Source organism: Globicephala melas, chromosome 4 (assembly GCF_963455315.2).
Source record: "Globicephala melas chromosome 4, mGloMel1.2, whole genome shotgun sequence".
Classification (NCBI taxonomy): domain Eukaryota; kingdom Metazoa; phylum Chordata; class Mammalia; order Artiodactyla; family Delphinidae; genus Globicephala; species Globicephala melas.
The window spans coordinates 66,166,313-66,272,724 of NC_083317.1; the positions used below are offsets into that span (position 1 = coordinate 66,166,313).

The window sequence follows — 106,412 nt, forward strand, 5'->3', positions numbered from 1 at the left end:
TGGGAAGAAATGTCTCCCACTGTAAACTTGTACTATGGCTATGAGTAACTTCATGGATTTGAGTAATTCAAGTGACCCTGGATTCTGAAAACTTCTGAAAACCTGATGAGAGTAAACACTGGAATTTGGAAGGTGGTTAGTTCCTCAAGGGGATGCTACCCATGAGACCTCCTGAGGTAGCTACAGTCTTCTTCCAGGAATGCACCGACCTCCTCTTCAGTCCTTTTCTACCTTCCATGGACAGTACCACAGTATACACTTAGGTCAAGGGTTCTCAACCCCATCAGATCCAATGACCTATTTTTAAGTGAATGTTTTGTTAGGTCCCATTTATTATTCTGAAAAGAAATTCACAAGTTGTAAACCTTCTGTACACATTTCTAAAAGTCAATACAATGTCCTAACTATAAAGACAAAGGAAAATTACTGGTAGAAGAGGAATAATTTATAATTAAATAATATGTACTGGAGTATATTAATATTTAGGGATGACTAACTAGCAGGCAGAATGAAGCAGTTGCTTTGAGATTTGAGTGAACGACAGAGACAAATGGAGACAGAGACATGTGTGCCGACAACTCAAATTACAAAAGCAAATTGCTGGCAGCGAAGTGCTTTTCTGAAATTGTGACTACTGTTGGTAAAGTTCTGAACAAATACAGTGCAATCTTCTCTTCCTTTAAAAATGCCTAGGAGGTGTTTGCAGAAAAGTCAGTGTATATTAAAATATGCAGAAGTAACTTGTATTTCCAAGTAAAATGGGATTGAGTTTCACAGCCAGATAATTATAAACAGGTTTTTCCGCACAAATGTCCAGTGTGACTTTTGAAGGTTGCACAGGACACACCACACTTGTTGGTGTACTGCCCATGCTGCACATGATCAAATAGCCAGCATCCTTGGTTCCTCTCCATAAACGTCACTAGTGCCTCTCCTAATAATTGTGACAATCAAAAATGCCCCCTGGAGTTTCCAATATATCTCCTAGGGGGTCGTAACACTCCTATTGAGAGACACTGACTTAAGTGAACAGGAATCAATATGAGGGTCCAATAAGGCAAATGTGCCTTCCTATGGCACAGTCATTCCATGAGCTGGCATCACAGATCACCCCATGGTGGAAAGAAGGGACAAGGGTGGATGAAAGTTGGGTAGAGTACCTAGTGCTAGAGGAAGAAGCAGAAATCCAGGCAGAATAATAAGTCAGAATTTACGAGGGGAAACAGGGATAACAGTTCACCTCTGGGACTTGGGCCAACATACAGAGAAAGGCCAACATAGAGAGAACTGTGGCTCTGGGGCCACAAGGGCACCCAGGTTTATTCTTGGTGCCAGATATCGCAGATCTGGCTGAAAGGGAAGAATTTAGGTCAACGTAGGAGCCCAAAAGTAGTGACTTGGTTCCTAAAATGTGGGTCTGGGAATGTGACATTTCCAAACTCCCTATGCATAGCCTCAGCCAGAAATGACTCAACGTCAGGCATGGGCTTAAGTCTTCTCAGATAGTAGCAGCTGAGAAGAAAGCAAAGGGAGGAGAGACCAACAGCCACAGTTTCTCAATGCCACGTGATTGAAGAGGGTATGTCTACACAACTTTTGATTTTCTTACATTAGAGTATTTTTTTGTCCTCTCTTAAACACATATGAATCAACCCATTCTTCAAACAAAAATATATGTTCAAGAGAACAAGATTTGGGCATTCACAAACCATTTCTCATGCCGCCCCTACGTCATCTATCTGTTGCTTTGCTGTGGGTGGACATGAAACAGCTGCCTGGAACTCAGATTTGGAGTCATTTCCAAAAGTGGGGTCATAAAGGTGTGGACATAAATCGCAGCAACGCTTATACTGAATACCACAGTTTACAAGGGTAAGTACATAACTTTGCCTGGAGCCCAGACCAAGGCCAGCCCTACAACCCATGCTTTGTGACTCAGGAGCAAAACAACACTCACACAAACCAGATATTCCCCAAAGACCATCTCAACAGGATGATGCCTCATCTCCCATGACTGTTCCCAAGGTCCCATCCAAGACCATTATCTAATCTCTGCTCAGGACTCAAATTACCTAATGTTTTTACTTCATTGGATTGAGCAGGCTCCTTTGTGCATATAGTTCCTGAAAAAAAAAAAAAAGATGTTCTCATTTCAGTTACCTCCCTTTCAGAGGTCTTATTACTTCATCTGTCCCACGTTCATTATAGTGGATGGTCATGAGAACAAGTTCAGCTGTATTGGAATGTATTAGCAAAATTGAGTCTTAAAAAGAAAGAGAGAGAGAAATAAAAGCATTCTGTGCATGAAAGGAATTTTCCATTTCAGCCTGTAAATCGAGGGAAGAGACTAAATAAATTATCTGCTATTACAAAATATTCAATTATCTGCTATTATAAAATATTCAGCAATATATTTTTTTCTTCCAGAAGCTTCAATCCAATCATGGTTAAGGTATTGCTGAATTACATTGCTGTAATTTGCTGAATTGAGGTCCCATTTCATTGTGCTGACCTCTCACTTGTTCTCTGATACCTTCCATCCCTCCACTCTTTCCCACTCTCTCCTGATGCCTCCTATTTCCATATATACACCACCCTCCAAGCCTATCTCTGACCCTAGCTTTTGAGCACGTGCCTGGGTAGACTTGAGGGCCGATTACCTTCTGGTTGTTCCCTTGGTGCCACTGACCAAGGATTTGATTATCTGGTAGTTTAAGATCTGAGATGCCACCAGAAGTAACTCCGGACAAGGCACTCTATGAAAAGGAAGAACATCTGCATGTATGTACTAATATATTTCTCTGTGCTTTTTCCTATATGAATGTGTCCTTAGGATTTTCTTCCTGTATGTATTTCAATTTAAAAACCTAAATCCAGCATGTATATGTATTGTGGATTCACTTTGCTGTACAGTAGAAACTAACACAATATTGTAAAGCAACTATATTCCAATAAAAATTTAAAAAAAAATAAAAACCTAAATCCAGATCCACTTCCCTATTAAGAAAGCTTTAATGGTTCCCTGCTGCCCACAAAAATCAAGATCCTCTGTGATTTTCCCCCAACACACCTTTTCAACAAATCAATTCCTTTAGCCACAAAGAAAGAAGCTGTATAAAGCAGTGGCTGGATGTATAGCCTTTGGGCTCAAATCCCAGCTCAGTCACTTAACAGTTTGTATCCTCAGGTGAGTTACTTAAACCTTTCTACACTTCAGTTTCCTCAACTGTAAAAGTGGCTTAATAATAGAAATAGTTTGAATTACATGAGAATCAAGAGAATTAATAAATGTTAGTTGCTGAGAACAATGTCTGATACATGATAAGCATCATCTACTATTATGATTATTATTACTCACTACCCTCAATACATTTGTATTTTTCTATTTTTGTACCTTTTCTTACAGTTGCTAATTTCTGAAATGCTCATCCCTTCTCTCCACTTCCCATCCTTTAAAGTCCTGATCAGATTTTTCCTTTTCCACAGACTTCCCTGGCCTGTGCAGTTCATGGTGTTCTTTTGTGCACCAATACACAAATTATCTATTCCAATAGTGTTGCAAACGGTCATTTGTTGCTTCATTGCACTTCTTGTATTGCTGCCTTATAATATAATCCAAATATAATTTCACCTGGTCTCCCCGAGTTGGCCTGTGAGTCCTTTGAAGGCAAGGACTCAGACCAGTTTTTGTATAGAGCTCAGCACCTGATAGATTGCCTTCCCAGTTATAGCTGAATAAATATCTGTTTGTCTGACTTGATTGATCCGCAGATTGAATACAAGTTTGCTGGATGCTTTCAGAAGTGGTGGGCTAAAGGGAGTGCAGAAGAGTTGGAACCTTAGGTATTCACTTGCAGAACATTTATGAAGTGTCTGTGCAAGGCTCTCCACTTCCACCTTGCACCTGACAGGGTTTCACACCTACCGCTAGGAGGCACCAGGACTGATTAGTGGATAAGATCAGGTGCTGTGTTTGGCCAGAGGGTGCAGGCTTGGTAACCAGAAAGGCTTTTAGAATAGCAATTTGGGGGGATGCAGGGAGACAGAGACAGAGTTCCCAGTCCTGGCTGTAACATCAAGTCTCCTGAAGAGCAGCTGCTTCTGCAAAGAAGTTTTGCACATTCAGATCTTCCTTGCTTGGTTGTTCAGAGTTGCCCCTGGCTGGAGACTTCTGGTGTGTAAAAGGGCCAGGGTCAGGTAAGCTAGGAGAAGAACTAGCAAGGCATGGTACTCGGTCAAGACTTCCGGGTTCTATTCCAGGTTGTTCCACTAACTTCCTGGGTGGCCTTGGACACTTATATCATCACCATACTCTTAAGTTCCCTCATCCGTCAATGAGGGTGTCGGATGAACATGTAATCTCTAGCGTGCATGTTATCTCTAATATTCTATCACCTTAGGAGTCTTCTCATAGTGGAGTCATTGGTAGCTACCAGGGGAGAGACAGAGACCTCCTTCAGCTGGAATTAAGATTCTTCTGGCCAGTGGAGCTCAACTCTGTGAACCCCTAGGGTATGGGATGGTCTTATTTATTGGGAGTGGCCCTGCTTGCAACAGTCTTGGAATCCTTCTCTTTCTCCACCAAATCTGGGAAAGTAAGGACTTGGGATATAGGATAATGAAGAGATGTCAGGGTAATAATGGGGCAAAGGTCTTAAGTTGGGGCCATCCCTGTTTATCACGTCGATTGTCTTCACCTATAGATTATCACTGAGTGTTCCCTCCTTGTGGTCCTGACAAAAGGACTGAAGTCACAGTCACTGATGAGGGTAGGGGTCTAGGGACATGAAGCAAGACTGCACTGAGGTTAGGTACCAAGTGTGCACAGGTGGTCAGAGAACCCACACAGGCCCTGGGCTCAGCCCTATTGGTTCATTCCCCAGACCCGCCCATCCCTCCTGCTGGCAGAAGGCACTCTCTCCTTCCAGTCACCCAGATGTCAGTGGCAGCTTTCCTCAGATGCTCTGGCTGCTCCTGCCTCAGCACTCTTTTTCCTCTCAGCTTTAGCTCAGAGCAGACCCTCCCAAAGTAATTCACCTCTACTCCTCAGCTAAGGCAGCCAGTAGGCCTTCTTTACTTACATCAGGCTCCTGAGGCATGAGATCACTGAGGCCATGTCTCTTTGTACCTATGAGCCCATCTTGTGCCTGGAAAATCATGCTGAGGGGAAGGATGTTGCTGTTGCCATCAGGGGAAATTGTGCTGTATTCTAGGACTTGGGGAATAGTCTGGCAATCAGATTACTGTCTAGGGCAGAACTAGTACAAGGATAATAGTTCTTTTGGGACAAGTGGTCAAATGTGGAAACATACATCTGTCCCATTTATGTATTTCACATTCTTACTTTGTTTTTCCTCTCCTGGCAATGCAACAGCCTCTGCTAGGTGCTTGGCTCTGTGACACTTGCTGGAGGGGTATAGGAGGGAAGAGAAAACACATGGCCTGAACCTCCAAGGAGTTTGCAATCTAGTCAGAGAAACAAGGCGTTCACACATTTGCAGGAGTTCATAGGGTGGTTGAGAGTAAGGGGATTTTACCTGGGGTCCATGTTGAGCTTAAGCATCTAAGAATCCCAAGTTCATTTTTCTAGATAGATGATCCATAATTATCCAATTTCAAAAGCACACTAGACCCTCTCCGACAAAAGATGAAGAACTGAGCTCAGGTTAGCAGACCAGGGCTGGAGTCCTGGCTTTCCACTTTTTGTCTGTGTAATAACACATTATCTAACCTCCTTGATCCTCAGTTTCTTAATCTCTAAAATAGGGAGAATAATTTCTGTCCTACCTATCTCGTAGCATGGTTGTGAGGATCAAATGAGGCAAGCATGTGAAAGTGCTTTATAAATCATAAAGCACCATAGAGGTAAAAGGTATCGTTAATATTTAAAACCAAAACACAAGGCCATACAGAATGAGAGAACATAGAGTTTATGGGAACCTAAGAGATGTTTGCACAAATATTTTCCTCTTGCAGATAATGAAATCAGATCCAGAGTGGATATGTGGCCCAGGGACAAAGAGCTAATCTGGGACACAGCCAAGACCAGAGGACAGCCTCCTCAGGGCCCTGCCCTGGAACCGCAGGGGGAGCCAGGCAGCCAGCGTTCAGCAGCGCTCTCTGCGTCTGTGCTCCTGGGGGCCCCGTTTGCTGCAGGCTGGGCTTCCAGCTCCCTCAGCCACATGGACAACACTATGGGGCTAATCGTGGATTTATTCACCTCCTCACTCTACTCTGCTCCAACCCCTGTTTCCATCCCTTACCATGCAGCCAACCCCTATAAAAATGGTTTCCAAGACGAATCTGTGTTTCCTCTTGCATCACCACCAAATAACTTCTGCCTCTCTGGAAGAGACCCAGAGATAAGGTGAGGTCACCTTATGTGCAAAAGTGAGAGGCCTGGTAGCCAATCCAAATATTGCAGACAGAAGTTTTGTGAGCAAGGACTCTCTGAACAACCATTTGCCAAGATGGCTCACATCTTTGCAGGCAAAGATTTAGGCACAAGTTTTGAAACAAATAACCCAGGGGTGGCTTGATAGAAGGGGCCCTGGCATGTTGGTGAAAGGTGGGCCAGTGGGAACCGTGGGCCTTGTATCTGTCTGTTTCTTTCCAGATGCTGCTAAAGGCCTCTAATGTTACATGAGTTCTTTTCTCTCCCAATCTAGAAGAGAATCTGGGGAGCCAAGTTCTCCAGGTCATGCCCGTGTCTATGCCGGGTGTCACCTGCAGCCCTGCAGAACACAAGGCTGCTTCTTTCAACAAAGGCCTCTGGAGGAGGGTGCCCAGCCAAATTCTGTAACCCATTCTAGTGTTTAACTATTGTCACATCTTCAAAAGTGGGCCTTACAATGACCTTAAGATACCACCTTGGCAGTTTATTTCCTCTGGTTCATACTGATTAAAAGTGGAGAACAGCCACTCACCAAGTTTTCCACTTAAAAGCATGCTTTTATATCATAGAGTGTTCTGCCTATGTTTTCCTCTAAGAGTTTGATAGTTTCTGGCCTTACATTTAGGTCTTTAATCCATTTTGAGTTTATTTTTGTGTATGGTGTTAGGAAGTGCTCAGAATGGGAGAAAATATTTGCAAATGAAGCAACTGACAAAGGATTCATCTCCAAAATTTATAAGCAGCTCATGCAGCTCAATAACAAAAAAACAAACAACCCAATCCAAAAATGGGCAGAAGACCTAAATAGACATTTCTCCAAAGAAGATATACAGACTGCCAACAAACACATGAACGAATGCTCAACATCATTAATCATTAGAGAAATGCAAATCAAAACTACAATGAGATATCATCTCACACCAGTCAGAATGGTCATCATTAAAAACTCTAGAAACAATAAATGCTGGAGAGTGTGTGGAGAAAAGGGAACCCTCTTGCACTGTTGGTGGGAATGTAAATTGATACAGCCACTGTGCAGAACAGTATGGAGGTTCCTTAAAAAAGTACAAATAGAACTACCATATGACCCAGCAATCCCACTACTGGGCATATACCCTGAGAAAACCATAATTCAAAAAGAGTCATGTACCAAAATGTTCATTGCAGCTCTATTTACAATAGCCCGGAGGTGGAAACAACCTAAGTGTCCATCATCAGATGAATGGATAAAGAAGATGTGGCACATATATACAATGGAATATTACTCAACCATAAAAAGAAATGAAATTGAGCTATTTGTAATGAGGTGGATAGACCTAGAGTCTGTCATACAGAGTGAAGTAAGTCAGAAAGAGAAAGACAAATACCGCATGCTAATACATGTATATGGAATTTAAGAAAAAAAATGTCATGAAGAACCTAGGGGTAAGACAGGAATAAAGACACAGACCTACTAGAGAATGGACTTGAGGATATGGGGAGGGGGAAGGGTAAGCTGTGACAAAGCGAGAGAGAGGCATGGACATATATACACTACGAAATGTAAGGTAGATAGCTAGTGGGAAGCAGCTGCATAGCACAGGGAGATCAGCTCGGTGCTTTGTGACTGCCTGGAGGGGTGGGATAGGGAGAGTGGGAGGGAGGGAAGAGATATGGGAACATATGTACATGTATAACTGATTCACTTTGTTATACAGCAGAAACTAACACACCATTGTAAAGCAATTATACTCCAATAAAGATGTAAAAAAAAAAAGCATGCTTTTAAATACTTGATCATAATGCGCCCCCCTTAACCTACACTTATCTAGACCTAATAATTTAAAAAACATTTTATGCGCTGACTAACTTGATTATAATTTTCTTCGACTGTTCTATAATCCCTGATATCTGACCCCCAGCTCTTCAATTCCACCCCCTATAAAAACAAACAAAAAAAACTCCCCCGCAGGGCTCTCCTCTCCTTTCTAGGCACCTACCTCTCTTCCCTTCCTAAGAACCTTTCCATCTTCAATTCACTAACATTTGAACAGCTGCACAAGCACAAAGTGTTTAATTTGGGAACAGTGTCTGTGGGAAGGAATGCTTTGTAAGTTCCAAAGTAATGCAAAAGCTTAATTTAGAAAGTCATATAACAACTCTTTTGGCTCTGGAAGTCACAGAGATTATGGATCGCACTGCAGAGGCAACCTGCCTGATGATGTTAGCACTTTGCAGCACTGGGTTTTTCTGCAGCAGTTTCATTTTTATTCCTATTCAGAGACATAGTGCGTCAGTCCAATTGAAGCATTCACTTTCTAAGGACAGGGCCTATGTCTTGTTCAGCCTCTCTGTGTGGTCAGGGCCCAGCAAGGGCAAGCAAGTCGTCATTGCCTTTAAATGTTGGATTGTATTGCCTGTCTGCCCCCCTACTGCCTACTTTGGTCTTCAACTTGGTCCAAACAGGCTCTGGAACTAGGAAATGATAATGGTTACCAAGTATTGAGCAGGGCAGGAAGAGGGGTGATCAGATCATACCACCACTACCTTCCTTGGCTACAGGAGGCTGAAAGAAAGTTAAAGTGCTAAGATTAAAGAGTCTCATGTCCTACCTGATCTCATGGTAGAATCTGCCTCTCAGGGATACACATAATTAGGGTCTGAAAAATAATGAGAACCTGGATAGGACAGGATAAATCTGGACATAGGATGGGTCCTGGGAGACTCATCCTAATGAGGGTATAAGCACGAAATGTAGAAATGAGGAGGATACTTCACCACCACCACCACAGTAGTCACAGTACCTGGGGCTGGAACTGAGACAGTGCCTGCTGAGTGGCATTGCCCAGAGCCATCTGTATACAGTCCATGCTCAGGACCCTCATTTGGCCTCTGTGGGGTCCAGGCAAAGCATCCTTTTGTAAGATGCTAGGGGTGCTTCTTGACTGTCATGGGATATTCTGGAAACTTAAAACACATACTCAGTTGCATTTCTTGAGTCCTCAGTGCCCAAAACGCCAGAAAAAGAATTTAAACTTTGTCCCCCAAAGGGGTCAGATATATACAGACTGTGTGATAAGCTAGAGGTCCCCTGGTGTCAGTCTGGAGCAAAAGAAAGACAATGAGTAAGATCCCCGAGAGAAAGTCACCATGAGCAAAGATACTCTGGCAGAGTAGACCAGGTCCAGCTGGAGCACCTGATATTGGAGGACAAGAGGTTTCAGGTAGAGCGCAAGGCTGAGCTCCTCACCAGTTTCTCACCTGGAGCCCCTCGACCCCAAATCCCAAGAGTTCCAGTGTGCTCTGGGCTGGGTCTTACTTAAGAAGCAAAAAACTGTGTCACTAGAGGTACAACTATTCTGGACCTGAAACACCTTGTTGGACTGGTCAGAGAGGGAGATGACCCTTGGAGGTCAATGGTTTGGGGGAGGTGGGCAGCAGCTTGGCAACAGCAAATGGACAACAGAGAATTATAGGACGGCAAGGGCAGCAGGCCTAGAGACAAACACAGGAGAATATACACAGAAGACATGACTGAACTGTAAGTGCTGGCAGGATTAGCCACTTTTGCTGTGTAGCATATTTTAAATTTTATTCAAAGTGTTAGTTTTTGCCAGATCTTAAAATCTTTCAGAGCTCAGTCTGCAGTAGTTTCATCTCCATTTATTTTTCATTAACATTTACTAGTGGGCCTAGAATGATAGAGAAAAAACAAGAAAGAAGCATAGGCAGAAACACATATTCAGAGGAAATGGGAATTACAGAAGGAGATACACACAAAGAGATACTGAGAGAGTTTGAGACAAGGGATTAGAAATAGAGGAGGACAGAGAGAAAGCAGTTTGGGAGGGAGAAAAAAGAGGGAGAGATCTATTAAGATTCCAGGACCCAGCCAGTGTTCTGTGAGAAGCTAGCTGGATCCCCTAGGATGAAAATCAGGCCGTCTTGGATTGAGCGTCCCAGGATTAAGAACCCAAGAGAAACCACAAAGGTTCACTGTTTTGTTTATCGGGAGGTTTTGGCTCCTGGCAACCTGGGCGCTGGCATTCTGACACACTGCCCGAGCTCCCCCTGCTGGCGGCTCTGCAAAATCTCACCATCCGGCTCCAAAGTGGAATAGCATTACGTAAGTCTTTTCGAGGTTTGCCCGCCATTTTGTCTTTTTTTTTTTACCTTTTTAATACTTTTTTTTTTTTTTAATTTAAAAAATTTCTCAAGTTCTTGGTTCTCCAAAGTCTGCAGTCTAATGCTGGGGTTTGAATTCCCTAACTGACTGCTACCGTCCTAACACCCAGTGAGGGCAGTCCTGGGAGACCCTTACTAACAAGGGTGCAAGCGGGAGGCTGGCTGAGCAAACATTTATCGAACCCGTGCTACATACAAAGTGCTGTGGAAAGGCCTGAAGGGAGTTCATTTGGCCGTTAGCCTTCTCGCCTCAAAAGTGACTGCTAGAATTAAACTGGCCTTCTGGGCTTGGGGGTGAGGGCACTCCCCTGCTTTCCAACAGAACCAACGGGATTGGCCTTCCAAAGTCCTGAGAAGAGCCTACTAGGGCAACAGTGACGGCCTCCCTGTCTCTATTTTTTCTTCTCTTTCTCCCCGTTTGTCTTCCCTGCATGAAGAAGAGGAATTGCTATGTGCAAAGCTCCTGGGACAGGAAGGAGAGAAACAAAACACTCCCCAAATACCAAACCTATTTACTGCTAAGAATAACCTTTATCTCTGGGAGGAAAGGCAGAAGATCTGGTTCTCTCTCCTCTCTCTCTCCCAGGTGGATTTTAAAGGGGCATCAGCACCCACTCATAGGAATACACTGAGCCCTGTCTTTCCTCAAGCGCTTAAGTTCTGAGTAACAAAGTCTGGAGAGGGGCAATGTGGGAGGAGAGAACTTGAGTCCAAAGGGCCAGGGAAGGAGGTGAGGGAGGAGGCAAGAGGGAAACGGAGGGGAAGAGAAAGAACAGGACACGGGGATCTCTGTTGCACCCCGAGCCCGGGGCTCTGCAGCCCCAAGCAGACTGACGGGGGTAATCAGACCCTTGGGGTGAGGGTGACCGTGGGGTGGGCAGTGGAGGCCCCACTCTGGCTGAACTTGAGGATCAAGTACTTGGGGAATGGGACAGATTTGCAGGCCTCTGGCTATGGTGTATGCTCATAATAAGGAGCTCTCGTTCCTCCCACTCCACCTACTCAGAGGTTAGAAACCCAAACCACCTCTCTAAAAATTAAGTTTTCTTTCATAAAAGTGCTGCGTTTCTCTCAAGGCAGAAAGTATAAATGTTCCTAAAACATTAGGTCAGAGGCATAGGGTTGTTTTCAAGGACTCTGGAATATCAGACAGGATTCCCTTCCTTTGTTAACTGAAAACTAAACAGATTTTTACAGTTAACTGCATTGCAGAAAGCAGATAATAGCCCTCAGAAAAATGGAGTCACTTCTTCAGTCCCCTGTTCTGTCCTTATCCACTGTTCCTTTCTCTTATCCACCTTCCCTCCCCTAGCTTCTTCCTTTCCTCTTATGACTGGTTCAGACTTTTGCTCACACTGTCTCATGGTCTCCCTGGGCTCTGGCTTCCTTCCCCACTCACCTTTCCCATCCTCCTGCACCTGCTTTCCTGGCCACAGTGCCCATGTGGAACGAATAGGAAGAAAGGATTGCCAGGTCTGCTTGGGATCCCCAAATGCCTGATGCCCTGCAGCCTTCTAACAGGGCAAATGGATACCCTACAGAATGTGAGGAGAATCAGTCTCTGGGTCTTTCTTTACTCACCACTCAGTCTACAAACCACCTCTGGAAAACTACTGGCCAGTTAACGGCCCATAAATTGCACCATCTCCTATCTCGAACAGCCCTTTTCCGCTTCTACCACAGGAAAGCATTTTAGTGATTCATGAGTCAATATAAGCAGACGGGCCTGGGAAGGCACTGCATAAATACAAATAATGGTTATTTATCACAAATGAAAGTGGCTCATAAATATAACCAAAACTGGTCCAGTTCTGCTACTGTTGAATAAAAGGAAAAAACCTACAAAAATCAAAAAATAAAAATAAAAGAGGAATGCTTTGCAGAAGAGGTCATTTCGTCGTATTTCTATAGCTAAATAAATTGTAGCAATTTCCAAAATGCTCCTGGAGAAGAGATGATTTTAGAAGAAACCTCAGCGGCTCTGTGGTGTCAGTCTGGGCTGCCCTCGACCAGCAGAGGGCAGACTTCAGTTATAAACAGGAGCCTTCAGAGTGGATGGTGGGGAAAGGGCAATTTAAGATTCCAAGGTTGTAAACTGCTTATTCCATGATATGCATACCATCAGAGATCATAGTCCAAGATTCTTGACAGGATATGAGGGACTAGATTTCAAGGAATCGGTCATAAGCACAGAATGACATAACTGTAAATGTTCCTTTGTTTATGAGAGAAGGCTGGTTCTGCATACCTCCTCTGGGTGCTGCAAGCTGCTATTAATGGTGAGCCACTGCAGTGACTTGTCCCCATTCTGGTCTGCCACAGTCCTTCAAAGCTGCATATTGTTTAGAGTGGAAATGTTTGGGCTTTGTATCTGACTTGGAAAAGCAGGTGCTGTGTCCAGGACTTGGTGAAGAAGTTCCTGCTATTGGTCATTCCCTTTTGTTTAATGAACATAGAGAAACCTGTTCCCTGGGAAACAGATAAGAATGACGACCATTAGAAATGTTTCTTTAAGATTTGAGCCAGCCTAGCAACACCACTTCTAGATATATATCCAAGAGAATTGAGAACGTATGTCCACACAAAAACTTGGGCAGGAATGTTCATAGCAGCATCATTCATGATAGCCAAAAAGGAGAAACAACCCAAGTGTCCACTGACTGATGAATGAATAAGCAAAATGTAGTTTATCTGTACAAGTGATTACTCACTCAAAAAGGGGGGAAGGACTGATACATGTTACAACATGGATAAACCTAGAAAACTTCATGCTAATTGATAGAAGCCAATCACAAAGCACCACATATTGTGTGAGTCCATTTGTATGAAATGTCCAAAACAGGCAAATTCATGGAAACAGAAAATAGATTAGTGGTTGCCAGGGGCTGGGGAAAGGGAGGACTGGAGAACGACTGTTAATAGGTATGTGATTTCTTTTGGGGGGGGCGGTGATAAAAACGTTCTGAAAATAGACAGTGGTGATGTACAACTCTGCAAATAAACTAAAAACCACTGAACTGTACACTTTAAAAGGGTGAATTATATCTCAATAAAACTTATTTAAAAAAAGATTTTGAGCAGGGTAGATGTTACAGAGGGAAACTCAGAGCAGGAAATAAGGAGAATATAAAGAGAATATTTGACTCTAGGAGAGCCAGTCCTATCCCCAAGCTAAAAAATATTTTGAATGAAAACAGTAGATTTAGTTCAGACTGGAAATAGAGGTAGCCCAACTCACTATAGGAAGCAAGGAGAATTATCCACAAAGCGGAACTGATCCTGCATCTTCTCCAACTGCCTAACTTGTAAAGGGTGGAACCTCTTTGATCATGCAGTCATGGTAACATGGGTACTATTTCACTCAAGGCAAGAGGGCCACCCTTGTGTTGATGTCAGGGTGACACCCTGTGTAGAGGGAAATAAGGGAGAATCACACACCTCAGGGCACAGTAACAGGAAAGACTTCCCAAGCTCTCAGGAGCTGGCGAGGAAGGAAGGTGATAATACTTAAGTCACCAGCTCAGTTGCTGGGGGCCTCACAGTCACACCTGAATTCCAGGTGTATAATCAATAATGCCCACAGAGTCTAGAAGCTCGTACTTCGTTCCTCCTGTAGCCGCTGCACAACATCTTGCAGAGCCTGAACCTATAAGAACTCTTAGTAAGTACTTGAAAAAAGTGGAGGAATGAAGAAATAGATGAGCACACAAGTGAAAAGGCCCAGTGATGTGCCCTGGGATGCCTGGGGCCATGGCCAGTTATGGCCTTGGTCAACACATGAGTAAGAAAGACAAGAAGAAATGACTTTATTCACCCACTCTTTATCAGAAGATAAAGATGATTCACATCACTGGGCCTGCCTTGTTGAGTCCTGAAGCATTACGCAGGGCAAGGTCCCAGGCACATCTGAACACGTCCTTCTAGAACAGCATGCTTGACATGTCTTTCATTTCTCACCTTTATCCAATTCCTGGGGAGAAAGTGTAATATGTTAATATCATTGTGTGCTAGCGAGTCAAAATTTGTTTCACTTCTAAGATGCACTGTGAAGAAACTCTGTGAAAGTGTATGCCTTTTAAAATTTGTGTTTACTGATTTTAAACAAAAAAAGCACCTTCCAGTTCTGTAATTTCTTATGGTGACCAGGGAGAGCAATGATACTGGAGTATAGTAAATATTTTCCAGCCCCCTGTTTTTCTCCAAGTCTGGCCTTCTGGGTGAATGTTAACGCATTTTAGGGAACCAGGGACTATGTCTAAGTATGTCTTATGAAACCTGCTTAATTACAGATTCCACCAAGAGATGGGAACTCAGTAACTAATTATGTACCTAGAGCTTCAAATGGGCATTGGAACCAGAGCTCAAAACACTTCCAATTATGCAGTAAGTAAGAGGTTAAAAGACACGGGCCAAACACCAATTGTTTTTAATAAATTATGAGTTCAGAAGTAGAAAGAATTAGATTTGGGAGTTGGGAAGATCTGGATTTAACACTTGGCTATCTCCTTCTGTTATTCCTTTAGGAAATGTGTATTGATCTCCTACTACGTACCAGGTACTGTTAAGCATTGAAAACAGAAGCACGAATGAGAGAGTCAAGTCTCTATCCTCGGAAAGTTTACAGTCCAATAGCTACATAAAATACTTATCTTTAAAAAGTTGCTAAACCTCTCTGCATCCAAATCCATAAGATGGAAAAAAAAGATGATTCCTAAATTTGAAAGTTGTAGGAAGGATTGAGGTGTATAACAAACAAAATGCCTAGGATATTGCATTTTAAAAAATGTTGCTTCTTTTTCCCTTATATACATCCATTGGTAACACTTCATCATTTTCTACCACACTCTACTAACTGTCTTTAATTGAACATTCACCAAATGGGTCAGGGCTTTGAATAGAAACCCCAAACCAAGTCCATTAGGAAACAGTAAGCGTTGTAGTTGGGAATATGGGGGTTGGCGTCAGAGAGGTCTTCATCAGAAACCAACTCTGCCACTTGCTGATTTGGGGCAAGTTATTTAACCTCTCTAAGCTTCACTTTCCTCCTGTGTAAAGTGGGGCTAAGAACCCTATCCTCATGGAGTTGTTGGGAGGTTAAATGAGAAAGACCAGAGTACATCACAAGTAGTAATAATAAAGTGTTATTTGGTGAAATCTTTGTTACATGTCATATATGTGTGTTGATTTATGTATTGCGATGTTACAATTTAAAACACACTTTTAACTGTGAGCCATGGTCCAAAAGAATTTAAAGCCACTGCTACTGCTTTAAGACATGATCTGTGTTGCCTGCAATTTAAAAAATCACACTAATTTTCTTTTCTAATTGAGATAAAATTGGTATATAATATTATATAAATCTTAGGTGTACAACATTATAAATCAGTATTTGTATACAGTATAAGGTGATCACTACCATAGGTCTAGTTACCATCCATTGCCATACAACTGATTCCCTCCACCCATTTCACCCTCCCCCTACAAACCCCTTCCCCTCTGTTAAACCACCAGTCTGTTTTCTGTACCTATGAGTTTGTTTTTGTTTTGTTTTGCTTGTTTTGTTTTTTAGATTCCACATATAAGTGAAATCATATGGTATTTGTCTTTCTTTGTCTGACTTACTTCACTTAGCATAATACCCTCTAGGTCCATCCATGTTGCTGCAAATGGCAAAATTTCCTTCTTTTTATGGCTGGATAGTATTCCATGGTGTGTGTACATGTGTGTGTGTATGTGTGTGTGTGTGTGTGTACATACACACAATGATGAAGTTGGCTATGATTATACTCAAGGTTCTAAGACACAATGTCTTTCTGAAGAGAAGCTGTATGTATACACACACACACCACATATTCCTTATCCTTTCATGCATTGATAGACACAGGTTGTTTCCATATCTTGGCTACTGTAAATAATGCTGCAATAAACATAGGGGTGCATATATCTTTTCAAATTTGTGTTTTCATAGTCTTAAGATAAATACCCAGAAGTAGAAGCATAGCTGGATCATATGGTAGTTCTATTTTTAATTTGTTGAGGACTCTCCATACTGTTTTCCACAGTAGCTGTACCAATTTACATTCCCACCAACAGTGTTCAAGGGTTCCCTTTTCTCCACATCCTCTCTAACACTTATTATTTCTTGTCTTTTTAATAATAGCCATTCTAACAGTTGTAATATCTCATTGTGGTTTCGATTTACATTTCCCTGATGATTAGTGATGTTGAGCATCTTTTCATGTGTCTGGCGGCTATCTGTGTGTCTTCTGTGGCAAAATACCTATTCAGATCTTCTGCCCCTTTTTAAATTGGGTTAAATTTTTAATTGGGTGTAAATTTTAAATTGGGTTCTTTGTTTCTTGTTGTTGAGTTATGTGAGTTCTTTACACATTTTGGATATTAATTCCTTATCAGATATATGATTTAATTTGCAAACATCTCCCATTCAGTAGGTTGCCTTTTCGTTTTGTTGATGCTTTCCTTGGCCATGCAGAAGCTTTTTAGTTTGATGTAGTACTGTTTGTTTATTTTTGCTTTTGTTTCCCTTGCCTTTGAAGTCAGATCTTAAAAGAAAACATTGCTAAGATCAATGTCAAGGAAATTACAACCTATTTTTTCTCCTAGGAATTTTATGGTTTCAGGTCTTACATTTAAGTCTTTAATCCATTTTGAGTTGATTTATGTGTATGGTATAAGATAGTTGTCTAGTTTCATTCTTTTGCTTGTGGCTGTCCAGTTTTTCTAACACCATTTATTGGAGATATTGTCCTTTCCCCATTGTATATTCTTGGTTCCTTTGCTGTAAATTAATTGTTCATATATGCATGTGTTTATTTCTCAGATCTCTATTTTGTTCCAATGATCTGTGTGTCTGTTCTTATATCATTTTTAATTACATACTCATTAATTCACTCAATAAATAGTTATTGAGCACCTACAAAATGCTAGGCACTGTTCCAGGCACTGGAAATACAGTAGTGAACAAAATAGACAAAAATTCCCGCACTTATCTGGCTTACCTTCTGGTGGGGGAACACTAGTAATATATAGATGAGGTACAAAATTTAGGAAACACATACGAGGAGAAAGGAAGAAAGGAAAAAAGAAAATGCAGGGCATTCATAATCATACAACCCAGAAAAAAACAGTTAGTATTTCAGCTTATGGTCTTACAGACTTTTCTTCGTCTACATATGCCATTTATCTTGCCATTTAGAGAACTTCAGGGTAATAGGTGTCACAAAAATGTACAGGATGGATACTGACCAACATCCAGTCCTCTGAAGCATGTAAGGAGAGCCTTTGCTTTTCTCTCCATCCGCTTCCCTCCTCCCTCTTTCCTTTTATCCCACAGTGATCTCCACGTTGCTTCGTTTCTCTCTTCTATAGTAATTATACTGCCAGGTTCTCAGCCTTGAAGACAGGGACCTCTATTGTACATGAAATAGGCACAGTGCTGGCTGACCCACAGCACTGGGAAGTTCTGTGTCAGGGTTCTGTCGAATATTAACTTTTAGTGACTTTAATGATTTAATCATTTTATAGATTAAAAAAAATTGAGGTCCAGAGAGGTTGTGACTTATCCAAGGTCTCACAACAGGAAGTAGATCAGAAGTCTGATGTGCCTTGTGCTCCCCTGTGTGACAGCCTTGGTTTGGCCATCTCCATCCGCCATGCATTTCAGATTCCTTTCTTATTGTGCCAATATATATATATTTTTTAATTTAAAAATACTAAGCTGTTGTAGTTAAGTTGTTGTTTTCTAGAAGGCACAAACTGGTTAGACTTATCCTGGCTTAAGAGACCATTAATTTAGCAATTCTCCTTGGATTTTGTGACTGCCATACTAAAAGTCGTAAATGTAATAAGAAATTGCACTTGGGTACAGCGATAAGAAGATAGAATGGGATCACTTCCAAAGGCAGTATTTATACTTGGATGCCTCTGGCCTTCTCATTTACTTTAACAAGCTATTTCATGAGGTAACTTTACCTTTAAAGACACTTTTTTTTTTTTTAAAGGGGAGATGGTTTTTAGGAGAGCAAGGAACTTAAAATCAAGAGGTTTGGGCTCTAGTCCCAATTCTGCTAGGCCATCTTAGATTAACTTGAGCCTAAATTCCCCATTTGTACAATGTGAGGAGTAGACTAGACCAGAGATTTTCACACAGGGGTCAGTGGGGCCTCAGGATTTCCAAGACATCTTTCTGGGCCACACTGGGAGACCTAGTGAGGGCTCACTCACAGGCTGGAGCTCCAGAACCACACTGCCCTCTGTCCTCCTCCCCTGCCCTGCTGAGCAGTATCCCTTTTATTTGCCTTATATGGGGAGAGTCTGAATAAGATTTTATTTGAAGGAAAGGTTCTGTTATTTTTTTAGTATTTAAATATCACCAGAACAGCTCGATGATCTGAATCTTTCTTGTTCTAATGTTCTAGCGTTTCGACGTTCAAAGATTGGCTCCTGGTTTTTCTTTTCAGAGGTTTCTTTGCTTTTATGGATACAGTACACTCATCAATCACCCTTCATTATGAATACTTTCTCTGCTTACCCTAGCTGACTGCTAACTATGGATTATGCTGGCTATAATGATCCTGGAAATGAGCTTGTCTGGTAATCCTGCCCTAAGAGCGTTGTGACCAGCAGGGAAGAGCGTTTGCGGCAGTGCTCATTTGCTGACCAGGGATTTTGTTTATTTATTTATTGTAACTTGTAGGCATTTGTTCCAGCCACTTTGGAAAAACAGTTCCAGAATCGTCCCCAGCCCTGGCCAGCACAGCAGCACCCACATTCGTATGCTGCCACTTCTAGCAAAAGGCATCCTGCTAGGCTATTCCTAACTGCTCCCCGCAGCGGTGAGCAGCTATGCAGATGGGATGTCACGTCCTCTCCTGCACATTTTGTTTTTCTGGCTGTCTGTCTGACCGTGCGCTCACAAAGTCGCCTCTGAACGCCAGCGATCTTCGGCTGCCACTGCAGTGGGGACCGAGCCAGGCTGTGCCAGCCCAGTTCTTCCTAGAGCACCCCAGCCCTTTCTGGTATGGATTTATTTCACACACAGTGTGGCTGCTTTGCCCACAGTGGAGCAAGAGCAATTTCCTTTACAAAGAACTGATTTGGACTTTCATCTAAAATCCACTGGTGCGAAAAGCAGACCAATATAAATCAGCATTTTTCACTCACTGCAGGTTGGTAACGGTCAAGAACTTGCTGCCAGATGTGTAAAATCAGGATGTAGGATGGGGAAGGTCAACACTGATTCAGGGCCTGTTATGTATCACACTGAGTGCTCTCTACCTCATTTAATCCTTATAATAACCCTCCTAGGTAGGTACTCTGATCCCTATTTGTTAGAGGAAGAAACTGAGGCTTAGAGAGGTAGAAGAGCTTGTCTGACATACAGTTAGGAAGTGGCAGATGCAGGAACTGAACTTGTTCTGTCTGTTACCAAATGCTGTGTTTTTTCCATTTCACCATGCTGCCTTCTTGAGGAGCACGCTGACTCATTTGGGAAGTTATGTAAGCTTGTAAATCACACTGAGATTCCAGATAATGTGACTGCATAAAGAAGAACAAATTATTGCCACGATAGCTTTGGTGCAGCGGCAGTGGAGGGAGGCACTCCACTGCCTGGGAAGGATTATGCAAAACTGTTGAGGTGTAAAGGGCTGCACTAGCAGAATCCAAACCAGAAGCAATCACTTGTCCCTCCCCCTCCCAACCTGTTCTGTAAGTAAACAAGGTTTTAATGATACACATATGAATAAAGCTCTCTCTCCATTGAATTCACAATTGGACTCAAAGTCCAATCCAAACTTTGTTCATATGCAAAAGGTATGCCAAAGGTGCCCAGGATCATAAGGTCAAGTACCACTCAAGACAGTCACCTCCATCAGGGTAAATAAGCAAGGTTGTTCTTTAGCATCATCCATATACCCTTTTTATTAAATAGAGAAGTGCCAGAACCAGATTTGCACTTTGGAAAGTTATCTGTGGGCTTTGTGTGGGGAGAGAGCAAGAACGGAGGCGATGTAGTGAGTGCTGTTCGTGCCCTGCCATGTACCCTCCTTATTCACCACTATACACTGAAGGCCTGTGACCCTCTGCCTTCTGACTGGCAGCATGCTCAGCCTGTACACAGTGCAGGACTTCTTGCCCCTGAGAGCAGCCATCAAGCGATGATGGGTGGAGAGGTGGTGGATAAATACCCCAGCTCCCTTGCCCATCAGTTGGGATGACTCTGAGGTATGTTCTATAATGTACCCCAGAGTTTTCCAGTAGAATGGAGCTCCAATGTCCTGCTGTGCTTGATAACACACCTTGTATTGGCTTCCTTCACTTCCCCTACTCAGTTCCCAGGTCTCCTGGGATCACCTGTAGAATAAATGATCTATACACAAATCCTTGTCTCAGGCCTCTGTTTCTAGGGGAACCCAAACGAAGACGTTCCCGTACCTCAGTGTAGAGACAGATAATGGGGGTCCAAAAGAAGCTGAAGTGGGAATGGAGAGGAGGGGATGGATATGAGCGATATTCACCCTGAGATTTAGGACTTTAGAACTGGTCAAATGGAGCACCAGAGAGAGGGGAGGGAAAAAAGACTCTACAAGTACTCTGGGTCTTGACCTTGAGCTCCTGGAGGGTGGCTAATGCCTTGAACTGAACAAGGGAATACATTTTGGGGTAAGAAAGTAAATCCAATTTCAAATATGTAGGAGAAAGTGGCATCTGGCTCTGTGATGTCATTTACAAGAGCGAAAGTACCAACTTTGCCAAAAGCATCTTTCCAACCTGCTTACCCTAGTGCTTGAAATTCTATATTACTCATTCCTTTGGCTTGCTTTTTCCAGAATCCAATTTTAAAATGCTCCTGAGATTATTGATATTTTTGTTATGTGTGATAATAGCATTGTGGTTATGTAGGAAAAAAACCTTTTTAACGGTTAGAAATACATGCTGAAGTATTTATGGGTAAAACAAAATACTGTCAGAGATTGCTTTAAAATAATCCAGCAAAACCAAAAGTGAAATGTATATGTCGGGGGATAGATAAAATGACATTGACAAAATATTTAAAATTGTAAAAGCTGAGGGATGAGTACATGGGGTTGGTTCATTACACGATTTCCTCTCCTTTTGTGTATATTTGAAGATTTCAATAATTAAAAAAAAAAATAGAAGTCACCCTGATATTTTAATGATGGTCCTGGGAGGATATCATATCCAACTGCCTTTACCACTTGTGAAAAAACTACCACAAAAGTGTATTTTAAAACTTTGGCCGGGGACTTCTATGGTGGTCCACTAGGTAAGACTCGGCACTCCCAATGCAGGGGGCCCAGGTTCGATCCCTGGTTGGGGAAGTAGATCCTGCATGCATGCTGCAACTAAGAGTCTGCATGCCGCAACTAAAGATCCCACATGCCACAACCAAGACTCAGTGCAGCCAAAATGAAAATAAATAAATAATAAAAAATAAATATTTTTTTAAAACACTTTGGCTGGATTTTATATTTTTTGAACATTTAGAAGAAAAGGGAGGCTGGTCTATTTAAGAAATAGACTTTTGATGGATGGAGAACCAAGATGGCGGAGTAGAAGGACGTACTCTCACTCCCTCTTGCAAGAACACCAGAATCACAACTAACTGCTGAACAATCATTGACCGGAACACACTGGAACTCACCAAAGAAAGATACCCCACATCCAAAGACAAAGGAGAAGCCACAATGAGACGGTAGGAGGGGGGCAATCACAACAAAATCAAATCCCATAACTGCTGGGTGGGTGACTCACAAACTGGAGAACACTTATATCACAGAAGTCCACCAACAGGAGTGAAGGTTCTGAGCCCCACATCAGGCTTCCCAACCTGGGGGTCCAGCAATGAGAGGAGGAATTCCTAAAGAATCAGACTTTGAAGGCTAGCAGGATTTGATTGCAGGACTCTGACAGGACTGGGGGAAACAGAGACTCCATTCTTGGAGGGCACACACAAAGTAGTGTGCACATCAGGACCCAGGGGAAGAAGCAGTGACCCCAGGGGAGACTGAACCAGACCTACCGGCTAGTGTTGGAGGGCCTCCTGCAGAGGCAGGGGGTGGCTGTGGCTCACCATGAGGACAAGGACACCAGCAACAGAAGTTCTGGGAAGTACTCCTTGGCGTGAGCCCTCTGAGAGTCTGCCATTAGCCCCACCAAAGAGCCAGGTAGGCTCCAGTGTTGAGTTGCCTCAGGCCAAACAACCAACAGGGAGGGAACCCAGCCCCACCCATCAGCAGACAAGCAGATTAAAGTTTTACTGAGCTCTGTCTACCAGAGCAACACCCAGCTCTACCCACCACCAGTCCCTCCCATCAGGAAGCTTGCTCAAGCCTCTTAGATAGCCTCATCCACCAAAGGGCAGACAGCAGAAGCAAGAAGAACTACAATCCTGCAGCCTGTGGAACAAAAACCACCTTCACAGAAAGATAGACTAGATGAAAAGGCAGAGGGCTATGTACCAGATGAAGGAACAAGATATAACCCCAGAAAAACAACTAAATGAAGTGGAGATAGGCAACCTTCCAGAAAAAGAATTCCGAACAATGAGAGTAAAGAAGATCCAGGCCCCTGGAAAAAGAATGGAAGCAAAGATCAAGAAGATGCAAGAAATGTTTAACAAAGACCTAGAAGAATTAAAGAACAAACAAACAGAGATGAACAATACAATAACTGAAATGAAAACTACACTAGAGGGCTTCCCTGGTGGCGCAGTGGTTGAGAGTCCGCCTGCTGATGCAGGGGACACGGGTTCGTGCCCCGGTCCGGGAAGATCCCACATACTGCGGAGCGGCTGGGCCCGTGAGACATGGCTGCTGAGCCTGCGCGTCTGGAGCCTGGGCTCCGCAGCGGGAGAGGCCACAACAGTGAGAGGCCTGTGTACCGCAAAAAAAAAAAAAAAAAAAAAACTACACTAGAAGGAATCAATAGCAGAATAACTGAGGCAGAAGAATGGATAAGTGACCTGGAAGACAGAATGGTGGAATTCACAGCTGTAGAACAGAATAAAGAAGAAAGAATGAAAAGAAATGAAGACAGCCTAAGAGATCTCTGGGACAACAGTAAATGCAACAACATTCACATTATAGGGGTCCCAGAAAAAGAAGAGAGACAGAAAGGACCAGAGAAAATATTTGAAGAGATTATAGTCGAAAACTGCCCTAACATGGGAAAGGAAATAGCCAACCAAGTCCAGGAAGCACAGAGAGTCCCATACAGGATAAATCCAAGGAGAAACACGCTGAGACACACAGTAATCAAATTGGTAAAAAGTAAAGATAAAGAAAAATTATTGAAGGCAGCAAGGGAAAAATAACAAATAACATACAAGGGAATTCCTCTAAGGTTAACAGCTGATTTCCCAGCAGAAACTCTACAAACCAGAAGGGAGTGGCATGATATACTTAAAGTGATGAAAGGGAAGAACCTACAACCAAGATTACTCTACCCAGCCAGGATCTCATTCATATTCGATGGAGAAATCAAAAGCTTTACAGACAAGCAAAAGCTAAGAGAATTCAGCACCACCGAACCAGCTCTACAACAAATGCTAAAGGAACTTCTCTAAGTGGGAAACACAAGAGAAGAAAAGGACCTACAAAAACAAACCCATAACAACTAAGAAAATGGTCATAGGAACATACATATCGATAATTACCTTAAACATGAATGGATTAAATGCTCCAACCAAAAGACATAGGCTTGCTGAATGGATACAAAAACAAGACCCATATATATGCTGTCTACAAGAGACCCACTTCGGACCTAGAGACACATACAGACTGAAAGTGAGGGGATCGAAAAAGATATTCCATGCAAATGGAAATCAAAAGAAAGCTGGAGTAGCAATACTCATATCAGATAAAATAGACTTTAAAATAAAGAATGTTACAAGAGACAAGGAAGGACACTCTTAATGATCAAGGGATCAATCCAAGAAGAAGATATAACAATTATAAATATATATGCACCCAACATAGGAGCACCTCAATACATAAGGCAACTGCTAACAGCTATAAAAGAGGAAATCACAGTAACACAGTAATAGTGGGGGACTTTAACACCTCATTTATGCCAATGGACAAATCATCCAAAATGAAAATAAATAAGGAAGCAGGAGCTTTAAATGACACAATAGACCAGACAAATTTAATTGATATTTATAGTACATTCCATCCCAAAACAGCAGATTACACTTTCTTCTCAAGTGCACACAGAACATTCTCCAGGATAGATCACATCTTGGGTCACAAATCAAGCCTCAGTAAATTTAAGAAAACTGAAATCATATCAAGCATCTTTTCTGACCACAACACTATGAGATTAGAAATGAATTACAGGGAAAAAAACGTAAAAAACACAAACACATGAAGGCTAAACAGTACGTTACTAAATAACCAAGAGATCACTGAAGAAATCAAAGAGGAAATCAAAAAATACCTGGAGACAAATGACAATGAAAACATGACGATCCAAAACCTATGGGATGTAGCAAAAGCAGTTCTAAAGGGAAGTTTATAGCTATATAAGCCTACCTCAAGAAACAAGAAAAATCTCAAATAAACAATCTAACCTTACCTAAAGGAACTAGAGAAAGAAGAACAAACAAAACCCAAAGTTAGCAGAAGGAAAGAAATCATAAAGATCAGAGCAGAAATAAATGAAAGAGAAACAAAGAAAACAATAGCAAAGATCAATAAAACTAAAAGCTGGTTCTTTGAGAAGATAAACAAAATTGATAAACCATTAGCCAGACTCATCAAGAAAAAGAGGGAGAGGACTCAAATCAGTAAAATTAGAAATGAAAAAGGAGAAGTTACAACAGACACCACAGAAATACAAAGCATCCTAAGACATTTCTCCAAAGAAGACATACAAATGGCCAAGACGCACATGAAAAGCTTCTCAACATCACTAATTATTAGAGAAATGCAAATCAAAACTACAATGAAGTATCACCTCACACCAGTTAGAATGGGCATCATCAGAAAATCTACAAACAGCAAATGCTGGAGAGGGTGAGGGGAAAAGGGAACCCTCTTGCATTGTTTGTGGGAATGTAAATTGATACAGCCACTATGGAGAACAGTATGGAGGGTCCTTAAAGAACTAAAAATAGAATTACCATATGACCCAGCAATCCCACTACTGGGCATATACCCAGAGAAAACCATAATTCAAAAAGACACATGCACCCCAATGTTCATTGCAGCACTGTTTACAATAGCCAGGTCATGGAAGCAACCTAAATGCCCATCGACAAGACGAATTGTTAAAGAAGCTGTGGTACATATATACAATGGAATATTACTCAGCCATAAAAAGGAATGAAATTGGGTCATTTGTTGAGACGTGGATGGATCAAGAGACTGTCATACAGAGTGAAGTAAGCCAGAAAGAGAAAAACAAATATCGTATATTAACGCATATATGTGGAACCTAGAAAAACAGTACAGATGAACCGGTTTGCAGGGCAGAAATTGAGACACAGATGTAGAGAACAAATGTATGGACACCAAGGGGGGAAAGCAGCTGGGAGGTGGGGGTGGCGGTGTGATGAATTTGGAGATTGGGATTGACATGTATACACTGATGTATATTAAATTGATGACTAATAAGAATCTGCTGTTTAAAAATATAAATAAAACAAAATTCAAAAAAAAAAAGCAAATAACTCCATGAATAAATGTAAAATGTTTAGAAAATTAGAGTTTATTTAAGTACTTATTTATAGTTTCTTTTTTTTTTTAAACCAACTTTAAGTTGGAATACAGGAGATAAGTAAATTATAATTACTTCCTCTTGTTGGAATTTTATGTATCCATAATATTATGGATATTATTATCCATAATAAAGACTACAGAAAAATGCTTACATAAAATCTTAAGTGAAAAAACAGCATACAGTATATCTATAGCATGATTACAATGTTTTAAAAACATCCTCTGCATGGAACAAAGTTTGAAAAAAATGACAAAAAATCTTGTGATTGTCCTGAGGTTGTAGAAATATAGATTCTTAAAAATATTTTGGGACTTCCCTGGTGGTGCAGTGGTTGAGAGTCCACCTGCCGATGCAGGGGACACGGGTTCGTGCCCCAGTCCGGGAAGGTCCCGCATGCCGGGTTGCAGTTGGGCCTGTGAGCCATGGCCGCTGAGCCTGCGCGTCCGGAGCCTGTGCTCCTCAACGGGAGAAGCCACAACAGTGAGAGGCCCGCAAAAAAAAAAATTTTGTTTTTGATTTTTCTTTCTATCTTAAAATTTTCCTATAATGAAATGTATTTGGAATGGAAAAAATGTTAAAAAATAAACCAAAGAACTATATATAAAACTATCCATGTTTAATCCAGGGTAATGAAGATGCTAATAGGAATAAAAGAAGCTAAAGATATTTAGTTTCGCGTTGAGAACATAAATATAATTTGGCAGGAAATTTGAGCAAGTGATGGTAAGTTATATCTTAGCTGCCCTCAGCTATTTACAAGTGAAGTAACCTCATCACTGGGCCTCCATACATTTTGCTTGATCAAGGTGACTATAAAACATTGAGAAGATCTGTTCACCTGAAGATCACACTAATGGTAACAGAATATAGTGCTAGCAATAGGTCTCTCTCTAGACCTCAGGAGCTTAAATTTGTATGCCAACACTTTTCGTTAGCCATCTCGCTGGCATTTTTTTTTTTTTTGAAAATGTTGGGGGTAGGAGTTTATTAATTAATTAATTAATTATTGCTGTGTTGGGTCTTCGTTTCTGTGCGAGGGCTTTCTCTAGTTGTGGCAAGTGGGGGCCACTCTTCATCGCAGTGCGCGGGCCTCTCACTATCGCGGCCTCTCTTGTTGCAGAGCACAGGGCTCCAGATACGCAAGCTCAGTAGTTGTGGCTCACGGGCCTAGTTGCTCCGCGGCATGTGGGATCTTCCCGGACCCAGGGCTCAAACCCGTGCCCCCTGCATTATCAGGCAGATTCTCAACCACTGTGCCACCAGGGAAGCCCTCGCTGGAACTTTTAAGAAGTCATAAGAGTTAGACTCTGTTTCAGGGGCCCTGACAGTCTTTCAAGGGCCAGACTGATGCTGCATTTTAGAAAGCTAGAGTCTACCTGGGCAAAAATGTGAACTATATCTTTTAGCTGGAGAGAGAACTTCTCTCCAAGACTATTAAACCAAAGCTGTACTGCACCCACCCACAATATCTACAGAGCTCTTTCCCAGCGAGGAGTAGTTCCTGCGAGGTAACTCCAAAATTGAAACATTGGCTGTCATTTGGAAACATGAAATTTAGTCGCTTTCTTGAAGAGGCTTTTACTAAAGCCTAAGAAAAGATACATGAACAATTTCATTATGATCTATTCAGGACTAGAGCGGGCTGTGCACAGGTTCTGAGCCAGGCTCTTCAGGGGACGTGTAGAACAGGAAACCAAACTTGTTCTTAAAGAGAGGGAGAGAAAAACAACCATAACATTGCCTGTAATAACAAGTAGAATAAAAAAAGTAGTAAACATACTTAAGGAAGAGAAAAATCACTTCTACTTGGATGTTTTATGGAAAGGTTTCCAGAAAATTGGACATTTGAAGTGGACTTTGATGGACATAATATTTCAGTCGGCCACAGACAGCAGGGAGGGCACAGAGTGGCACTGATGGAGGGAATAATATCATCAAGCAAAGGAAAAAGTGAAAAAGGGGCAACGTTTTCTGTTCCAAATTTTTTAAAAATGCAAGAGGCTCTATAAACCAAGGGCCCTAGGAGTTGTGGCTCAGTCTATGGCTGTGCTTTGTTTTGCTGAGCATAGACGCAGAGGCAGGTAGAGGATGAGGTAGCTTGGCTAGAGGGGCTCCCAGAGCAGACTTTGCAGGGGGAAAAAGAAGAGGGATGAGACACCTCCAAGCTGTTGTAGAAATAAGAACTAGGGGGGAAAGCAGAGATGTTAAAAGGGCATTGTTAGGGCATTTTGCTTTGTGATGTACCCCCTCCTCTGTAACTACACAAAATCTTCAGTAAAAGTCTACATTACTGGACAATGGTTTTTTACTTGAATTTTTAATTTGGGGTTGGGGGCACAAGGGGGAGAGGTGATGAGTATGGCGTATGGGGTGGAAATGAGGATGGGATGAAAGCAGAGGCATCAAGAAGGGTGTAGGCATGTTTGGTTAATATATTCTCTTTGAAGTGAAGAAAGACAACTGGTCATTTATTCATTCATCACTGCTATGATGTGCCAGGCAGTGTGCTAGTGTTGGAATGGAGGCTGAGACAAGCCTGATGTAGTCCTGGTCTTCAAAGAGCCTACATTCTTATGTGGGGGGTGAGGAGAGACAGGGATTAACTAAATAATACAAAATGTGAAGTTAGGATTGTAGTTAGTGCTGTAAAGGAGAGGTCTATAGTGCTATGAAAGCTCATAGGAGAATTTGACCTTGTTGGTTACTTACGGGAATATAGAATTGAGTGAGTTCTGAAGGATGAATAGGAGTGTAGAGTATAATGTTTAAGGCAGAGTGAAAAGTAGGTGCAAAGGCCCTGTGGAAGGAAAGAACTGAAGAGAGGCCAGTGTGGCTGGAGCACAGACAGTGATGGGGGAGCATGGAGCCAAGTGTAGCTGAAGAGGTAGGAAGCAGACCTCACTGGATCTTGAAGTTATGCAAGACTTTAATTAGGAGAGATAGGACAACAGATATTTTAAAAGATCACTCTGGCTGCTGTGTGGGAAAAAAAAAAATGAAAGTGTGGCAAGTGTGCACATATATAAGAAAACCAACTAGGAGGCTATTGCCTTTCCCAAGCAAAAGATGATGGTAGGGCAGAACTTTATCCCAAGAAGAAAGCATGACATAGCCTCAGCTAAGAGTATTAACCCTCTTTTATGTTAAATTGACAACTTGCAAGAAACTGTCACCTTACACTTTGTAGGAAACTTATTGTTCCTTTCAAGTACAAATATGTCCTTATGTAAGTGACTTTAGTAGTAAGAACAGATATATGACGAGGATGAAAAGACTGTCTCTGAAGAAGAAGAATGCAAAATGTAATATTCATAAGCTTTTGTTTAGGTCTACGTGACAGATGTGTTTCTAAGTGTACTGTATATTTTAAGCAGAAATCTTTCTTTTTTCCTGGTTGGTTTGTATACAGCTCAATAAGTGGATGGAGTGAGCGAACCATTATGTGTGAACTGCTTTGTCTTTATGGTAAAAACAATTCACAGATGCATGCACATCAAAATGTTTTCATACCACCTTCAATTCACCCTGTGTATTCTAATTTCACTCAAGGAGAAATGAACAAACCACAATGGCATTGGAAGATTATAACACAACTCTATGTTAGAAATAGACCAAGTAGACAAAGATGAATAAAGATATGAGAGATCCAAAGCACACAATTAACAAGCTTGATCTAACCTTGCACTCAATGAATACAGAATATACATTCTTTTAAAGTTCACATGGAACTATTATAAAAATGACTATGTACACACAGGAAATATAGCCAATATTTTATAATAACCTTTATAAATGGAATATAACCTTTAAAATAAATGGAATATAACCTTTAAAAATTGTGAATCATTATACTCTACACCTGTAACTTATATAATATTGTACAGCAACTATACTTCAATTAAAAAATGACTATGTGTGGGACTTCCCTGGTGGTGCAGTGGTTAGGAATCCGCCTGCCAATGCAGGGGACACAGGTTTGATCCCTAGTCCAGGAAGATCCCACATGCCGTGGAGCAACTAAGCCTGTGTGCCACAACTACTGAGCCTGTGCTCTAGAGCCTGCGAACCACAACTACTGAAACCCGCACGCCTAGAGCCCGTGCACTGCAACGAGAGATGCCACTGCAATGAGAAGCCCATGCACTGCTTCAAAGAGTAGCCCCCACTCGCCGCAACTAGAGAAAGCTCGTGTGCAGCAATGAAGACCCAACCCAGCCAAAAATAAAAAAATAATAATAATAATAAATTTTTAAAAATCACTTAAAAAATGTGTGATTACAAGGGTGTGTTCACTTTGTAATAACTCATTGAACAGCATATGTACGATTAATGCATTTTTCTATATGTAGGTTACATTTAAAAAAAAATGGTGTGTTAGAAACAAAACAAACTGAACAAAAAACTCATCACATATGAAGTCCCAAAGGGCTAATATTATACAAAGTTCTCTGACAATAATGCTGTTAAACTAGAAATTAACATTAAAAAGACAGACAAAACAAAACATCTTTTGCATTTCTAAATAACTAATGGGTTGAGGAAAAAAACATAATGGAAATTATGAAATACTCAGAGCTACATGACAATGAAAATACTAATAAAAGCTTGTAGAGATGTAGCTAAAATGAAAATGTACAGAATTACATGCATAAAAATTATAAAACACATACAAACAAAAATAAATGAGATAAGCATTCTGCTTAAGAAGCTGGAAGAAGAACATTGGAGTACTCTCAAGAAAAATAGAAGAAAAAAGTATAAGAGGAAAAATTACTGATTAGAGATAATTTTAAAAATTAAAAATAGGTTCTTGAAAAGATAAGGTAGACAGAACTCTAGCAGCATTGAGGAAGAAAAATAAGGAGCAATAAATAAATAGTAATAGAAGCAAAAAGAGGATCATAATTATAAAAGACAATGGAGACTGAAAAGATCATAAGATGAGAAACTCTATGGCAATAAGTTTAAAGAAAGATATTTGAGAAAATGTAAATTACAATAAATGATTCCAGAAGAAAACCTGAACAAACCAACAATCATTACAGAAATTGAATTGATAGCCAAAAGTCTCTCTTGAAAAAATATAGAAGACTCAGACAGTTTTATTAGATAATTTACTAAGCTTTCAAGAATTATAGTTCCTGTCTTGTACAAACCGTTTTGGAGAGTTAAAAGAAAAAAAAAGAAGGAAATCTATCCAACTCATTTCGTTTAAATATATTACCAAAAGTACATAAGAACAAAATAAGAGCCAATTCATTTGTAAACATAAATAGTAAAATTCTATAAAAAATGCTCATAAATTTAATTCATCAATATATTGAAAAACACATGACCATGAAGTAGAGTTACTTCCAGAATGCAAAATGACAACACATCAGAAAAACCTACCGAGGTTCTCTGTCTTTTTTAACAAATTAACAGAGAAAAAACATATAGATCAAGAAATGTGGGCTTCCCTGGTGGCGCGGTGGTTGAGAGTCCGCCTGCCGATGCAGGGGACATGGGTTCGTGCCCCAGTCCGGGGGGATTCCACATGCCGCGGAGCGGCTGGGCCTGTGAGCCATGGCCGCTGAGCCTGCGTGTCCGGAGCCTGTGCTCCGCAGCGGGAGAGGCCACAGCAGTGAGAGGCCCGCGTACCGCAAAAAAAAAAAAAAGAAATGTGGAAATAGCATTTGATCAATTAAACAATCATTCATTATTTTAAAAAACTTTTGCCAAGAAATAAAAGGGAACTTTATTAACCTGATAGAGCGCTTCTACCAACCCCACGGCAAACACATTTAATGGTGAACTAACAGAAGATTTCCTATTAGAACTGGGAACAAGATAGGATTTTACTATTATATTGTCCTGGAGGTCCTAGCTAATGCAATGAGAGGAAAAAAAGAAGTATAAAACTTGGAACAGAAAAGGCAAGACTGCTATTTTCACAAGATATGACTGACTACACAGAACAATTGAAAAGAATATATAGAAAAGCTAATAGGACTGGTAAAAAGTTCAATAAGGGTACTGGTTCCAAGATTAGCATACCAACATCACATCAATAATATTACCATATAACAGCAATAACCATTTAGAAAATATAATAGGAAAAATAAACAATTAACAATAGCAATGAAATCTATAATGTAGCAGGAGTTAATCTAAAAGAAGAGGCCAGAATTCTTTATAGAGAAAGTTACAAAACATGATTGAAGGAAATAAAAGACCTAACTAATGAATGGGAAGATACAATATTATAAGGATGTTTGTTCTCAGGTCAAGCTATAACTTTAGTGCAATTCCAATAAAAATCCCAATGGATTATTTTTTTTCATGGAACTTGATAGCTTAATACTAAAATTCTTCTGAAAGAGAAAAGGAAAAAAAAGTTGCTAAGACAATTGTGAACTATAATAAAATGGAGAGATTTGCCCCATGAAATATCAAGACTTATTAAAAAGCTATGGTAGAAACAAGTAGAAAGTGATGTATGTTTGTAAGAGGCTGTGTAGTCTCAAAGTGTCTTCTGGATACAATCTGCTTCTGAAGATAGTAGTTCTATGTGAGTCTTTTCCAAATACCATAAGCTTCTTTGACCTAGGTGTATCTGTTAGGGATACAGAAAAACAGTTGTGTAATCTTATTCATGACTAATTTGGACAGTGCCCAAGTCAAAGAGCCACAGATGAGTTGGATACAATGAAAGCCAACCTCCCATGTAGAGCTTTGGGGCAATCTAAATTGAATAGTGTCAAACTGACTCAATAATATCCTTTTTTAAAGGAAGAGTTAACACTAGGTAATAAACAAAGGGAAAGTGGGATCCGTGAGCTTAGGTGAGACTCTGAAAACTCTGGAGTATTTTTCTTATTCTCCCTTGGAACTGCTGTTCGTTTCAGTTTTGGAAGACAAGTTCCCAGGGTAGCTATGTGAAACAAGAGATGACTTTCCTTGCTACCCCCATGTTCCTGGATCTCCTTGCAAATAAATTAATTCACAAAGCACTCTGAGTCTCTTCCTTGCAGCCTTAACAAGACTGACAAACAGGAAGATCCAGGTTTGATGGGATTTGAAGTTTATATAATTTGGGGGAGAAGGAGGGGAGAAAAAAATCTTTGAGAAAAAAAGATTCAATGATGACTAGAAGAACATTCTACAAATTAGCTTCTAGTTCTGTTTATTTCAAACCTTGTTCTCTTCCTCTACCCTCATTATTTCCAGGGCCAGGCTTCACAGGACAAGTTTATATCACAGTACAAACTCTGATCCTGAACCTTCATGGCACACTAGGTGATGGCAGTATCCCTGGAAGCCATCCTGTACCTGGATGGCTAGCAATAACTTAACTCCACCTGGCATAGATGTGAATCAAATAAATATATCTTACTAAACCCCAATTTTTGTTGGTAAGGTCCCCCAAATATCTAAGGCCACCGCAATACCACCCAACAGGAGAAAAATATGATAGAAGGGGGAAGTCAGAGAGGAGAGACACAGCAGTCTTAGGCAATTGTGATTCAAATAGCTTACATTTTCTAATTTTACAAAAACAGAATGACCATGCGAACACATTTTTAGGGTCCTTACCAGGGTAGTGGAGAGGGCTCCTGTAAAGAGGGGACCTTTCATTAGCTTGAGAGTATATCCTTTGCTAACATTCAATGTTAGGACAAGATTTTAAAAAATAATAGTAATAGAGAATACTCACTAAATGTCAAATGCTGTTAATCACTGATTAATTAAATCTCTGGGCATTGGGTTTATTTTCAACCCAAAGTGAAGAGTTTATTCCCAAATATACATATGATCCTACTCAATTAAGAGAAGGAATGTTCTTCATATTGTTGCAAGCTGGAACTTATCTGCTTCTTACAGTTTCTGTATTCACCTGTCCGTCTTCTGTTCCCTGAAACCCTGCCCCATTTATATAGCTTAACCACCCCTGCATATATGCACTTCTCTCCTTCTACACTTCACCACTTCATTCCCCCTCTTCCGACCAAGTACAGATACATGTATTTAGTCCCTGTAATCCAATAAATTCTCATAAATTCTATTAGGAGATTTCTTAGAGAAGTAAAAATCTTCAAAACATGAAATATACATTGATGATATGACCACCTGTGAAACTGCTGCTCACTGAAATTATTCCATCTGCTAACTCTAGTGCCTACATTCACCCCATCAAAGTCTTGGTCATCCATTTGGAAATATCCAGTTCTCGAATGCAATAGAAATCTATTGCAAATCTTGCAAAAGATGTGGAATTTCATGAAATTGATGAAAGTGATGTTGGTGAACTGCTAGAGCCACATGCAAAGTTACTAATACAGGAGGATCTTACAGCTGGACCAGGTAACAAATGAAAAAGAGAAAAATGAATAAGAATGATGATAACATCAGTGCTTCAGAAGGAAATAATCTGGTTTCAAAGGACAAAGCCCTCCAGCACTTTTGCAAATATAACCCTGCTGCAAAAAATCAAATGTAGTGAAGCATAATGAGCTACATAAAAATAATGTCCCCACAAATTAACACCTGATTTATCAGAATTAGCACACAGTTGTAATTGTGACCTAAAATGTATTAAATACAAGATAAGTTCATTTTCATAATTGGTTGCACCGTTTCAAGCTAAAGTCCCAATCAAGTCTTTTTCTTTCACTATAGAATCTAGGTCTCCATCTTAAATAGATTCATTCTAAGATGGCCTTTTCTGGGAAAAGGAAGACCTCTTATATTCATCTCTATGTTCCCCAAACATGCAATATTGTAAGAATCCCTTCAAGAAATTGTAAAAAATACTGACTCCTGGGTTTCCCTGAAGACCAGTTCTGAAACTACAAGAGCAGAACAAAACCTAGGACTTCATATTTTTAACAGTTATCTGAAGGGATCCTTATGATAATTAAGCAAATGTGCAGGAACTTCCCTGGTGGCGCAGTGGTTAAGAGTCCGCATGCCAACGCAGGGGACACGGGTTCGAGCCGTGGTCAGGGAAGATCCCATGTGCCGTGGAGCAACTAAGCCCGCGAGCCACAACTACTGAGCCTGTGCTCTAGAGCCCATGAGCCACAACTACTGAGCCCACGTGCCACAACTACTGAGACCCGCGTGCCTAGAGCCCACGCTCTGCAACAAGAGAAGCCACCACAGTGAGAAGCCAACGCACCACAACAAAGAGTAGACCCCACTCGCCGCGAAACCGGACAAAAACCTTCGTGCACAGCAACAAAGACTCAACGCGGCCAAAAATAAATAAATAAATGAATAAATGACCTCATTAAAAAAAAAAAGCAAATGTGGAGATAATCCCCTTAACTCATCCAAAACGAAATGATGAAGTTTCTTCTCTCTGTCTCTCTCTCTCCCTCTCTTAAACTTAAAAAGTCTCTTTTTTTTTAACTTTGTCGGTTGGCTTGTACTCAATGTACTCCTTTCGTTTTTCTTTTCTTTTCTTTTTTAACATGCCCTTCTTCCTTGATCAGTGTCTAATCTATTAACAAAAGGTTTTTGAAACTATCAAAGTAGTCTTTAGAATTTTCAACTTGCTCCTGCTTTTCATTTTATTTTCTTAATATGTTTAAACACCTCAGAAAAAAACAGAACTTCTCCCCCCCACTCCTTTAAAATGGAGTGTGAGTGATTTGTCTCAAGTTTCTTTTTTCTATATTCCCTCAGCCTGCATTCTCCTGAGCCCACTTTGCTACTATATTCATTTGATCATTAAACTGCTTTGCAAATATTATCATATTCTGTCTGTTCTTTCTGTACTGCCTGATTGTCAGCTTCTCAGAGACAAACATCTTGTCCTTCATTTCTTCTGTTGTTTCTTGCACTGAGCCTGGAAGATTGACTGACTAGTGTGCAGTGTGCTTCATGCGGCGAGTGCTTAATAAATATTTTAAAACAGTATTAAAATGTTCAGTAAATTTGACAGTAGTGCTGCTCCTCATCACTTCAAGCGCTAACACTTTCTAGGTCCCTTCTCTGCCTAGTAACCATTTCCCAACATACCTACATGTCCCCAGACGCTTCACCCAAGCTGATCCAGCATTCCCTGTCTGAGTTATGGAAATACTGTTTACATGTTTTCCCCTAAGGAGCGTCTGACTGGTACCCAAAGACCCTGCCATACAATTTGAAGTTGCCCTTTTTCTGTGGTGATAGTGGGGAAAGGAGAAGGACAGTAGGGGTGGAGAAGGTTTCCTTTTAGGTTACACTCCTTGTTTCCCAAAATTATCTTTCACAGCAAGACACAGTGCCCTTATGCTTATTTTCATATCTCTAAGGATGTTTTTTATTCTTAGCACCTGAAGAGTGCTAGGGATTTTACATAAGAGGTTTTAGTATTTTAACTAAGATATTGTTTCTTTGCGAGGTTTATACAATACCATTTTTTTCTGACCTATAGTCAGGCAGGGAACACTTCTAACATCATTCTCCTATTAAACATTATTTCACGCCAATGAAAAATACTCTTCTGCTTATGTTGTATGGATCTAATATGGTAACGCACAGAAAAGCTAATTTTCTTTTTCTTGGAAGAGAAATTGTGCCTTGCAAAGTATGTTGGCATCTATTAATTATTTATTTTAATCCTCACAACAGTTTTGCTACGTGGATAGAATAGGGGTCATTATCTCCGGGATAAGGAAGAGGAAACTCCGAGAAGTTAAGTGACATGTCACAAGTCGCAGAGATGAACCCACACTGAATCAGAATTCCACAGTCAATCCCATTTTCAGTCTCTGCCTGCTCAACTTCACATAATAAGCTCTGTATTTCAGTAGAGATAACGCTGCTAGGAAGGAGCAACAAGCGTTAGATTTGGAGGCGGGTAGGGGAAGGAGGGGGGTGGGGGAAGGCGAGGAAAGTACCTTGAGCCTGCGCAGGTCGCCACTAGGGGGCCAGGACCGTGAGGAAGGTTGAGGAAAGAGGCTGAACTTCTTACTAAACTCCATCTTCAACCTCTGGCTAACGCGCAGGCGCACTGCCTTAGGACGAAGGTCAGACCGAAGAGGGCGGGCCTCGGATCGCGCAGGCGCAGTTGTGCGCCGGGTCGCCAAGATGTCGTTCCCCGAGCACAAGACGTCGCGCCTGGCGACCCTGCCCACTACCCTCGACCCAGCTGAATACGACATATCTCCGGAAACTCGGAAGGCACAAGCCGAGCGTTTGGCCATAAGATCCCGGCTTAAACGGGAGTACCTGCTTCAGTACAACGACCCCAGCCGTCATGGGGTCATCGTGAGTGAGGGGCCAGCGGGTGGGAATCGAGGGGCCAGAGTCGGGACGGTCCCGTCGGGCTGGGCAGCTCAGACCTGACAAGGGGAATCACGCCGCGGAGCGGTCACCGTTCCCGAAGAGTATTTTAGACACGGATCCTCTTCCAGGCCTAGAGAGCAGGCCAGTTCATCAGCCCTTTGACCTTGGGTAGAGAGCTCGGTGGTCAAGAGGACGGGTTCTGGATTCACACCATGCTGGGTTTGAGTCTTGGCTTGATCATTTCCCGCCTGAGTGATTTTGAAAAAGTTGTTCAACTCTGTTGCTTAGCCTCGGTTTTCCTGTCTGAAAAATGGGGATAATATAGTACTTCCTATCTTATGAGGCTGTTAGGAGGATTAAATGAGATGAGGCACGTGACCGGCCAGCACAGTGCCTGGCTTGTGATGAGTGTTCAGGAAATATGGGGTGTGTGTGTATTTTTTTTAAAGATGTTTTCCACTTTTCAGTTCACATTTATAGCAATACTGCTCTCTTCTGAAGGGAATATAGTGATTTTTCGGTTTATATCTTTTAAAGACCCAAACACCCTACAGCTTGCTGAAGCTTTGGGCTTTGGAGTCAAACGCCAAGGCACTATGTACTAGCAAACTATATGACTTTGTGCAATATTCCTAAGCCTTCTGGACCTTAGTTTTCTAATTTTCATATATGGAAATGGTAGTACATTCTTTATAGAATCGTTGTGAGGTTAAATGAGATAGTCTGTGTAACATTCCCGGCACATAATACATGCACAGTAAACTGATAGCTATTATTATTTAAGAAGTGTGCTTTTAGATTAAAAAAGAAAAAAGACTTTTCCCAACAGTTGCATTGGTGTTCTGTAGGAATGTTAGGAAGTTGTGAGAATTGAAAGAAACTTACAGTGTGCCAGGCACTATTGAAACTCTTTCTGAATGATATTCAAATATCACAGCTATTCAAAGAGTTAAGCTCTATTACTATCCCCATTTTACAGATGAGAAAGACTACATGGGAAGGACAAGTATGTCATAGAGAGATATACGTTAGCAAGTGATAGAGCAGAATTTGAACCGTAGTCTGTATAACCCAAAGCATCTCTTAACCATTTGGCTATATTGTCTTCAGCCAGAACCTCATTTACTTGGGAGAAGGTGAGGACAGAGACATTGATTGTATACATACTCACACGATTGGGTTTGATGTGCTAGATAGTAAGATGTAGTAAAAAAAAAAAAAAAGACAGAGAGAGACTTTGAGTCAGACAGAGCTGAGGTTTAAACTCCAGATTTTCTTTTTTCCAGTTCTGTGACCCAGGGCAGTTATAGTTTTGCTGTGTAAAAGAGGTTTTACACCAGCCTCACTGGTGGTTCTGTTAAGTAAATGAGGGCCTGACAATTATATATTGAGCAATACATGGAAATTCTTTGCCTAATGTCTAAGAATGATTGATTTAGTGAATAAATAATTGTTCAGGGTCCTCTTTTAGATACTGCAGTAACAGTGGAGAAGAAAACAGGCAAAGACTCCTGTCCTCATAAAGCTTTCTTTCCAGAGGGAAGACAAGTAATAAGTTAAAAAATTAAATCATTTAGTATGTTAAGTAATGGGAAGTGATAAGAAGAAAAATAAAGCAAGGAAGGGGATTAGGAGTGTGTGTATGTAGTAGAGAGGGAAAGCAACTGCAGTTTTAGAAAGGCACAGGGAAAGGCCTCACTTGGAAGGTGACATTGAAGATCTCAGAGAAGTGAGGGGAGGGAGCTAGCCATTCAGCTCTCTGGGAAAGTAGCATTTTAGTCAGCGGGGACAGCAAATACGAGGGTCCTTCGACAGGAGTGTGCCTGGTTAATCCCCAAAATACTGAAGAGACCATTGTGACTAACATGGAGAAAGGTGAGAGCAGAGTAGGAAGAGATGAGATGGGAAAGTTACCTGGGACTAGATCACACCAAGCCTCATAGGCCATTGAAAGAACTTTTCTGAGTCGGGTGTCCCATAATCAGGACTTACTTTTTTTTTTTTTTTTTTTTTGCGATACGCGGGCCTCTCACTGTTGTGGCCTCTCCCGTTGTGGAGCACAGGCTCCGGACGCACAGGCTCAGCAGCCATGGCTCACGGGCCCAGCCGCTCCGCGGCATGTGGGATCTTCCCAGACCGGGGCATGAACCCATGTCCCCTGCATCGGCAGGCAGACTCTCAACCACTGTGCCACCAGGGAAGCCCAGGACTTACATTTTAACAACATCTCTGGCTGCTTAGTAGAAAAGAGACTATGGGGGAGCAAAAGCAGGAGCAGGGAGACTAGTTAGGAGCCTTTTGCAGTAATCTAATTTCTTAGTTGATGGTGGCTACAAGGTTGGTGACAGTGGAGTTGGTAAGAAGTGGTCCGTTCTGGTTATGTATTGAAAGTAGAGCCAATCAGGTTAGCTGGCAGATTGGATATGTGGTGTAAGAGAAAGAGAGGACTCAAGGATAACTCCAAGGTTTTTGACTGAAGTGAAGAATGAAGTTGCCTTTTACCAAGATAGGGAAGAGTGTGAAAGGATCAGGGATGAAGGTGGAATGGCATATTGGCAAATCAGTTTGGGATACATCATGTTTGGCATCACATTTGCCAATTAGACAATATGTCAGCATTGAGCAGGGAGTGGGATATTATGTCTGCAGTTCAGGGTACAGGTCTAGGGCTGGAGGCATAGTTTTGGGGAGTCATCAGCCTATAGGTGGATATTTAAAACCATGTGACTAGAGATTATCAAGGGAGTGAATGTAGATAGGAAAGACCCACAAGGTCTGAGGTCCTATATTAAGAGACTGGGGAGATAAGGAGGAAGAGAGCCAAAGAGACTAAGAGGGAATGGCCAGAGAGTTAGGAGGAAAGCCAAGCTGGTGTGTGCCCTTGAAGCTAAGTGAAGAAATGATTTCAAGAAGTGGTGTTCATAAGCTTCGCTGGTGGCGCAGTGGTTGAGAACCTGCCTGCCAACGCAGGGGACACAGGTTCGAGCCCTGGTCTGGGAAGATCCCACATGACGCGGAGCAACTAAGCCCGTGCACCACAACTACTGAGCCCATGCGCCGTAACTACTGAGGCCCACGCGCCTAGAGCCCATGCTCTGCAACAAGAGAAACCACCACAATGAGAAGCCCACACACTGTAACCAAGAGTGGCCCCCGCCCGCCGCAACTAGAGAAAGCCCGTGCCGCGTGCAGCAACAAAGACCCAGCGCAGCCAAAAATAAAAAAATAAAATAAATAAATTAAAAAAAAAAGTGGTGTTCACCATATCACATGCTGCTGATAGTCCTTTGGATGTGGAGTGGTGTCAAGGAAGGAGAACTGTCTCCCACGGCAGGTGTTTTGGAACCTCTTTCAACAACAGTACCTAGTTCAATGAACTATGGTCATGGAGCTGTTGGTATTTTTATGAAATGAAATGTCTGTTTCTGGAAGACAGATCTGGCAGATATTAGGTGTAGAGAGGTGACTGGTAGAGAATTCTGGCATGAGTCATTCAAATGCATTAATAGCAGGAAGGGATAGATACAAGAATAGATAGATGTATTTATCCTTTCAGGTATAGAGCTCAAATGTCCCCTTGAACCTGTATCTTGTGTCTTCACCTTCTTTACTGTCTCTGCAAAGAGTTTGACAAACAGTTTGATTTAAAATGTTACTGTGAAAGATCCAGTTTAATTATTTATGTCCTACCAATCATGACTTCTTGGCGTTGGTTAAAACCTTGAATGTTCTCCTCACAGCTTAGTATTAAAGTTTTAAAGCTGATTTCATTTGCTTATTTTTATCTATCAGTTAACTGGAGCAAATAATTTTGTAAAATCATTAGGGTATTTAGCTAATTAAATTTAATTACGTATTTGGGGTAGATTTGCTATTTTTACATAGTTATTCTAGTATAAATATATTAAAATTGACAGTTACTTTTTTCTTAACCAAGACAATCTGATTATTTTTCTTTAACAACTTTGTCCTTTCAAAAAACTATTTTAATAATGTGAAATGTAATAATTTTGCTCTTAAAATACCAGCCAAGTCAGCCTAAAAAATGTAAAGTTCAGAGTTAGCCTACTTCTGTCTTCCTCTTCCTGCAGTTTAGTTGTAGCCTGGAGAGACCAGTGTGGGCATAGCATTAGAAAAGGTCCTGGAAACAAAGTTCACAGTATGATAGAGCATATGAAATCTGTTTGTCCTCATTGGAAATACTGTGTGGTTCTGTTTGTCATACTTCAAGAAAGACAGTGACGCCAAAAACAATCCAGAAAAGAATAGAAAAAAATGATTTTAAAAAAAGTGCCTTCTCTGACAGCTTAAAATGATTAGGATTCTTAAATCTTAAATAAATAGGAAGCTGAAGGATGAGTCTTTTAAATTCTGAACAGGATCATCAGAGAATTATTCAACAAATACTGGAAATGAAAGATCTTCTTTGAAGCTATTTAGGAATATTCGGGGTATACCCTTAACTGTAGAAGAGAACAAAGGGCATCTCTTGTGCTTCTCCACAAAAGTCCTGATGAGATTGTTTCTTAGTGTAGAACTTAATTTCCTGTATCTTTTGTTTTCATTCATTTTAGGAAGATCCTGCCTTGATTCGTTGGACCTATGCAAGATCAGCAAATGTCTATCCCAATTTCAGACCCACTCCCAAGACCTCACTTTTAGGAGCTCTGTTTGGAATTGGGCCCCTCCTCTTCTGGTATTATGTTTTCAAAACCGACAGAGTAAGTATTAGGACCTTGTGTTTGGTATCTGTGTGATAGGTTCCCTCTGTGCTGGCTGCAGCTCTCTCTCTTGATAATTCCCATCTTGTCTTTCTACTCTTCCTTCAGTTCCTCTTTTATCTTTATTCCTTTCCAACTGAGTTAAAACAGGAAGTTTCAATTATATGTTTAGTTTTATTGCTTTATTGTTTCAACTCATATAGAAATATACTTTCTTATAAACTACGATTGTCTCTGGGTCTTTCAAATTTAATTTAATGGCTACTCTAGAATTTAAAATAATGAATTGGTCACTTTAAATATCTAAGACTTGAACTTAGCTCATGAAAGAGTTTTCCTGATGTGTTTTATTTATTTACTTTTGTTTTCCTGGTGTGTTTTAGATTAGGTAAGGAAATTATATTATGTATATTAAGCAAGAGAATATAGAAATAACTTAAAAAGTTAATTTCTTTTTTCTCATTGGATGTACAGAAGTTAAACTTTTCTATTCTGATTAATCTTTAGATGTTATCTTTGCAAATTTTTATATTTATTTTGTTTGCTTTTAAAAGAGATGTTTATTGGGTTAAGTATTAGCAGAATACATATATCACTTAGTATGCTCCCTGTCTGCATGAATTCCAGTTTTGTTGGTCACATTTTGTGAATTAATGTTAAAATATGTTAATACTCCAACAACAGAAAAGCCAAAGCAGCCTGTGGTGGGGCTCACTGCCATCAGAGGCCTGGGTATGTGACTGCACAGAAAGCCAAGCTAATCTTTGACACTAGACCACTCTGATACTAGGTCCCCAACCCCAGCCCCCAGGCCTCATGTTCCCATCTACACTGGAGCCCACCCGTGTAGCACTGCTTTAAACTGGCCAGTCCACTCTCCTGGAGTGTATATATTTTGATTATCTGATAAATTATTGCTTAACAGAAAGGTAGGCCACACTTACCTAGAAGGTATTTACATTTTGCTTTCAGTGTATGCTATTTAGTGGGGTAATATAATTCTACTTACTAAAATTTAGGTGTTTTTCAATAGGAGTGTTTTCTTATTGTCCCTTTATTTCTTCAGATTATTACTTCCTCACTCATACTCTGTAGGCTTTAGACAATAGGGGATTGTAATTAGGCTGGGAGTGTTTCATTTCTGGTTTTTAGAGCTATACCATGAATTGTGCCAGAATGCATTGTTTTTAATGTACTTTTTTCTTTTCTGTCTATACAGGATAGGAAAGAAAAACTTATCCGGGAAGGAAAATTGGATCGAACATTTAACATCTCATATTAAGTCTGGCAATGATGACTATATGTACTTTTGTTTAAATGAATCTATTAATCATTAAAAAGATTCAACAAACATTTGCTGGACATTGTAGAATCCCTACTTTGTAAGAGTTCACAGTTTAATGAAGAAACAGATTCATGTTCATTCATTCAGTCATTCAGCAAATGAGTGTCTACTATGAGCCAGGCATTGTGCTATTGTGCTGAGAATATAGTGATCAACAGGACAACTTAGGCCCTGTGCTTAATGAGTACACACTCTGACAACTGTTCATTCAACAGTTATTATTTAAGTGCTTATTATGTATCTGGTACTACTTAAAACCTAAGCTGTCATCTGGCTCCAGCCCCAGTGGTAAATTCAGCAGAACAGTTACAACCTTGTGGTTTAAAAAAAAAAGATAGCGATTCAGGAAAGTGATGTTGGCAAGCTGATGAAGAAGCAGTTCTGTCTAGGGAGATGGCATTTGATTTAGGCTCTGAAGACCACAGGGGCTGACAGAGCAAATAGGAGCCCAAAAGGGCAAGGTGTGTTGGCTATGGCTAGATTGGGGGCCGCTGTTGGGTGAGAAGACAGGGAGGGGGAAGGCCATGCTGAAGAACAGATAAAATGGTATAGAGCATGGGCTTTGCAGGTCAGATCTGGGCTAGAATCTTAGCTTGAGTTTAGCAGTTGGAATACCAGGCCCCCCTCTCATCATCTATGGCCTGGAGATAGTAATGCCTACTACCTCATAAGGTCATAAAGATGAAAATGAAGTAACAGTATTGCTCAATAAAAGCTGCCCCATGCTTTGTAGTTTAGTCTTGAAACAGTAGGGTGACAATTTCATCTATGAAGACAAAGTAAAATCCAGTGCTATAGGAAGAACAGCATGCTCTGTGGGCCTGGCTTACATGAGTATATTGCTTTTAACTTTCAGAGCATATTCACAACTATTGTCTCATTTGATCCTTGTATGAGCCTGGAGTACCCCAAAATGCAGAGCCTGAGAGAAAAGCTTGTATGTAGATAGTTTATGTTAGGAAGTGATCTGAAAGAACAGGTGGGAGACTGCTCAGAGTGAAACAGGTTGAGGGAAAACCCAATGCTCTATACCATTTTACCTGTGTTCTTCAGCACGGCCTCCCCCCTCCCTGTCTTCTCACCCAACCGCGGCCCCCAATCTAGCCATAGCCAACACACCTTGCCCTTTTGGGCTCCTATTTCACTCTGTCAGCCCCTGTGATCTTCAGAGCCCAAACGGTGCTCTTGGCCCGTTGCCTCTGGGGGTAATGGGCTTAATTCTTATAGGGGCCTTCTGAGGAGCTCTGTGGAATGGACACAGAATTTTACCCCCAGACACGGAAAAAGTGAATATTTACGTACTAGCTTTTCTCCCTCTTGGTCCAGAGTTATCTCATGCAGTTAATTCCCTTGTACTCCCAGGTATGGGCATGGCTCAGACTGGCTGACTGGGTTCTTACTGGCATCTCATGGAGGAGGAAGCATAGGGCAGAAAGCGGGTGGTGTGCTGTGCAGCTGAGGTGAAGTATTGTCAGGTCACACCTGCAGGCAAATGAGAGCTGCAGCAGCAACTGGAGTAAAAAGATGGGCCAAGGGGAAGTGAGGCACGCACAAGAGGTATACTATTTCCTCATCCACTCCATGTACTGCTTGGATCTGTGCACACATTGAATCTAATCTGCAGTGTATCATTCAGGGTGGTAGTCAGGTACAGTCTTAACCGGAGAGTTAGTGGAACAAGCTACAGTCTACACAGTTGTGACTGGTCTGAGGCCCTAGCTGATAATCTTCATCTACCCACACCATGCTGTAGATTTCCCTTCTCTTGGCCATAACTTTTGCAGATCTAGGTTGCTTGCCTGAGTCACCAGGACCTTCATTTCCAAAGGCCAGAACCTTAGTTACTCTAGCATCATCAGGCCTTTGTTGCAGCAACTGCCTGTTTACAGTTATCACTGGACATGAAAGCTCCAAGATAAGGCAGTGAATCCCCTCGGTGCCAGGCATATCCCTTTCTGCCCCCGGTGCCAGGCATATCCCTTTCTGCCCCCGTTGTGTAGCAGCAACCCTAGCTCCTTTTAATCAAGGTCACTTAGTGCTGCCAGTGTGAAAACCTTTTTTTTTTTTTTTCTTATTGCTGTTTCCCAGGTACAAATGGCCAGGAGATAGTTATAACTTCAAATTAAAGTGAAATCCTGTTATACTATGATTTATAATAAATATATATTCAGTCTTTGTTTCTGGCACAAAGCTTCTAAAATGCTTGGGATTTCCTAAGTGATGAAACAGATAAAGGTATCTTTTGTTATATTAATGAGGTGAGTTTTGGGCCACACCTAAGGATGGGGGCTGGCTGCCTGGAGAACCAACCATGTGATTAGAAAGTTGGAACTTTCAGTCCCACCCCTCCTTACCTTTATATCCCTGCTCTGCTACTTACTGGTGAAGTGTCCTGGAATGTATTTAAATTCTGTTTCCTTATCTTTAAAATGGATAAACTAGTTACATTGTACTACTTACATTGTTATTAAACTCATTGTTTAATGAGTTATTACTTATAAAATATTTAGTGACATACATTCAGGCCTCAGTGAGTGTTTACTGTTATTATTTTTTTTGGCTGCATCAGGTCTTCATTGCTGCACGTGGGCTTTAGGTGCGGTGAGTGGGGGCTACTCTTCGTTGCGGTGCACGGGCTTCTCATTGCATGGCTTCTGTTGTTGCAGAGATGGGCTCTAGGCGTGCAGGTTTCAGTAGTTGTGGCTCACGGGCTCTAGAGCGCAGGCTCAGTAGTTGTGGCACACGGGCTTAGTTGCTCCACGGCTTGTGGGATCTTCCTGGACCAGGGCTGGAACCCGTATCCCCTGCATTGTCAGGCAGATTCTTAACCACTGCGCCACCAGGGAAGCCCCTATTATTATTTTTAAACCTAATTAATGAAAATGTTTTAATATGCATTTCATTTATTATTGAAGGATAACTTTTTTCATATATTTTTGTCCATTTATGTTTATTTTGTTATTTACTTGCTCAAATCCACTGCCCAATTTTTCTGATGTAAAACGTCTTTTTTTCTTAATGATTTTAAGCCTTAAGGTAAATTAAAGATATTAATCCTTGGGCTTCCCTGGTGGCGCAGTGGTTAATCTGCCTGCAATGCAGGGGACACGGGTTTAAGCCCTGGTCCGGGAAGATCCCACATGCCGCGGAGCAACTAAGCCCGTGTGCCACAACAACTGAGCCCGCATGCTGCAAGTACTGCAGCCCACGTGCATAGTGCCCACACTCCTCAACAAGCCACCGCAATGAGAAGCCCGCGCACCGCAATGAAGAGTAGCCCCCGCTTGCCGCAACTGGAGAAAGCCCACGCAGCAACGGAGACCCAACACAGCCAAAAATAAAATAAATTAAAAAAAAAGATAGTAATCCTTGATTATACCAATCTTCTTTCCTCAAGAGTTGTTTTAGTACACCTCAGTAACAGGAAAAACATTTACAATATATCTTTTGTGTCTAAACTTTGAACGAAGGCAATACCCAGAGAGGCATAGGCAGAATTTTTTAAACACACACTTTTTTAACATAGAGAATTATTGAGCAATGTGTCCTTAAGAGTTTAATCAATTTCAAAAGATTTTTTATCACCATGAACAGTGCCCCAGATCACACTCAGAAGTGATCTGGTGAGAACACCAGTTACACTCATCTGAGCACTCAGTGCTGCCATTTGTCTGACTGATTCTGCTAGGGGCACTGGGCACAGAAGCCCACAGTAATCTGCTTCTGTTGGCCCAAGAACTCAAGTTTGTTACAAGTACAGCCGCTGGAAAGAGTTCCTCATGGCCACTGTATCTTCCCATCACTTGCTCCTAAGTCCAGGGCATCTGATTGGCTGAACCCAGGGACTGGCTGAGCCCCGGTTATGTGCCTGAGTTCTGGCTGCAAGGGAGACTGAAAAAGCAAACATGTAGTATGTTCAGCTTTAAAGCAGGTAAGGAATTCCCAAACATAAAGTGGTTCAAATGTTGAGCATCCAAAAAATGATAGTTATATACTGAGGAAGGTAACCAGGAACCAGATCATAAAGCCTTTATCACAGGTAAGGAATTTAGACTTCAACCTGATGACAATGGGAGCTTTGAAGGTGTTAAGCAGGAGTAACCTTATTGAATTTGCACTCCTGGAATATCCTTCTGGATCCTGGAGGAACATGTTGGGGTAGGAGAGGCTGGAGGATGACTAGTAACCAGGCTGTTGTAAGACTTCAGGCCAGAAATTATTTTCAATTTTTGAGACAGCTCTCAGTGCAGGACAAAGCAGCCCCTGCCGATCCCAGGATGACTCATTTAGATGTGAACTTGTCAAAAACTTTATGAAAGTCTAAATATATTATCTCTGTTAGTTCCCCTTTAGGCACATGCATGAGGAGCCAGTCTTCTTAATAATTCCTTTTCCTTGTATGACATCCCTTCCTCTCTCTGGAACAATATTCCTTCTCTAACAGGCTGGTTTGTTTAAGGACTATGTCTTTTTATCCTTTATTATGGATCCTGCCTGGAGAAAAAGATTATTCATGCTCTGATCAAAATCCCCTGGGTCCAGTCCCTGGTTTATTTTTCTTTCTCACTCCTGGCACAGTCTTCTCGTAACTTTGGGGAAGATACAGGGTATTGATTATCTCTACAGTCTTCAGGATCGTTAATGGGGTATTTGAAGAGATTAGAGATCTGAACAAGAAACTGTCTTGATCAAATATGTGTGATTTAAAAATATGAACAGCACTTTAAAATTAGTAAAAACATAATCCTATGAAAACATTCAAAGATTCTGAATTTTCAAAGCTTCCAGTGCCACTTTCTACCTTTGTGTGAACAAACAGAATTTTATCATGTTTCTATTATAGGACCTATTTGTACCTATAATGATGACTGTAATACATCCGATAGTTCCCTCTCTGGCTGCCTTGTTTACTGCCATTTCTCTAGCTGAGCTAGAGATGACTCCTTCTGCTGATAACCACTGTGGCCTGAACAGTGTCATCTACCTGGAGACTCTTTATCATCCCAAGAAGGTGCAGTGAGCATCAATCTTATGGCCAAGTTTCAGGATTTATAGGATTAAAGTCAAGCTGAAAGTCTGACATCTGATCTCTGAATGTCCCTGGAGATGGGTGGCTGGTGAAACATCTGAGAATTCTGGAGCAAACCTGCACTAAAGTTCAAATTCATTTCCCCCATAATCACAAGGAGTATCATCTTATCAGATTAAAGTCAGTTCTTATCACCAATTGCATTTAAATCATTCATCTCATTTAATAATTAGGCTCTGGAAAAATCTTGGGGGTGGGGGAGAGAGGCAAGTTGGCTGAGGCTGCTCCAGAAATCATTACAGGAGGGATTCAAGGACTGCAGTCTGATATAAAATTGTTGTGGGTAGGAGGAAAATGTGAGAGGGGACTTTTCTTGAAACTACATTTGCACAGTTAAGCACTTTTTTCTACTTACATTATATGTTTCACATCAATTAAAAACAAAGTTTTCTAAAGAGGGTTTTATTCTTTATGTGAGATAGAGACGGCATCAAAGAGTATTATTATTATTTTATATGGAGTGGCTTGGGTGAGGGTAGATGGAGGTGGAGGGTTTCAATAACCCCGGTGCCATATACTAGAAGCTGGATGGGCAGCTTCTCCTCCAAAATCATGCTCTGCAGGAGTGGCACAGAAGCAATTCTTTCCCATCAAGGGGGTTTGGGAGGAGAGACAAGTGCAGGCCACAAGGAAAATGAGCTGCTGTTGGTCTGCAGGTACTGGGGATGGTTAGTTTCCTGGAGCCAGTGAGACAAAGGAGCCTGTGTCCTACTGAATTCTAGTAGGACACTGGCCATCAGGTCTCTTCTGTGTGTGTGTGGGGGGGGAGTTTGAGAAAGAGCCGCTTTATTGGGAAGACAGCACTGCACGTGACCAACATACAAAGAGAGCCAGATGGGAATCCTACACATCATGCTCAAAAGATACTCAGGATGCTGTGCTAATGAAGATCAACTGGAACATGGACTCCTAGGCAACTTCCCCAACCTCACACCTCCAAGGGGTCGGGACACTTCCAACCTTTTCCTGGAAGGCAACTGTGGTCCACTAGAGATAGAGCCCCTAAGGAGTGCCTTCTTGTTTTTCATAAAGAACATTTTCTTTAGACTTTTTGAAGTCTTCATTTGTTACTTTCATTCTACGTTCTCTCAAGGCCATGAGGCCAGCTTCTGTACAGATTGCCTTGATGTCGGCACCAGAGAGGTCATCTTTCGCCGTGATCAAGTCGTCCAGGGTTACATCATTGGCTAGTGTCATCCTGCTCGTCTTCTGTGTTGATCAAATACTTGACTGAGCCCCGGTCATTTACTAAGCACTAAGGATACTAATCTGAAGATACAGCTTCTTCTTGGAGGAACTCACAATGGAGAAAAACAATTACAGCAGTCAATGCTTATTAAGCTTTTACTCGTGTTCCAGGCACTAAGCTAAAGTAAGGGCTTTACACACCTCTCAACATATCTTAAAAATCATCATTAAAATCATCTTATATCTCATCATCATAAAATTTTGAGAGGTTAAATAATTTGCTCGAGTCCTCTAGCTAATAAGGGCTGAGAAAGAAGTTAAATCTGGGCAGGCTGACTCCAGAGGGCATATCTTTGAAAGTGATAAAGACTGATGTTGTGTGGAGCCCAATACTGAGAAAGGACACCTAATCCAGCCTGGAGGGATTAAGAGATGTTGCCTTTAAGAACAGGGACCCCCATGTGCACATTTCTAGCACATTCACAGGTATATAGTTAGAGCTGGAAGTATCTTTAAAGATCTGCTAGTCTCACAGCCTAACTCTATAGGAAAGGTTTGAATAGGAGAAACAACTTGTCCAATTCTTCAAGAACCCTGATAAAGAACTCTCATTCATTTCTGGTGGGAATGTAAAATGGTACAGTCACTTCGGCAGTTTGTCAGTATCAGTTTCCTGCAAAACTAAACATACTTTTACCACATGATACAGCAATCATACTCCTTGGTAGTTACCAAAAGGAGTTGAAAACTTATGCCTACACAGAAACCTGCATATGGATGTTTATAGCAGCTTAATTCATAATGGCCATAACCTGGAAGCAACCAAGGGAGGGATGAATAGACAGAGGACAGAGGATTTTTAGGACAGTGAAACTACTCTGTAGGACACTGTAAGGGTAGATACATGTTATTATATTTGTCCAAACCCACAGAATGTACAATGCCAAGAGTGAACCCTAATGTAAACTATGGGTTTTTGGTGACACTCGTGTGTCAATGTAGGTTCCTCTGTTGTAAAAAATATACCACTCTGGTGGGGGATATTGATAATGGGGGAGGCCATGCATGACTGAAGGCAGAGGGTATTTGGGAAATCTCTGTACCTTGCCCTCAATTTTGCCATGAACCTAAAACTGCTCTAAAAAAATAAAGTCTATTTAAAAAAAAAAAAAAAAAGAAAAGAAAGGGACTTCTCTGGTGATGCAGTGGTTAAGAATCCACCTCCCAATGCAGGGAACTAGATCCCACAGGCATGCTGCAGCTAAGAATTCACGTGCCACAACTAAGGATCCCGTGAGCCACATCTGAGGAGCCTGCCGGCTGCAACTAAGGAGCCTGCCTGCCGCAACTAAGACCTGGCACAACCAAAATAAATAAATAAGATTTTAAAAAGTTAAAATTAAAAGAAAAAAAGAAAGAAACCCTGCTAATTTGAGGATCAGTATTCTAGGTTTTGATTAAGTCCTACTGCTCTGATTGTCCGTGTCACCTGTTTGTGATTAGAAATGAGACTGTCAGGACAATTGAGACAACTGCCAGCCAACCTCCTTACCCTGTATAAAAAGAAGACTTGAAAAGCCATTTTGTCACCAGCAAAGACCACTGGGATCCTGGGAAAAATAAGATGGAATCTAGGTGATAATTTAAGGTCTAAACCTCTTCTCTTGTGCTTAGTCTAGTTTCACTTGCCCATAGGGGCCTGTGTGCAGAGGCCTTGCACCTAACACATCGGATTAGAGTTCCTGGGGCAAAACAGCTGTGCCTGACACCTCAATTCAAGATGACCATGTGCTGTGTGAAGAGATGCTGTGGCCTGAAGTGCCGTGAACAGCACAACTGCGCATGACCCTCAAGAACTCCACTGCCCCTCCCTCCGCAGATGAGAACCCTATAAAACAGCCCCTCCGGTTGCCTGTCCCAGAGAGAGCATGTGCTCTAGGGCTCGAGCTCACATCTCCATTCTTTGATCAAAGAGTAAAGCTTTCCTTTGCTTCTGAACTGAACTTGGTCTTGTTCTATTAGCTCCAACGACACTGGCAGAAGGACTTTTGTTGGGGACCAACCCGGGAAGGTTGGTAACAATTTTAATAAGGATGTATTTGGAGAGAACCTAGGCAGACGTTTGGAGCATTTTCTGTGTGAAGCAAGTATTAGTAGATTTATCTCTTCTTGGGGCTGTGAGAGTGAAAATATTTGATTCAAAACCAATATTTCCCATGTTATTCTTGCTGAATTTCCACAAGAATGTATCCATGGCAGGCAGTAGTTGTTGCCCACCAATACTCACTCTCCTTTTTCTTCTAATAGAACACTGATTTGTTCAGGAGGGTGGTGGAAGTCCCTTTATCTCAGGGAGGGTGGGCATGACCCCACACCTAGGGAATGAACCTGGGATTGGTCTAAGGGTGGACATGTGACCCAGTTCTGCACATGAGACGTAAGAGAAAACTACTGGGGAGGGCTTCCTTCCCTCAGTAAAAGACATTTCCCAAGGAGAAATGTTTCTGTTCCTTCACCCTTTTGCTTTCCTCCCTTCCCCTGACCTAGAACATGGAAGTGAGATGAAGATAAGACAATATCCAAGAATAGCAGAGCAGAAAACCAGAATGAACTTGGTTCCAGGATAACTTCGTGTTATCATTGTCCTTGTCCTGACCTGCCAACCTCAGACTTCTTTTTTGAAATAAAGTCCTAGTTGTTAAGCTAATGTTAGATTTTTCAGTTACAGTTGACTGCACTCAATTGATACCATGTCCTTTTATTAAGAGAAGCGGTATTGTAAAATACACCTGTCCTTTAGATTTTAATTTTATTTATAAAATAAGGGCAGTAAATGCTCATTAGTGAGTGAAACTGCCCCATTTGTTAAATTTCTATTCCAGGAACTGTATAGAATTGCATACACTTGTTTTTTTTATGAGGTATCACTGTTAATAGTACTGTAGTGAGTTGTGTCAAAGCTTCTGATATAATTTTAGATTTAAAAAACCTAGAGTAGGCTAATTAGAGTCCAAAGGTCCACATGATTAGGCAAGATTCCTCAGGAAAAGCTCTGTAGTTAGTCATAGGTGAACTACTTATATCAAAGCCATTTTAGATTCTGTCTTAACTTTCACTTTAATTGAGCTATTAATATGCACTGTTGAAATCTTCAATTGAACTTCAATATGGTTTTCTTGTTTTAAGAGCTAAAAGATAACGAAAAGAAGGCAGTATGTACTTTAAATTTTCCACACTTTGGGCTTCTGTTACTTATTGCATTAGAAGAGTACATGCCTTCCTCCTCAGCTAAAGGCTAGTTATTTAGGGACAAGGACCTTGGCTTACTCATTCCAGTGTATCCTACAGTAGGTCACACAATAGCTTCTCTGAGGCAGGAACTAATAAGTATTCACTGAGTCACCATAGCAACAATAAACTATAACAACAATAATAGCTAAATTTGCCTATGCTCACTATGTGCCAAAAGCAGTGTGGGTGCTTTCAATGCAGGCTCTCATTTAACCCCCACCAAATCCTTGTGAAATAAATCATTTCCTTCTTACAAATGAGGAAGGTGAGGTTCAGAGAGGTTAAGTCACTTGCTCAAACTCATTCAGCTATAAGCACAGTCTGGATTCCAGAGTCTGAATTCCTTATGAAGTAGGTACTATCATTATCCACATTTTACAGCTGAGGAAATAGAGGCTCAGAAAAATTAATAACTCACTCAGTGTCACACAGCTAATAAGTGGTAGAGCCTGGATTGGAACCCAGGCAGTCTGGCTTTAGCATCTGTCCTCTTAATTATGTACAACACTGACTCACAAAAGGATACATTTTGGACATACTTCAGATTTGTCATGCAATTATATAAAGTTGATTATATTAAATTGAAGGCTAGCTAATTACTAAATGTAACAAAGAAGTTTAAATGTCAGCTCTCAAGCCCCCCCACCTTTTTTTCATTTTAGTAGTAAAATATCTTTCCAGAAGGATAGAACTTCCTTCAAACCCAGAAGTGATAACTCTTTCATCACTCTGGGAAACTACAACACAGAAACTGCACTATTAACTTATAGTTTACATCTGGGCATTAGGTTTCTTACCTTCCCTCTCGTCCTCCCTGCACTCTCTCTGTGCCCCATCTGGGCAATAAAGCTTGTGCTTTCTGAAGGAAGGCAGTGGCCCACCCCACCACTGCCTTGTAGCCTGCTTCTCCTCCTGGGTAATTGCTCACTACACACCCCATCCCATCTCATTCCATGAAACATTGGGAACTTTTTCCACCTCCTTTCTGTAGACCCCAGGAAGCCCAGATTCGGGCTGGAAACAGAATGTTTTGGATACTGATTTTAAGGTAGTTTCCAAAACAGTGGTCCTCACACTTGCCTGTGCATTGGAATTACCAGAGGAGTTTCAAAAAAATTCTCACTTGGATTCCATTCCCAGTATTTCTAATTTAGTTGATCTGAGATACACCCTGGGCACTTGGAGTTTCAGAAGCTGCCAGGAGCTCCAATGTATAGCTGAAGTTAAAAACCACTGCAGGGTTTTTCAACCTCGGCACTATTGACATTCAGTACTGGATAATTCTTTGCCCTGTGCATTGTAGAATGTTTGCCAACTTCCCTAACCTTTACTTAATAGATGCCAGTAGCACCCTCCCCAGATGTGACAACGAAAAAATGTCTCTAGGCTTTGCCAGATGTCTTGGGCGAGGGGTACAAAATCACCCTTACTGAGAACCATTGGTGTAGAGCGATTGCCAGTAGCCCAGGCTGTGAGAGAAGTCTCCCAAAAAGAAAAAAGGGAAGGGTGGCTTCTGTGGCATTCTCTCGAAAATATATAAAGATGCCAAGGGTACCTGGCAGAAAACTCTCCTGTCATTGGAGGAACCTTAAACGAGGTGGCTTTTTTTTAAAAAAAGAGTTTTAAATTTCTAAGCCAAGAGATGGTGTATTTCTTGGGAAGCATAGTAGAGGAAGGTATCTTCGAGAATAGGGAATTAAGGAAATGATACAGATCTTTCTAGCTGATCTGAAGTACAACAGAAGGAAACAATCTTCTTTAAATTAGTGTGAAGAGCCTGGTCTGGGTGAAATATTGTCTCCTGCTGATGAGTTGCTGCCAGCACTGGGGAGATAAAGTACACAGGCTTGGATGCTAAATTGATGTAAACCCAGAATGTTTCCTTAGCTCTAGGAAGGCTTTGTTACCACACTGATGATAGAGTGAACCAAAATGGGTGAGAGTCTAGGTTTGTGTATAAAGGAGGGTTAGAATGAGCTCATTACGGAAGTGCTGGAGTTTGGGAATATTCAGTGGTTGTCTTAGTTTGGGGTTATTTGAGAAAAGAGCCCAGGAAGCACCACAGGAGAGTGGGGAGGCGAGAGGGAAGGAAGAGGGAAGGAAGCTACTACTAGAAGTTGCCACCATGAGCAGTGGAGCTTAATCCTTCTGGAAGTTGAGGGGAATCACAGCTGAACACAAGCCTCAGAAGTATGGAGCAAGAGAGCTGGCGTATTTATCCACTAATTTCTGTTCCGTTGGTTGAGGGCTGCGTCCAGGGCCATCCAATCCTCAGCACTAGCTGATTCATTTTTTTATACAGCAGAAACTAACACAACATTGTAAAGCAATTATACTCCAATAAAGATGTTAAAAAAGAAATCCTCAGCACTTTGTTCTGGTTTGGGCCTCAGTCAATGTTGTGAGTGTCCTGCTGGCAACTGGAAGCAGCTGGTCAACACAGGATGGTGATTGTTAATGGGATAGAGGTGAGCCACTGGCAACCTGCTATAGGGGTCAATTTAAAAATTTTACAGGATTAACTGCTTTACTAGTTTACAATGGTTTATTTTTAATAAAGATTTCTTAATATATTAAGGAACATTGGGAAGGCACACCAACTACTGTCACCCTCAAAGATACCTTGTTGTTTGAGATCATGAAATGCCACTGCCAGAAACTTAGCAGTTGTGCCAGCCCTGTCTGCAACTCCTCTTTCCCACAGACCTTACATCCAGTCCACTAACAAGTTCTTTCAGGTCTACCCCAAAGCTTTCAGGGATTTATCCACTCTCTCCCTGCTGCCACCTCATTAGTCCAGGACAATGGTGTCTTTTGCTTGGACTATTGCAATGGCCCGCTCCTGGGCTCCCCAAATTCACTCTTCTTTGAGTTCCTTGAACCCACGAGGCTTTTTCTTGTAATGCTCCTTTACCCCAGCCCAACCCAGCCCAGCCCTACTCTTCCAATGACTTGTTCCTTCCTATCCTTTAGGTCTGGCTAAATGTCACTTTTTCAATGAAGACCTTCCTCTCTAAAGAAAGATCTCCCCATCCCACCTGTCATTCCCATCTCAGTTCCTATTTGTTTTTTTCTTTGCCTGTTTCACAATTTGTAATTATACTGTTTGTGTATTTTGTCTCCCTGTCTAGAATGTAAACTCTGTAAGGGCCAGGACCATGTCTATCTCCTTGACGACCATGTAGGGCTGACAGATTTAGCAAATAAAAATACAGGCATATCAGTTAAATTTGAATTTCAGATAAACTACGAATAATTTTTTAGTATAAGTATATCCAAATAATGCACAAGACATACTAAAAATTATTTGTGATTTATCTGAAATTCAGATGTAACTGGGCATGTTGTATTTTATCTGGCAACCCTAGTTCCTAGGCCCTGACACATAGCTGACTCTCATTACACATTGTTAAATAAAAATTTGGTAGCAGCAAAATTTGGCAACTAAATGGGGGAAATGTGTTAAAACTACAGAACTAAAGTAGTGAGAAAGGGCTTCCCTGGTGGCACAGTGGTTGAGAGTCCACCTGCTGATGCAGGGGACATGGTTTCGTGCCCCGGTCCAGGAAGATCCCACATGCCGTGGAGCGGTTGGGCCTGTGAGCCATGGCCGCTGAGCCTGCGCATCCGGAGCCTATGCTCAGCAACGGGAGAGGTCACAACAGTGAGAGCCCCACGTACCGCAAAATAAATAAATAAATAAATAAAATAAAGTAGTGAGAAATACTGCCTCCCATTCCTTTCTGTTCTGTTGCCTGTCTTCTCACTCTAGGAGAACCTAATCTCCTGGTCCAATCTCATGGACTTCCATTCCTGGGCACCACAGGTCTGCCCCATCAAGGCCTGTTTATGACCAACTGCCACTTTCACAGAACACCAGCAAGTATTTATTGAGTAATTAAGCTGAAAGCACTTTCCAAATACATCTCTATAAATGTTTGAGTTCCTTGACTGTGAAAAAGTTCTCATTTTAACCAACCTCCTCCCCCAGTACTGCCAAAGAGCATGAGATTCTAAAGGAAATCACACAAATCCATCCTCAATTATGGTAGCAATGCTCCAGTCTCAATTAGCTCCTGCAGGGTTTCTGGAATTGGGGGTGAAGTGGCTCTTGAGAGGTTCCCAGCACTTGTAGTAGTTCTCATCCAAACAATTAGAGGTCTTCAGCCCCCACTTGGTGACGGCCATACTTAGAGAAGACTCAAACATAAATGCCTGTAGGGAATGAGGATGGGGACAAGAAAGAAGTGAGGTGGATAATAAAACACATTTGATTAGATGTCAAGAGAGACGATATGAGTAGGTAGACTCTTTGAATAATAAATCATGTGTGCTAGCACGGTGAGGAGAAAAACTCAAGCCTTGGGTTCTGGCTCTGGCCCTACTACTTATAAGTGGGTAGTAGCTTGTGCAAGATCCTTAACTTCTCTGACACTCAAGTTTCATTCTGTCAAATGGAACTGGACACGTAAGCATCACATTGTCCTTGTAGCATCATGGAGCTAAATTTGCTAGACCCAAGGGCAGAGGTGGGAGAGTCCTAGGAATATTCTTCTCAGGGGCCTTTACCGTGGCTATGTCCATGTGAGGGAGAACATACTTCCCATTTTGCAGATGAGGAAACTAAGGTTCAGAGCTGGGAAATGACTGTCTAAGGTGACAGTAGTAAGAAATCATAGAGCTGGGATTTGAGCCTTTCTTTTGCAGGACTCTGACCAAGAGATAGGCTGGGAAAAGGAAAAGAAGGAAAAGAGAGACTGAGGAGGAGGAGATGGGAGGAGGGGAGCAGGAACGTCTGTAGCACTTTTAAAAGCCCTGTCCCAGAAGGTTCTGAATGGTGGATGTCCTGCTATGTTCAGGCAGGTTTCATCTGCAACAGAAAGAATATGCAAGTGCCCTGTGCATCCTAGACATTCCAGCTTCACCTGTTGCTGATTTTCCGACTCACTATGGCTTAAAAAAAAAAAGAAAACCCTACAATTCTTATGTGCTCGTGTCGCTGGAAATTTAAAAAATATACATGGACAAAAGGAAGATAAAAATTCTCTTTGTGCCACAACTCAGAGAACCCATGTTAATGTCTGGTGTCTAATATACATTAACTTCTTTTTTCCTAAAACAATGGAGAGGGACTTCCCTGGTAGTCCAGTGGGTAAGACTCTGCGCTCCCAATGCAGGGGGCCTGGGTTTGATCCCTGGTCGGGGAACTAGATCCCGCATGCGTGCCACAGCTAAGAGTCTGCATGCTGCTACTAAAGAAGTGTGCATGCCGCAACTAAAGATCCCACATGCTGCTACGAAGATCCCACATGCTGCAATTAAGACCAGAAGCAGCCAAAATAAATAAATAAACAAACAAACAAATACATAAACTAATAAATAAATACATATTTAAAAAATAAAACAATGGAGTTGATTGTCTCTGCCTGACTTCCCGTGACAAGCTTGATATGAGGACCAAATAAGATCATATGGAGGTGTTGTGCACGTTATAAAGCACTATTCAGATATAAAAGTCATTATTAAGGCCATAATTATTGTTGTCTCTTTGCTGACCACTTCTTAGGAGCCCTGCTGTCTGACTGGAGTAAAAAAACTCCATCCCAGCTGAGCTATGAAGACAGTATTATAAAGTTAATTTATTGCAAAGTGGTATAAGGATAAGGCATATGGATGAGCCTGGATCCAAATTATGTAATGGGAAATGGTGAGGGAGACCCAGTTAGGTCTAGTAAAGTGTTGGACCCTCCTTTGCCAGGTAGTCTGGGCTCCCCTCCATAGGAGAGCTCCTTCTCACTAGAGCTCCAAGCCCTAGACATTTCCCAAAGTCTTGCTCCTCATAGAAACAGCCCTGTCCTGTGCCTCACTGTTGCAAAAGCACTGCTCTCTGGTAACACTATCCAAAGCCAAGTTGGGCACTGAAGGTTACTAAGTGGTAACTCTGGGGTAGCCTGTGAACTTCCAGGAACTTTCAGAGGTAACAGCTTAAGATTATCAATATTTCATAAAGCTCTCGCACAGAGATGAAGGGGTTCTACAGAAACTCTGCAGAGGCCCTTGCAAGGGGAAATGGAGCCGAGGTCCAGCAGATGGGACTCGCACCCTGCCCCTGCAGATCAGCTCCATCAACTATGGTCCTCAAGTTGGAACTGCAAGTAAACTGCGTTGGGCAGAGGGACAGATAAGCTCTCTGATTAGGTAGTTTGCAAGCTGGGCATGGAGTCAGGCAGGTCTGTGCTATCAATTTTAAAGTCAGGTGGCACTGAAGGCATTTGTTTAAAACTTTAAAGCAAATTTACATATGATTTAGCATAAAATTACTCATTGTGGTCCATAAACTAGAATGCAAAATAAAATGAAATCAAGTACTGCAGCTAACTGCAATTGTGTTCAGCCTCAGTGTTTACAGCGTGACACAGGAGGAATACAAAACAGGTTTTAAATCCCATCAGTTTCATCCCATGCCAAAGGAGAGCAAAACAAAATGAGAAAACAGCTGAGAACTGCTGCTCACAATCTCTGACTGTAGTCAGGCAAAGGTTTCCTTGACCCTCCTGGGCTTGAGAAACAAGCTAAAGGTGACATCCTGTATCCCCTGTTCCTGTGGCCCTAGAAGATTACTTCAAAATGCAGGAGATGACTCTGAGACAGAGCATATATACAGAGGGCTGCATACAGATAAGGGAAGACTCCTCACATAGTATTAAAAATATCCCCCCTTATATTTGAACAGTGCTGTACAGTCAGCAGGGTTAAATCACAGCCACTGGCTGGATTGGATGCTCTACCTATTCTACAGATGGAGAAAATGAAGCACAGAGAAGTTAAGTGACTTACTCAAGGTCACACAGGAACCAAGAGCTAGAATTTGAACCCAGGTCTGACTCCAAGTACAATACAAACTCTTTTTACCCTACCACATCAGGAGTCTAGTGTATACATTGGGGTGTGTGCATACACACATGGGAACATACACATAGACACACACTCTCCTCTCCTGACTCCTTCTTTGTGACTTTGGAAAAATAAAAAATAGCCTCTCAACAAGGTTGGGGACCCCAGAAGCCACCAGAGCCTCACATCTAACTTGCTTACCATGGTGCCATCAGCAATCCTCTCAGGCGCCAGCTTGGCTTTACTGGCCTTCTCAAAGCAGTCGGCATCAGGCCCATGGGGCGTCATTGGGCTGTGCAGGCTGCCTCCCCCTGGCAGGAACCCACCTTGCTTTGCCTCATAGTGACCTTTGATGAGTCCCATGAATTCACTCATGCAGTTCCCTGGGAAGGTTGAAACAGTATTATTTTTATTATCTCAGGCAAGGCCCGAAAACACCAAGACCTCTCAAACATTATTTCCACAGAATGTCAAGAAGATAGAAGAATCTGATAAATTTCATAGAAATAATAAAGAATATAGATAGACAGGAAAACAACTGCAAAACATTCATTAGGGTGGAATTCTTGGTAGGCAAAGCTCTACTCCATGGCCCTGTGGATTATCAGAGGTCTTCAGTTCCACTGCCTGGATGAAATTATGCTAGATCTAAAGAAAATCAAGGCCCAGACAAGAATTTTAATAATAGTTAACATGCAAATCATAATAAAGAAGGGATGTACTCCATCATCTAGGCTTACAAGCCCCATATAAAAATTATCCTCTTTCTCAGATCTGAATCCCTTCCCAAATAGCCTCACAGTCATACAGGGTATCACTATATTTCTGGTTACCAAATTAGAAAATTGAAGTGGTGTGTGTGTGTGTGTGTGTGTGTGTGTGTGTGTGTGTGTGTGTGTGTGTGTTGATGGAAATGTGATGTAATGGAAAGAACCCTGGACTTGGAGGCTGTTAATAAATAATAATCTGTGTGAAAAAATCTTGTTATCTATAAAAACTAATCCATAAATACTGTATATTCTAACAAATATCTTCTATATCTGAATCTAATATCAACTTATTCTTTCATTCTCTAAAATGCTTCTTAGATTCATTCTTTTTCCATTGACATTCTCTTCATAGAATCTGAAAATCTTAATATTGGAAGGTACCCCTACTTCTACTCAAAACAGAAATATTCTGTATATCATTCCTGACAGATTACCTTCTGGGCTCTGCCTGCATGCCTCCTGTGAATGGAAGCACTCTACTCAACAAAGGAACCTATCATATTAATGAAGACTCTGGGTGTTAGAAAGTTCTCCCAAGTTAAATGGAAATTTGCTTTCATATAAGTTAAGTATACTGGTCCCAGTTGTGCCTCCAGAATCAACAAAATTTGACAAAAATCACCATGTTTCCACTTTTTCTATCTTACGTTTCTGTTGAAACAAAGCTCTTTATCTAGAGCAAGAATTAAAGAAATATAACACCTGGGTGAAAATCTACCCATCTAACCATCCATCCATTCATCTGTCCATTTCCTACCCTATCCATCTGCCTCTCCATCCATCCAGCATATATGGACACTGTGCTAAGTACTGTGATAGAAATGAGTAAGAAACAGCCTCTTTAAAGTTCTTCATAGTCATAGTCGTAGTCATAGTCTGTCCCATGAGAGTGCTGAGAGTGCAAATCTTAGACAGAGAAGAGAGATATGGCATTGGCAACCCTTGCAAAGCCAAACATTTGACATGATAAATGCTCCACCCCCTTCCTTACTTGTGAATATAGCCAAGTGCCAAAATACTTGTGGAACTGACTGAGCAGCCATACCCATTTTGCCCAGAAAACAAAATGCTGCTGCAGGCCCCTGCAGAAAAGGTAAGACCCAGGTCATAGCTCTACTTGTTTCTCCATGAAGCAGAAATAGAGGAAAAGAAGCAACGGTAAGCATAAAGTGTCTATATTTTAAAAGCAGTTCTGTTCATAACTTAAATATGCTGTCACACTCCTTGATCTAGTATGTATCCTCAGGGTCACCTTCATGGCTTAATTTTGGGAAGAGAGCAAGACAGAATTCAGCTTTGATCTGAATATGAATTTAGGTAGCAATGATTTGGTGATGACATTTCTACATCATTTTCTGTATTTCAAAGGACACTGGGAAGGTAGACCTTGCCTTTTTGATTAATGCTGAATCCAGTTGACTAAGGTGCATTAAGATGACTGGAGGTGGGCTTCCCTGGTGGCACAGTGGTTAAGAATCCACCTGCCAACACAGAGCACACGGGTTCGAGCCCTGGTCCAGGAAGATCTCACATGCCATGGAGCAACTAGCCCGTGTGCCACAACTATTGAGCCTGCCCTCTAGAGCCTGCGAGCCACAACTGCTGAGCCTGCATGCCGCAACTACTGAAGCCCGTGCACCTAGAGCCCATGGTCCGCAACAAGAGAAGCCACCACAATGAGAAGCCCACACACCACAAGGAAAAGTAGCCCCTGCGTACCACAACTAGAGAAAGCCTGCGTGCAGCAACGAAGACCCAATGCAGCCAAAAATAAATAAATTTATTAAAAAAAACAAGATGACTGGAGGCAATATTTCTACAGAAATCATTCTCCACTTCTGTAAAGTCACATCAAAGTGGCAGAGATTTTGATTACTGCTAAAGCATTATTATTTTTATTTTTTTTTGCGGTACGCGGGCCTCTCACTGTTGTGGCCTCTCCCGTTGCGGAGCACAGGCTCCGGACGCGCAGGCTCAGTGGCCATGGCTCACGGGCCTAGCTGCTCCGCGGCACGTGGGATCTTCCTGGACCGGGGCACGAACCCGTGTCCCCTGCATCAGCAGGCGGACTCTCAACCACTGTGCCACCAGGGAAGCCCTAAAGCATTATTTTTAATATCTCTGGTAAAAATAATTTCTAACTCAGGGTTCTGGGGTTTTTCCAACTAACTCAGGGCAACCATACCTCTCTGAGATTTATCTATCCTGGGCCAAATTTATTTGAGAGTCTTAAAAAAAATTAGAAGAGGCATTTCACGAGGCCATTTGTTTCAGGCAGTCTGAATTACAAACTAAAATCAAGCAGTGGATTGACAGCTGTAGCACAGGAGCGAACCTGGGTGGGGAGACAAGCCCCAGGCCAGCATTTCTCAACATGTGGTCTGTAGACCTCCTGCATCAGAATCCCCTGACTTGCTAGTTCAAAACGCAGATTCTGAGGTTCCACCTCAATACCAACCAATTAAACTCTCTGAGAGTGGACCCAGGGAAAAATATTTTTTAAAAAAGTCATTCTAAGTGTTTTTCATATCCCCTAATGCTCTTAAAGTGTGGCTCCTGGAACAGTTGCATCAGCATCACGAGGGAACTTGGTACAAATGCAAATTCTCAGGTCCTACCCTGGACATTCTGAAGCAGAAATTCTGAGGGTGGGACCCAGGAATCTGCATTTTAACAAGCCCTCCAGGTGACACTGACACATGCTAAAATTTGAAAACCACTACCTCAGGCACGAAGAGCAGCCTCCATATAAGAACTATGTGAAATAGTGAAGTATCAAGGATTAGTATGTGACGTACAGGCTATAATCCAGAGCAATTCTCTTGCCTTGACAACAGGCTCTCTAGGGGACTAATTTCCAGGAGGAGAACAGTTGGGACCTGTGATGGGCTTGATATTCTTCAGAAAGGACATAGTTTGTTACATCTCTATTCACAAAGTATCTGGTGTCCTTGAAGTGTTAACCAGTTGTGTCCTTTTCAGGTGATTTCACCTGAGAAAGGTGATGCTGACATTTGACCATGAAGTGACCTTCTTCCATTCTGAGGGCCTTTGTTCTCCACCCTCTACAAATGCCTAAATTGCTCATTTAGTCACTGTTGTATCCTGTTAAAGTGCTGCCACCTGGGTACATATCGAGAGGCGCCTCAGAGACAGAAAGCCCTGAGGTTAGCTAAAGAAAGGGGTTTGTTTTTTAGAATGTTCCAGCTGACATGCACCTCAGAGTCTTTCCAGAACTCTATGTACAAAAATGCACTCTCCAGGAAGTAGAATTGCGCGTTGACATTTAGGTTGGGTTTATAGCTAGCTACTGCACAATTAAAAATGCCAGCTTCATTAAGTACAGCCATGAGGTACCTTATTCATTCTTGGCGATGCATTCACCTATTAAATAAATATTTATTAGATGCATATCATGCACTGGGCACTGTGCTAGGCATATCTGCTAGTGCCCATGACTGGTCCGGCATCGGACTGCCTTCATTAAATCCTGACTCCACCACTTAACTAGCTGTGAGGCCTTGAGCAAGCGACTTAATCCTTCACAGCTCAGTTTCATCTCTGAAAAAAAAAAAAGTGGCGGGGGTGGAGGCAGATAATGACACTACCTACCTTTCACAACTGTTATGAGGATTGAACGGGTTAATACTTTTAAAGAACCTTAGAGCCATAGGAAATTGTCAGTAAGTGTTCGCAGTAAGTAAAAACAGTATTAATAAAATGAAAAAAATCATAGATTTGGTAAGTTCTGTTCTAGACAACAACTGCTTTGCAGAAACTGCTTCCAGAATGGGATCCATCCCCCAGTGTGGACTGCAATCTGCTTTACCCCTCCAATTATTATTGGAGAAGGCACATGTTATTGGCTCTTGAACCAGACTTAGATAATGAACTTTCCAAAAACAGCAAACTAACCAACAACATCCCGTGGTTCCTCCTCACTTTATACCTAAAATGTAGAGAAACATCTTGCTTCATCCTTTACCAGCCTTTGTGCCATCCTTCAGGGCCAGAGGAACTGGGCTGTAGGCATTACACAGTTGTTTCCTTCTCAGAGTCAACACGCCACTGCCATCCCCACACAAGTTGTGGCGTTTAAGTAGCTAAAATTCTGGGGGAGCGGCACTGGGCCTGGGGAGGCAGGCTTTGAACTCCAGCCAGGACAGGGCGTCCAAAAACACCTCTGGCAGCGTTCCTCGTGCGTAATGCTCACCACTCTGCCATCTCTTTGGTTTTCAAATGTAACTTGGCAAAAGACTTACTGTGGTAATAAGGAGGCCTGAAGGTCTTATCAGCAACTCCCCATCGCGGTGGGAAGATGACAAAATCAGCGATGGCCACTCCGGGGCGGACAGACTTGGCAGTCAATACCGTGAAAATGGATGGGTCCTGTGAAAGAAAGGACGAGGAAAGCCTGAAGACACGAGGAGAGGGAGGTGACTGAACAATGACACACGTCACCCATGCATGAAGGGTTTTTGAGTGAAACTGTAATGTCTGATCAAACCACAGGCCAGGCTAAGAAGTCTGGGCTTGTCATCGAGGTCTAGTAATCACTCATCTGACTTTCCCCTCTTGCTGTGCTTGAAGCAAAATGAATTAACACCAGCTAAGGAGATTCTGAGCAGCTTTTTCACCCTGCTGAGCCCTCATTTCATGTAAGTACTACCCTGTGGGTCTGACAACAAGCAGTGCATGCCTCCCAACCTCAGGTCAGAGTGACCAGAGCTGGGATGTGCTGCAGGGAGCTCTTGGCAGAAGGGGTGCTCAGAGTAAGGTGGAAATAGAAATAAAATAATATCCAAGGGTTGGTATAGATGTAGGATGTGCATCTCTTTGGAGGAATCACAGAGATTCCAGATGGTATCCTCATTGCTTTCTTACCCTTGTTTGACTCTCAGGTCTAAAATGCATCACTCATCTGGGTGGTGGTAGTGTAGGGGAAAAGGGAATAGGTGGGGGGACAATATTATGATTTATCAAGAACTTTAGACTCCTTCGGTGGAAAGACTGAGATTCAACTTAATGGCAATCAATGATCATGTTTACTTTCAGATGCCACATGAGGGTCTGGGATTCAAAGATGATTGAGCACTACTCCTTGCTCTTTAGCATCATTAGTGGTGGTGGTGGGTGTGTGTGAGGGGGACTGAAGGAGTAATAAAACAAGTGCATGAATAATGAATCACAGCAAGGTGCCAAGGGAAATCTAGCTTTACAAATAGAGAGCCAAGGGGGTACAGAGTGCCTATCTCTACTGAGAGGATCAGGGAAGGCTTCAAAGAGGAGGTGACATTTGAGGTAGGACCTGAAGAATGAAAGGAGAAAGAAAGAAAAAGAGAGGGAAGGAGGGAGGGAAGGAGGAAGGAAGGAAGGGAAGGAAAGGAAGGAAAAGGCAAAAAGGCATTTTAAGCACAGATAACAGGAAAGATCAAAATGCACAGAGATTTTGTTGAGTCAAGAGAGCTAAAGCCCAGAGTGCACTGGCAAAAGGGAGAGGGGCAAGAGGTGGTACTGGGAAATGAGCCCAGGGCCAGATGGCAAAGACCATCAGATACCATGCTTCAGAGCTCAGACTTAATCCTAAACCACAGGGAACCTGCAAAGGTTTTCTAATGCTGTGATAGAATGATCAGGTCTGAATTTTGGGAAAACAACTATAGCAGCAGTACAGAGGAGATTGGGCATGTGTAAATGCAAGTCAAAAAACGCTTTCTGCTGTGAAAATGAACACTCCTTCATCTGTCATGAGAAATGATCTGAAACTGTTAAAAGGTAGCGAAGCTCAAATAAAGCTCTATCAGTGTCTCAGGATCCTTTTTCTTGCTGCTTTGGGCATGATGCCTCATTTTCTTTTCCCTTTTGATTTTATTAATTGTTGCTGCTCTTCAGAAGGGTAGTTTTGGGCCCCTAGAGGTAAGCTGAACTGGCTCAGAGTAATCTTTCTGTCTCTGGTTTCTTGCTTCTGCTCTAATTACCCCTCCAGCTTGTGGGTAAAGTTAATCTATTATGCAAAGTGAACTTTCCCCCAGGATCTCAGAAGTAGCACTTTATCGAGAATGTGGGGCCTTGGGGGCCTGCACTGTAGGCTGGGGACCTATTTGTAGTCCCCTGATTGACTGAAAAATATGATCGAGTTCATAATCTAGAATTTCTTTGGTTTAAATTCAAGCACTGAACATTATGAGTAACTTTAGAAGAGGGCTGTCTGTTCCATCATGGCTAAAAAGAGCCGGGAGTGGAGGCACTGGAGTGGGCAGCCAGAGCTAGCAGACTCTTGGTATTTATGAGCAGGATAGAGAACTTTCCAAATCCAGAAATGTTCCTTCCTCACCACTCCATCACTAACATTAGCACTGGTTTTCTTTTGGGGATATATTTTCCAGGAAGAAACCAAGTTTTTAGCCATGTAGGAGAGTTCCTGTGAATACTCTGTAGAGAGCTGAGCTGTACTGCAGGGTGAGTGCTGAGCTTTTAGCCTGGATCGCCCTCTAGCTATGTTATTTACTCCTTCACTGAAGCCTTGCAGCAGATGATTCAAATTCCTGTCAGCACAGCGACAAATGACTAAATCTCGGGCTTCCAAGGGTGACACTGGTAGTGTTAAATCTGTGAATGTCAGGGGTCTACTGTGGACCCCTCCCACCTACGGGTGTCCTCTCCCCGGGGCCCCTCCATGGGCCAGACTTACTGCGTGGTCAAAGGCCACTGAGTTGATGACCATGAAGTTCTCCAAGTTGTACTTGTAGGGCGTATAATTCCCATGCCAGGCCACAACATTGAATGGGGAGACATCCTGATTTAACAACAACAACAACAACAAAAAGGCAGGAAAGGGTGATTTTAGCATGTAATGCTTTTGTAGCTATGATTCCTCAGTTTGTACTTGGCATTATTGTCTCTTTTTTGATGTGATTCTGTTCTCATCATTTAATAATACCATCTCTGGGAAAAATATCACCCTGAATCATCTTGTGGTTGCTTCACATTCTCTCAAACTGTCCTTGCTATGCCGCTAACCCTAGTCTTCCAGTTCATAAGCTGCAGCTGCTTCTGATCACATGTGCAGCACAAGCACAGCACATGCTCCAAGCAGTGCCTTTTCAACAATTTTAACACAATTGTGAGAATCTGTGGATGCCAGCAATTCTTTGACAATCTGGGTCACCGTCTGGGTTTCCCAGTGCTGAGGGTAGGCACTTGGCTGTGACTGCTCTCCAGCTAACTGCTGCCCAGAGGAGATTCTAGTATATTCAGTGCCTCGGTTGGTGAGTGCAGGAAGGCTAGAAGGTCTCTAAGAGTTCCAGCCCCAGGGACTTGAGATTTCAGAGCAATCCTAAGGTGATGCTTCTTGGGTCTGCCCTGGGGTAAGAGAGGATCAGTGTTCTGTTATAGGAAGGTAGTTAGGCTAGGGAGTCCAGGTGATACAGTCCATGTAGGTCAGCCTCCCAGGGCACAGATCATGGCAGAGATGGGAGAATGGATCAGTGGGGGCTCACACAGAGAATAACCCACACAGAGTCCATTTGGAAAGTGGAAACCCATGGAGCTGCTGGCTACCTCTAGAATGGTGATCCTCTATCAAATATATGTCAAATATAATACAGGGAATAGTCATTTAAAAATGAACGTGAATGGCACAATTTCATTCCTTTTTATGGCTGAGTAGTATTCCATTGTATATATGTACCACATCTTCTTTATCGCCATTTGCAGAGACGTGGATGGACCTAGAGACTATCATACAGAGTGAAGTAAGTCGGAAAGAGGAAAAAAAGTCATATATTAACACATATATGTGGAATTTAGAACAATGGTACAGATGAACCTATTTGCAAAGCAGAAATAGAGACACAGAGGTAGAGAACAAACATATGGACACGAAGGGGTGGGGGGTGGGACGGACTGGGAGATTGGGATTGACGTATGTACACTACTATGTACGAAGTAGATGGCTGGTGAGTGCCTACTGTATAGCACAGGAAAAAAAAATGAATGTGATTTCCACACTGCATCCCCAGAGGTCATCATTTTTGCCAGGCTGGAGTAGTAGCTCAGCACCTGCATTTTAAACAAGTTTCCTGAGAATTTCTGATGCAAGTGGTCTCTGAACCACATTTTAGGAAATCCTGATCCAGAGAATATGAGGGTGACTATGTGTCAATGAGTGTGACAATGAACCCTCAAGAGTTAATTTTAAACGCCAAACTAGTTGGTCTCTGCTGGTTAGCATACCTTCTAGATGCTGTCCAAAGAAAATAACGTGCCTTAGCAAAATATAAGCAATAAGTTAAATGGGCAAAAATAAAGCAAATGAATAATGGTAAACAGAAGAGATCTTTGGATTATTTTTACTGTATGGTTACTTTATTTTACTATATTATATATCCAGTATATGAAGTAATAATGTATTATATTACAGATTATATATTGTTATTTTTATTATTATCTATGCCTTTGCTTATCTCCTGAGTTTACCAGGCTGGTGCTATAAACAAAGTCAACTAACTGAGTTCTGCTTGTTTTCTATCAATTGTTGCTTGTATTTGAAAATATGGTGACCATTCTTGAATGTAAGTCTTAGATGAACTGCTATTAACTCATTTTCCTTTTCAGAACATATTGCCCTGCCTGTATATTATGCTTCCCCAACATTTATAGAGACCTAGATATTGCGGGGTTTTTATTGCTTGATAAATAGAAAGAGCATGCCCTTTGGAGTCAGAAAGATATGGGTTTGAATGCTGATTCTGTCATTTACTGTGACATTTGGTAAGTTATCACCACCTGGCCTGTTTTCATGACTACAAGTAAGGCAAGTAGCACCTTATTTGTAGTATCTTAGTGATGTGGTAAAGATGAAATAATATATGTAAATACTTAATACTAGCCTTGGCAATCAGAAGGTGCTTAATAACTATTCATTCCTTCCCCTGCCTACAAACCCGCTTACTTTACCTGTTTGGCAGCAAACATCTTGCCCTGGTATTTATTAATCACAGTGTAACCACCTGGCGCTTGGTGATCTTCGTACCAGGCAACAGGTATCAAGAAATCACGAGGATTGGCCAAGCCATTGGCTCCTAGAACATAATGACCCAAAAGTCTTTTAGACACTTCTGAAATCACATAGGAAAGATGCCCACTGTTGCACAAAGAGAAAGGGCTTTCTTCCACGTCAAAAGCTACTCCACAATTTGCTTTCATTGTTCAAAGGCTCATTGGACTCCCAGTCTGGTGCCTTTTAAGGAGGACCTAAGGAATTTGGTCAGAAAAAAATCATGAAAATAGCATCATCATCATCACCAGCATTATGTCCTAAAGTTGTAGAGTGAATATGGTTTATAAACATTTTACATGCATTATCTCATCACTACAGGGGAGGGAAGGGGAGGAGAGGGAGAGACTAGAAAAGAGGAAAGGGAAGGTATGATAGAATACTAGATCTTTTTTTCCAAGAAAACTCTGATGACTCTAGAACTCATCTACAGTCCTTGAGAAAGGTTACATACTGTAGCCCCAGGCGTGCCTCTGCTCCTCAGACAGAACTCAGAATCAACCCAAGCCTGAAAAACTGCTCTGCAGCCTGACAATCTGTCTGCCACTGAGGGAGACAGTATTTGGGACTTGCCTGCTTACCTTTGCTTTGTGAGTGTTCCCTCCAGAGAGAAAAAAATAAATCAAAAGACCAAAAATGAAAAACGTAAGTGCAAAAACATAATTTAACTCTGAGTGGAGAGACCTGGGGAGTGTTTTATCATTTCCAGCTCCTGGGGTTTAAAAGAAAAAAATGTCCCCAGCTGGTTAGTAAATTATATATATTTTCCAGAGGGTACGTGTTCCATGGAACCCGGAGGCTCTGCTGGCTCTGGAGCAGCAGGAAGCCAGAGCAAAGTGGGAAGAGCGGGTGGAGAGCAGGATAACAGATGGCCCACCATGGCTCCACTGCCTCTCTGCTGCCTCTCACCTTCCTCTGACTATTTGGATCCCCCAGGGGAGTGACCAGAAGGCACATGCTGGCCTGTCCCTGGTTTGCTCTAAAAAAAATCTGTTGACAAGGAAAGGGAAGAGCTGGGGGCTGTGGCCACCACCTTCAGCAAACATGCCAAAGATGGAACCAAGGGCCAATTTTCCCAACCACTCCTTTCACTCCCAGGGACGTTTTGCGAACAACCCCCCCTACCGCCTTCACTTCTCTCCTGCTCTCCCGTCTCCAGCTTGCCAGAAGAATTGGGGGTGGGGGACCTTGTTTCACTTTTGAAAGTTTTAATCTGCCTCGTGGAGGCTGTGGTTTCTAGCTCCTTCACAGTACTGAGGGAGGTATGCTTTTTGACTCTCAAGTGTGTAGATGTTTTGGAGGATGCTCAGTAGGAATGTGAGGTTCATAGACTGTATGTCTTTCAGTCCGTTTCCCCTTTCCATAGCCACATAGCCCCTATCATTGTTATGGCTTTTCCCATTTTATTGTCTACATACAAGCCACTCATTTAAGAACATGATCTTCCTTTTATCCACAAAACCCATTCCCACTTGTACACTTTTTCTTAAGCTCATCTCTTTCCTCTTTATTTTCCCTCAACTTTCCATCGAGGATTAGTCAAATCTTATCTTTTCTATGAAGCTGTTACTGGAGACTTGGCCTACAGTAACCCAGACTTCTACATCCTCTAGGGTATACTCTGTATAACCTGAAATCTATTACATATTGTTTTGCTCTCCAATGGTCTGTATACTATTCTAGAGAGAGATTTACCATGGGTTGGCTTGGATCGTTTTCTGTTATGCATGTATGTGATGGGAAGAAGCTTGTTCTAGCCTTAATGTGGTTCCTGTCATTACGCTCAGCACAACATGGGAGCCAAGACAAGCTGATGGACTGGTGCACTGACCAGCTAATTAATGAAGCTGTCATCTCATCAGATGGGTCAGCTATGCCACCTGGAGCCCCTGAACTTAGACGTCTGAAATAAGAAGTCTGCGATTGCTCAGGGAACTCTAGTATGTTCTAAAATTCCCAACTACACTTGGTCTAGGGAAGAAGTTGTCTAGAGAGGAAAGTTGAAGTTTGAGTGAGATAAAGAGGGGAGATGGATGTTTAACTTTCATGCAGTTATCTGTGTCCTATATTTCAAGTCAGGCTTAGAAGCTTGCATTGAAGATTTACCAATCGGTCCCAGGTCAGGCAACTCAAAGTGGACGCCGTAGACCTCCAGGATGTAGCCCCTGGTCTCCTCGAAGACATCTATGCTGAACCGCATTCCTCTCTGGAACAGAAGTAAACATTGGTGTGCTCTCCCAAATTATACCTGTAGTTATAAAGAAGCTGCCCAAGAGCCACAGCCAGCCTCACTTGCACAAGTAATTCTGTAGCCTGTTGAACTATGTTGGAGAGGTGACCAGCTCAAAGAGGAGGTAGAAAGAAAAATTTAACTTCTAATCACATCTGTGACTCAAACCAATTCTAGTCTACTCTCTCACTGGGTCCATAGATAACAGTGCCTTGATTTAGCCAACTTTTAAAGAAATCCATCTTCACTGCTTTCCACCCGCACCAGGACCTTATCCAGAGGGTGTATAAATATTTAGGAAAGTGAATTGACAATGTTCTTTGCTTTGTGATTGTGTACTATTTTAAAACAAAGTAGGGGGCTTCCCTGGTGGCGCAGTGGTTAAGAATCCGCCTGCCAATGCAGGGGACACGGGTTCGAGCCCTGGTCTGGGAAGATCCCACAGGCTGCAGAGCAACTAAGCCTATGCGCCACAACTACTGAGCCTACGCTCCAGAGCCTGTGAGCCACAACTACTGAGCCCGCATGCCACAGCTACTGAAGCCCATGTGCCTAGAGCCTGTCCTCCACAACAAGAGAAGCCACTGCAATGAGAAGCCCACGCACTGCAACGAAGAGTAGCTCCCGCTCGCCACTAGAGAAAGCCTGCGCACAGTAACGAAGACCCAACACAGCCAAACTAACTAACTAACTAACTAAACTAACTAACTAAAGAAATAAAATAAATTTGAAAAATAATAAAACAAAGTAGGCACACAAGTCTAGTTACCCTTCTGCACAGGGAGCCTTCTGTATAACTCAAACTTCCTCCCCATTGCCCAGACATGACAGAGAAATTTTAGAGTTGGAAATAGCAGCAGTTGCAACATCAGATTGCTCCCAAATTAGGGAGAAGCAGGGAGAGGGGGACACATCACCAACCTGAATGACGCATATCTCGTTGGGCTGAACAAGCATCTTGCCAAACTCGGTGTAAATGAGAAGTTTCCCTTTCTGGGGAACTAACAAAAAAGACAGGGTGGCAGTGGGTAGCTCTTTTCAGGCGAGAATGACTTCATGAAGAGTAAAAGGCTTAAGGGCTGCATTTGCTTTTTCATTCCAAATGAAAAGTACTTTATTGAGTTTTATGGGGGAATATGACAGAATTGACAACTTATGTTAGCTATTTTACTATCTAGAAAAACATGAATGGAAAAAGTGACTCTGCTTTTTTCTTCTTTTCTTTGGTTGCCAGGTAAGGAGCTTGTATTTGCACAATTCTGTGGCTTGACCAGAAAGAGCAGAAGAAATAGGATGGAAAAAGACCCATTTCTGATAGTTCCAGCAGAATGCTGGCATTTGCATGTCTACTGTCTACATCAAAATGTTCACTCCATAATATCGTACTAAAACCATCGAAAAAGAATGGGTAGACCAGAGAAATCCCTACTAGACTTTCCATCCTTCCTGATGGTCTCATGAAAATTTGTATTTATATTGCAGATATCAATGACAGATGGTCTTTTCTTGGGTGAGTGTGAAGGCAAATAGAGTTATCTTAACAAGTTAATCACATGTTGGTATTACCCTTCATTTCTTTTCAGCTGCCCAGATCTCCCAGATCAGAAAGGCCCAGAAGAAACGAACAAAGACAGGGAGACCAGGAAATAGAGTAGGGGCTTGGGGGTACACAAAGAATCTTTTCCAGACCTCCAATCGCCTTTACACCTCAGTCTGTAGACTGCACTAAATAAGACAGATTGAAAGGAAAGTCATATGTATACAATTAAAAAGTAGCTTATGACTAGGGATCAATTACCAATGAAAGGGTCTGAAATCTTCAAAACTTACCAATCAAGAAGTCTCCATCTGAACTGTAAAAGCATCTGAAACATATAGAATAATTCCTATGATTTTCAGTTTTAACACTGTCCAGGCAAATTAATTCACTGCACAAATTATTGCTCAGTACCTGGTATGTGCTAGGCTTAGTGCTGGGTGTAAAATGATGAGCAAAATGACCCCATCTCTGCCCTCATGGAGCCTTAGAGTCTAGTAGGAAGTCAGACAGCAATCCAACAACTACAGAACCATATCATCATAAACAGTAATGGCACTGTGAATGTCACGTTCAGGGGGCTGAAAGAATAATGAACCTGATCTAGTCTGAGGAGGCAGCCAAGGCTTCCCTGAAGGGGGAATGTCTGACCTGAGATCTGAAAAAATCATCTAGGCAAGGGCTTGGGGATGGGATGGGGGTGGGGTGGGGAGAACATTCCAGAAGGAACAGCACAGGCACCTGCTCTGAGGCAGAAAGGCACATGGCAGGTAGAAAGAACTGAATGAAGGCTAATGTAGCTCAGGTAGACAGACAGGAGGAGCCTGGTATGACGCTGGACCCCGAGGGACATCTCCAGTGCCTTGTCATAGGGCCGTGATTTTGGCCCTGATTCATGGCTCAGAGAAGTTAAATGACTTGTCCTAGGTTGCTCAGCCAAGAAGAATGGATTGGGCTTTGGACACAGCCGCCTGGTTCCAAAGGTAGTGTGCAAAACTGCTATGATATTCTGCTTCCCAAAGAAAAGGCAAAAATGACTTTTACGTAAGTGTTTCTGATTTTGAAAAAAAAATCTAATATGTAAGTTCTTTTATTTAGGATCTTTAAGCTTACGCAAAGTTATTAGCTGAAGCCAAAGTCTGCCACCAACAGGTAGCCCTAATGGCTGCTCATACAGTATGACTTTGGACTCAAGAACAGCCCTGGGGAACCTTAGAAGTTAAGGATATTCTGACTCAAACCTGATTAAAGTCAAGGTTTGAGTCAGAATACTTAGACTACTCCTGCTTTCAGTGCTCCATTGTCCCTTTTGTATTTGCATTGTTATGTGACATTCTTATTTATGCCACAGACGTCAGTCAAGATAGAAATGCTCATTTATTGTCATTATTTTAAAATGTATATCAAGATTGCTCTGGGGTAAAAAAAAAAAATAGTAACAAAAACAACAAACCAGTCTTCACCCTCTTGCCAGTAGCTCTTGGGGAAGGGGGCTCTCGTGCCATAGCTCTGAGCCACTTACCTGTTCCCCATGGAGGTGTTGCACAGGAAAATGTGGACAGCAAGCCCATTGTTAGACCTGATATCTCCAGCTCCACACAAGGTGTGCAGGCCCTGGGAGAGACCGCACGAGAGGGAAAGGTGAATGAGGCCAGCCCTCCCACTGGTCCCTGAGAGTCACGAGGCAAATTCTACTAGGGTCTTCCCTTTGGGACCAGGGAACCCGGAATTTACTGACTTATGTTTTGTAGATGGTGGCTCACCCTCATTGCCAGGCATGGCCCTAGGTCTGGATTGTCTTAATGCCTCCATCAGAGTTGACCTTACAGAGCATCAATTCATTACTTGGCATTTTATCAGTTTGGTGCTTAAGATCAACCTGAAGGAGAGTTTCCTTTGGAGGTAAGATTAGGCATCTAGGAGGCTTGGGGAGGAAAGTTGCAGCATTAAGGACAAATTAGTGCCCCTCAAATATACATTACCATGTGGGTAGCCCTCTGCTTATGAATAGGGTCAGCCCTAATCTTTCCAGAACAGGGTAGAGGAAAGTATTCTGACCAACTGTAATCCTCTCTGCTAATAACCCACAGTCCCAAAGACTTTAACACATGGGCCTTCCAAAAAGGAGGGAGCTCTGTTCCTCCAGATATCTATAATTCACCCAGAGTGAGAGATTTCTTTTTATATTTTAACTCAGTCTGCAAGTTTGGGGCCTATTTAGATGAGCCCACACAGGGCTTGGAGCACTTAATATGATAAAGAATTCAACATGGAACAAACAATTTGGCCTAAGGCTGGGCACCTGGACTCTCCTTAAGTAAGCTATGAGCTGAGCTTGGTGTACAGAACCCTGCCCTGGCTTCTTTGAGCCCCACCTCCTTGTAGCTCCCAGCCTCTCCCCTATATATGCTTTGTTCTGAGCACAGTTGTTCCAATACTCCCAGCACCTATAACTACCAAGCAGAACTTCTAATCAGCATTGTGCTAACTAGAGTTGCCACCCTGAGTCGATGCTATTCTAGCCCAGGGGTCCATTTTGGGGAGTTCATGAAATTGGATGGGGAAAAAAATTATATATGTATTTCACTAATCTCTGACTGAAATTTATCATTTCCTTCAATTAACGTGAATGTAAGCAACAAACCACAGCAGTTTTAGAAGTGCCTGTAACCTTGTACTGATAGAAACCATAGATGATTTTATATCACATTATAGTTGTTACAGATATCCCCAAATATCATTTATGCTCATACTTTTAATAACCATAGTTGTTAGATCTTTTCATAGATCTTGTGATTTAGTGCATTAAGAAGGTAGCACATATATTACTATAAACCAAACCAAATTTGCTATTTTAATATTTTTATCACTGTATTTCAATATAATTGGCTTCTTTGTAATTTTATGTAATTTATTTTATGCATTTAAAAACAAACACAGGCTTAAAAAAAAAATAAATAAAATAAAAACACAGGCTTTCAGACTTTCAAAGGAGTCCATGGAACAAAAAGGCTCAGAACCCGTGTTCTAGCCAGGAACAAAGAAACGTGAAGTAGGTAAATGCCCAATTTCCATTGGCTGTTTGGAGATGTTGTAAATAGCTCACAAGTGCCCTTTGGTGTCAGTGGCCATATAGTGCCTGTACGTAAGACATCCCTCTGCCAGCCCCCAAAGCAGAGGCAGGTGGTGCTATGTCTGCTGCCTGCCTCCAAGGCTGCTTCTGCTTGGCATCCAGCCTGCAAATGGCTGGATCACTCACCGCAGAAGAGAGTGGTGGGCAGGTGTGGATAGTATTGACTTACTTACACTCACGAAGTCCACTTTCTTCTGAGAGGCTTTTGGAATCTCAAATGGTTTCCATCTCAGCTGGAAAAGAAATACGTATACAGAAAAATTATTTCACAAGGGGAAACCACAGACTTTCTCAATAAATAGCATGAAAAAGGACAGCTGCTCACTCTGTGAGGCTCTGACTACTTGTGATTTTGTTATTTTCAATTTAATAATTATCCATCATTTCCTTAAAGGGGCTCAGTTGGGTTCTGTGTGTGTATGCAGGGTGTATGTTTGTGTTGTGTGTGAATGTTTAACCTATATGTATATATATTGTCTTCATTCCTTAGCATTTTAAATTACAAAAATAAAAAATCATTGCTTCCTATTTCTTTTAACATTTTGCTCTGGCACATCAGTGAGTTTTGACTGATGCTGCTTTTTATGCTATTTATAATCAGCTCCCTTTCCTGGTGTGCCAGCCTCTCTGTGTGGGCTCCTGACACTGCAGGGGGAGGCTCTACTTCTTACTTCCAGCCCTTGGAGTTTTGAATTATTTCTTTAAGAGAAAGAAAAAGCACCCAGCTGAGATTGGATTTGGTAAATGCAGTACCAGGTTCAATTTCTTCACCAAACCCCGTGTTTGTCCCCAGGCTGCCTGCCGGTTCAGTTTAAATCACAACAATCTTTAATTTAATAATGAAATGATCTAAGCAAGTAGGAAATAAAATCAGCAGGTCTGAGCCCTACTAGAAGTGTCAGCCCAGCACTTATTAATCAACTTGGCCGTGGGCCTGACCCAGGCAGTCTGGCAGCTGATAAACCCAGCAGCCTCAGGACATCTCATGGAGTGACCTGCACCCCGAGGGCTGGCTCCACTGGTTGCAGTGCCTGGTCAAGGCAGGCCCTCCAGTGGGTCATGGGGCTCAGCTCATTCTGTAGTCCAGAGAGGCAACTGGGTGGGAAAGGAAGCAGCACGTGGAAAAGGCAGCGCTGGGACGATCCTGCTTCTCTGATGTACACAGTCAGGCAGCAGCCTTTATTTCTTAAAAGCAAAGCAGGATTATCACATTCTGGGACTACTTTAAAAGAATGAAAGATGTTGACTTGAAAAACATTGTTGAAATCATGCTTCAGAGAGAAGGAAAAGGTTTAGGACTAATTCCACTGGGGATGATATTTCCTGGGGGAGTGGGGGGAACCTGAGACCAAGGATCTAGGAAAGGGTTTCTCAACTCTGGCACTATTGACGTTTTGTGTCAGACAATTCTTTGTTGCAGGGGCTGTCCTGTGCATTGCAGGATGTTTAGCAGCGTCCCTGACCTCTACTCACTGGATGCTGATAGCACTCCCCCAAGTTATAACAGCCAAAAATGTCTCCAGACATTGTCAGGTGTCACCTGGGGGACAAATATTCCCTGGTCGAGCACCATTGACCTAGGAGGATATTTCCCTGACATCAGCCAGGGCCACAGCTAAGCACTGCTGGCTTTTTTTTTTTTTTTTACCATGAACCATTACCTGCTGCTTCCCTGTTTAGTAGCAGCACAGAGTTTGTACACCCAGGAAGATTGTCTGGAAGATAATATTACTTAGAATCTTGGTTCTAAGAGGAGTCATCATTCTAAATTTCCCAATGGAAGGGATTTAAGTATCTGATCAATGGTTACCTGGGCAACCTTTTAGATCTATCCAGAGATTCTAAACTCTGGCAAGCCGTGAGAATCACCCAGAGTCTTTGAGACCCCAAAACAAATTAAATCAGAATCTTAATTCTGATTGAGAAGGTAGGGCCCAGGCATCAGTATTTTATAAAAGCTCTGTCTTATAAAAAAACTTTAATGTGCAGCTATGGTTTAAGAATGAGCACACCCAACCCAGAGAGCCTGTGATTTTTGTATTGCTATTCATGTTCATGTTCAGAAAAGTCCACTTAGTCAACCAACCAGTCAATCAACTAAATTGCTGTATCTAGGGCCAGTTACCAAATAGCAAGGATGTTTAAATAATACAAGTCTAAGGCTTTCCAAACCTAAGGGAAAAAGAAGAGCAAGAAAAGAGAGAGAAGAAAGAAAAAAAGAAATAAACAAAAGGGAGCAAGTAAGCAAGAGAGAATCCCAGTAATAGGAAAGCACTACCTGGTTTGTTGCACTGACACTGAAACTGAGCAGGACCCTGCAGGGCCCTCCCAGGTGTCCCCTGTTTCTTGTTTGTAGAAAAAAAAAAAAGGCTTTAATTTGCTAGGCCTTCTCTGAGTTCCAAAGAGCAGGCTCAAGCATTTAATAGGAAGAGAGAGTCACAGGACTCCTGGATCCTCCTCAAGGGATATACATATCTGTATCTGATGCATATCTTTGAGTTATTCTGCAGAAATTAAGACCCCTACCCAGTAGAAGATGGTGACTATATGCTGACAACAAGCACTTAGACCCCAGACTGGTTGGAACCAGAAGGCTGAGATTCCAGAGACATCACTGTGTTACCTCACCACCAACCAATCAGAAGAAAGTCACACACCCTGCAGTCCTCACCCCAAATTTTGCCTTTAAAAACTCTTCCCCAGAAATCATCATGGAGTTTGGCCCTTTTGAGCATGAGCCACCTTTTCTCCTTGTTTGGCCCTTGCAATAAATCTTTCTCTGCTCCAAACTCTGACATCTCATTTTGTTTAGCCTCACTGTGCATCAGGTACATGAACTTGGGTTTGACAGCATGACAGCACCTTTGTAGATCTTCCTGAAATTAAAAATACCTGTTGTGGGTAGAAATAAAGTCCTGGCCCCTAGAGAAGAGGTTGGTACATTTTGAGTAGGAAAGACTGAATCAGAGAGGCCAATGGGTTGGTTTGGTTAGGTTTTTGCTGGTCAGTTTTTCAAAATCTTCTGTAGCACATCAGTCATGAGGAGAGAGAGCCTGGAGTGGAAGGTGGAAGGGCACCTACGTGATGATGTAGGTAACATGCCTTCAATAGGGCCCACATCCTGGATGAGGTGGTGGTCTTGAAGAACCTTCTCTAATGCAAAAGGTGATGCCCTTCAGATGATGGAGATGTTATAGGGAAAGGAGTAATTTATCTGCTGAGTCTGATGGCAGAGGATTGTGCAGGACCTATACTCAGCATATCATGAACAATAATAAAGACCCCAAGGTGGTTCTGATGAACCCAGTACCCACAAGAAGAAGCCAGCTTTGAGTCTTCAGGAAAGAGATTTGGGTCAAGAGTTTTGGTGCAATATCATGTTGAATGTAGGGAGGGAAATTTGAGGAGAGGATAAACAGGAAGAGGCTATGGAGTGGACAGTGGAAACATCTCCTGCTAAAGCCAGATATTCAGACTAACTGCATGCTATGGAGCAGTAACCCTCTGATCCAAGGCCAGCCCAAGGGGACTGTGCACTGGGCTGAGCCAGGAGACCTGGGTTCTGCAGCTGCCTCTGTTCCTATTTACTCTGTGACTTCTGGCAAGTCACTGGATGCTTATTAACTGATTTAATTCTATAACTTTTTAACAGTTAATTTTGTTTATATTATTGCTAAAGAAACCCCCACACAGAATTCAATTATTAACATTTCAAAAACAATGAAATCAGTTGAAGTACCCAATACAATGTCTTGACTATAGTGGATATTAATATATTTGTATTGAATGATTGAATGAATGAACAAATATAAGACACTGAGAACATTGCTAGTATCTCAAAAAACAAGACTAAAGCAAATTTGTGAGACTTTTGGAAGTCAAAATGACATTCAGGCAATAGCTAGTAAATTGACAAATGTTTCTAAAAGTCCTGAGATTGTTTCTAAAATGTAAGTCAGTTCTTTACACATGTGAAAACCCCTCAGTTCTTCCATATCCTTTCTGATTTTCTGTCCAGTTGTTCTATCAGCTGTTGAGAGAGAGGTGTTGATGTTTCCAACTATAATTGTGGATTAACTCTGTTTCTCCTTTCAGTTCTATCATTGCTTCACATATTTTGCAGCTGTGGTCTGCAAATTCTGTTGGAAAATAAACTCTTGCTTACTAGAAGTGAGATGGTCAAAAATAATTTGGAAAGCATCTTCAACAGAGACTAAAGTTAGAATTAAAAATTCTTTAAGGTTACCAAAGGAGTAGGAGAATCATGGCAATATTTAATGATCAGGATTTGAAATTCATGCTCAGGGATGTAAATGAAACCAAAGAATTGGACTCAGTATTTCCAAAGTCAGAAGATTGAGAGGTGTACTGGATGATCTGAGTATCACCTTCAACACTACATAAGATTCCCTCCAAAGCTGCCTTGGACTCAACTAGATTGGATGAGTTGGATACTCTCAACGACACTGGTGGGCTACAGGTAGACATATCATTAGAAATTGATAACATCTATCCCAGATTTTGGAAGTAACTTGTAGATGGTTTTGTGATCATAATATGCAAACAGTTGTTAGCAGCAGCTATGGCTAGGAGAGGTCCAGGGTAATGTACTACAGTGAGTTTCAGCCCAGACTAGGGAAGATGGGACAGGGGGATAAAATAAAACAGTGGCTCATTAAATTCTTCAGCAAATCTAGAATTTGAGGAAAAAGGCAACATAATTTATGTGGAGAGAAATCAGGCTTTGGGAGACTCTTTGGCGGTATTAGAGGTAATAGAGCACAGTTAAGGAAGATTCAAATCATTGTACTTTGTTTAGCCTTTTAAAAGTCTTTCATGAGAAGACAAAAAAAGATGAGCCAGCATAGTATTTAGATGACATTTTTTCATGGATAGAAACCTGGATTCCTATTTGACCTTGCCCTTGAGGGTAAAGTTAAGGGCTTTATATCCATTATTCAGCACCCAGAGCATGAAACATAGTAGTCACTCAATAAATATTTGTTGGATGACATTTAATTCTCACAACAACCCTCTAAGGCTCCCATAATTATTGTCTCTATTTTAAAGTGACAAGACAAATGGTTTAGAGCAGATAAGTTTTCTTTACTAAGAACTGATACCAACAATTTCTCAGCCTCCCTTAGCAACCTAAACCCTGAGCCCGTTAATCTCAGCCTGTCTTGATCTGCTTTCCAAACCATTCATGATCTCCATGGCTCCCAGGCTTTGCCTCCTTTTAATGGTCTTGTACTTGGTCCTCTAATCTGGGCCCTTATCTACTGCTCCTCAGGTGCTGAGTTGCCTTGGCCCAGTCTGACTCCTGGGACCCAAATCCTGCTAAGGTCCTTCAAAGTCAGCGTTCTTGTCCAATCCCTATATATTAACTCATTCAAATGATTTATTGTACCACTCCTTGTGCCAGGTTTTGTGCTAGGTACCAGAGGTGAACATGACAGTCTCTGCCCTCAGGGAACAAGAAGACCCTGCAAGTATGGGCAATTCATGATTGAAAAACAAGGAAATGGATAACTGGAAGTGACTTTGGAAGAGAAATATAAGCAGGAATGTTCCCTCAGGAATAATTCCTGGTACAGGGCATATTTAACATTCTTACACACGAGCAATAAGAGACACACACAATAAAATAATCTGGTTTGCATACAGCTTCAACATCTTTCCAAGCAGTGAAGTGCAAGTTGATGGAGATGTACTTAAAAAGAGCCAGCAAACTGTCCAAAAGGGCTGAACAGGGCAATGTGCACTGCGGTGTTGGCAAGTGCCAGTGAATGCATTTAGAGAAATGTAATCTAGTCTATTTATAGGATGATCGGATCTGAGCTATCAGGGAGTTACTTCAACAAATACTTGTGATTCTACCGTTTGGAAGAAGGCATGTGCTGGGCACTGCAGGTTATATGAAAATGATGGGGACATAGATCCTACTCTCAAATACTCTGAGAAATATTGAAAGAGTTCAGTGAAGAAGGTGGAATTTAAGATGAATCTTAAATTATGGGTGGCATTTGGGTGGGTGGATACTTGTGAGGGAAGAAGAGAAAATTCTAAGTAGATGAAAGAGCATAAAGCACCCAGGCAAGAAAATTTAGAGTATTGTCCTGGAATGGTGAAAGTTCCAGTGTGGCTGATGGGTAGAGGACATGGAAGAGAGGGAAGGGCTTGAAAGATACAATAAGAATCACCTGTCGTGGGAGCCTGCACTTGATTGGCTGGGCAGTGGGAGGGAGAGTTAATGGCAGGATTTAAATATTTTTGAATGATAATTTAGTAAGTTGAGTCTGGCAGCAATGTGTGGGATAGGGTGGGAAGACACACAGATCAGTTAGGAGGCCATTTTAACAGTCCTGGTAAGAGGAAAAGAGGTCCAGACCAGGGGTGTGAAGAAAAGGAAGGAGAATACAGATACCAGAGACATCTTGGTAGCAAATGCTACGGCAGTGTTTCTTAAAGTGTGGTCCAGAGCCAATCTGAATGGAAATCATCTAGAGAGACTCCTGTGCATCATCCTAGACCTACTGAATTAGAATCTCTGGGTGGGGAGTCTGGGGAATCTACATTTTCAACAAGTCACCCCGGTAACTTTTATGTAGGTAGGAATCACCATTCTATAGACATGGCACCTAATTCAATGTAAAGAGAGAAAGAAGTTCTCAAAGATGACTCTAAGGATTGGCTGGGCAGTGGAGGGGAGGGGTAATAGCAGGTTGAGTGTGAAAGAATGGTTGTGTCATTAACAGACCTAGAGAAGCCAGAGAGAGAGGAAAGTTTGGGTGGGACTATGATGTCTTCAGTATGGATCCTGTTGAGTTGGGACATACACATGGCAATGTCTCCTGTGGGGTTTGAAGTTGGTGGGGAGATTTGTAAAATGTATTGCAGAGAGGTAATAGTTAATGTCATGGGAACGAATGATGTTCGTTAGATTTTAAAAAGTAAAACATGTGGAAGATGGCAAGAGGGAGAAGAAGTGGATGCTAGAGTATAAATGAGGTTCTGCAATGAAGGCAGCCCCAGAATAGCTTCCAAACCCGAGTGGTGGGACTGACTTCCTGCAACATGGCCTACCAGGTTATACCAAGCTTTGGGCTGAAATTAGGTTGGGTGAAGTTAGATATCTATAATTCTACCTGCAGAGATGTAGACATGTGGGGATAGGTGGGAAGTGAAGTGGGCTAGAAACCCCCCCTGTTGCTCAAGGAATTCCTCCTCTTAGTTCACCAAAGCTGGGTATTTCTTATAAGCAGCAATTAACCCTTCATCTCTAAAACAGAGTCCAATGAAAGTGGGACTCACTAACTGATAATTGGAAGGAAAGGGGAGGAAGCAAAGGGAGAATTGGGCTGAACTGTCTCCTCCCCAAAATTCGTATGTTGGAGTCCAAACCCCTAGTACCTCAGAATATAACTGTATTTGGAGATAGGGTCTTTACAGAGTGATTAAGTTAAAATGAAGTCATTTGGGTGGGCTCTGATCAGCATGATGTGTCCTTATAAGATGAGGAAATTTGAACACAGAGACGTAGAGAGGGAAGACTATGTGAAGACACAGGGGAAGATAGCCAACTGCAAGCCAGTCGAGAGGCCTGAGAAGAAACCCAGCTGCTGAAACCTTGATCTCAGACATCTTGCCTCCACAACTGTGAGAAAATAAATCTTTATTGTTTAAGCCACCCAGTCTGTGGTACTTTGTAAAGGCAGCCCTAGCAAACTAATACAGAGGGGAAGGGCCAATGGGGGTGAAAAGAAAGAGAAGAAAAAAAGAAGGTAAGAAAGACAAGAAGGAAGAGGAAGTGAGCAGCAGGAGAGAGTAAGTACTTCCCTCTCTCCCAGGAGGATGATGGAGACAGGGCAGGGGCAAGAGAGTCTAGTTCAGGACCTTGGAGATGGCCTGTTTTGCAGGTTTACACAATGTCACAGAACACAGGAAACGACAGAGATCCAGGAAGAAAAGAGGGTAATCTAAAAAAGTTCTGATGAACCTAGGGGCAGGACAGGAATAAAGACACAGACATAGAGAATGGACTTGAGGACACAGGGAGGGGGAAGGGTAAGCTGGGACGAAGTGAGAGAGTGGCATGGACATATATATACTACCAAATGTAAAATAGATAGCATGGACATATATACACTACCAAATGTAAAATAGCTAGTGGGAAGTAGTTGCATAGCACAGGGAGATCAGCTCGGTGCTTTGTGTCCACCTAGAGGGGTGGGATAGGGAGGGTGGGAGGGAGACGCAAGAGGGAAGAGATATGGGATGTATGTATATGTATAGCTGATTCACTTTGTTACACTGCAGAAACTAACACACCATTGTAAAGCAATTATACTCCAATAAAGATGTTAAAAAAATAAAAGAAAAGAGGGAAGTCAACTGTTCCAGGCTTTGGGACGTTGAGGAGAAAAGGATTGTATTTAGCCATGGATGATTTATAATAGTAAAAATGGAAACAATCTAAATATCTGACAACAGAGGAATTATAAACATGTATTGGATAATTATGCCACATGAAAAATCATCTACACTCAAAGAGTTTAAAAAGACATGGAGGGCTTCCCTGGTGGCGCAGTGGTTGAGAGTCTGCCTGCCAATGCAGGGGACACGGGTTCGTGCCCCGGTCCAGGAGGATCCCACATGCCGCGGAGCAGCTAGGCCCGTGAGCCAGGCCACTGAGCCTGCGCGTCTGGAGCCTGTGCTCCGCAACAGGAGAGGCCACAACAGTGAGAGGCCCGCGAACCGCAAAAAAACAAAAAACCCCAAAAAAACCCCACAAAGACCTGGAAAAAGGCACAAAATATGATGTTTAAATAAATTAAGAAAAGCAGAATGTAAAACTGTATTAGAGAATGACTGTACTTACAGTAAATATATATGTAACTACCTTTTTAAAAATTAAAGTATAGTTGATTTACAATGTTGTGTTAGTTTCTGGTGTACAGCAAAGTGATTCAGTTATACACATATATGTATATATATTCTTTTTCATATTCTTTTCCATTATGGTTTATTACAGGATATTAAGTATAGTTCCCTGTGCTACACAGTAAGACCTTATTGATTATGTATTTTATATATAGTGGTTTGTATCTGCTAATCCCAAACTCCCAATTTATCCCTCCTCCCCCTTTCCCCTTTGGTAACCATAAATTTGTTTTCTGTCTGTGAGTTTGTTTCTGTTTTGTAAATAAATTCATTTTTATCATATATTAGATTCCACATATAAGTAGTATGATAATCTCTACTTAGTGAAGTCAGATAGAGAAAGACAGACATAAACAGCATTAATATAAGAGCATGCACAGCCTCTTCCCCTTCCCTTCCCTGCTCCCTATGGAAAATTCTGCTTTGCTCATTCCCACTCCCTCAGTCCTTTGAACTCCAGTCTCACCATGTAGATCAATGTTGTGTGTGTGTGTGTGTGTGTGTGTGTGTGTGTGTGTCCTGGGAAAATGGGATGAGGAACTACACTGTGTCATTTTCTAGAGGCAGAAGGTAGGGGCAGGCAGAGGCAAGCCATGAACAAGTGGTCCAGGCCTGAGGAGCTTGGGGAAGACTAGGTGTGAGAGGGTTGGAGTCTAGGAAAAATTGGGGGATGGGGATTTTGAAAAGTGTTGCTGTGGGTCATAGCCTGGATGCTCCTTAATGTTTTCAGGGGAAGCCAATGAAGATTGGGATTATTTTCAATTACTTTTGGTCTCTGGCTACATGAGACCCCAGACCTTATTTATTTACATATATGTGCAAAGAAAAGGACTGGAAAGAAAGAAACCAAAACACTAGAAGTGGTTAACTCTGCATTGGTGGGATTATTAGGCATTGACACTTTTATGTAAGTTTTGAATAAAAACATGTATTAATGGTAAGGGGTGCATTATTGTTGTTTAAAGAAGGTATACATACTTTCAGTAGAGTGATCTGGGCAGGTTGAATTGCAAAGGGTTAGGAGTGAATAGGGGTGATAAAGTGGGCTTAGATTACTTTCTCAAGAAGTTGCTATGAATAGGAGAGACTTGGGCAAAAGCTTAAAGAGGTGGGAAATCCAAGACATTTTTGGAGGGAGGGGGCTTTTAGGATAGTGAGATCTAAAGAGTTTGACAAATAAGGCATCAAACACCCACTAACAATGTATTGTTTTGAAACATTTTTGATAATTTGTATGTCCTGGAGGCAGAGGGAATTTTATGATATAATCTTTAATTAGCTTTGAGGTGTTTCTCACTTGGTCCAAATGATATTGATTGAGAACTAAAAGGTAATTTCCTCAGCTGAGGCTTAACTGAGTCAAGAGTCTGACTTTCCAACAATTAAGACATTAGGGCTGTAGTGATAACAAAGATAAACTTTAAAGGACTCTGACGTTTAAAAGAGGAATGCTGATTCAGGAATGCTAATTGAAATCTGTAAACTCACAGTTAAATTAGATGCAGATTTGTTTGTTAAATTCTGGGATTCTAGAAGTTAGAGGAAGGTGCATGATGAACAAAATTAGGTATATTTCTTATGTGAGATATTAATGGATTGAACTTGTTATGTCCACAGCTGAATATAAATACACTCAAAACCAGTTTGCATTAATTCTTAGATGATTAATTAAATATACCCTAAAAGAAAATGAAGGTTTGGGGGCATAGTTTCCCCTGGGAGGGTATCAAAGAACACGGTGATGGTAGCATATCCCATAATGCTCCCTTGGAGGTAATATTAAGTAATTCTCATGTTCTCAAATTCCCAGAGATGACTAACGTGGGAGTTGGTGAAGCTGATGAAGCATTGGATTTGGTCTGTGATAGGTGAAAACATACCTACTACACAGGTTTCAGCTGAGAAGAACTGTCAGATGTGTATCTAAATATAATTTTCTCAGACTTTTTCTTTGAGTATGGAGTACATATTTGGAAGAGGTTACAAGGAGATGGGGGGGAAGTGATGAATGCAGATTGCTATGGTTAATTAATGAAGCATAAAATTGGAAAGAGATATTAACTTGTCAAGAAGGTGTAAATGAAAAGACAAAAGGATAGATTTTGCAAGAACAGCCAGGGTGTGTATCAGGACAAGGGAAGCAGGATGGCAGGTGTAGGTTACAGAGTGGGAGGAGGATAAACCTCTACCTTGATGGAGCTGGTGTCCAAAGAGGCATGATCGAGTTCTGGGGCACATCTGTCCCAACATGTGTGAGCACAACATTGAAAATGAGCAGGGGAAATACTGGAGAAGAAATATATTTGGTGGCCACTATGTAGAAAGCATCTGAAAGATTCAAAACAGGAGGAAGGTAACAAGTTCAAGGGAAAATGCAAAGCAAGGAAATGGGGAAGGGGAGAAGGAAACAAATGTGTATCAAGGTTCTACTAGAAAGCAAGCGGAAACTTCTGATGCAGCTATTTTGTTGCCTCTATATTAACTCAGGCTTTTAAATGCAGTTTCCTCAAACTTCTCTCTCAAAATGTATGTTAACTACTTATGAAATAATGAATTAACATGCACAACTGATGTACTTGACTCTCACATATGGGCGAGATTTCCATTTTCTAATTTGTTAATTTCTATAACATTTAAGTTTTTATAAGTATACATTACTTTTATAATAAGACAAAACCAGAAAAATTCTATCAGAATGAGGTTAGCTTCCATGGATAAGCCACTTGTACCCCCAAATAATCATTGTGAAGTGTTGTATTCATGTTTTAAAAAATGTATTGATAGTAGTCATAGCAATAATAATATTATATAATAAAAGGATATTACTGAGCATATTACATATTACACATCACACTCACATTTTCCTTAAAGGTTAGGTTTAAAACCTCACCTCCCCACCCCAAACAAAATGATATAGGTGTGGTTCCACTGTTGCCAACACAACCACGCACAAATCTATGACGATGTATAAAGAGACTTAGATAACTGTGTGGGTGATATGAGCAGGCAGAGGCATTGGAACTCCCCTCTCCACCCTATACACCACTGGTCGAGAGCTACCTTAAGGGCTCCATGACTTGAATTCCCAAACATCTGCCTACAGATTTTGCCTATAATCTCTCTTTTAGTCAATGCTCAATTGTTCTCAAATTTAGTGTGCATAAGAATTACCATACAAAGAAGCACACACAAAGCCATGTATCCTATACTTTACGGGTGATTTAAGGAATTTTTCAGAGATAATTTTGTTTGTACTTAATTTTTGTCTTACTTGCTGACTTTACAGCCACGCTGTTCCTTTGTATAATATGAGATTTGGCTCTACTTGAGAGAACTGTCAGAAACTTAATTGGGGATTCTCTTTGCCTCCTGAAGAAAAGAATTAGAAAACTTACTGTGGTTCAAATACCTTCTCAACCTTCCAAAGCTAGTATATAATAAATGTTTAATTTTTAGCCTGACCAAGAATCCTATAGAGGTATAGGCAACCATCCTTTATTTTTTCTAATGAAAGATGGAGTCCTATTATTAAGCAGTCAGGTCTATTTATTAATCTAAAACAAACAAGTATGACCACTGTAACTCTAAGAGAGAAATTGGAGAATTTGAGATGTAACCCATTGAGGAGTCAAGCAGATTCTCAAAGAATGAACAGTGACTTTGGATAGAATGATTTATGGCCCTTTGTGAGATGAGTGGGGAAGTAAATGGTTAAATGAGTGTGTCTGCCAGATGGGTTCCTAACCCCAGAGTGTGGGAGAGAAGGATGTATGGGGTTGGATTAGGATCCCAGGTGAGACTCAGACAGGTAACGATGGGGTCCACAGGTTGGCTGTGCAAACTGTGTCCAGCACAGGTCCCTGATCTGCTGAAGGGGAAAGGGGCAGTGTCTCAGCAGAGGACTGTGCCTGCAGGGTTGGGGGTTGGGCTGCCTTTTCCCATAGGCTCAAAGGCAATATATAGGCCAGTGGTAGACCAGGGAGGATGTCTGCTTCATGCACTAAACTTCACACAAGTTTAAGGGTCAGTTATTTAAACAGGATGTCTTGGCTTCCAAATGACTGTGAGATGGGTGATACTGTATGTTGCTAAGTCACATATTTTTCCACTCTTAAGTCTTCTCCTCCTGTCCCTGTTGGAGAGGGGTGAGTAGCACTCAAGCAGATACTTGGTTCTCTGAGATTTCCATAATTAGGGAAAAGATGGAGCAGGGCAGGAAAACAAAAGTGACTCTAAATTATTCTGTCTTGTTCTACAAAAAGTCTAAGCATTTGAGGGAAGGGGATTAGCAGGTATATAGACCAAACATCTTGGCAAACCAAGAGGAAACAGAAGATTTCCTTGGGCTGTGGGAAGGAGTTGTGGAAGGAGAGGAGAGTGGAGGGAAGGGGAGGGAGAGAGACTGATCAATTTGTGTGAACTTTGAATACAGAGGGGACCCTTGAGCCCATGTCTTAGTAACTCCCAGAAGCAAGAAATGGTTGTGTGGCATGTCTGGGACAACAGAACTAGAAATGTCTTGTAGATGATTCCATGCCCAGGCCTGACACGATAGCAGCAGAACAATGGGCATCTCAACACTACCAAGTGAAAGAGGACCAACCAGCATGGCCCAACCCCCAGTCCTACTTTGGCATTGTTTAAAACAAGAGATTCTCAGGGAAGACTGAGAGAAGTTGTTTTCTGCCAATTTGGCAGATGGAGACCTCAGAATTTAAAAAAATACAAAATGAAAAAAAAATTACCTGAATATAAATTCTGAGATTTACATGTACTATCACTGCCCTTAAGTGAATATATCAAAATGGCTGTATCAGAGTCATGGTTCTTGCCTACTGTGTTCCAGGCACTGGGTGAAGCATGGTCACCACCTGTTCTTCAAGTAAATTTCACAAAACAGCACTGCATGGCAGATGTCATGATTATCCCAGTTTACAGGTGAAACACTGTAGCTCAAAGACACAGTGACAAGTGGAGGGCCAGGGATGCAAACCCAGGTCTGTTTTCCTTCCTGCATTATGCTCTAGTTATCAGTGACATGTACCTAAACTCAGGGACAAAGGGAATACACTGGGGTGCTCAAAAGGTAAAGAAGAAAAAAAAAAGGAGCTTAGTCCATTATAGCAATGGGTCTGTCTTGTTACTGAAAGTAGAGTACATAAATAATACTGATATGCAGAGGGAAAGCCTGTGACTAGATCAAAAGAAGGAAACTCTTAGGCAAGGAATGGAAGTTTCTAGGTGACACTAGACTTACAGAAACCAGGTCAGACAACAAGCCTCTCTTCTCCATATCAGAGGCCTCTTTTCAGAGGCATAAGTATTGAATGTGTTTTCAATATGCTGTGGTGAGTTTCGATTAAAACCAACCAACCAACCTATGGATGTGTAGATGTATTTTCACCAGCCTATATAATTTCCATTCATTCAACTCACTGGAGCACTCCTAAAGCCATTAGGCTAGAAAAACGAAAGCTTATACACACACACACACACACACACACACACGTGCACAGGCATGGTCGATCAATTCCAAAATTCCTACCCAAGTTTAAGCAAAAGAACAGATACACTTTAGCATTTATTTTAAAAATCTGTCTAATTCCTCAAAGACCCAGGTTAGACTTAAATGTTTATATTTAAGGCTTTGGATACGTGCTATTCTCCAATTCACAGGACCAGGTTACCTGGTTAGGGTCAGGATCAACTTCATCCCAGTTGTGAGTGACATGGCCTTGGTCAATGGATTCAAAAGGCTTGTGAGAAACCGAAGGTAGAATCCTATATAGCCAGCTGGGGGGAAACAAGGACACATAAGCCTAAAGGTGATGTTATGAGCCACAGACTGGCTCAGGAAATACCATTAGGAAGACGCTCAAGTCAACAATGATCTGTGAGCTTTAATGTGAGAAGCAATGACACAGCATCATTTCTTAATAGCCACTGCTGCCCATAGCCCTGGCCTCTTCTCACCTTTCCACACGATCCATCACTCTTCAAATTGAGCCTCTAGCCCTTGGTTATTTCCATACTGACAAAAAAAGAATTGCCTTTCCCAATGACAATTATAAAGGAAGGGAAAGTACCTTGAGGGATATCTGTGCAGGCAAATCCACAGAAAAACATTAGCTTATGTACATATTGGATACTAATCCTTGCTCTGGCTCTGGAAAGTGAGGACAAGGAGTCCTACACAGATTGAGACAATATGGGTGGTTTCTTTGTCATTTTTGAAATATAAATCAATTTTCTTCTTTAAAATTATAGAAGTAATTCATGCCAGTGATAAAAATAATTCAAGTAATTTAAAAAGTCTCAAAAGGTAGACTTAGATGGCTTTCTCCTCCAGTTTCTTCAGAGCCAATCCTCAGAGGCATCAGAACTTAACAATTTTCTTGTACATTCTCTAAGATATTTCCAATGCATAATAAGAAAAATTGCCAAATTGTTGTACCACTTTATTCTCACAACACTAATGTGTGAGAGTGCCTGATCACCCACATCTTTACAAATAGGGGGTATTATTACTAATTTTGGCCTTGTAGGTAAAAAATACTATCTCATTTTTATTTTGTATTACCATTATTATGAGTAAAGTTGAGAATCTGTATGTTTATTGGCCCCTTGGAATTTTTCTATAAATTACTTGCCCAAGTCCTTTACCATTTTTCTATTGGGCTGTCTTTTTTTTTTTTTTTTTTGCAGTACGCGGGCCTCTCACTGTTGCGGTCTCCCCCGTTGCGGAGCACAGGCTCCGGACGCGCAGGCTCAGCGGCCATGGCTCATGGGCCCAGCCGCTCTGCGGCATGTGGGATCTCCCCGGACCGGGGCACGAACCCGTGTCCCCTGCATCGGCAGGCGGACTCTCAACCACTGCGCCACCAAGGAAGCCCTGGGTTGTCTTTTTGATGTTAATTTGTAAGATGTTTAGGAAATTAACATATCTAAAATTATAAGAGCATCCATCTTTACTTTCTTATAGTACATTTCTGGCTTTGTTTCAGGAAGAGAAGACTCTGATGAAGGAACCCTGAAGGACACCAGGAGGAGAACCATCCAGAAGTTGAGAGGGACACTGAACCTCACTGAGAGGGACCCAAGTCCTTTCAGAGGCTGTTACCTTGACAGGGTACAGCAGGAAGAGGAATACCACTTGGGGCAATGGAAGACCAGACCTGCTTGAACAAGCTCTGGCCCTTTAAGCCCCAGGACAGTCTACTTCAGGGGGTGGAATTGACCTGGCCCTACACTGAGCCATTTGGGAGATTAAAGGGCTAGCTAGATTTGTTCAGTTTTCTTTTGATTCCTCTAGCTCTAGGTGAGGTAATCTCAGACATTGGACTTTGGCCCATGAATTAACTAGGCCTCTCTAGGTTCTATACGGAATTGAGAACATGTGTGTGTGTATTTTAGAACCGGCTGTGTGATCCTGGGCAAGTTACAAGACTTTCTTGTTCGTTTTTTTTTTTTTTGGTCACCCTGCCTGGCTTGTGAGATCTTAGTTCCCTAACCAGGGACCAAACCCAGGCTCTCAGTAGTGAAAGCTCAGAGTCCTAACCACTGGACCGCCAGGGAATTCCCAAAACTTTCTTGATCCTATGTTCCTCATCCTTATCTCCTAGGATTGTTGTGAGGATTCAGAGTTTATGTACCTAGAATGCCTGGCACACAGTAGGTGCTCAATTACTAGATGTGTGTTGAATTGTCTGTCTACCCCTAATCATCTGGGTTTTTATGATGGTCCAGATTTCCTACATTCTCTGTGCTGGCTCTCACCTTCTCAGGACCTAAGGGATCAGCTAACTAATCAGATAAAAATCAACCCCTGATAGATATACTCTCTGATAGTTTGTGGGTGGGGGGCGGGGAGTTCCTGAACTCTGTGGCTTAAATGAGTAGTGACTAAATGTAGGAATTTCAGGCTTTCTCATCTATGGATGGGGCTGGTTCCATCTTCCCACTGGGGATTTTAAGCATTTTCACAATTCTTGTGGATGCCTTTGAAGAGTTCTAAACAGATGGGTGAACCATGCCTAGTGTCCCTTGTTTTTTGGCTGAGTTTATAAAACTCCCCAGGCAGCACTACACTGCCCTGGACAGAGATTTAATTCTGATTCAGGGAATGGTGCCAGCATCTTAATGAAATGCCAACAGCTCCTTTTCAGCCTCCTGGAACAGAGCTCTGCTCCTGCTGACTGAAGATATTGCTGAATAATGGGGGCAGGCAGCAGAATCCGGAGTCCAGGTGTCCAGTTAGTGAATGGGTCATAAAGTCAAGAACATAGTCATGGAGGCCAGGCTGTCATAAATTAGAATTGACAGGAATTGTCTGTGTGCTTACCTTACCTTGGCTATCTGGGCTTGCAGAGAGAGAGAGAGATGATTAAATAGTGATAGAATTAATCTTGATTTGACAAGTATGGGAAACTATCTCTTCCCCCTCCATGTACAGATCTATCGAGAGGGAAGCAATATTGATATTGACATGGTAGCATAGCACCTGCCACTCAGTTTTCCGACAGCCTTCTAGGGATACACTGTATTGGAGGAAGACATTCTGCTACTGTGGCAATAATGATGATGATAATAATTAATGTTAATTGAGCACTCACCATGTACCCGGCAATGTGCTAAGCACCTTACATATGTTCTTTCCCTTAATCCTCATCACAACTATGAGATAAGTACTATTATTATCTCTTTTACAAATGAGAAACCAGAAGGCTCTTGGAGGGTACATGACCTGCCCAAGGTCACACAGCTGGAAAGAGAAGGAACCAGGATTTAAACTCAGGAGGCCTGCCTCCAGAGTGGGCACGATTAACCCCTAAGGGAAACAACCTATCATTTGTGTGGTCCATGGTGCTTTTGTTCTCACTATCTCATTTACTTCTCAGGAGGACTCGCTGGAGACAAACCCAATCACCTTCCACTAAGCAGTACAAGACTGCCTGCCCTCCTCCCCCTAACTCCAATATAAGCAGCAGCCCTCTACACAGGTGTTCTATTCTGAAATTCCCATAATTAGACACTGCTTGTTTAAGTCACAACACTCAACTGCTTCCCTAAACAACAACAGGTACTGCAACCAACCTGCCCCATAGGAGTTAACCAAGAGACTGAGTTCATTGACCTGGCTTGTAGGATTAGAGCAAACATGGATCATGACATGTTGTGCTAATGAATGTGCTGGTTTCCAGCAAAGACAAATTCCGAGGAGAAAAATCCTTATTAATTCAAACCACCAGGGGCCATAATACATGACCTTTCATCTAACCCAAGCTTGGATTATCCAATGTTTTCATCCAAAGAACATAATACTTCTAGTCAGCTGAGGAAGATATTGCACTGAATCTTCTATAATTTTGAGTTAATCATTATAAAAAAAACTCCCAAGTAAATCAAAATTCGGAACTCAACTGCACAATCCCAGGGGAAGGCCAGACTGTGAGGAAGACTTTCTTCTGAGTACAAGCAACAAGTTGTAAATGGAACTAGACGTGTCTGTTTTCTAGGCTCTGTGCAGCTGCTCTCTCCCCTTCTTCTATCAGTCACTTGATTCTAGCTGGAGATGAGGTTCATCCTCCCCTCACTATGACCCAGAGCACAGCCTGTAAGAAGCAGGATCTTGGGCAACCCTGGGAGGCTGTGGCCCAGGTATAGGAGGCAGCACTAAATACTAGTCATAGCTCCCATAGACCGCAGGTCAGAATTAACCTAATCCTTTTACCTCCTTTTATTGCTGCTCCGTGGACAAGTGAAAGCTGATCCTGAGAGCTGCTCAGCATACAGATTGTAAGGGCAAACTTGAGGATTATTCTAAAACAAAGGAGGCAATAAATGACATCACTCCATCAGAAAAGCATTCCACCTTCCCATCAAACAACTCAGTGGGGGAATTCTGTCTTGGATGGCGATGCTCTGAGCCACTCACTGCACATGACCATCTCCAACCCATACGTCCTTCTTGTAATAATGTTTTAGGTGACTTTCCTCCTTGATTAGAAAAGTAGTACATGCTTATTGTAGAAAATTTATAAACTATAACCCATTATCTCACCATCCAGAAATAACCCAATGTTGACATATGAGTATATTTCCTTCCATTCTTATCCTCCAAAATGGGAACGCTATGATATGTGTAGTCCTGTTAATAATTAGCACTTAAAAAAAAGAGGAAACACTATATCATGAGCATTTTTTCATGCCATGAAATATTCTTAAAAATTTTTGACAAAATTTTTGTTTGCCATATTTTTGCTATTTTAACCAACACTAGTATGAACATCTTTGTGCACACATTTTTTTTTTTTTTAACAAGGACTGATTATTTTCTCATCATTGCCATATCTTATGCTGTTCAAGGGAACTTTAAGGAAGTCCCTTAACCCCGGACCTAGGGGATCTTCTTGAAAGCCTTAAATTTAATGTTACTTTTCTGGGACTAAGTGCTTTGCCATAGGTAACCATTATCCAACTTTAACTTTGTATTGTCTTTGTTCTGCATCCCAATTGTCTTAATGATTTGTGAAACTCCTAGACAGTTCACAGGCTAATTTTCAAGATGGTGGGTAGAAGCACTTGGCCTGAAAGCTGGTCATTCATTTCTATAATTCAGAGTTCTCCAAGCTGATATTCTATTCACTCATACCTGTCCTTCTGGCAGGGCACCTGGGCAGCGAGGATCCTCTGAGGCACACTCATTACCGAATCCAGAAATGTACTGCATGTGACAAAGACACAAAGGCCACCATTAATGGGATTTAAAGAGTATTTTGCTATTTTGACTGTCTATGAAGGTAAGAATTTCTTTATGACATATGTTTGTGTATCACATTCTATACATAACATCTTTGCTATGTCTTGGCATGTGAACCATTTAGGAAAGATAATTTCTCTGTGTGAATTTTAAAGACCACCAATTAATTGGGAGAAGAGTGCTGGATATTACATGGACTTTCCATCCTTAGCTGTACTTAGTTGATTTATGGGCTTATTCTTAATTATCGCACTCCAAGAACAGGTTCTTTAATTCTGGACCCATCAGGGAGTTCCTGAGAGGGGAGATGGCTCAGGCATCACCTCAACTCCAGGTTAGTAAGATCTGGCTGGCCTGGCTTGCAACCTCCCTGAGGTTGGAGCTCCACTTCCCCTTCATATGATGAAACAAGTAGCTGTAAAGAGTGTGTGGATCCAATCTGACAGCAAAACCCTTGAGAAAAAGCCCTCCAACCAGCCTCGCTGCAGGCAAAAACCTATATCATCTGGCTCATCTATGGAGCACTTGTAAATATATTTGCATCTATGTGGATGTAGGAAAACAAGTTTTGAAGATATGCGTGGCTTTCAGGAGAATAGCCAGATCTGTCCTCAGTGGCACAATGGAGTTCATTCTGATTGTCATCAATTTACTTTCCATCCAGAGGAAAAAAAGGGAGTTTCTCAATAAAGTAAAGTGTGTGGAGCCCCTAAAACTTATTTTGACAACACTTAAACACACCTGTGAGTTCTTGTTCACTGTCTGGCTTCTCTGCTAGTTTATAAGCTCCATGAAGGATGGAACTATGGCATCTTGTTTACCTCTATATGCCTTGTGCCCGGTTTATAGAAGGTACTCAGTAGATATCTACTGTTTGATTTAGTTTTTCCCTTACAGCCTGTTCTATTCTATTTATTTATTTATTTATTTTTGGCTGGGTTGGGTCTTCATTGCTGTGCATGGGCTTTCTCTAGTTGTGGAGAGTTGGGGCTACCCTTAGTTGTGGTGCGCGGACTTCTCGTTGCAGTGGCCTCTCGCTGTGGAGCACGGGCTCTAGAGCTCAGGCTCAGTAGCTGTGGCGCACGGGCTTAGTTGCTCCGCGGCATGTGGGATCTTCCCTGACCAGGGCTCGAACCCCTGTCCCATGCATTGGCAGGCAGATTCTTAACCACTGCGCCACCAGGGAAGTCCCCCTTAGAGCCTATTCTAACACGAGTGTATGTATCCTGATCTAAGTAGGGTTAGAACCCCCTTTTCTCTAACTTAAACATCAAAAAAAAGGCCATTTTCTTCCCATAGTTGTTCCTCATAAATGTATCAATACTTAATTTTAGCCCACGATAATGAAAGTGCAGCGTCACTCAGTGAGTGAAATGCCATCATCTGAGTACATGTCTTTAAGAGATATAAGAAGGAAGTAAGTGGGTGGAGGATAAACCCTCCAGAATTCTCAGCAGCTTGGAGCAGGATGAGATTGATGTAACACACCTGGATGTGGGAGCAATGATCAGGGCAACAGCTGCCCATATTTGGAAGGAATATCAAATGTGAAATGTTATGACCTAGAAAGCAATGGAAGTGAAATTATTCTTTTTTGCCTCCAGACACAATATTTTTTTATATTTGAAAATCTATCAGCACTAAAAACAGTATGTTATATTACACAGAGATTGGTTAACAGCAGCATGCAATTTGGAATGATTTCCTTGGGGAAAGGGCAGAGACCATCCAGCATTCTGACTCTCCACTGAATACAATTTTCTTCTCTCTAATGAACCTCATGCTCACCATCAAGAGGATTGAATCTGAGCTGCTGAGAAATGGTATTGACCCGAAATTATCTTCAGTTCTGTGGAATGGAATTGCAGACCAATCTTGCCTGAAGCCACTGAGTACCTCAGTGGCTTCACTTTGTTCAACTGCAGCGTTGTTTCCCTCTGCAAAGGGAGGCAAGAAGGTCTGAGGCTGAGCTTTCTGGCAGGGGTGGGTGGGTTTACTCATTAACCTTCCCCATTCTTTGCAACTGCTGGCCTCAGAACAGAGTCCAGGGTTATTTGTACGTTGGGAACAAAGGAAAAGAGACTTACTATATGTAATTTTAAAGCATATGCTTCAGACTGCTTTAAAAAGTAGAAAAGAAAGTAGAAAGAACAGCTGGTGCTTTGGAAGGGAGCCATCCAGCTCAGAGAGAGGTGTGAGTTCTGAATCGGTTTCTCAATCTTAGCTGAGGTGCATTGGCTGAAGAGGGGGATGAAAACTGCTGAGTCATTCTCAAACCAGTTGGTTTTTCTAATCCCCTGAGAGAAAAATTACAGATGAGTTTGTTAGAGTTTTAAAATATCATGTGCCTTACTGCTGAAGGTATCAGAATCAAGGAAGCAGTATTCTGCAGCTGCTTTCCCAAGGCTTTGAGATCAAGGACAGAATCTGAACTCTGCTTATATCAGCTGTGAAAATCCAAGCTTTCAACTCCAGCTGGTTCAGTGACTATACAAATATACCTTATGCCGAAAAATTAAAAATAAAAACGTCTGACATTAAGCAAGTGTGTTTGTATGCTTTCTTCAATCCAGATTTCTGAATAATTTGCTCCCACATAGAAACAATTTTGTTTCCTTCCAAGAGAATTATACACATCCTTTCTAAATGAAAGAACAAATTACTGAGGTCCATGTAACTTCAGTACCATCAGTTCTTTGGCAGCTCCCTAGTGTACAGCTTTCTAATTTTCACCTGGTCCCCAGGATATGATTTATTTGTCAGAGTAGCTTTATGAGGTGCTTTCTCCTGACTCTGATTCTGGGTAACACCCTGATGGGACGAGCAGATACTATACCTCACTTCCTTTTCCTGGGCATGAGGGAAAGAGAGAGAAGTCAGGGTAGAGATGGAACTATAGCTACCTTTTTCTCCTGTGCAAAGAGTCCAGTATTTCTAGTTAACCTTGATGGGAACATAGGATATAGATTGTTAGGGGAACTTGAAGATTATTGCAAGTAGGCTAAACTGCGGTAGGCTGAATAATAATGCCTCAAAGATATCTATGTCTTAATCCCTGGAACTTGTGAGTGTTCCCTTATATAGCAAAAGAGACTTTGCAGATGTGATTAAGTTAAGGATCTTGAGATGGGGAGATGTCCTGGATTCTTTGGGTGCGCCCTAAATGTAATCATAAATATTCGTAAGGGAGGGAGGTAGAGGAAGATTTGATTATAAAAGAGGAAAAGGTGATGTGATGATGGAAGCAGAGATGAGTGATGCACTTTGAAGATGGTGAAAGGGACCTTAAGTCAAGAAATGCAGGCAACTTCTAGAAGCTGGGAATGCAGGGAAATGGATTCTCCCCTTGAGTTTTCAAAAGGAACCAGCCAACACCTTGACTCTGAGCCCAGTGAAACTGATTTCAGACTTCTGACCTCCAGAACTGTAAGAAAATAAATTTGGTCATTTTAAGCCACTAAATTTGTGGTAATTTGTTACAACAGAAACAGGAAATGAATACAATAATTATGTAGACCAGGGGGTCCCATCTCTGGCTAATTAGAATCACCCCCAAAGCTTGTTAAAAACAGACCCATACCTAGTGAATCAAAATATTTGGTGCTGGGGCCCGAAGTCTGCATGTTAAACAGCTCTCTTTTTTAGAAATGAAGAAATCAAGACTTGTAGAAGTGGACTTGTAGAAGACTTAAGAACATTGGGTGGTTCATTTAAAATTTAATTTTACTATTTTATCTTTTGAACTTTCTTCCCCCAGTTGTGCTGCTTTTATGTTAATGTGATTTCATTTGAGGCTTTGTGTTGACATATCCATTAAAAGGAAGAAATAAAAGCAGAGAAATATTTTTTTTAACTTATAGTGTGTATTGATTAGAGTGATGCAATCTGGCTTTCTGTGTTTGGATTTGTGATCTGTAGAGCTAACCTTTCCTTGCAGAGATTAGACAGCAGGCTGGGGAAAATGCCTTTGAAATTGAGAACAAAAAGCAGCATGCAATTTACGTTGGTGTGCTGGTGCTGTGCATAATAAGTTGCTCAAAAATTTCAGCAGGATAGGATTTTAGATATAATTTATTTATAAATGGTAAGGATGTTTCCACCCCTGCTGAACTTCCCCATAGCCTTTTCATCAGGAAATGAAGTTTTTATGCACTCCCCCTCTTCTAAGACTTCAACTACCACCATTGATATGATGACCTCCCATATCTATTCTCCTAGCTCTACCCCCTCCCCTGAGATCCAGATCCATACATCTGACCACATCCTGGGTATCTCATCTTGGCTGTCCCTGCAGCAACCCAAATTTAACTCTTGGATCCCAGAACGTGCAGGGCTTTCTGTGTGTGCTGTGCCTTTGCACTTGTTTCCTCTAGCCCCTTTTCAGTGAAGTCAATTTCTACGTCTCTCCTAAGACTCAGCTTAGGAACTGCCTCCTTCAAGGAGTTTCTCTGGGCTCCACCTAGTCCAGATTCAGTTTCTTTCCTATGTTAATTCGTGGCATCATGTATTAACATATAATATTTGCCGAATGAAAGAATGAGAATTCTTTCTCAGTCTTTCTAACTCTTGATCAGGCATAAAGAAGCAAACTCTTTTACTTCGGTGTTGAGTGGTTTTAGGACCCCTGTTAATTAGGGAGATGTTTGATTTTCAAACTCAGCATCAGTTGAAGGGCATTCAGAAAGTGCTCAAACCCTGGAAAGAAGCCTGGAGTCTGGCACACTTGGCTTGAGTCAAGATTCTGGGCAGTTCTACTCAGGTCCACATGCATGTGTTGGGCACTGATGCCAGCCTGGGGTGGACACTAGGCATAGTTTTAGACATTGGCCTTGAGGCACTCAGTCTAGCAGATGCTACTAAAGCTCCTTTTGGAGCCTGGGCATGGATTCAGACAAACCCAATTTCTAATCCAGTCTCTATCACCTATCAGCAGTGACCTTGGGCAAGTCACTTAATCTCTCTAAACTTTATTTTCCTTAATGGTAAAGTGGCTACCTCCAGATTTACTTTGAAGATTATGAGTTAATTCATTAGTACCACATAACTCACACATATTTTTCAATCGAAGATTAAATAATAAAAGGAATTATTTCCTAGAGGAAGTGCTAGGGTTTCTACTGGCCAAGCGCTGATTGTGAGCCTCAAAATAACTGAATAGATTAAACATGCCTAATTGGTTGGCTGGAGGCTGTCCAGGAAGCTGCAGCATCAGGAAGGTGTGGGAGAGTAGGGGCTGGCAAACAGACACAGTGAGAAACATGTCTGTCCATGGTGGAGGAGAGCCCTTATGACATCTACAGATTCCCAAGACAATATATGAAAAAAGCTAGGCAAGAGATGGACAGTTAGGCCGTCATCTCTTTTCTTTATCATCCCCCAGCCCCAGCCATGCTTACGGACACCACGGCGAAGCCTCTGAACACAACAGCTTGGACGAGGGCCTCTCTAAGTTCTTTCTGACTCTGAAGCTCTGGAATTCTCAGACACTTCCATGAGTTGTGGCTGAAGAAGCCACAGCGAAGTGGCCAGATAGTTTCTTACCTTCAACTCTGCCATTTTCCTTCTGCTGCAGGTGTGGCGATTTCAGGAAACCCAGGCTCAGAGAGGGTATGAAGTCAAAATGCTTCTGTTTCTCCTTCAAATCACCTCTGGATGTTGTTATTCTACTGCTTCACTGTGCTCGCTGGTCAGCTGGTCGCTCAAACTAGCCACAAGCATTTCCTAACTGCTACACTAGGGAGAAAGTCCAGCATGCTTGTTTCCAAACTGCTTACACAACTGTCTTTGGTTTTGAAACCCGGGCTGTTTCTGAAGTTTGCAGAGGCCTGTCTCCTCTTCACCCGAGGTAAATGTTGACCAATGATTTTTTCCAGTTAAAAGAAAGAGGCTTATGACTAAAGGCAGAGAATTTAAAGCTCTCTGCGGAAGGAACTGTGGCAGTTAGGGCCTGCTGTGTGAGGTAGAGGCTTCTCCACTCAGTCCCGACTGAGGCTGGGAAGGAACAGGGTGGAGTGTTCACTCTCTGGAGAGCAGTGAGGAAATGATCCGTGCTGTGACACAGGCGTTTTCACGCAGCTACCTGAAGCAGGGACAGGGTCTGGACAGCTCTCCATACCTGCTCCCAGGGATGAGCTGGGTGAACAGTTCAGAGCCTGAAGCACTTCGCTTAAAGCAAACTGAGATATTTACTATTGCTCCTCTTAATTTCTTAAATGTATTTAGTGTTCTTATAAATTCTTTAAGAATCTTATTTCCTAATGCCTGTACCTCTCTAGAAAGAGACCAAGGGATTACTTTCCAGCCACCTTTTCCATGACTCCCTTGTCCTTCATCTTGGCTACTCTCCTTAGCCATGGTCAGGTATCAACTTCATGGCTAATGGCATTCAGGAAGGAAGAAACCATATATCGAGAGCTTGTTCATGCCAGATTTTCCCACAGACATTACCTCATTTAATTTCACAAAAACAATCTTTTAAACTAGGCTTTATTATCATAAACTCAGGTGCAGCAGAACAGGCAGGAAGTGTAAATGGGTAAAGTAGGCTAGGTGATTTTTTAAGATATGACTTTTATACACGAAGCTCCAATTTTTAAACATTGGCAACTTAAACAAGTGAATGGATGAATGAATGAATGAATAAAGCCATTGTAATAGATTGCAAATAATGCCCACAGATTCCTTTCATCCTTGTACGTATGCCCCTTTGCAATGTGACTTTGCTGCTCCTCCCAAAATGAGACGGAGTCTTTTACTTACCTCCTTGAATCTTACTTTGGCTAATAGCAAACACAACACAAGCACAGGTTTGAAAAATGCTGTGCCTTACGATTTGCCCATTTCTTGCTACTTGAGACCACCATTCAGAGAAGTCAGGCTAGCCTCCTTGAGAATGAGACCAAGAGGTCCAGGCACTCAACAGCCCAGCACTAGCTGCCAGATGTGTGAATGAGGCAATGTGGCTGCCAGATGACTGCAGACACGTACGTGATCCCAGGTGAGATCAGCAGGAGAACCACCAGCTAAACCTAGCCCAAACTGCTGACCCACAAAATTGTGAGCAAATAGAATGACATATTTTATGCCATTAAATATTGGGGTGTTTTGTTAAGCGGTGATAGATAACTGATACAATTATGTCAAGAAACATGCATGTAGGTGTGAATGACTATGGGCTGCCAGTGTGACACATTCTGCTTTAGATAAAGGGGTCTAAGCAACCTCCAGAGGTCCCCAGGCTCCAGCGTACTGCAGTAGCAGCAGAATGATTTGCCTGTGTCTGAGGTGTTAGCACAGAAAGGACCAGGCCAAAGGAGCCATGTTGATATAAACAAGTGACAGGCTGGTAGCAAACTGTGTGGATTGATGCCTGCAGACCAGGGAGTTTATAGCACATCTCAGCATATGTCAGCATAGACAACTGACATTGTGGTATTATATAAGCTTCCCTGGAATTTATATGCAAACCTGGGAGAAAGGGGGGTGTAAACCCTAGCTTTACTGAGGCTAAGTTTTTATTATTCCTGCAGTATGCAGTATGCAGACTCAAAATCAAAAGTGAATTCAAGAAAAATATTTCTTGCATATCTGAGTTTATGAGTACATTGGGTCTTGAATCTCTATTGATCATAGAAGTTAGGCTTTGGTGATTAGGGGGAAAAATGGATGGGAACCAATAAATGACAAAGGAAAAGCTTTACTGCTTTGTTTTTCCATAAACTTTATATGTTCTTTCCAAATCAGCTTTGAAGGCAGATTTAAGAGGTGTTTCAGTTCCTTCCTAAGGTGTGAGAGATTTCTGAAAGAGTAAGAAAGTGGTAACAGATCCTTGACTGGATGAAAATTATTTTGAGGGGCCTGAAAATATTTAAAATTGAATAAACCTATCAATTCCCTATTTAGAGATTTCTCCCAAGTGGGTTCACTTTATTTCCCGTCTTCTTCTGTTTCTGTAACAATAATTCAAGAAAACGAGTATTTGCTTTGTAACCACTATGTGCCAGGCACTGTGCCATACACACACACAGGAGAAATGAGAATAAATAAAATATAGAACACATAGCTCTGAGTCTATGTCTGATGACTTTCTATTTTAATCTAATCACACATTTATTTATCTTACAATTATTGGGGACCTGCTATGTGCCAGGCCCTGTGAGGTGTGGGGGGATACAGAAATGATTGAGAGTCTGGTCCTGTAGGAGGGTGCATGCTGGAGAAGACTGACCAATAAACAGGCCATTACAACGGAGTGCCATGTATGCTGTGACAAGAAAGAGTCAGGGTGCTATGGGAGGGACTAGGAACCACAGAGCTCTGACCAGCTCCCTGAGGAGATGATAGCTGAGCCAAGTCACACAGAGTAAGAGTTGGATAGGGCACTGAGGAGAGGGAGGTACACAGAGAAGTGCAGTGCATTCAAAGACCTGTTTTTAGGGCACTGACGGAAACAGAGTGGAGGAGCCTAGTGAGGGAAGGCTTCCAGAAAGGGGAGTTTTGGCAGACATTTAAAGCAGGGGAAAGAGGGGAACTTCTAGGCAGGGTGATTAGCATTCAAAAAGACACCTAGGGCTTCCCTGTTGGTGCAGTGGTTGAGAGTCTGCCTGCCAATGCAGGGGACACGGGTTTGTGCCAGGTCCGGGAAGATCCCACATGCTGCAGAGCGGCTAGGCCCGTGAGCCATGGCCGCTGAGCCTGCGCGTCCGGAGCCTGTGCTCCGCAACGGGAGAGGCCACAAGAGCGAGAGGCCCACATACCGCAAAAAAAAAAAAATAAAAAGACACCCAGTGGAAGAAGCAGGTTGTGTGCAGGAACAAGGCAAACATATACTGGACCAGAGCAGAGTCACAGTATCAAAGTGGTGAGCAATAAGAACAAAGATGCCAAAAGCCAGGCAGAGGGAGAGGGATTCAGCGAATGATATGGGGAACAGGTGAAGAGAAGAACTTGAAAAGGACCAGAAATTGGAGACACCAGATACCTGCCACCTCTGGATTCTAGCACAAGATAGGTTTACTCTCTGCAGAAGCTCTGGACTCACAAACATCAGGGAGTGGGGAGTAGGACCAAAACCAAGTGTAGTGATGATGAAATCTCCAGCTTCCTTCTCCAATTGCATTTCCAGAATGCTATCAGCAAGTGTTTTACCCTCCAGACAGAACACTGGAGGATTCTTCTCTAGGACAGTGTCCCATAAATACTATACATTTTGATCAATAATTATTAAATATAAAAGGCAAAGTCTTTCTGGAAGTGCTTCTTTTAATGAGGTAGATGGCTCCCTCCCACATTAATTCAAATATCCATGAATAATTCTTATTTCTAGAATGACACAGGATTCAGCATCATTTAATCCTATTTTTTGCTTTTTTAGACATAAATGTTGAGAAAATTTGTTCACATAAATAAGCAGTTATGAATGGAAGGGATTTTGTTATGGTAGCACTCAAATTCCTTCTGAATTAAATACCAAAAATCACATACTGACCTATCATTAAACATTATTTTAATGACCTATCAGTCAATAACTCACGTTGGTTCTTCTTCAATTTTGTTGCAAGCAAATAATTGGAAACCTGATTGGAAAAGGCTTTGTTACCCAGCTATTGGAATCAGTGACTTTAACTGTTACCCTTTCACTTGGAGGTGCTTTGTCTAACTCATTTACTCAGAAAGGGTTAGGAAAATAAAAATGTTAATTTTATATACCTTTGCCTGTATAATTATTTTTGATGTAAATGTTATTTTGATATTTTGATAGACCAGGCAAGAAGACTTGACATGAAAGAATGTGCCACAGCCTTGGATGTTTCCTACCAAAGCTCTTTGCTTTGTTCTCAGGAGCTCTTCCTTAAGAGCTCTGCATTTTTTTTTTT

At 41.8% G+C, this 106,412-nt stretch overlaps 2 protein-coding genes and 1 long non-coding RNA gene across 3 annotated transcripts; 1 reads left to right on the forward strand and 2 right to left on the reverse strand.

The window, feature by feature from the left end:
- Positions 1-7,113: 7,113 nt before the first annotated feature.
- LOC115853983 (uncharacterized) lies at positions 7,114-37,299 on the reverse strand. The gene is made up of 3 exons (XR_009563711.1): positions 37,192-37,299; positions 14,377-14,528; positions 7,114-13,027 (listed from the first exon to the last, which is right to left on the reverse strand). It is a non-coding gene; the product is annotated as an uncharacterized lncRNA (long non-coding RNA).
- Positions 37,300-37,333: 34 nt separating this feature from the next.
- On the forward strand, positions 37,334-43,653 carry NDUFB4 (NADH:ubiquinone oxidoreductase subunit B4). The gene is made up of 3 exons (XM_030857701.2): positions 37,334-37,561; positions 42,154-42,300; positions 43,520-43,653. The coding sequence occupies exons 1-3, from the start codon at positions 37,382-37,384 to the stop codon at positions 43,580-43,582; spliced, it is 390 nt and encodes a 129-aa protein (XP_030713561.1). The 5' UTR covers positions 37,334-37,381; the 3' UTR covers positions 43,583-43,653.
- Positions 43,654-57,164: 13,511 nt separating this feature from the next.
- On the reverse strand, positions 57,165-102,176 carry HGD (homogentisate 1,2-dioxygenase). Its single transcript, XM_030857704.2, has 14 exons — positions 102,079-102,176; positions 96,430-96,501; positions 95,509-95,597; positions 91,466-91,571; positions 77,009-77,068; positions 75,225-75,316; positions 73,996-74,030; positions 73,087-73,166; positions 72,042-72,141; positions 69,836-69,960; positions 67,569-67,673; positions 65,140-65,266; positions 60,309-60,490; positions 57,165-57,428 (listed from the first exon to the last, which is right to left on the reverse strand). The coding sequence occupies exons 1-14, from the start codon at positions 102,091-102,093 to the stop codon at positions 57,279-57,281; spliced, it is 1,338 nt and encodes a 445-aa protein (XP_030713564.2). The 5' UTR covers positions 102,094-102,176; the 3' UTR covers positions 57,165-57,278.
- Positions 102,177-106,412: the final 4,236 nt, after the last annotated feature.

Excerpts from the sequence above, each read along its gene's own strand:
- HGD (XM_030857704.2), bottom strand. Across the intron at positions 77,069-91,465 it reads TTGATCCTGACCCTAACCAG|CTGAGATGGAAACCATTTGA; the intron begins GTAACCTGGTCC and ends TTTCTTTTCCAG. Across the intron at positions 73,167-73,995 it reads AGATGGAGACTTCTTGATTG|TTCCCCAGAAAGGGAAACTT; the intron begins GTAAGTTTTGAA and ends CTTTTTTGTTAG.
- NDUFB4 (XM_030857701.2), top strand. The coding sequence starts at position 37,382 with ATGTCGTTCCCCGAGCACAAGACGTCGCGCCTGGCGACCCTGCCCACT. Across the intron at positions 37,562-42,153 it reads CCAGCCGTCATGGGGTCATC|GAAGATCCTGCCTTGATTCG; the intron begins GTGAGTGAGGGG and ends CATTCATTTTAG. Across the intron at positions 42,301-43,519 it reads ATGTTTTCAAAACCGACAGA|GATAGGAAAGAAAAACTTAT; the intron begins GTAAGTATTAGG and ends CTGTCTATACAG.